Source organism: Bos grunniens, chromosome 1, assembly GCF_055505025.1.
Source record: "Bos grunniens cultivar Pamir isolate PY7600 chromosome 1, Bosgru_T2T1.0, whole genome shotgun sequence".
Classification (NCBI taxonomy): Eukaryota; Metazoa; Chordata; class Mammalia; order Artiodactyla; family Bovidae; genus Bos; species Bos grunniens.
In genome coordinates this window covers 114,810,280-114,954,458 of record NC_141165.1, presented here as the reverse complement: position 1 = coordinate 114,954,458, position 144,179 = coordinate 114,810,280, and the positions used below count along the sequence as shown (strand labels likewise).

The window sequence follows — 144,179 nt, the reverse complement described above, 5'->3', positions numbered from 1 at the left end:
CAACTGTCTACAATGATTTGATGTTTATGATTTCAGTCTGTAATGCCCAATGAGACAACCTGGATTTCTCATACATGTCCAAGTCCAAAATGCCCAGTAGACCAGCTTAGCTTTGTCCTAAAGGAAATCTTTGGGCATTATCAAGGGAATTTGAGTTCTAAGCTCTTTCCTCTTCTGACAAAAGCACACAACTGTACAACTTATTGACTCCGTGTTAAAGACAAATTCATATAAACAACAGTTTCCTGAACTTGGGAAATGAAGCCTTCAAAATGAAACAGTGTACAAGAACTGTTGCCTGTGTTATTGTCATTGCAGTGCTCTTGTATTATTTTCTACTTCAGAAAGCTAAACTCTAAAAGGATCTTGAAAACTTCTTAGTAGATATTGGTAAGAGAGAATGATTTCTATAATATCATTATGTTTTTACTGAAAACAAAGAGTCGGACATGACTGAGCAACTGAATTGAACCGAAAGTTAAAAATACTATAAAACTTATAATTTGATTTGGTTTACAAGATATTAAAATAGCCAGGTGAAAATGAAAAACAAATAGTGAATAATCTGTATATTTTATTACTGCGAGTAAATATGGTTAAGCAAGATAGCTCTAAGGCCACATTGTAATCCTTAATGATATTTAATTATTTGGTTACTATAAGTATCATGTAATTATTCCATAAGATTAGCTTTGGTAAACTGGAACATTAAATAAATTAACAGTGGGTTGAAATATTTAGGCCACAATGTTTCCCATGCAAGATCTTCCTGACAATTGTATTCAAAATATTTATTCTATTTAGTTAACCTACATTCACTACTTTTCCATGTATTTCTTAGGTTATTTCACTGAATATGTAAATATATCATCTATCTATCTATTTATATATCTTCTGAAATGGTAAAAATACCCCTCTAGTCTCTTTTGATCTTTAGTAAAATGTAGGCCTTAAGTCTGGAGAAGGCAATGGCACCCCACTCCAGTACTCTTGCCTGGAAAATCCCATGGACAGGGGAGCCTGGTAGGCTGCAGTCCATGGGGTCGTGAAGAGTCAGACACGACTGAGCCACTTCACACTCACTTTTCACTTTCATGCATTGAAGAAGGAAATGGCAACCCACTCCAGTGTTCCTGCCTGGAAAATCCCAGGGATGGCGGAGACTGGTGAGCTGCTGTCTATGGGGTCACACAGAGTCGGACACGACTGAAGCGACTTAACAGCAGCAGCAACAGGCCTTAAGTACCCACACACTGAATTAAGAATTTCTGATTATTTATTAATTTGGGATTGCATGGAAGAACTGCAATTACAGGTACATTGCCTTTATTCAGTTTTAGTTTTTAGCTCAATTTGATTCTGCTACTAAAAGTTGTGGAGAAGCAAATGCTATAAAGAAAAGCTGAATTTCTAGATAAATTCAGCTTTGACTACAGTGATAACAATGATAAAGCATCTTTTAAATATGAAAAGAACTTTGAGGCAATGCTAGTATATTTATGAACAATTTTAAAATAAATTGAAAATGCAATACTATTTCATATATAAATTCCATACGAAAATAAACTTGGAATTTTGAATAAAAGTAAAAGAAAGGTTTCCCAGTGCTGCCAACTTTTGATGAAACCAGAGTTAAGACAAATATTTGCCACCACTAAGCCCCCAAACTCTGAGACTTTTATTTCATCTTCAGCCTTTCTAATACTTTTCTCTCTCCATTTCCTGATCTTTCCTATGTTTATCCATGGTCCTTAGTCTCTTTCTGCTTTTTGTTCCTTTTTGTTTTCTTTTCACTCAGTCAAATTTTCCACTTCACTTCTCTACCCATTCTTATCTCAATATCCTTGAAAAACTACATGATATTGTTCTACAGGAAAAAAAAAATTCACATCTGTCTTCCGGTGGTTCAGTTCAGGTTCAGTCAGTTGCTCAGTCATGTCTAACTCTTTGCGACCCCACGAATTGCAGCATGCCAGGCCTCCCTGTCCATCACCAACTCCCGGAGTTTACCCAAACTCATGTCCATCGAGTCGGTGATGCCATCCAACCATCTCATCCTCTGTCGTCCCCATCTCCTCATGCACCCAATCCCTCCTAGCATCAGAGTCTTTTCCAATGAGTCAACTCTTGGCATGAGGTGGCCAAAGTATTGGAGTTTCAGCATCAGTCCTTCCAATGAATATCCAGGACTGATCTCCTTTAGGATGGACTAGTTGGATCTCCTTGCAGTCCAAGGGACTCTCAAGAGTCTTCTCCAACACCACAGTTCAAAAGCATCAATTCTTCGGTGCTCAGCTTTCTTCACAGTCCAACTCTCACATCCATACATGACTACTGGAAAAATCATAGCCTTGACTAGACGGACCTTTGTTGGCAAAGTAATGTCTGTGCTTTTTAATATGCTATCTAGGTTGGTCAAGAAATGTAAACTGTTCTCAACATATTAGATACTTTCTTTCATTCTTCTCACTGCTGTGCCACTTCTCATTGTTCTCTAACTCAACTCTGTTTCAATATGAAAACTGCTCTCACTAAAGCCACTGCTGCTGCTGCTAAGTCACTTCAGTCGTGTCCCACTCTGTGCGACCCCATAGACGGCAGCCCACCAGGGTCCCCTGTCCCTGGGATTCTCCAGGCAAGAACACTGGAGTGGGTTGCCATTTCCTTCTCCAATGCATGAAAGTGAAAAGTGAAAGTGAAGTCACTCAGTCGTGTCTGACTCTTCGCGACCCCATGGACTGCAGCCTACCAGGCTCCTCCGTCCATGGGAGTTTCCAGACAAGAGTACTGGAGTGGCGTGCCATTGAGTTTATTTAGTATCCCCTAAGTTTGCTCATCTTCAGAATGTCTTTCTTCTCTTCTAAATTTTCTTCTTTCTGTGCAAAGTTTTAAATGACATAATGCTTTTCTGTGTTCTAAATCTGCTCACTTCTGAAAAAAATTTTAAATGATGAAATTGCATTATTCTAATATAACTTTTCCACTACTAATTTTCATGTATGATAGTAAGAGTAAATAAAATAAAAAATATTCAGGTTAGTATATGCTTTTATTTCAACTACACTCAGCAGATTCTGTTTTAAAAATAAATGATGTCCTTTTTCCATTTATTACATTGCATTTCAGAGGTCATCTATTAAGGATATGGAAACAAAAAATGCAACGGAGCTGAGAGAATTCATTCTCACAGGACTTACACAACAACCAGAGTGGCAAATTCCCCTGTTTCTGCTGTTCTTTATGATATATCTCATCACCATCATGGGAAACACTGGTTTGATTTCACTCATCTACAATGACCCTCAACTTCATATCCCAATGTACTCTTTTCTTGGGAATTTGGCCTTTGTGGATACTTGGTTATCATCCACAGTGACCCCCAAGATGCTAGTCAACTTCCTGGTCAAGAGTAAGACAATCTCTCTCTCTGAATGCAAGGTACAATTCTTTTCCTTTGCAATCAGTGTAACCACAGAATGTTTTTTGCTGGCAACAATGGCATATGATCGCTATGTAGCCATTTGCAAACCGTTATTTTATCCAGTGATTATGACCAATAGACTATGCATGCAGCTGCTAGTCTCATCATTTGTAGGTGGCCTTATTCATGCCTTAATTCATACAGGTTTTTTATTCAGATTAACCTTTTGTAACTCTAACATAATACTTCATTTTTACTGTGATGTCATGCCACTGATTAAAGTTTCTTGTACTGATCCTTCTATTAATATTCTGATGATATTTATTTTCTCTGGCTCAATACAGGTGTTCACCATTCTGATAGTTCTTGTCTCATATACACTTGTTCTCTTTACAATATTAAAAAAGAAATCTTTGCAAGGCTTAAGGAAGGCCTTCTCCACCTGTGGGGCCCACCTCCTGTCTGTCTCTTTATACTATGGGCCTCTTCTTTTCATGTATGTGGGGCCTGGATCCACACAAGCAGATGACCAAGATATGATGGACTCTTTATTTTACACTGTCATAATTCCTTTCTTAAATCCAATTATTTACAGCCTGAGAAATAAGAAAGTTATAGATTCCCTGACAAAAGTGTTAAAGAGAGATGGTTGTATCTCATAGTATTATCGGTACTCTTTTCATTTAAATATTAACGAAATTATGTGGTTTAGATGTTGCTATGTGATAGTGTTCAGTTTTTTTTGGATGTATAATTGTTCTATTATTTTAGTGACTTAAGACATTAGTAACTAATAAATCTCATAAAATAGATTTATATTCTTATTCAAAACACATAAAAATTTAATCCTCTTTATAGAATACTAAAATAAAGCAAAAAACCCCAAATATTTTCTATGCCTGTATGTGCTTCAATGTGGTTTTAAAATGCATTGAATATTAAAACAGAGCAGTTCCTCTGAAGGAGACTTGTTTATGATGTCTTTGACACTTATAAGTCAATCACATTTAACTCCAAAGTGGAGGCAGATTGGTATTTGAATGAAGAGAGGCAAACCCTAGGAATTCTACTGGCCATCAAAAGGTCTTACATTCCACTTTATTTGGTGCATGGTGAATTTCATGTCTCATGGGAATCAACTTTCATATCACAGAAAGAAATAGGAAAGCAATGAGAAAAAAAAAAAATGACAGGGCATCTAAGATAATGAAGACAAAGAGCTAGACTATGAGAGATGCTTTTACCTTAGTGTGCTCCAAGAGAGACACAAAAGGCAAGTTATCTCTCACTGTCTTTGATGATTTCTAAAGTCCTTTCTAGCTGTGTATGTATTTGTAGGTCAATCTGGAAAACTTTTCTAAGAAAGTTAATAGATAAGTTGAAGGTTTAGGATGGATAAGAATGAAGAGGCAGAATTGGGAAATAATGGTCAATAGTCCTAGAATTTTTTTTAAGTGACATTAATTAGAAAAAGAAATAGTCACATGTAAAGGTTATTGGAATGTGTGGATGACAATGAGAAGTTTTGCATACTAACATGCATACTAACAAAGTTCAAATAATGTTAAGATATGATACCATACTGCCCAGTGAGTGGCTAGCAAAGACATGAATAAGAGTTTGGATGTGTGTGCTCCAGATGTTCATTTTCATTCCATACTCTAAGACTAATGAGTGATTCACCATCAGGTCCACCCCTTGTCTTCCTCTCACTATTGATTCTAGGTATATTCTTGCTGATACCACTGTGACCCTCACCTTCATAACCACCTACCTCTAAAACTCTAATTACTTGTTGCCTCCATTCTGCTGATTCTCTCTTATGTCCCAAACATATCTGCCAGATTTTTCTTTGTAAAAAAAACTGAGATTAAATCATATAACTCCTCAAGGATTTTTAATGGACTCTCGTTATTACTGAGTTTTCCAAATTTGCTGACATACTGAGTGCAACACTTTAACATCATATTAGGTAGTCATTAAGGGAATCAATGGTGTTATCAGAGGAATTTTATTTTATTATTCCTTCCTCTTCTGGCAAGTGCACATAGTTAAAATGTATATAAGCAGCATTTTCCTGGGCCTGGAAAATTAAGCCTCCAAAGTGAATCTGTGGAAAGAACTGTCACGTTACTGTCATTCTGGTGCTCTTGTATTATTTTTTGCTTCTGAAAGCCAAACTCTCAAAGAATCTCAACAATTTCTTAACAGATATAGGTAAGAGAGGATGACTCTTATAATATTCATTTTAAATAGAAATTTAAAATACTTTTAAATTTATAATAATTTTGATTTGGTTTACAAGATACCTGAACAGTCAGTTGAAAATTGAAAGTAAATAGTGAATAATCTGTTTATTACTGTGAGTAAATATGAATAAGCAGAATAGTTCTAAGGCTACATTTTACCATTTAATCATACTTAATAATCTACTTAGCATAATCACAAGACTCCACAAGATAAGAGTTGGTAAACTAGAACATTAAATTAAAAGTTGATTTAAATATTTAGGTCACAATGTTTCCTGTGTAAGTAATCTTTCTGATAATTGTGTTCAAAATATTTATTCCATTTAATTAACTACACTGGTGGATTAAATTTTAAGTTATATCACCTAAATAGTAACCCCTCTATCCTTTCATCCACTCCTTAATTATTTCATTGAATATATCTGTGTACATATATATGCAAAAGTGCTGGAAACGGCCCTCAATCATTTTGACCTTTATTACTTCATAAGTACCCATACACTGAATTGAGAATTTTTCATTATTTACTGATTTGGGACTGACTGGAAGGAAAGCATATTTCAAATAAATACACAGTTAACAGCTGCAGTTATTGGCACTGGTTATTTATATGACCTTTATTCAGTTCCAGTCTTTGGCTCAATTTTATTCTGCTAATAAAACCTGTGGATAAGCAAATACTGTGACGGAAAACCAGAAGGATTTCTAGAGAAAGTCAGCTCTAATCTCTAATAGCAAAGGTAAAGTATCTTTCAAACATGAAAAGAAGTTTGATGCAGTGTTAGTATATTTATAGGCAATATACATTTCTGAAGTCAATTTATTTCAATTAAACACTGTCATACACAAATTCCGTAGGAATAAAAACTTGGATATTTGAAGGAAAAAAAAAAAAGGAAAGTTTCCCAGAGTTGAAAAATTTCAAGGAAAACTACGGTTAATATAAACATAAACCCCCAAACCGTTGAGACTTTCCCCTTATTTAATCTTCAGCCTTTCCCTGATACTTCCTCTCCCTCCTCATTTCCTTCTCTTTTTACACTTATCCATCTATGCTCCTCCCTCTCTTCCTGCTTTTTGTTGTTTCATGTTTTCTTTCCACGCACCTACACTTCTCATGCTACTTCTCTACTCACTCTCATCTCAATGCCCTCCTCTATCTCTTTTGAAAAATTTCATGACATTTTTGTACAAGAAAAAAAAAAAATCTCATCTGTTCTTCACATCTCAGATACTCTGTTTCATTCTCCTCACTGCTGTGCCATTGGCTTCCATTCACTTTCCAGTGTTCTTTGATTCAGTTCTATGACAAAATGGAAACTGCTCTCACTAAAGCCACTAAGAATCTCTTAATTCCCACACTCAGTTATCTCTGTTCACTCCTTATCTTACAAGAGCGGTTACTTCACTTTGCGCACTCTACTTTCCTTTGTGCTTTTAAAGTATTTTCCTCTCTTTGAGTTCCCTACATTCAGCTTTCCAACTCCTTCCCTCTTCTCTGATCACTCTGCTCAGTAGCCTTTTCTGGTCTTTCCTTTTCTCTTTTTTTGGGTGAGCTAGTACTCTTGGTTCCAAGAGGAAAACCGTTAATTGAATGAAAACTGAATCCAACAAAGAAATGCTAGGAAAGTTGGAGAAACCCACTGGAGAAATGGGTAGTCAACACTCCAAATCATGTTCTAGCTCTAGCTGAATAGCCCTGATGTCATTGTTGCTGAACTTAAATACCACAAATCACACTGAAAATGCCATTGTGATGGGCACAGGATTCATTTTCTGAGGACATGATACTGTTCCCTTGGTTGAATTGGCAACCAAAATTCTCTTCTGCACACATCAAGTCTTTGTCATTCTCTCTATATATTCCAAATTCAGTGTATGTGCAGTAGCATTACTAGCAGTAGATCAAGCTCCTTTACATTAGGTTCAGGAAAAAGTCAGTTTCTAGAAGTTTGGTTTCTAGACTTACTAGATAGAAAATAGGATCAGGTGCTATGTATCTTAAATTATGTATATACTTATACACACACACACACACACACACATCCACTTTTAAATCTCTTTAAGTTTCCTCAAATTTATTTTCATGCTTTATTTCCCTTTACCTTATACACATTTTCCAATGAATAGATCATACTATATTTTAGCCACTTCTATGACTCCCAAGTCATTGTTTTTTATTTTTATTAAGGTTTTGTAGAATTATATTTGTAAAATTATATACCTGGGTGTTCAGAGGATGCTCATTGCAAAAACTGGCCATTTCATCTGAGCTTTCAAACATCAATTTTTGAAAACTGTTGGTGATTTAGGATTTTTTGAGCTGAAGCCACCCATTCTCCTTGTTAGTCCCTGCATTATACCTTTCTCTACTCCAAACTAAGATATTTTGGTTTGTTTGACCTCACACTACATCAGGGACACAAACCTGCATTCAGCAACACAAAGGAGTCTTCATTCTGATCTATTTCGGTCTCTCACTTTGTCTTCTTTGTCACTCCTAATGTCATATCACACATGAAATAAGAACTTCCCATACATTTAAATCACCTGGGGAATATTTATACAATATATATTATTAGACTTCATTCAAGATCTACTGATCCAAGTCTACAGTAATACTTCAGAATCTATAATTTGAACAAAATTTTCTCAGACAATTCAGATGTGTAATCTAGTTTGAGAGTCACTGGACAATAGCCACAACTTCCTGATTAGTATTTATGACACAAGTTTCTCTCCCTGCAGTCTATTTTCTGCAGTCAAATATTTAATTTCAAAAATAACAGATGTTGTCACTTCCTGTTTTATATGTTTCCATTTCTTGCTTATTTCTTGAAGAATATAGCTCAAGATCATTCATATGGCATTCAATTCATTTTACAAACTGGGTCCTTCTAACATCTGTACTTAGATGCTGCATCCATGTCCTACACATAGAATTTTTTGACCTCCTTCTATAGCATCCCCTAATTTTGCCCAGAAAGTCTTCTTCTCTTCTAAATCTGTTCATTTTGGTGCAAATTTTTAAATGTTGTAATTGCACTGTTTTAACATAATTTATACAAGTAATTTTTATGTATGATGTAGTAAGATTAATAAAAAGCATTTAGATAGTATATGGGTTTATTTCAATTACATTCAACAAATATTGGTTTTAAAATTCTTGATAACTTTTTTTCCATTTACTGCACTTGTTTCAGAGGCTATCTATCAAGGATATGGAAACAAAAAATGCAACAGAGCTGACAGAGTTCATTCTCACAGGTCTCACACATCAACCAGAGTGGCAAATCCCCCTGTTCCTTCTGTTCTTGATGATATATCTCATCACCATCATGGGGAACCTTGGTCTGATTGCTCTCATCTACAATGACCCTCACCTTCACATCCCCAAGTACTTACCCCTGTTCCTTCTGTTCTTGATGATATATCTCATCACCATCATGGGGAACCTTGGTCTGATCGCTCTCATCTACAATGACCCTCACCTTCACATCCCCATGTACTTATTCCTTGGGAGTTTAGCATTTGTGGATGCCTGGGTATCATCTACAGTGACCCCCAAAATGCTGGTCAACTTCCTGGGCAAGAGTAAGATGACCTCTCTCTCTGAATGCAGGGCACAATTCTTTTCCTTTGTCATCAGTGTAACCACAGAATGTTTTCTTCTGTCAACAATGGCATATGATCGCTATGTAGCTATTTGCAAACCATTACTTTATCCAGTGATTATGACCGATAGACTATGCATGCAACTAGTAGGCTTATCATTTTTAGGTGGCCTTATACATTCCACAATTCACACAGGTTTGTTATTCAGAGTAACGTTTTGTAACTCTAATATAATACATCACTTTTATTGTGACATTATGCCACTGATTAAAATTTCTTGTACTGATCCTTCTGTTAATATTCTGATGGTATTCATTTTCTCTTGTTCAATTCAGGTGTTTACCATTCTCATTGTTCTTATCTCTTACTCACTTATTCTCTTTACAATATTAAAAAAGAAGTCTATACAAGGAATAAGGAAGGCCTTCTCCACCTGTGGAGCCCACCTTCTGTCTGTCTCTTTATACTATGGGCCTCTTCTCTTCATGTATGTGCACCCTGGATCTGAACAAGCAGATGATCAAGATATGATAGACTCTCTATTTTACACTGTCATAATTCCTTTCTTAAATCCAATTATCTACAGCCTGAGAAATAAGAAAGTCATAGATTCACTGACAAAAGTGTTAAAGAGATATTCTTAGATCTCACAATAATATCTGTTTTTACTAAAGCATTAAGTAAATTGTATAGTTTTGATCTTGCTATGTAATGATTAATAGTCAAAATTTTTTGTACTTATAATGTCCTATAATTTTAGGACTTATGTTAGTACCTAATAAATTCCCTAAATAATTTTTACTTCTTATTACAAAAATTTTAATTAACTGTTTATAGAATACCAAAACAAAGCAAAAAACAAAGGCAAACAATCATTTTATATGCTTTTATGTTCTAGAACATGACTAAAAATGCATAAAGTACTAAAATAGTAAAGTTCCTCTAAGGGGGAATCGTTTATGATATCTTTGATACTTATAAACCATAAACCTAGAGACAGAGACTCTTATTACTTTTAACTCCACAGTGGAGGCAGGTTGGTATTTGATTGAACAGAGGCACATCCCAGGAATTTCGTCTGCCATCAAAGGTCCCATATTCCACTTTATTCAGGCTATGGTAACTTTCATCACAAGAAACACTGGACTGGAGGAAACACAAGCTGGAATCAAGATTGCTAGGAGAAATATCAATCACCTCAGATATGCAGATGACACCACCCTTATGGCAGTAAGTGAAGAGGAACTAAAAAGCCTCTTGATGAAAGTGAAAGAGGAGAGTGAAAAAGTTGGTTTAAAGCTCAACATTCAGAAAACTAAGATCATGGCATCCGGGCCCATCACTTCATGGCAAATAGATGAGGAAACAGTGGAAACAGTGTCAGACTTTATTTTTATGGGCTCCAAAATCACTGAAGATGGTGATTGCAGCCACGAAATGAAAAAACGCTTACTCCTTGGAAGGAAAGTTATGACCAATCTAGACAGCATATTAAAAAGCAGAGACATTACTTTGCCAACAAAGGTCAGTCTAGCCAAGGCTATGGTTTTTCCAGTGGTCATGTATGGGTGTGAGAGTTGGACTATAAAGAAAGCTGAGCACTGAAGAACTGATGCTTTTGAACTGTGGTGTTGGAGAAGACTCTTGAGAGTCCCTTGGACTGCAAGGAGATCCAACCAGTCCATCCTAAAGGAGATCAGTCCTGGGTGTTCATTGGAGGGACTGATGTTGAAGCTGAAACTCCAATACTTTGGCCACCTGATGTGAAGAGCTGACTCATTGGAAAGACCTTGATGCTGGTAAAGATTGAGGGCAGGAGGAGAAGGGGACGACAGAGGACGAGATGGTTGGATGGCATCACCGACTCACTGGACATGGGTTTGGGTGGAGTCTGGAAGTTGGTGATGGACAGGGAGGCCTGGTGCGCAGTGGTTCATGGGGTCGTAAGGAGTCGGACACGACTGAGTGACTGAACTGAACTGAACTGAACTTTCACTTCTTGTGGTAATCACCTGTCATATCACAGAAAGAAAAGGAAAACAAGGAGGAAAAAAATGGCATGGGAGTAAGACAGTGAAAACAGAGCTACACTGCAAGAGATGCTCTTAGCTTAGAGTGATGCTTAGGAAAAGGCAAAGAGGCATGTTTCCTTTCATTGTCTATGACTTCTACAGTCCTTTTTGTGTCTGTATTCTATTGATCAACTTGAAAAGCTTCATTAACTAAGAAAGCTAGGAGATTAGATTGAAGATATATGCTGTATTGCCTAATAGAAGAAGAATGAAGGGGTAGGATAGAAAAAAATGGATCAATATTCTTTGAATTTTTAAAAAGTGAACCTAGTAAGAAACTAGAAACATGTAAAGATTATCAGATTATCAGGATGTGTGGTGGACAATGAGGAGATCTAAATGCATCTCATCAAAGTTCAAATAATGTTAAGATATGATATCGTGATGCCTGTGGGGTGGCTGGGAAAGAAATGAAAATGAACAAGAGTTTGCATATTTTTGCCCCAAAGTCCTTAAATGTTCATTTTCATCACACTCCATACTCTAAGAATAATGAGTGATTCACCTTCAGGTCCACCCCTTCTCTGCCTCCATCACTCATCCTAGGTACATTCTTACTGATACCACTGTGACCCTCACTTTCATAACCACCTACCTCTGTGATTTACAAAATCCCAGTTACTTATCCACTTCATTCTGCTCATTCTCTCTTATTTTCCAAACATATCTTCCAGATATTTCTTTGTAAAAAGAAGTCAGATTAAATCATATTACTCTTCAAAGATCTATAATGGATTGCCATTACCAGGTTTTTTGTGTGGTGTGTGTGTATGCATACACACAACATACATACTTTAGCATGTATTTATTTATACATGTGCATGTTCAGACTATATGATGTCTATATATGCATATATCTATATATCTATCTATGTATCTATGTATATCTTTCTGTCTCTATCTTCCTTACCCTGCATTTGTTCACTGTGGTATAAGTTGAGGTCCTTTCAGTTATACTATGGTTGAACTCTAAGTCCTTTGCTTCACAATTCTCCTGTGGACTCTCTTTTACATCAACAATAAGTTATTGAAAGACTCTGGATATGCTTCCCTCCTCAGTTATGTCCTTTTGCTCTGGTCTCGCCACAGAGAATCCACCTCCCCAGCCCCCACCTGCTCCTTCATAATTTCCATGGTGTCTTTCTTCAAGGTCTATCTTGTACCTTAGAGTGTATGAGATCCACTTTCAGATTGCCCTAAAGAGGATGGCAATGACCACTCATTCTAAACACTGTTAGTTTATTTACTCTTCTTAGACCACCCTTGGGCATGGATATTACTTACTTGGGGCCTAGAAACTCTTTTAGATAGCAACTTAGAAGTCTTAACACTCTGTATTTTTTGCAGTGAATGGCAGAATAGCTTGCACATATGAATTTCTAAACAAGTATTTGTGAAATATTTATGAAACTAAAAAAAAATCACAGTACAAATATATAGAATGCAATAAGAGTGCACCACTCTTTTTGAATCTTGTAACAAAGCACAAGAAGATTCCTTGGTTTGAGATGGTTACTGCATGCAGCTTGGCTTCTGTTATATTTCCTTTTAGTTTTCAAAATAAAGCAAAAACTCATTAAAGGAACAGTGCATTTTTATATTAGTATAGGGTTTTTCAGAATAACAGAACCAAAATATATATTTAGTTGACCATTATATCTAGTACTGTGGGCAAGAATCCCTTAGAAGAAATGGAGTAGCTCTCATGGTCAACAAAAGAGTTTGAAATGCAGAACTTGGGTGAAATCTCAAAAATGTCAGGATGATCTCAGTTCACTGCCAAGGCAAAGCATTCAACATCACAGTCATCCAAGTCTATGTCCCAGCAACTAGTGCTGAAGAAACTGAAGTCAAACGGTTCTTTGAAGACCTACAAGACCTAGAACTAACAGCAAAAAAAAAAGATGTCCTTTTCAGCATAAGGGCTGAAAGGCAAAAGTAGAGAGTCAAGAGATACCCAGAATAGCAGACAAGTTTGGCCTTGGAGTGCAAAATTGTTGTTCAGTCGTTCAGTCGTGTCTGACTCTGCAGCTCCATGGACTGCAGCACACCAGGTTTCCCTGTCCTTTACTATCTCCTGCCATTTGCTCAAACTCATGTCCATTGAGCTGATGATGCCAACCAACCACCTCATCCTCTGTTGTCCCCTTCTCCTCAGGTCCTCAATCATTCCCAGCATCAGGGTCTTTTCCAAATGGGTCAGCTCTTTGCATCATGTGGCCAAAGTATTGGAGCTTCAGCTTCAGCATCAGTCCTGCCAATGAATATTCAGACTTGATTTCCTTTAGGATTGACTGGCTTGATCTCCTTGCAGTCCAAGGGACTCTGAAAAGTCTTCTCCAGCACCACAACTCAAGAGCATCAATTCTTCAGTGCTCAGTTTTCTTTATGGTCCAACTCTCACATTTGTACATGACTACTGGAAAAACCATAGCTTTGACTATACAGACCTTTGTCAGCAAAGTGATGACTCTGCTTTTTTAATATGTTGTCTAGTTTTGTCATAACTTTTCTTCCAAGGAGCAAGTGCCTTTAAATTTCGTGGCTGTAGTCATGGTTCACAGTTAATTTGGAGCCCTAGAAAAGACTATCTGCCACTGTTTCCATTTTTTCCCCCATCTATTTGCCATGAAGTGATGGGACAATGATCTGAGTTTTTTGAATCCTGAGTTTTAAGCCAAGAGTTTTAATAACTTAAGTTGCTTTACTTACTTGAGGGACAATTTAAAAATATGGATTATTAGACTTTATTATTAACCCACTAAATCAATATGTACATTAAACCTCATAACCTATATTTTACGCAAAAAGTTCCTTAGCCAATTCTAATGTGTAATCTGGTTTGGAAACCACTGGACAATGTAACAGCTTCCTGACTAGTATTCCTGACTGTAATTTCCACTCCCTGTAGATTATTTTCTATACTACCTCATACAAATTTTTAAAAATATCTTACAGTGCCATTTGTATCTCTTATTTTCAGTGTATACATACTAGCTGATGAGTAATGTTCAAGATACTTTGCAAGCCATTCAATTTATTTCATTATCTAAGTCTTTCAAACTTCTTTTCCCTAGACCCTATATCCATGTCCTATATACAATTCCCTATCACACTCCACCCTGCTTCCCCAAATTTCACACGTGTTTAGAATGTCTTTCATTTTTCTAAATCTGTTCATTGCTTCACATTTTTTGAATTTAAATAAGAATTTATTTCCATTCCCCCCCAAAAGATCCATATTAAATGGTAATAAATATTTATCCCATTGATTTCAGAAAATATACAGTGAGGACATGGAAGAGCAACAGCATTGCTGACAGAGCTTGTTCTCACAGGACTTAAGTATCAACCACAGTGGCAAATCCCCTTGTTCTTGGTGATATACCTCATCACCATTGTGGGAAACCTTGGACTGATTCCTCTCATCTGCAATGACCCTCACCTTCACATTCCCACATACTTATTCCTTGGAAAATTGGCCTTTGTGGATGCCTGGATATCCTCCACAATGACTCCCAAGATGATGGTCAACTTCCGTGTCAAGAACAAAATGATCTCTCTCACTGAAAGCAAGATACGTTATTTTTCCTTTTGCAGTCAGTGTAATCACAGAACATTTTCTGCTGGCAACAATGGCATATGATCACTAAATGGCTATTTGCAACCCATTAATTTATCCAGTGATCATGACCAGTAGGCTATGCATCTGGCTGTTTGTTTTGGCATTTTTAGGTGGCCTTTTCCATTCTGTAATTCATAATGCTTTTTAAATTCAAATTCAGTTCAGTTCAGTGGCTCAGTCATGTCCAACTCTTTCAATCCCATGAACTGGAGCATGCCAAGCTTCCCTGTCCATTACCAACTCCCGGAGTTTACTAAAACTCATGTCCATCAAGTCGGTGATGCCATCCAGCCATGTCATCCTCTGTCCTCCCCTTCTCCTCCTTCCCCCAATCCCTCCCAGCATCAGGGTCTTTTCCAATGAGTCAACACTTCACATGATGTGGCCAGAGTATTGGAGTTTCACTTTAGCATCAGTCCTTCCAATGAACACCCAGGACTGATCTCCTTTAGATGGACTGGTTGGATCTCCATGCAGTCCAAGGGACTCTCAAGAGTCTTCTCCAGCACCACAGTTCAAAAGCATCAATTCTTTGGTGCTCAGCTTTCTTCACAGTCCAACTCTCACATCCATACATGACCACTGGAAAAACCATAGCCTTGACTAGATAGACCTTCGTTGGCAAAGTAATGTCTCTGCTTTTCAACATGCTATCAGGTTGGTCATAGCTTTCCTTCCAAGGAGTAAGCATCTTTTAATTTCATGGCTGCAGTCACCATCTTCAGTGATTTTTGGAGCCCCCAAAAATAAAGTCTGACACTGTTTCCACTGTTTCCGCATCTATTCCCCATGAAGTGATGGGACTAGATGCCATGATCTTAGTTTTTTGAATGTTGAGCTTTTAAGCCAACTTTTTCACTCTCCTCTTTCACTCTCATCAAGAGGCTTTTTAGTTCCTCTTCACTTTCTGCCATAAGGGTGGTATCATCTGCATATCTGAGGTTATTGATATTTCTCCCAGCAATCTTGATTCCAGCTTGTGCTTCTTCCAGCCCAGCGTTTCTCATGATGTACTCTGCATATACGTAAAATAAGCAGGGTGACAGTAGACAGCCCCGAAGTACTCCTTTTCCTAGTCCGTTGTTCCATGTCCAGTTCTAACTGTTGCTTCCTGGCCTGCATACAGGTTTCTCAAGAGGCAGGTCAGGTGGTCTGGTATTCCCATCTCTTTCAGAATTTTCCACAGTTTATTGTCATCCACACAGTCAAAGGCTTTGGCATAGTCAATAAAGCAGAAATAGATGTTTTTTCTGGAACTCTCTTGCTGTTTCAATGATCCAGCAGATGTTGGCAATTTGATCTCTGGTTCCTCTGTCTTTTTTAAAACCAGCTTGAACATATGCAAGTTCACAGTTCACGTATTGCTGAAGCCTGGCTTGGAGAATTTTGAGCATTACTTTACTAGAGTGTGAGATGAGTGCACTTGTGTGGTAGTTTGAGCATTTTTTGGCTTTGCCTTTCTTTGGGATTGGAATGAAAACTGACCTTTTCCAGTTCTGTGACCACTGATGAGTTTTCTAAATTTGCTGGCATATTAAGTGCAGCACTTTCATAGCATCATCTTTCAGGATTTGAAATAGCTCAATTGGAGTTCTGTCACCTCCACTGACTTTGCTCGTAGTGATGCTTTCTAAGGCCTGCTTGACTTCACATTCCAGGGTGTCTGGCTCTAGGTGAGTGATCACACCATCGTGATTATCTTGGTCATGAAGATCTTTTTTGTACAGTTCTTCTGTGTATTCTTGCCACCTCTTCTTATTATCTTCTGCTTCTGTTAAGTCCATACCACTTCTGTCCTTTATCGAGCCCATCTTTGCATGAAATGTTCCCTTGGTATCTCTCATTTTCTTGAAGAGATCTCTAGTCTTTCCCATTCTGTTGTTTTCCTCTATTTCTTTGCATTGATCACTGAGGAAGGCTTTCTTATATCTCCTTGCTATTCTTTGGAACTCTGCATTGAGATGCTTATATCTTTCCTTTTCTTCCTTGCCTTTCGCTTCTCTTCTTTTCACAGCTATTTGTAAGGCCTCCTCAGACAGCCATTTTGCTTTTTTGCATTTCTTTCCCATGGGATGGTCTTGATCCCTGTCCTGTACAATGTCAAGAACCTCCGTCCATAATCAGGCACTCTGTCTATCAGATCTAGTCCCTTAAATTTATTGCTCACTTCCACTGTATAGTCATAAGGGATTTGATTTAGGTCATACCTGAATGGTCTAGTGGTTTTCCCCACTTTCTTCAATATAAGTCTGAATTTGACAATAAGGAGTTCATAATCTGAGCCACAGTCAGATCCCGGTCTTGTTTTTGCTGACTTTATAGAGCTTCTCCATCTTTGGCTGCAAAGAATGTAATCAATCTGATTTCGGTGTTGACCATCTAGTGATGTCCATCTGTAGAGTCTTCCCTTCTGATGTTGGAAGAGGGTGTTTGCTATGACCAGTGTGTTCTTTTGGCAAAACTCTATTAGCCTTTGCTCTGCTTCATTTGGTATTCCAAGGCCAAATTTGACTGTTACCCCAGGAACAATAGGAAGTTTCTTGACTTCCTACTTTTGCATTCCAGTTTCCTATAATGAAAAGGACATCTTTTTTGGGTGTTAGTTCTAAAAGGTCTTGTAGGTCTTCATAGAACCGTTCAGCTTCTTCAGCATTACTGGTTGGGGCATAGACTTAGATTACTGTGATATTGAATGGTTTGCCTTGGAAACGAACAGAGATCATTCTGTCATTTTTGAGATTGCACCCAAGTACTGAATTTTGGACTCTTTTGTTGACCATGATGGCTACTCCATTTCTTCTAAGGGATTCCTGCCCACAGTAGTGGATATAATGGTCATCTGAATTAAATTCATCCATTCCAGTCCATTTTAGTTCGCTGATTCCTAGAATGTTGATGTTCACTCTTGCCATCTCCTGTTTGACCACTTCTAGTTTGCCTTAATTCATGGACCTAGCATTCCAAGTTTCTATGCAATATTGCTCTTTACAGCATCGGACCTTGCTTCTATCACCAGTCCCATCCCCAACAGGGTGTTGTTTTTGCTTTGGCTCCATCCCTTCATTCTTTCTGGAGTTACTTCTCCACTGATTTCCAGTAGCATATTGGGCACCTACCAACCTGGGAAGTTCCTCTTTCAGTATCCTATCATTTTGCCTTTTCATACTGTTCATGGGGTTCTCAAGGCAAGAATACTGAAGTGGTTTGCCATTTCCTTCTCCAGTGGACCACATTCTGTCAGACTTCTCCAACATGACCCACCCGTCTTGGGTGGCCCCATACGGTATGGCTTAGTTTCATTGAGTTAGACAAGGCTTCTGTCCGTGTGATCAGATTGACTAGTTTTCTGTGATTATGGTTTCAGTGCGTCTGCCCTCTGATGCCCTCTGGCAACACCTACCATCTTACTTGGGTTTCTCTTACCTTGGACATGGGGTATCTCTTCATGGCTGCTCCAGCAAAGCGCAGCTGCTGCTCCTTACCTTGGACGAGGGGTATCTCCTCACGGCTGCCCCTCCTAACGAATTTTCTGCAATTCCATCATAGTACATCAATTTTACTGTGATCTTATACTATTGTTTAAGATTTCCTGCACTGGTCCTTCCATTAAATATCTGTTGATATTTATTTTCTCTGGGTTTATACAGGTATTCACTATTCTCATTGTTCTTGCCTCTTTTACACTTGTTCTCTTTAGAATTTTGAAAAAGAAGTCTCTACAATGCATAAGGAGGGCCTTCTCCATTTGGCAGCCCATCTGATATCTGTCTGTTTATACTATAGGGCTTTTCTCTTCATGTATATGCACCCTGGATCTGCACAAGCAGATGATGAGGATATGATGGACTCTCTGTTTTACATTGCCATAATCCCTTTGTTAAATCCAGTTATATACAACCTAAAAAATAAGAGAGTTGTAGACTCACTGGCAGAAATAGTACAGAGAAATGCTTAGAATTCATACTAGTATCAGTCTTCCCTTACTAATACAAGTCATATAATAATACAGGTTAGATGGTGCTATATGACAGTTAATGTTTAAAGTTCTTTGCACTTATAATCACCCTAGAGTTTTAATGACTTAAGGTAGGAGTGCTAGTAAATATGTGCATATGCCATTAAAATTTTAGAAAACACAGAATAGTATTTAATCAAGTATTCATGTCATATTAGAATAATTAAAGAAAACATTAAAATATTTTATACATATGTTCTCAATATGGCTTCATAAATGCATTAAGCACTACAATACTGTAATCACTCTGAAAAAATATGAATATGATGCATTTGCTATTAGTAGAGCTGTGCAATCTGGAGACTCATAGTATACTTAACTCTACAATGGAGACAGGATTGTGTTTGAGTGAACAGAGGCCAATCCTGAGAGAGTAAGAGGGTACTTCCTTGCCATGTTGCCATGTCACTAATTCAGAAAGCTAAGAGATGAGATGCAGATTTAACTGAGATGGGAATAGGAAGGAAAAAAGAACCAGCAGAATAGGAAGGTAATGGTTTGGACCATCCAACACTTTAAAAATAATGAAACTGATAGAAAGAAAAAAAAATAATATGTTAAGTTTACAGGATTGTGTTGATGAAAGCAAGAGTCTTCAATTGCATATTGCCAAAGTTCAAATAACATTGAGATGATAGGATATCAGAGTGTTCAGTGACCAGCTGGGAAAAGACATGGAAATGAGCAAGAGTTTGAACGTTTTGTGCCCCCACACTTTTTAAATGTTATGGTAGCTTTTGTCGTTTTCTAGACTGTATGAAAAAGAAGTGATTCATGTTCAGATTCATTCATGACCTTCCAATCTCCTCATTGTTCTACATATATTTAGAGTGAGTTCCTCACCCTAGAACTACTCACATCTGTCTGTCATTTGAAATAATCTTGTTTTCAAGTGATGAGTCCAGGGAGATTACTGGGCTTGGGATGGCTACTAAGTGCCAGATCACCTTCCTAGGTTTTTTCAAGACAATCTCAAGGATCATACACCTAAAGTGAATTAATCATGTTCTTTTTATCACAAAGATTAGCTCATGGGATATATCAGGAGAAGAATGTTAATTAGATGTTTGGATTAAAGATACAAACTATAAATATTTATAGAATATATCACTATTACATATTTATGAAGTACAGGTCACAAGATTAGAACAAATCTTCTGCTCTCTTTTGTATCCCGAAGGATATTCCCAAGCCCCGGAGAGAAAGTAAATGATTCACAGTCCAGGAACTTTTATTATTTCTCCTTAGACAATCTATGCTATTGCATATATCCTTCTTTGGCCAATTTTTGTTGCTTCATAACATTCCCATTGTTTTGATTTTTCCTGTGAGTTGTCTAAATATTTGTTTGTTCATACACTGTTATGACTAAAAGGCTATGTTGCCAATACAAGCAACTAATACGTATTTCTTTGAAATGATAAAGGCTTGTTTTCCTAGTCGGCCTTTTGTTTGAATGAAAAGGTTGACATCAAAGTATGAGTCTACCAGCATGTGTATTACCTGTGTTGTCCTTCTTAAGCTTGGTGGGTATGAAGTAGGCAATGGGGGAGTCTGTCAGAAACTCAGGCTTCCTGTCTAACCTTCTCTCAAACATGTCTAAACTAGAGATTCTGTTGCTTTGATGTCTTCAGAAAATCCAACTTAATGCTTTTTAAAAATTCACTCAAATACCCTCTTCATTGATGTTCTCCTACTTGCACTTGGGTTACAGATTTTTTTTTTTTCATTTTTGTATATTATATATGCCATTTCAGCTGCATTTGGGAAAGATGTAAAAAAAAAAACACTACAAAGCCCATATTTTAGAAGACATTTTGCAGATTTATTTAAAAAGAAACTATGATGTATGTACATTACTTAATGCTCTTTATACAAAAATATAATATCACAATTTTGTTCAGTTAATTCACTCTCTGGAACACTTCTGATATTGGATGAAACCACCTTAATAAACACTGATAACATAATAGAAATACTATTTATTATCAAGGTATACATATTTTCTAAACCTGGAGATTTAAAAGAATTTATAGTTCCTCTTTCTTTATACATAAGGATAAAAATGTTTTTCTCATCATTTGATAATACCTTGTGCTGCTGACAAGTTGCTGACAACATTATCCTACAACCATGTTCAAAGAATCAACACAAACATTAGGGAAAAACAAACACCATCAAATCTAGGATAGTATTTTTCATTCTGAGTTGTGAACTACTTAGGACAGAATTTTATTAGTATACATTAGGTAAGTATGAACACCAGACTTTTTTTGTTGTTGTTTCTCTCTAATATAGAGGCTATCAAACTATAGTGGCCTCATAATCACCTGGAGGGCTTGTGGAAACATAGATTAATGGGTTTTGTCAGGAGAATGTCTGTTTCAAATGCTATTGCTTTTGGTTTGGGACCCTATGAGATGACTGCTCTTTTACATAATCAGTGAAGTAAACATTTTAAAATCAAGATATTAGAGGCAAATCAAAATGGAGTTTCTGTACTTCTGTTCTCTACTTAAACAGCATGATGTAAATATTCTGAAGATTTCCACTCTAGGTTTTATACTTTCCTTCCCTTGTTGGGCAGCTGGATCCAGATTTTAACGGGGCATCTTTTCCAAAGAATGAAATACTGTGGACGTTTTTATAAACTTTTCTTGGAAAACATAACTGACAGTGTTGCTATCCAATCAAAATCCAATTGCATCATGTCAGTAAGGTTAATGGGAGATACATTTGTTAATTCGAAAAATGAGTTGTCAGGATGGATCAACTTTTAAGGCTTCATCTTATTTGAGATAGTATCTTCTAAGTCAGTCTTATTTGAGGGTAACAGTTAACAATTGCAAGATGATATTTCCCTTTATTTTTTAATACTGCAATGTACAATGAGTATTATATATATATATATATATACACACACACACACACTGTACATAATATATATATATATATACATACTATATAGATAGATCAATCTAGATCAATGTAGATCTAAATCTATCTATATCTACATCTAAACATATATCAATATCTGTAACTAAAGACATTTGTTGTAAGATATTGGCTCACATGTTTATTGATTCTAAGAAGTTTCATCATCTGCTTTCTGCAAAATAGAGACCCAAAAATGCTGATGGTAGTTTCAAGGCTTAAGAATACAAGTGTTGAAGGTATAGATTCCAACTCACAAATGGTTGGCCATCAACTTTATTCAGCTCACTAATTTAACACTTTTCCAAAACACCAACTGTCAAAAGACACAAACAAAAATAATGTTTAACCAAATATTTGGGCTTCTCTAGATCAGGTCAGCTTAATCCATAAAATGAATCATTACAAGCCTACTCATTGTCAACTTGGTGTCCATACACAATTCCTTAAACTGTACTTAAACTTTAAATGAATACAATAGCACCCCTGGGCCAAGTTGGCAGAGTAGGAAGACTATGAGCTTACCTCCTCTCAAAGGCACACCAACATTACAATTATTTACAGAACAACTATTGATGAGAAAGACCAGAATCAATCAGAATAGATCTTCCGAAACTGAAGATATAAAGAAGGAACCACAATGAGATAGGTAGGAAGTAAGTCAAGTTGCAGTAAAGTTAAGACGTACACCCATTGTGAGTGATCCACTACTGGGAGAATAATTACAATTGCAAAGGTTCTCTGAAAGGAGTGAGGGGCAAGCCCCACATCAGGCTCCTCTCCTTGGGGGTCCTGCACCAGAAAGATGAGCTCCCAGAACATTAATCTTCAAAGGCCACTGGGGCTGACTTCTGGATGATCCAGAGGACTGTGGGATATAGAGACTCTATTCCTAAATACAGCTCCCCACATCTCCCCTCACCCCACAAAATGTCATAGAGGCCTGTTCACCAGAGGGCTTAGGACATGGCCCCATATCAGCATGTAGACACTGAACCTCAGAACCCCAGGCTCCTGCAGCCAGAGACCCCAGGCCCTAGCTCTACTCATCAGTGAGCAGACATCAGCCCTAGGACACCCTGGCCCAGGCCCAGGCCCAGGTCCTGCCAAGCAGCAGACTAAGAATTAATATTGGTAAACTGACCATACTATCCAAGTCAATCTATATATTCAAGGCACTCTTGATCAAAATGCTAATGACATTTTTCATAGAACTGGAGCAAATAATGTAAAAATTTGTATGGAAAAAAAAAGACCTTTACTAACCAAAACAATCTTAAGAAAGAAGAACAACCTGGAGGTATCAAACTCCCTGACTTCATTCTATATTACAAAGCTATAGTAATCAAAATAGTATGGTACTGGCACAAAACAGACACATAAAGCAACTGAATAGAATAGAAAGCCCAACAATAAGCCATGTAGTTATGGTCAAGTAATCTACCACAAAGGAGGCAAGAACATAAAGTGAGAAAAAGACAGTCTTTTCAATAAGTTTTGCTCACAAAACTGATAGCTACATACAAAAGAGTGAAATTAGAATATTTCTGCACATCATATACAAAAATAAACTCAAAATGGAAAATAAACATCTAAGTGGAAAATTAGAAAGCATAAAATTTCTAGAAGAAAATATAGACAGAACACTCTTGGTCCTAAATCATAGTAATATATTTTGTCTCCAAAGGCAAAGGAAACAAAAGCAAAAATAAACAAATAGGGTTTAATTAAACTTAAATGCCTTTAAAAAACAAAGGAAAACATTAACAAAATAAAAAGGCAAACTAACGAATAGTAGAAAATATTTGCAAACAATATGACAAATAAATGGTTAATACATGAAATATACAAACAGATCATAAACTCAACATGTAACAATCAAATAGCATGATTAAAAAAATATACAGAGGACATGAATAGACATTTTTCCAAAGAAGGCATACAAATGGCCAACAGGCAAATGAAAAGATGCTCAACATCACTAATCATCAGAGAAACGCAAATCAAAAGCATAATGAAATATCACCCCATACCTCTTAGACTGACTGTCATCAATGAGATAGCAAAAACCAAATGCTGGTGAGAATGTGAAGAAAAGGGAACCCTTTTACACTGCTGATGGAAGTGTAATTTGGTAAAGTGACTGTGGAAAACAGTATGCAGGTTTCTCAAAAAACTAAAAGTAGACTACTATATGAACCAGCAAATCCACTTCCAGGTATATATCTGAGGAAAATGAAAATGCTAATTTGAAAAGAAACATGCACCCCAATATAGTCACAGCAGCATTATTTACAATAACAAAGATACGAAAGCAGTCTGAGTCCATCAACAGATAGAATAGATAAAGAAGATTAAGTATGTGTGTGTGTGTGTGTATATGTATATACTGCCTTCAATGCAGGAGACCTAGGTTCAATCCCTGGATTGGGAAGATTCCCTGGAGAAGGAAATGGCAGCCCACTCCAATACTCTTGCCTGGAGAATCCCATGGACAGAGAAGCCTGGTAGGCTACAGTCTATGGGGTCGCAAAGAGGTGGACATGACTGAGCGACTAACACATGCACATAAATAAATGTACATACATACAATGGAACACTACTTAGCCAAGAAAAATAACTAATTTTTTTCATTTGCAATGACAGTGAAATAAATCAGCTAGAGAAAGAAAAATAACATATGTTATCACATGTATGTGGAATCTAAAAATAAAACAAAGGAATAAATATACCAAAACATAAACAGACTTACAGATACAGAGAACAAATTAGTGTTTACCAGTGGGGATAGGGAAAAAAGGAAGGGAAAGACAGTGTTGGGAACTTAAGAGGTACAAACTAAAATGCATAAAATAAGTGCACTATAATGATCTATTGTATAGCACAGGCAATATAACCAACGTTTTATAATCACTTTAAATGGAGCATAATCTATAAGAATTTTGAGTCACTATGTTGTATACCTGAAACTAATACGTGAAAGTGAAAGCCACTCAGTCGTGTCCAACTCTTTGCGACCCCATGGACTATATAATCCACGGAATTCTCCAGGCCAGAATACTGGAGTGGGTAGCCGTTCCCTTCTCCAAAGGATCTTCCCAACCCAGGGATTGAAACTAATATATTATATATCATCGTGTGTGCGTGCTAGGTTGCTTCAGTCATGTCTCACTCTGTGAGACCCTATGAACTGTAGCCCTATAGGCTCCTCTGCCCATGGGATTCTCTAGGCAAGAATACTGGAATCGGTTGCCATTTCCTTTCCTGGGGAATCTTCCTGAACCAGGAACTGAACCTGTGTCTCTTATGTCTCCTGCATCGGCAGGTGGGTTCTTTACCACTAGCACCACCTGGGAAGCCCAGATCATGATAAATCTGGCCATTTCTCCTTCCAGGAAACCAAGATGGTAGACTGCTCAAAGTTTTGCCACTGGGAGGATATTCCATCACTACTATCCTACAGGGATGTCAAGAACAGTGTCAGTAGTGCGGTAGTTGTCCACCCTCAGATGGTGTCTTCATGTGGTACAGAATCATTGTTAAATCAGCTCCAGGTAATCTCTTCCTCTTTCCATGCATTATAGAGACCAACCCACAAGACCATAGTGTAGGCTGGGCTAGAGAAGTCACTGAAGCAGGTATGGGGATCATGTTTCTTCAAGAAACATACTGGTGTCCTCAGGGCTTGCTCAGGCCAGAGTGGGTACATTACTCTTCCATTTGACAAAGTTATGGCAGTGTACTGCCAATTTTATGGCTTGGTGGGTCATATAACATCAAGTTTATGAAAAGCTGCTCTGGTCTCATGGAAAACTGGCATTTTAAACAGCATTTTTTTTAATTTTTTTAAATGTAAATTTATTTATTTTAATTGGAGGTTAATTACTTTACAATATTATATTGGTTTTGCCATACATCAACATGAATCTGCCACGGGTGTACACGTGTTCCCCATCCTGAACCCTCCTCTCCCTTCCCTCCCCGTACCATCCTTCTGGGTCATCCCAGTGCACCAGCCCCAAGCATCCTGTATCCTGCATCAAACCTGGACTGGTGATTCATTTCATATCTGATATTATACATGTTTCAATGCCATTCTCCCAAATCATCCCACCCTCTCCCTCTCCCACAGAGCCCAAAAGACTGTTCTATACATCTGTGTCTCTTTTGCTATCTTGCATACACGGTTATTGTTACCATCTTTCTAAATTCCATATATGTGTTAGTATACTGTATTGGTGTTTTTCTTTCTGGCTTACTTCACTCTATATAATAGGCTCCAGTTTCATCCACCTCATTAGAACTGATTCAAATGTATTCTTTTTAATGGCTGAGTAATACTCCATTGTGTATATGTACCACAGCTTTCTTATCCATTCATCTGCTGATGGACATCTAGGTTGCTTCCATGTCCTGGCTATTATAAACAGTGCTGCAATGAAACAGCATTTTAAATGTTTAAGCATTCAGCCTCTAAAAATGCTTAGACACAGGCCAACAGCTATATGTCACAAGGAGAGTAGTTATTTGCCGTGGATGCAGGCCTTTGCTCCAGAACCAAGGGTCTGCTCTACTTTTTACCTATGTGTGTGCTAGTCACTCAGTCATGTCCAATTTTTTGCAATCCCGTGAACTGTAGACTGCCAGGTTCCTCTGTCCATGGAATTCTCCAGGCAAGAATATTGCAGTGGGAAGCCATTCCCTTCTCCAGGGGATCTTCCTCACCCTGGGATCGAACCTGGTTCTCCTCCACTGAAGGCAGATTCTTTACCTTCTGAGCTACCAGGGATGCCCAAGAGGCCTGCCAAAGACTCCCAACTGCATCCTTGTCTGCCACTGCCACTCCAAGCACCATAATTTCTGTGAGATCATGTGGTTCAATTGGCTGAGCAGTTTGCACAGTAGCCTGGACCTTTTGTAAACTTTCTCCTGTTCTGAGCCACACCCAAAGCTAGCAGCTTTGGCTGGAATGGGCTGGAATAACACACCCAAATGACAATGGTGTTGTTTCTAAAATCCACAGGGTCCCACTAGGTGTTGTGCCTTTTTTTTTTTTTTTTCCTTTGGTAGGAGGTGCCAGATACAACAACTTATCCTTCACATAACTAAAATTGAAAAGACTATTCATACTAAAAGCAGCAATGCAGACCTTTGTACTCATTCATAGGCAACAAAATGAGTTAAAAGGTAATTTTACAAAACTTGCTGCTGCTGCTGCTGCTGCTGCTGCTGCTGCGTCGCTTCAGTTGTGTCCGACTCTGTGCGACCCCATAGACGGCAGCCCACCAGGCTCCCCTGTCCCTGGGATTCTCCAGGCAAGAAACTGGAGTGGGTTGCCATTTCCTTCACCAATGCATGAAATTGAAAGTCAAAGTGAAGTCGCTCAGTCATGTCCGACTCTTAGCGACCTCATGGATTGCAGCCTACCAGGCTCCTCCGTCCATGGGATTTTCCAGGCAAAAGTACTGGAATTTATGGAGAAGTAAATGGGAACCCACTCCAGTCTTCTTGCCTGGAAAATCCCATGGGCAGGGGAGCCTGGTGGACTACAGTTCATGGGGTCGCAAAGAGTCAGATATGACTGTGTGACTGAACATGTACACAACTGAAGTGGGCAGTAAATTGTTGCGTTTGAGTTATGCTGAAGCTACTGATGCACATTATACTGCTTACTCCATCCTTCGCTGAGTTTGCATCCTGACTTCTATTTGGTCTATGGTGTTTTTTTTTCATGCCTTTTTCTGCTTTCACTAGCATACTTCTAAGAACACAGGATAACTGATTAATGAGTCTACCAAAGTCTATGCCCTTTGTTTTGTTTTTTTTCCTAGCTACTAAGTTGGTCTCTAGTGGAGGTTAAGCATTTTTCTATTTTTCAGATATCAAAACTAAATATTATCATTTTCATATTATACTACTTTGACATAAATAATGTCACTATATTTATAAATAAATGTTCAATGGCAACTTCTCTGTTAATAATTAAAGGCAAATCTGAACATGTAACCCTCATGTTCAAAATCCCTCAATTTCCCTTTCAATTGAGATAAAGAATGAAGTCCCCAACCCAGACTCCAGATCTTCTGTGATCCTACCTGTGCTGGCCTCCCAAAAAAGCTCCTCTTTGCTCTCTATGAATGCCAACTCCATTTGCAATTTTTTTTTTCTTTCTATAATGGTCTAGCTCCCTGAAAAGCTAGACCTGCAAATGAAGGAAGACCTTGAGGAGTGAAAATGTTCAGAGGTATAACCGTGTTAGAAATGAAGACACTCAGGACCCAGTTCTAACCTATTGAAACAGAATGTGCATTTTAAGAAACTCACCAGGAGATTCACAGGACCTGAAATCTGAGGAGCACTGATCTAGGCTACTTCCCATACATTCTTTCTTTTTGTTTTTCTTTTGCGCCTCTCCCTGACCTATGCCTAGGAAGATTTCTCATCAAATTTCATTGTAAAGTGGAAAGTTAGAAATTGGCATGGAATATGAGCTACAGTCTTCATGAGGAGGACAACTTACTTGGGGTTGGCTCATAAAGGAGATTTCAAACTTTGGCTTCTGAAAACCAAATGTGATTAGTTAAATCAGACCATACTGACCAAAGCACACAGAGTATCAAAATTCATAGATAAACTGGAGTTTGTATAAACATGTTAAAAATGTCATCTGTGATGTAAGTAGTGCAATTCCAGTTTTTAAAAAAAATCTAGAACTGTCAACACTGATTTGATTTTTATTTCAGAGTCTGTAATGCCCTGAGGTATTGCCTGGATTCCTCATAAATGTCCATGTCCATAACACCCAGTGGAAAAGCTTAGGACTGTTGTAAAGAGAATCAGTCATTGGGTGTTATCAGGGGAATTGGGGTTTTTCACTTCCTCCTCTGGCAAAAGTGCACAGTTATGTAATTGGTTGATGTGGTTCAAAACAAATTCATATAAACAACATTTTCCTGAGCTTGGAAAATGAGGATTCAAAAATGAATCAGTGTGCAAAATGATGCTGCCTATGTAGAGTCACTGCAGTGTTCTTGTTCTATTTTCTACTTCAGAAAGTAAAAAACTGAAAGGATCTCCACAGTTTCTTAAGAGATAATGGTAAGAGTGAATGATATCTATAATACTCATTATTTTTTATAAAAAGTTAAAATATTATTAAATTTATAACAATTTTGATTTCATTTATAAGCCAATTCAAGTCAATGTATAGCCAACTGAAAATGAAAAATGAACAGTGAATAATCTATAACTTTTATTATTGTGAGTAAAATCTGGATGAGCAAAATAGCTCTAAGACTACCCTGTATTCCTTAATGATATATAATTACTTAGTTAGAATAATTACAATGACTCTGTAGGATAAGTTTTGGTGAAGTAGAATGTCAAAAAAATTAAAAGTGAGTTTTGGGATTTAAGTCATAATGTTTCCTGTATAAGAAATCTTTCTGATAATTGTATTCAAAACACTCATTTCATTTTGTTGCCGTTGTTCAGTCACTATCTTCAGTATCCAGTTCAGTTGTTCAGTATCCAACTCTTTGCGATGCCATGGACTGCAGCACTCCACTGTCTTCCACTATCTCCTGGAGTTTGATCAAATTCAAGTCCATTAAGTTGGTGATGCAATCTAACCATCTCATCTTTTGCCACCCCTTTGTCTTTTTGCCTTCAATCTTTCCCAGCATCATGGTCTTTTCCAATGAGTTGGCTCTTCATTTCAGGTGGCCAAAGTATTGGAGTTTCAGCTTCAGCATCAGTCCTTCCAATGAATATTCATTTAATTAACCACATTAACAAATTAAATTTTAAGTTAATTTGCTTAAACCATAACCTCTCCATCCTTTCACCACCAACTTCTGACAATAATTTCATTGAAAAAAAAATATATCTTGAAAAATTCAGAAAATATTTCCCAGCACTCTTTTCTGCCTATGACTTAATAATCACCCACACACTGAATTGAAAATTTGATTTTCATTAGTTATTGGGGACTGCATGGAACAAAACCCATTCCAAATATACTTTGAACAAATTCAGATTTTTGGATTGGTTATTTATGTTGCCTGTATTAAGTTTCAGTACTTGGCTCAATTTTTTCTGCTATCAAGCTGGTAGAAAAACAGAATCTGTCAGGTAAACCCAGCAGGATTTCTAGGAAAAGTCAGCTGTAGTCATAATAATAACAAAGATACTGTGCAGTGGTAGAATATTTAACAGCAATACAAATTTGTAAAGTAAAATTAAAATGAAATTCTCTGTTCCATATACAAATTCCATAGGAAATAAGCAGGGTTTTGAATAAAAGAAAAAGCATTTATAGTACTGACAGCTTTTAACAAAAATCAAATTTAAGACAAATATTTAAGCCATACCTCTAGCTTTTTCCTCATTTCATCTAAGCTTTTCTCTGATACTTCCTCATTCCCTCTTCAATGCTTTGTCTGTCCTACACTTATCTATCTATATCCCTTCTCCTCTTTCTGCTTCTTGTTTCCTTTTCACCTCCCCGTCCAAATTTCCCATTCTATTCCTTTATCTTCTTTCTTCTCAATGCCTGCTGTCTTTATTTTGAAAATTTAATGACACTTTTTCTCAAGACATAATGCTAGTCATGTTGCCCAGGAAAATACTAAATATCCCACAAGAACTTTTATTAGCAAAGGGAAGCACAGTCTTCAAAATTATTAGTCTTGACATATGTAATAAATAATACATAGGCTATTATGCCATTCAAATACCAAGTAAAAAAAGGAAATTAATTGAATGGTGCAAATAGAACATTTACACGTGATGATTTTCTTATTTACCTGTATAGAATAATGACTATATTTTTATATTCCCCTAAACAGTTAGGAAAATGGCTTATTTTTAATCAATTATGAGTATAATTTTAAAAGCATGTATATTTTTATCAATAAAGATGCATTAAGTCATACTATACCAGAAAATAATGAACTAAGTGCAATTCTTTGTATAAAGCCTGTATTTACAATGAATTCACTTGGAAATTATAAGGTTGGTGAGATGTCTTATATTTTGGACAAGAATTTAAACTCCCTGAGGATAGTCAAATTATTCATGCATGAAGCATATAAATGTCTCCAGGAGTTGGTAGGTTGATAGATGATGGGGCATGCTGGTACAGAAAACAGAATGCCACTGAAATATTTCCAAGGACAACACAGATCAGAGAGCAGGGAAGTCAGCTAAGCGTAAAAAAAAAATAATTTACATCTGTCTCCACATCTCAGATACTCTCCTTCCTTCTCACTGCTATGCCACTTGCTTCCCATTCATTACTCATTATTATCTGATGTCTATTCTGTCACAAATGAAAACTCATCTCACTAAAGCCATTTCAAATCTCTTAAGCCCTATTCAGTGATTTCAGTTCATTCTTTTTCTTACCAAATAAATTGTACTTTCCTTTGTCTTTTTTGTGCTTTCCACCCTTTAGGCTCATAAAACTACCTTTCTAGTTCCCTCCTGCTTCTCTAGTCACTGTTCAGTAGCCTTTTCTGGTCTTTTCTTTTCCCTCCTTGTGTGAGCCAGTGTTCCTGGTTGCAACATGAAATGAGTTAATTCAATGGAAATTGGCTCTAACAAGTAAGTGCTAGGGAAGTTACATAAATCCACTGGACAAATGGGCAGGAACACACAAAAAAAGAAGTTGAACAGTTAACCACCAAAATCATATTGCAGCTCTACCTCAGTGAGACCTGTTGCCATTGCTGCTGAATTTGAATTTGAATTTGAATGCTGAATTTGAAGCTCACAATGAAAATGCCATTGTTGTGGGTGCAGGATGCATTTTGGCGTCATGATATTGCAATTTCGTTGACTTGGAAAATCTCTTTTCTCAACATTTGACCTCTTTCTCCCCTCTTCATATCCAAATTTAGTGTAGATGAGTTTGAGTGGCTAATATTAGATCTGGTCCCCTCACTCTAGGTTCAGGGGGAAAAGAAGGTCAGTTTTTAGAATTTTGACTTCTAGAGTGAATGCTTATTTTTGTCTAACACCAAGAGTCAATCATATGGAAGAAAAGAGAATACAATATTATTAACTAATACATGATGGGTATCTATTTTAATTTAATATAACAGCTCCATATGTATTTTCTTTTACCTTATCCACACTGTCCACTGTCTTCTGGATAGGCCATACATACTATACTTTCTGCCACCTCAATGTCTCATAAGTCATTATTTCTTTTAAGCTCGTATAGATTATTATGGCTAAATTTATGTCACTTTGATATTCAGAAGTTTCTTGCAAAAACTGGCCTCTGCATCTGAAGTTTCCTTAATTTTCCATTATCACCTAGTAAAATACCAAGTGACTTTCATCTTTCCTAACCCACGCTTCCAGCTTCCCTGATAGCTCAGTTGGTAAAGAATCTGCCTGCAATGCAGGAAACCCTGGTTTGATTCTTGGGTCAGGAAGATCCGCTGGAGAAGGGATAGGCTACCCACTCCAGTATTCTTGGGCTTCCCTTGTAGTTCAGCTTGTAAAGAATCTGCTGCAATGCAGGAGACCCTGGTTCTATTCCTGGATCAGGAAGATGCCCCTGGAGAAGGGAAAGGCTACCCACTCCAGTATTCTGGCCTGGAGAATTCCATGGACTGTATAGTCCCTAGGGTGGCAAAGAGTCAGATGACTGAGCAACTTTCACTAGCCCATTCTTCGTATATCATGTGTCACCAAGTCCCAGTAACTCTATACTGTGATTTATTTTGATCTGTTTCTTTGCCTTCTCAAAACTCCCAATGTCATATCACATATGAACAAAAAACTTCAGATACATTTAAATCACTTGGGGAGCATTTATAAAATGCATATTATTAGATGCCATTTATGACGTGCATGGCATTGAATTCAGTTGTTAAACCAGGCCCTTGTAACATTTTTACTTCTGATGCTGCATCCATGACTAAAACACGGAATTTCTCTACCTTAGCAGTTTTCCCATAAATTTGCCTCATGTTCAGAATGTCTTTCCTCTATTCTACATCTGCTCACTCCCATATACATTCTGAGATACAATAGGTGGTTGGTCAAAAAGTTTGTTTGGGTTTTTCCATAAGACCACACAGAACAATTGAGCAAAATTTGTGGCCAGCGTGATAGTTGGTTTTTTCCAGCACAATAATTTCCACCAAAAACTTTTCATGTATTTCAATAAGAGTAAATAAAATAAAGTGTATGTTTGTATTTGTATTATCTTCCTGAAATTTTCTTTTTAATGACTGGTGACTGTCCTTTTTCCATCTACTGCACTGTATTTCAGAGGCCATCTATAAAGGATATGGAAACAAAAAATGCAACAGAGCTGACAGAGTTTGTTCTCACAGGACTTACGTATGAACCAGTATGGCAAGTCCCCCTGTTCCTGCTGTTCTTGCTGATATACCTCATCACTATCATGGGAAACCTTGGTCTGATTGCTCTCATCTGGAATGACCCTCATCTTCAAATTCCCATGTACTTATTCCTAGGGAATTTGGCCTTAGTGGATATTTGGTTATCCTCCACAGTGACTCCCAAGATGCTGGTCAACATTATCAACCAGAATAAGAGGATATCTCTCTCTGAATGCATGGTGCAATTTTTTTCGTTTGTAGTTAGTGCGACTACGGAATGTTTTCTGCTGGCGATGATGTCGTATGATCGTTATCTAGCCATATGCAACCCACTACTTTATCCAGCGATTATGACTCATAGACAATGCATGGGAATGTTAGTTTCATCATTTGTTGGTGGCCTTTTTCATGCCTTAATTCATACGGGCTTTTTATTCAGATTAACCTTTTGTAATGACAACATAATACATCACTTTTATTGTGACATCATGCCCTTGTTTAAAATTTCTTGCACTGACCCTTCTATTAACGTTCTGATGATATTTATTTTCTCTGGTTCAATACAGGTGTTCACCATTCTTATTGTTCTTATCTCTTATACACTAGTTCTCTTCACAATTTTAAAAAAGAAGTCTGCACAAGGCATAAGGAAGGCCTTCTCCACTTGTGGGGCCCACCTTCTATCTGTCTCTTTATACTATGGCCCTCTTCTTTTTATGTATGTGCGCCCTGGATCCACACAAGCAGATGATCAGGATATGATGGACTCTCTGTTTTACACTGTCATAATTCCTTTCCTAAATCCCATTATCTACAGCCTGAGAAATAAAAAAGTCATATATTCACTGCTAAAAATATTAAAAAGAAACATTTAGATTTAATACTAATATGTGTTCTCTTATATAAAAACAATATAAAATTATGTAGATTAAATGTTTAATTGTGTTTAATGTTCAAAGTTTTTTGCATTCATAACTGTTCTATTATTTTAATGACTTAAGATTTTAGTACCTAATAAGTGATTTTAAATATTTGTATATATTATTTAAACACACAGGAAATTTTAATCAAATATTCATATCATACTAAAATAAACAGAAATGAAAATATTTTACATGCTTGCATATTCTTCATTGTGGTTTTATAACTGTATTTACTAAACATATGTTAAGCACTAAAATTGTGCTTTAACTCTGAAAAGAACTCAAATATGAGGCCTTTGATCATAATCAACCATATAGTCTGGAGACTCATATTACATGTAACTCCACATAGTAAGCATGTTGTGTTTGAGTGAACAGAGGTAGATCCCAGGAACGCTGCTGACCATCAAAAGGTCTTCTATTCTACTTTATTTAGGACATGGTGAGCTCACTTCTTGTGTATTCAACTCTCATTGGACACAGAAGAATAAACACAATGGGAAAGCAATGAAGAAAACATGAGAAAGGATTCAAGGATTTTGACCTGACCTTCACCACTGAAGGATTCTCTTAACTCAGCCTGCTTCTATGAGGACCAAAAAGGAGTGTTGCCTCTCACTGTCCATAATGCTTTCTAAGGCCCCTTCTAGCTATACTTCTTATTGTGTAGTCTGAAAAGCTTCACTGTGTCAGAAAGCTAATAGTTTAGATTGAGGACCTATTTTGAAATGGGCATAGGGAATAAATAACTGGCAGAATAGGAAGTAAATGGTTTCAATCTTGGAAATCTGCCAAATGGCACAGTGGTAAGGAATCTGCCTGCCAATGCAGGAGGCACAAGACATGCGGGTTTGATCCCTGGGCCAGGGAGATCCCCTAGAGGAGGAAATGGCAACCCCCTCCAGTATTCCTACCTGGAAGATTCCATGAACAGAGGAGCCAGGTGGAACAGTCCACAGGGTCACAAAGAGTCAGACAAAATGAGCACACAAGTGCAAACTACTGTAGGGACTGAATGTCAGTTTTCCCCCAAATTCATATGTTGAAGCACCAACCCCTTAATATGGTGGTATTAGAGTAGACTCTTTGGCAGGTAATTAGTCTTAGATGAAATCATAAGATCATGAACTCCTTGTTTCAAAATTCAGGCTTAAATTGAAGAAAATAGGGAAAACCACTAAACCAATCAGGTATGACCTAAATGAAATCTCTTATGATTATACAGTAGAATGAGAAACAGATTTCAGGGATTAGATTTGATAGACAGAGTGCCTGAAAAAATATGGACAAAGGTCCATGACATTGTACAGGAAGCAGTGATCAAGATCATTCCCAAGGAAAATGAAACGCAAAAAGGCAAAATGGTTGTCTGAAGAGGCCTTACAAATAGCTGAGAAAAGAAGAGAAGTTAAAGGCAAAGGAGAAAAGGAAAGATATACCCATTTTATTGTAGAGTTCCAAAGAATAGCAAGGAGAGATAAGAAAGCCTCCTCAGTGATCAATGCAAAGAAATAGAGGAAAACAACAGAATGGGAAAGACCAGAGATCTCTTCAAGAAAATTAGAGATACTGAGGGAACATTTCATGCAAAGATGGGCTCAATAAAAGACAGAAATGGTATGGACCTAACAGAAGCAAAAGATATTAAGAAGAGGTGGCAAGAATACACAGAAGAACTATACAGAAAAGATCTTCATGACCCAGATAACCACGATGGTCTGATAAGTCATTTAGAGCAAACATCCTGGAATGTGAAATCAAGTGGGCTTTAGGAAACATCACTATGAATAAAGCTAGTGGAGGCGATGGAATTCGTTAAGCTACTTCAAATCCTAAATGATGATGCTGTGAAAGTGCTGCACTCAATATGCCCACAAATTTGGAAAACTCAGCATTGGCCACAGGACTGGAAAATGTCACATTTCATTCCAATTCCAAAGAGGGGCAATGCCAAAAAATGTTCAAACTATCATACAACTACACTCATCTCACACGCTAGGAAAGTAATGCTCAAAATTCTCCAAGCTGGGCTTGAATAGTACATGAACCATGAACTTCCAGATGTTCAAGTGGATTTAGAAAAAGCATAAGAATAAGAGATCAAATTACCAACATCTGTTGGATCATAGGAAAAGCAAGAGAATTCCAGAAAAAAACATCTCCTTCTGCTTCATTGACTATGCTGAAGCCTTTGACTGTATATGGATCACAACAAACTGTGGAAAATTCTGAAAGAGATGGGAATACCAGACCACCTTACTTGCCTCCTGAGAAAGCTGCATGCAGGTCAAGAAGCAACAGTTAGAACTGGACATGGAACAACAGACTAGTTCCAAATTGGGAAAGGAGTACATCAAGGCTGTATGTTGTCACCCTGCTTATTTAACTTATATGCAGAGTACACCATGCAGAATGCCAGACTGGATGAAGCACATACTGGAATCAAGATTGTCAGGAGAAATATCAATATCCTCGGATATGCAGATGACACCACCCTTATGGCAGAGAGTGAAGAACTAAAGAGCCACTTGATGAAAGTGAAAGAGGAGAGTGAAAAAGTTGGCTTAAAATTCAACATTCAGGAAACTAAGATCATGGCATCTGGTCCCATAAATTCATGGCAAATAGATGGGGAAATAGAAACAGTGAGAGACTTTATTTTGGGGGGCTCCAAAATCACTGCAGATGGTGACTGCAGCCATGAAATTAAAAGACGCTTGCTCCCTGGAAGAAAAGCTATGACAAACCTAGACAGCATATTAAAAAGCAGAGACATAACTTTACCAACAAAGGTCCGTCTAGTCAAGGCTATGGTTTTTCCAATAGTCATGTATGGATGTGAGAGTTGGACTGTGAAGAAGGCTGAGCGCTGAAGAATAGATGCTTTTGAACTGTGGTGTTGGAGAAGACTCTTGAGAGTCCCTTGGACTGCAAAGAGATCCAACCTGTCAATCCTAAAGGAAATCAGTCTTGAATATTCTTTGGTAGGACTGATGCTGAAGCTGAAACTCCAATACTTTGGCCACCTGATGCGAAGAACTGACTTCTTGGAAAAGACTCTGATGCTGGGAAAGATTGAAGGCAGGAGAAGAGGATGACAGAGGATGACATGGTTTGATGGCATCACTGACTTGATGGACATGAGTTTGAGCAAGCTCTGGGATTTGGTGCTGGACAGGGAAGCCTGGTGTGCTGCGATTCATGGGGTTGTAAAGAGTCAGACACGACTGAGTGACTGAACTGACTAATTAAGGTCATAAAGATAAGGCTTTTCATGATGGGATTAGTCCCCTTACACGAAAAGAGAGAGACAAGAGAGCTAGGTTTCTCTTCAGGTGTACTCAGCTAGGAAAGGCCATATGAGAAGGCAGCTGTTTGCCAGCCAGAAAGCAAGTTCTCACCAGTACAGTGTTTGTTGGACCCTTGGACTCAGACTTCCAAACCTCAGAATGTAAAAAATAAATGTCTGTGTTATAAGGCTAAAAATCTATGATATTTGATTATAGCAGTGTGAGTTAATAAAAAACCCCACTACTTGGCCACAGCAATCAGAGCAGAAAAAGAAATAAAAGGAATCCAAATTGGAAAAGAAGAAGTAAAACTCTCACTCTTTGCAGATGACATGATCCTCTACATAGAAAACCCTAAAGACTCCACCAGAAAATTACTAGAACTAATCAATGAATATAGTAAAGTTGCAGGATATAAAATCAACACACAGAAATCCCTTGCATTCCTATACACTAATAATGAGAAAATAGAAAGAGAAATTAAGGAAACAATTCCATTTACCATTGCAATGAGAAGAATAAAATACTTAGGAATATATGTATCTAAAGAAACTAAAGACCTATATATAGAAAACTATAAAACACTGATGAAAGAAAACAAAGAGGACACTAATAGATGGAGAAATATACCATGTTCACGGATTGGAAGAATCAGTATAATGAAAATGAGTATACTACCCAAAGCAATTTATAGATTCAATGCAATCCCTATCAAGCTACCAACGGTATTCTTCACAGAGCTAGAACAAATAATTTCACAATTTGTATGGAAATACAAAAAACCTCGAATAGCCAAAGCTATCTTCAGAAAGAAGAATGGAACTGGAGGAATCAACCTGCCTGACTTCAGGCTCTATTACAAAGCCACAGTCATCAAGACAGTATGGTACTGGCACAAAGACAGAAATATAGATCAATGGAACAGAATAGGAAGCCCAGAGATAAACCCAGGTACCTATGGACACCTTATCTTTGACAAAGGAAGCAGGAATATACAATGGATTAAAGACAATCTCTTTAACAAGTGGTGCTTGGAAATCTGGTCAACCACTTGTAAAAGAATGAAACTAGAACACTTTCTAACACCATACACAAAAATAAACTCAAAATGGATTAAAGATCTCAACGTAAGACCAGAAACTATAAAACTCCTAGAGGAGAACATAGGCAAAACACTCTCCAACATACATCACAGCAGGAACTTCTATGACCCACCTCCCAGAATATTGGAAATAAAAGCAAAAATAAACAAATGGGACCTAATTAAACTTAAAAGCTTCTGCACAACAAAGGAGACTATAAGCAAGGGGAAAAGACAGTCTTCAGAATGGGAGAAAATAGTAGCAAATGAAGCAACTGACAGACAACTAATCTCAAAAATATACAAGCAACTCCTACACCTCAATTCCAGAAAAATAAATGACCCAATCAAAAAATGGGCCAAAGAACTAAATAGACAGAATGATTTCTATAACATCTATTTTTAAAACTAATGTTAAAATACTGTTAAATTTTATACTAATTTGATTTGGTTTACAAAATGCCAGTATAGACAGTTGAAAATGGAAAACAAACACTGAATAATCTATTTTATTATTATAAGTAAAATCTAGATGAGCAAAATAGATCTACGACTATACTGAACTCTTTAATGGTACATAATTATATGATTAGAGTAATTATAATGATTCCATAGGATATGTTTTGGTGAACTAGAACATTAAACAAATAAATGTGAGTTTACAGAATCATAATGCTTTCTCTGTAAGAAATCCTTCTGATAATTTTGCTCAAAATATATATTCCATTAACTTAACTATATTCTCTGATTGATTTTTAAGTTAAATCACTGAAATAGTAAACTCTCTCTCCTTTAACCCAATTCTGACAGCAATTTCTTTGGAAATTAATTTCATTGAAATATAATTTCATACATATTTATGAAATTGATTGTATACATATATATACACACAAAGATTGTAGGTATGTGTGTGTGTGTGCATGTATATGTATATATGTATATAAAACTGTATGCAGAAAGTGTTTCCTAAGTGCTCTTTCAAATTTATGACTTAAGTACCCATGCATTAAATTGAAATTTTTTGTTTGTTGAATTGTTTAAAATTTTATAGAAGGAAGCACATTCAAACAAATATACATTTAGCAAGTGGAGCTGTTACCATTGTTTATTTACATTGCCTGTATTAATATTCCAGGCTGGGGGTTAAATTTTTTTCTGTAAAACTGGTAGGGGAATAAATGCTCTCAATTAAATTCATCAGGATTTCTAGAGAATGTCAGCTCTCTGTGACAACAAAGACTCTAAGTAGAGTTAGCATATTTATTAACAAAAGAAATTTATAAAGTAAATTTTCTTGTCAAATAAGTGAATTAATATATTTCTGGTTTGACATGTTCATAACTAGCTACATAATATGGTTCAAATGATTGTGAAATATATGAATACTTATAATTACTATTCAGTTCAGTTCAGTCGCTTAGTTGTGTCTGACTCTTTGTGACCCCATGAACCGCAGCACGCCAGGCCTCCCTGTCCATCACCAACTCCTGGAGTCCACTCAAACCCATGTCCATTGTGTCGGTGATGCCATCCAACCATCTCATCCAGGATGTCTGGCTCTGGGTGAGTGATCACACCATCGTGATTATCCGGGTCATGAAGATCTTTTTTGTACAGTTCTTCTGTGTATTCTTACCACCTCTTCTTAATATCTTCTGCTTCTGTTAGGTCCATACCATTTCTGTCCTTTATTGAGCCCATCTTTGCATGAAATGTTCCCTTGGTTTCTCTAATTTTCTGGAAGAGATCTCTAGTCTTTCCCATTCTATTATTAGCTACCTTAACGATTCCCAAGTCATTATTTCTCTTATGCTCCTGTGGAATAATAATGCTTAGTATATATCACCTGGATGGTCAGAGGATGCTCCTTGCAAATACTTGCCACCACATCTGAGTTTTAAATCTCAATATTTGATGACTTTCTACCTGGTAATCAAGTGACTCTTATGATTTTCTCTCTTTTATTAACCACCTCTTTATATTTAATATGTCTGCAAGTGCTAGTGGTTCTACATTCTGATTTACTTTGAACTATCTGTTTGAATTCCTCATCACCCCAATGTCAAAGCACACATGGAATAAGATTTCTGCATATATTTTCATCACCTAGGAAACAATAAAATGACTAGATAACATTCATGACCTAAAGAATCAACGTTGATAATAATACCTCAGGATCTATTTTGTACCACTCCCTCTCCCAGACACTTCTAATGTGTAATCTGTTGTAAGAATCACTGGTCAATAGTCATAACTTCCAGATTAGTACTTCTGACACCAGGCTACATCCCCTGAAGTTTACTTTATTCAACCAGTTATTTAACTTTAAAAATAACTGAGGATGCTTCTCCATGTTTTAAAAATTTTCAGTTTGTCTATTCCTTAAAGAATAAAATTCAATAAAGTTTCATTAGTACTCAATTTATTTTATAATCAGGCCCTTTTAACATCTTAATTTTGACACTATATCCATGCCCTAAACACGTTTCTTCCATCTCGTTTAATAATCCCCCATAAATTTGATCATGTTCAGAATGTCTTTCTCTTATTCTATATCCATTCATACCTGTACATATTTTGAACTGAAATAATTACATTATTCCAATAAAATTATTTCTGCAAATACTTTTCAAGTATTTGGTAAGCGTAAATAAAATAAAGGGCATTCAGGCTTGGTATATGGCTCTATTCAAAGCTCAACATTCAGAAAACGAAGATCATTGCATCTGGTCCCATCACTTCATGGCAAATAGATGGGGAAATAGTGGAAACAGTGTCAGACTTTATTTTTTGGGGGCTCCAAAATCACTGCAGATGGTGACTGCAGCCATGAAATTAAAAGATGCTTACTCCTTGGAAGAAAAGTTATAACCAACCTAGATAGCATATTGAAAAGCAGAGACATTACTTTGCCAACAAATGTCCATCTAGTCAAGGCTATGGATTTTCCAGTGATCATGTATAAATGTGAGAGTTGGACTGTGAAGAAAGCTGAGCGCCGAAGAATTGATGCTTTTGAACTGTGGTGTTGGAGAAGACTCTTGAGAGTCCCTTGGACTGCAAGGAGATGCAACCGATCCATACTAAAAGAGAACAGCCCTGGGTGTTCTTTGGAAGGAATGATGCTAAAGCTGAAACTCCAGTACTTTGGCTACCTCATGCGAAGAGTTGACTCATTAGAAAAGACTCTGATGCTGGGAGGGATTGGGGGCAGGAGGAAAAGGGGACGACAGAGGATGAGATGGCTGGATGGCATCACCAACTCGATGGATGTGAGTTTGAGTGAACTCCGGGAGATGGTGATGGACAGGAGGCCTGGTGTGCTGCGATTCATGGGGTCGCAAAGAGTCAGACACGACTGAGCGACTGAACTGAACTGAACTGAACTGAACCAAATTTCCTTTTTAAAATTCTTGAGAAATGTTTTCTCCATTTACTGCATTTTATTTCAGATGCAATCTATTAATGATATGGAAACAAAAGATGCAACAGAGCTAACAGAGTTCATTGTCACAGGACTTACACATCAACCAGAGTGGCAAGTGCCCCTGTTTCTGTTGTTGTTGATAATATACCTCATCACCATCGTGGGAAACCTTGGTCTAATTGCTCTCATTTACAATGACCCTAAACTTTACATCTCCATGTACTTATTCCTAGGGAACCTGGCATTTGTGGATACTTGGTTATCCTCCACAGTGACCCCCAAGATGCTGCTCAACTTCTTTGCATGAACAAAATGATCTCTCTTCCTGAACGTAAGATACAGTTTTTTTCCTTTGTAATCTGTGTAACTACGGAATGTTTTCTGTTGGCAACTATGGCATATGATCGTTATGTGGCCATATGCAAACCACTAATTTATCCAATAATCATGACCAACAGACTATGCATTTGGCTGTTAGTTTTGTCATATTTTGGTGGCCTCCTTCATGCCATACTTCATAATGTTTTTTTTTTTCACTCAGATTAACCTTCTACAATTCCAACACAGTACATCACTTTTACTGTGACATTATACCACTGTTTAAGATTTCTTGTACTGACCCTTCCATTAACATTCCGATAGTATTCATTTTTGCTGGGTCAATACAGCCATTCACCATTTCCATTGTTCTTATCTCTTATGCTCTAGTTCTCTGTACAGTTTTGAAAAAGAAGTCTTTACAAGGCATAAGGAAGGCCTTCTCCACCTGTGGAGCCACCTCCTATCTGTCTCTTTATACTATGGGCCTCTTCTCTTCATGTTATGTGCTCCATGGATCTTTACAAGAAAATGATCAAGGTATGATAGACTGCCTATTTTACACTGTCATCATTCCTTTCTTACATCCAATTATCTACAGCCTCAGAAATAAGAAAGTCATAAGTTCACTGGCAAAAATGTTCAACAGAAATGCTTAAAACTCATATTAATATCCATCCTCTTGCTAAAATAGTCATATAGTTGTGGAGATCTGATGTTGCTATTTGTAGTTTTGTGTATAAGTTTGTTCCTCTTATAACTATCCTAGAATTTTAATGACTCACTAAGGTGGGATTTCTGGAGAAGGCAATGGCACCCCACTCCAGTACTCTTGCCTGGAAAATCCCATGGACGGAGAAGCCTGGTAGGCTGCAGTCCATGGGGTCGCGAAGAGTCGGACATGACTGAGTGACTTCACTTTCACCTTTCACTTTCATGCATTGGAGAAGGAAATGGCAACCCACTCCAGTGTTCTTGCCTGGAGAATATCAGGGACGGGGAAGCCTGATGGGCTGCTGTCTATGGGGTTGCACAGAGTCGGACACGACTGAAGCAACTTAGCAGCAGCAGCAAGCAGCAAGGTGGGATTTCTAGTAAACATCTTAAAATATGTGGATATGTAACTCAAAACCAAGAATAAAGAAATTTTAATCAAGTGTTCATGTAATATTAGAATAATTAAAGAGAGAAATTATCATAGTTCACATATATATTCTCAGTGTGGCTTCATAAATGCATTAAGCAATACAATAGTATAATCACTGAAGAAAATGGAATATAATGTCTTTGATAGCAAAAACTCTGTGTAGTCTAGAGACTTACATTACATTTAATTCTATAGTAAAGTTAGGATTGTTTTGAGTGAATGGAGGACAATTGCAGAAATTTGTGTCTATAAATAATTGAGAGAGAATTGAAATGAATACTTTAAATGAAGTAAAATTGCAAGGCTTATTATCAATCTTGTGTTGAGCCCATGGAGATTACTAGGCCTACAATGGCTACTGAATGTCAGATCACCTTCCTGTTGTTGTTCAGTCGATCAGTCGTATCCAACTCTTTGCGACCCCATGGACTGCAGCACACCAGGCTTAGGTTTCTTTCATGGCAATTGCAAGTATCATATACCTAAAGTGATTAATCTTGCTCTACTTAGCAGGAGGATTATCTCCTGTTATATATTAGGAGAAACTCTTTAGGTAGATGTTTGTATTAACAATTAAACAGTATAAGTAAAAATATCATTATTACATATATCTAAAAGTGAAGGTCACAAGATTAGATCAAGTCATTTATCTTGTTTTTGTTCCCTAAGGGATATCCCCAAGCCTCAGAAATGGAGTTAATAAATCACAGTCCAGATATTTTTATTATTTTTCACTATAGGATCCGTGTTATTGCATATTGCCCTGGATTGTTATTTTTTGTTGCTGTATAATATTCCCATTGCTCTGATTATTTTTTTTCTGTAAGTTATCTAAATTTCTGTTTGTTCACAAACTGTTATGACTCAAAGCCTATATTTCTAATATAGGCAACTGGTGTATATTTCTTTGATAACCACAAAAGTTTGATCCTATAACTGGCCTTTTGTTTGAATGAAAAGGTTGAGCACAATGTATCACCTGCCAAGTTCTTCTTTAGGTTGAGTAGGTATGAAATAGGCACTGGAGGCCTGTCAGATGTCAGACTTCTATGGAGCCTTCTCTTGAATATGTCTAATCTATAGATTCTAGTGCTCTGATGTATGTTTCAGAAAAACCCATACTAATTGATGCCTTCCAAAATTCATTAAAATCTCTTCACTGATGTGTTCCTATTTTTATTTCTGTTAAAGTATTTTTTTTTCCATTTTGTATATCATATAAATTTCCATATCATTTCCATATGATTGGATTTATATGGATTTATATGATATGGATTTATATATACCATTTATATGATATGGATTATATATAATAATCCATAATAATATGGATTATTTCCATATAATATGGATTCTATAAATTTCCATATGATTTCCATATCATTGCAGTGGAATATTGGAAAAGACGTAAAATATAAACCCTTACAAAGCTCACATTTTAGAAGTATTGTCCAGATATCTTTAAAAAAAGAAACTATGAAATGACATATGTTTTATTTAATGTTAGTGAGATGTAGAAGCTATTAGGCTACATTTATCCAGTTATCTGAAACACTGATGATATCAGATGAAAATGCTACTTGGAAACACTAATAATACAACAGAAATACTCTTTATTATGAAGATATATCAATTATTTAATCTTGAGATTTAAGAGAATTTACAGCTCCTCTCCCTTATGTACATAGATAAATTTTTTTTTCTCCTAATTTTACAACACCTTGTGATATTGAGAAGTTGCTGACAACATTATCCTTTACAATGGTCAAAAAATCAACACAATCACAAGTAAAAACAAACTCTACTAAATCTAGAACCATATTTCTCAGTCTGAGTTGTGAACTGCTGTTGTGTTGTTGTTCGATTGCGAAGTCATATTCAATTCTTTGTGACTCCATGGAATGCAGCACACCAGCTCTGTCCTCTATTTCCTGGAGTTTGCTCAAATTCATGTCCGCTGAGTCAGTGATGCAAACCAACCATCTCATCTTCTGCCACCCCCTTCTCCAGCAGGAAAGGAAAGATTGCCTTCAATTTTTCCCAGCATCAGAGTTTATTTGAATGAGTCAGCTCTTTGTATCAGGTGGACAAAATACTGGAGCTTCAGTTTCAGCATCAGTCCTTCCAATGAATATTCAGAATTGATCTTCTTTAGGATTAACTGGTTTGATTTCCTTGCTGTACCAGGGACTCTCAAATCTTCTCCAGCACCACAATATGAAAGCATCAGTTCTTCAGCACTCAGCCTTCTTTATGGTTCAACTCTCACATCTGTACATAACTACTGGAAAAGCCATAGCTTTGACTATATGGACTCTTGTTGGCAAACGGATATCTTTGTTTTTTAATAAGTTGCCTAGGTTTGTCATGGCTTTCCTTCCAAAGAGTAAGCATCTTTTAATTTCATGGCTGCAGTAAACATTCTCAGTGATTCTGGAGCCCAAGAAAAGAGAATCTGTCACTGCTTCCACTTTTTTCCCTTCTATTGTCCATGATGGGATGGGATGGGATGCCATGATCTCAGTTTTACTAATCTTGAGTTTCAAGCCTCCTCTATCACCTCTTTCACCCTCATCAGGAGGCTCTTTAGTTCCTCTTTGCACTTTCTGCCATTAGAGTGGTATCATCTGCATATCTGAGGTTGCTGATATTTCTCCTGGCAGTCTTGATTCCAGCTTGTGAGTCATCCAGCCCAGCATGTTGCATGATGTACTCCGCATATAAATTAAATAAGCAGGGTGACAGTATACAGCTTTGACATACTCCTTTTCCATTAGGAACCAGTCCATTGTTTCACATCCAGTCCTAACTGCCACTTCTTGATATGCATATAGGTTTCTTAGGAGACATGTAAAATGGTCTGATGTTTCCCATCTCTTTCAGAATTTTCCACAGTTTGTTGCGACCCACACAGTCAAAGGCTTTATTCAATGAAACAGAAGTTCTTCTGGAATTCCCTTGCTTTCTCTATGATCCAACAAATGTTGGCAATTTGACCTCTGGTTCCTCTGCTTTTCTAAACCCAGCTTGTATATCTGGAAGTTCTCACTTCACATACTGCTGATGGATTCACACATAGCTTGAAGGGTTTTGAGCATAACCTTGCTAACATGTGAAATGAATGCAATTGTATGATAATTTGAACATTCTTTGACATTTCTTCTTTGGGATTGACTGCCCAAGTACTGCATTTCAGACTCTTTTGTTGACTATGAGGGCTACTCCCTTTCTTCTAAGGGTTTTTTGCCCGCAGTAGTAAATATAATGGTGATCTTAATTAAATTTGCCCAGTCTCTTCCATTTTACTTCACTGATTCCTAAGATGTTGATGTTAACTCTTGCCATCTCCTATTTGACCACATCCAGTTTACCTGGATTCATGGACCTAATATTCCAGGTTCCTACGCAATACTGTTCTTTATAGCATCAGACTTTACTTTCACCACCAGACGCTGGATACATCCACAACTGAGTGTCATTTCTGCTTTGATCCAGCTTCTTCGTTCTTTCTGGAGCTATTGGTAATTGCCCTCCACTCTTCCCCAGTAGCATATTGAACACCTTCTGAGCTTGGGGAGAGTGTCATCTTTGTCACCCCCCAAAATATCATATCATTTTTCCTTTTCATACTGTTCATGGGGTTCTTGTAGCAAGAAATCTGGAGTGGTTTGCCAGTCTCTCCTCCAGTGAACAATGTTTTGTGAGAACTCTCTGCTATAATCCGTCCATCCTGGGTGGCCCTGCATGGCATTGCTCATAGTTTCATTGAGTTTCCACAGCCTCTTTGCCACGGCAAGGCTGTGATCCATGAAGCAGAGCAAATCCTATCTGAGAAACAGTACTATGTATTGGATGTAGATTCAAAAAATATACATCTTCTGAACTTTGAACTTTCTGGTATTATCATACAGAAACTTTTGTAACTTAGTTCTAAAAGTCCATTGTATCTTTCACTCAAATTAGCTGCTTCAGAATTTTAGGGAACAGGATAAGACAAGTGAATTTAATAATAATGGGGCCATTATGACATTTCATTTGCTATGAGGTAAATTCCTTGATCAGAGGCAATGAAATGTGGAATGACAGTGTGGAATGAGATGTACCATGACAGTGGATAAGGAATCCTGTAAGTCCACAAATGGTTGTTTCAGCAGAAGCACTGCCTGTAGGGGAGGCAAATCTGTATCTAGAGTAAATATCTATTCTAGTAAGAACAAAACACCAACTCTTTCTTGATGGAAAACTGTCAAAGTAATCAACCTACCACCATGTAGCTGGCTAACCACCCCAATTAATGGTGAAATATTGGGGACTCAATGCTGGACTCTGTACTGGCAAATGGAGCACTCTGACATGACCTTAGGCAAGCTGTCCATGTTAAGTGGAAATTAATGATGTAGGCCTCACGTGTAACCTTTGTTCTTGTCATCATTTTGCCTTTTTCATGAGCCTATCTGGTGATGACAAGTGTGGCTGGAGAAAGAGGTTTACTGGTGACCATAGAATGGTTTTCAGCTACAAGTATTTTTTTTTTTAATACATTACTCTATATTCCTGGAGTCTTGTGCAGGTCACAAGATTAGACCAGTTCATTTGCCTTATTTTAATGTCTCTGAAGCATTCTCTGTTCTAGGAAAATGGAGTGGATTGATCACTTTCAAGTTGCTTTTAATCTTCTCCCTAAAGATTATTTTAATTGTATATGTCTGTAGTTTGTTGATTATTATTGGCATACAATGTTTCCATTGTTCAAATGGTCTCCTGTCAGTTATGTGGATTTTTGCTTTTTCATACACTGTAGTGACCCAAAGACTAACTGAAAGTGCAGGCTACATGTATGCATTTTCTTCTACTGTCTTTAAGGACATTTCCTAATGGATTTTTCTTTGAATGAGAAGTCTGATGTCAAGTTATCAGTATATGAGTGGGCTGTATAACCTATCAAGTCTTAATTTAGCTTGGTGAGTACAGAACAGACAGTTGGAGGCTTCCAAGAAACTCAGACCTCCTTGGAGCCTTCTCCTACAAATGTTTGGTCTACAGACTCCTCTACTCTGTTCTGACCTTCAGTACAATTCAAACCGCTTTATGCCTTCCAGAAATTATCAAAATATCTAGTCAAATGATGTGATTCCACTCACCTTCTGTTACAGATTTATTAATTTAGTACATTATTTTTCATTAGAGTGGCCCATTAGGAAAGAGGTAAAATATACACTTTTGAAAAATACAGATTTCAGAAAACATTTCACATATAAAGAATATATATTCTATATTTAGAGAATATGATTCCTTTAAAAAGATACTTAGAAAATCAATCTGTAATGTTTATCAGTTATTTAGGTGTTTAGCATGATACCATTTAACTAAATTCATCCAGTTGCCTAGAACACTGCTGGAGACTGAGGACAGCAAGTGGCATAATTCAAAAGAAGGCCTGAGACAGGAGGGCCAGTGCTATAGATTCCTGTCTGAGTACAAAGTCTTGAGAATCAGGATCACCTAGAGCACCTAAAGATAAGTGTCAACCAGGCAAGCAGAAACTGAATTCAACTTTCCTCTGCCTTGCTGTTACATTCAGACCCCCAGCAGACTGGATGATGCCAGGTACATGTGCTTTACTCAGGCCACGACTTCCATACTAAGCATTTCTGGAAACAGTCTCACAGACACACTCCAAAATAATGTTTAGTCAGATAAATGGACAGCCCACATCCCAGCCAAGTTGACACATAAAACTAACCTTAAAATCTATCCATAATCACCATGGCACTCATACATATCTCCTAAAGACATATGTTATCTCCACATATAAAAAGAATAAAGTTATATTCCACCTAACAGAACACACCCATTTGTGGATAATGGAAAAGGTACTATCTCCTTCCCCAGAAAAGTAGGTAAATTCTTTGAGTGATATTTATTTCTCTCCATGGTATATGGGAACTTAAATACTATAATGGCAAATGAACAACCCTCAACCTCTATATTATATAGTCAGGATATTCTATGCACATGCCAAGGAAAGAAGACTGGAAAGAAAACTAAGAAATTTGCTCTACACATACACAAATGTATCCACATTACATTAAGAAGGAAATATCTTGGCAATTACAGTCCTCATATCTGTAACAGCTCACATGACTGTAGCTGATATTTATTTTGTAGCTGATATTTTAATAGAATTATTTCTCTACACATTCTATATTCCTATTGGCTTCAGGAAGGCTCTCAGGTGAACACTGTTCTTCACCTGGTAGGGTAAACCAAGCTTTCATTCCTGAAGAGTCTGAGCCATTAGAACTACTGTCTGATTTGTTGAAGTTTTGCAATGACCTTAATTATGGGAATGAAAACACCCAGAGACTAGAGAATCTTCTCTACTCCAGACACTCTTTTCCTTGCTCCCTTTGTAGAATCATCTAACTGCATCCTGGTAACTGCCATCAATCACCTTGGCCACCACAGAATTTCTTTTTTGTCTGCTGAGTCAGAGGAATGCAGACCCAAAGGTACGGAGTGCCAATCTACTTTCAGCTCAGTGGAATCACAGTTTTGTGTCCTGGTAGAAACATTCCTCCCTCTGTAAGTCTCAGTCTAAGGCAAGAAGGGCAGAAAAACACAGAAACAAGAAACGAATATTCTGTAGGGGTTCTTAGAGTTAATAGTGACTGGTGCCACTCCCATTTTCACTCCTTGATTACTAGACCCATTAATCTGCTATGGGTGAAACAGTATCATATACTGGTGGTTGGTTCAGAGATTCGCCATTCTATCAAACTATATGTTTCAGAATGATGGGGAATAGGGTAAGACCAGTGATTTCCACAAGCATGGGCACACTGCCACACTTATTTTTGCTCTGAAGTGAATTCCTTGACCAGAATCAGTGCTGTTAAGAATACTGTGACAGAGCTTCCCTGGTGGCTCAGTGGTAAAGAATCCATCTGCCAATGCAGGAGACATGGGTTTGATCCCTAGTCTAGGAAGATCTCACGTGCCTCGGAGCAACTAAGCCCATGTACCACAACTGAAGCCTGCACACCCAAGAACCCACGCTCTGGAACAAGAGAAACCACTGCAATGAGAAATCCGCACATCACAACACAACAGTAGACCCTGCTGTCCACAACTAGAGCAAAGCCTGCACAGCAACGAAGACCCAGTACAGCCAAAAATAAAATAAATGAATAAATAAATAAAATTATAAGAAAAGACTACCATGACAGTGGATAAGTGAAATTGTTAGTTTCTCAGTCATGTCTGACTCTTTGCAACCCCATAGACAGTAGCATGGCAGGCTGCTCTGCCCATGGAATTCTCTAGGAAAGAATATTGGAGTAGGTACCTATTCCTTTCTCCAGGGGATCTTCCTGACCCAGGGATCAAATATGTGTTCCAACACTGCAGGCAGATTCTTCACCGCCTGAGCAAGAATACACACAAGAAATATACAAAAAAAAAGTGTCAATGACCCTGATAACCACAATGGTGTGGTTATTCACCTAGAGCCAGACATCCTGGAGTGTGAAGTCATGTGGGCCTTAGGAAGCATTACTATGAACAAAGCTAGTGGAGGTGATGAAACTCTAGCTGAGCTATTTCAAATTCTAAAAGATGATGCTGTTAAAGAGTTGCACTCAATACGTCAGCAAATTTGGAAAGCTCAGCAGTAGCCACAGGATTTGAAAAGGTCAGCTTTCATTCTAATTTCAAAGAAAGCCAATGTCAAAGAATGTTCAAACTACCATACAATTGCCCTCGTTTCACATGCTAGCAAACTAATGCTCAAAATCCTTCAAGCTAGGCTTCAACAGTATGTGAACCAAGAAATTCCCTATGTACAAGCTGGATTTAAGAAAGGCAGAGGAACCAGAGCTCAAATTGCCAACATCCGCTGGATCATAGAAAAAGCAAGGGAATTCCAAAAATATCTACTTCTGCTTCATTGATTACACTAAAGTCTTTGATTGTGTGGATCACAACAAACTGTGGAAACTTCTTAAAGAGATGGGAATACCTGACTACTTTACCTTCCTTCTGAGAAACCTGTATGCAGGTCCAGAAGCAACAGTTAGAACCGGTCATGGAACAACAAACAGGTTCAAAATTGGGGAAGGAGTACATCAAAGCTGTATATTGTCACCCTGCTTATTTAACTTATATGCACAGTATCTCATGACTACACTATTCATGAGCTGGATGACTCGCAAGCTGGAATCAAGACTGCCAGGTGAAATATTAACCACCTCAGATATGCTGAAGATATCTAATGGCACTCTAATGGCAGAATCAGAAAGGAACTAAAGAGCCTCATAATGAGGGTGAAAGAGGACTGTGAAAAAGCTGGCCTAAAACTCAACATTCAAGAAATTAAGATCATGGCATTTGGGCTCAACACTTCAGGCAAATAGATGGGGTAAAAGTGGAAACAGTGACAGACTGTATTTTCCTGGGCTCCAAAATCATTGAGGATGGTCACTACAGCCATGAATTTAAAAGATACTACTCCTTGGAAGAAAAGCTATGACAAACCTAGACAGCATATTAAAAAGCAAAGATATCACTTGGCCAACAAAGGTCCATATAGTCAAAGGTATGGTTTTCCCAGCAGTCACATATGGATGAGAAATCTGGACCATAAAGAAGGCTGAGTGCCAAAGAATTGCTACTTTTGAACTGTGGTGTTGGCAAAGACTCTTGAGAGCCCCTTGGACAGCAAAGAGATCAAATCAGTCAATTCTAAAGGAAATCAATCCTGAATATGCATTGGAGGAACTGATGCTGAAGCTGAAGCTCCAATATTTTGGCCACCTGATGTGAAGAGCCCCCTCATTGGGCTCTGATGCTGGGAAAGATGAAGGCAGGAGAAGAAGGGGTGACAGAGCATGAGATGGTTGGATGGCATCACTGACTCAGTGGACATGAGTTTAAGCAAACTCTGGGAGACAGTGAGAAACAGGGGAGCCTGGCGTGCTGCAGTCTATGGGGTTGCAAAGAGTTGGACATGATTGAGTGACTGAACAACAACAATGACAGTGGATAAGGAATTCTATAAGACCAAGGATGATAATATTGGCAGAAGCATTGACTGCAGGGAAGTCAATAAATCTAGACATATCTAGAGTAAGTATATATTCCAATAAGAACAAAGGACTCCCACTTCAGATATAACTATGCTGCCACCAGATACACAGCTGATCATGTTAATGAATGGTGGTGCTGCGTCAAGGGCTTAATTTTGGGCTTGACTGCTGACTGACTGGGTACCCAGCAGTGGCCAAAATCAAGCTTGACTTAGGAAGGGAAAGTAAATGTTGTTGAACTTAATAACCTCTATCCCTACCACCTTGGCCACTTAATTTGGGAGCCCACTGAGTGGTGACCGAGGTGTTTGAGAAAGACTGACTAGTGTCTATACATTGTGTGTTTAATTGTTCAGTCGTGTCCGACTCTTTGTAACCTCATGGACTGTAGCCCACCAGGTTCCTCTCTCCATGGGATTCCCCAGGCAAGAAAATTGGAGTGGGTCGCCATTGCTTTATCCATGGGAGCTTCCTGACCCAGAGACAGAACCCGGGTCTCCTGCACTGCAGGTGGATTCTTTACCATCATCTTAATCACTTAATGATAATATTCTATTCTGCTGAGATCACTTTTTTTGGTGAACATTTGCATGGGACACAAATACCTTCATGTTTTTTGCCCATTCAGAGAGATCTATTAACATAACTCTTCTACAGATCTCTTTGTCATTGATTTCCCATCATATTCCTTCAAAGTCTATGAATATTCCACCAAACCACTGGCCACAATAAATGAATCACACATAATCACACAACTGTCCATTTCTCCTCCCAAAGAAAGTGTACAATCAGGTGCAATGGTCAAAGACCTGCTCAACGGAAAGTTCTTCCTTCACCACTGTCCTCTGCAATGTCACAGAGCTGTAGTGACAGCTACAGGAGCTGTAGTGCAGCAGCTGTCCACTTTATGACGGTGCCTGCATACCATTCAGAATCATCTGTAAATCAGGCCTCAGTCTTCTCAGTCAACTAATCATAAGGACACAGGCCCAGGCTGGGAGACAGAAGGCATTGAAGCAGGAGTGAAGGCAAATAGAGTTTGGACCACTGCTTTAGTAACTTACTTGTGCTCTTAGGGCTTGTTCCTGCTTCATCAAGTTTATATATACTAATTTCATTATATGAAGAAATGCTTCTGTGCATACCTAACTGCATGGAGAGTGACAGGGATACTATTCAGCTTAGCAAGGGCAGCTCTAGTATCATGGAAAATTGATGGTCATGGTTAAACATTCTTTTTCTCCTAAGGCTCACTAGCAGGCCAATGGTTGTTTCTCTAAATTAGAGTAGTTATCTAGAGGATGGCAGTGCTTTGCTCAGAATTCTAAGGCCATGCACTATGATCCACTTCTAGAAGTCTGTTAAAGGTGCCGAGCTCTTCCACTGTCACTTCCAGCACCAGTGCTTGTGCTGGGTATGGCCCATGAGCACAGCAGCTTTTATGTTAGCCTTGATATGTTGGAAAGCCTCCTCTCCTGAAGAGAAGTGAAGTCGTTCAGTCATGTCAGACTCTGCGACCCCATGGACTTTAGCCTACCAGGCTCCTCCATCCATGGGATTTTCCAGGCAAGAATACTGGAGTGGGTCACCATTTCCTTCTCCAGGAGATCTTCCTGACCAAGGGATTGAACCCGGGACTCTCACACTGTAGGTGAATGCTTTACTGTCTGAGCCAGCAAGGAAGTCCCTTCTCTCCTGGGCTTCCCTAAAAACTAGTAGCCCTTCCTGTCACTTGGTAAATGGGCTGGAGGAATACACCCAGATAAGGATAATATTGCCTCTGAAATCCATCAGTTCAGTTCAGTTCAGTCACTCAGTCATGTCTGACTCTTTGCAACCCCATGAATCACAGCATGCCAGGCCTCCCTGTCCATCACCATCTCCCGGAGTTCACTCAAACTCAAGTCCATCAAGTCGGTGATGCCATCCAGCCATCTTATCCTCTGTCGTCCCCTTTTCCTCCTGCCCCCAATCCCTCCCAGCATCAGAGTCTTTTCCAATGAGTCAACTTTTCGCATGAGGTGGCCAAAGTACTAGAGTTTCAGCTTTAGCATCATTCCTTCCAAAGAACACCCAGGGCTGATCTCCTTTAGAATGGACTGGTTGGATCTCCTTGCAGTCCAAGGGACTCTCAAGAAATCCATAGAGGCTTCTTATTGTAAAGCTAATCTTTTTGTGCTTATGAGAGCACAGTGAACAAAAGGTTACATTTGGTTACAAGAGATTCCCACCTTTCCTCACCTTTCTTCATCTGCTACTCAGACCCTTATCACCCAATTTGCTGTCAGTTTGGAGGTTTCTACTTTTCTTTGCCAATGGACTCCTGCTGTTTACAAGATGCGTGATTTCCTGGTTCTTGCCCCCATTTTGCTGCTCTTCCCTAGCTACCTGTATGCTGTAACATTCCCCCCTCAAGGAGTCTGGACCCTAAAAATCTTTTACTCATCATGCACCAAAGCCAAGACACTTCTTTGTTGTTGTTCAGTAGCTTAGTAGTGTGCAACTATTTGCAATCCCATGGACTGTAGCACATCAAGTTTCCCTGTCCTTCACTATCTCCCAGAATTTGCTCAAACTCATGTCTATCAAGTTGATGATGCCATCCAACCCTTTCATCCTCTAATTCTCTTCTCCTTTTGTCTTCAGTCTTCCCCACATTAGAGTCTTTTCAAGTAGCCAAAGTATTGGAGCTTCAGCTTCAGCATCAGTCCTTCCAATGAATATTGAGGGTTGATTTCCTTTAGGATTGACTGGTTTGATCTACTTGCTGTCCAAGGGACTCTCAAGAGTCTTCTACAACACCACAATTCAAAAGCATCAGTTTTGGGGCACTCAGTCTTTTTTATGGCCTGACTCTCACATCCGTACATGACTACTGGAAAAACCATAGCTTGACTATATGGACCTTTGTCGGCAAAGCAATGTCTCTGCTTTTTAATATGTTGTCTAGGTTTGTCATTGGAGAAGGCAATGACAACCCACTCCAGTACTCTTGCCTGGAAAATCCCATGGATGGAGGAGCCTAGTAGGCTGTAGTCCATGGGGTCGCTAAGAGTTGGACACGACTCAGTGACTTCACTTTCACTTTTCACTTTCCTGCATTGGAGAAGGAAATGGCAACCCACTCCAGTGTTCTTGCCTGGAGAATCCCAGGGATAGCGTAGCCTGGTGGGCTGCTGTCTGTGGGGTCACACAGAGTCGGACATGACTGAAGTGACTTAGCAGGTTTGTCGTAGCTTTCCTTTCAAGGAGCAAATGTCTTTTAATTTCATGGCTGCAGTCACCATCAACAGTGATTTTGGAGCCCAAGAAAATAAAATCTGCAACTGTTTCCACTTTTTCCCCTTCTATTTGCCATGAAAAGATGGGACCAGATTTCATGATCTTTGTTTTATGAATGTTGAGTTTTAAGCCAGATTTTTCTCTCTCCTATTTTGATATAAATAACGTCATTATTTTTCTCAATAAATGTTTAATGGCAACTTCTCTGTAAATATTTAAAGGCAAATCTGAACATGTGACCATAATATTCAAAATCCCTTAGTAGCTATCCTTTAAGTTGGGTAAAGAACAAAGTTACCCAACCAGCCTCTAGATACTCTGTGATCACTCACACTGGCCTCCTTTGTCTACTTTGTCTCCATTTTGCCTCTCTCTTTGCACACATGCTCCATTTGCCATTTTTCTTTGTTTCTGTATTGTTTCTGTAATGATCCAACTCTCTGAGAAGCTAGGCGTGCAAATGAAGGAAGTCTCTGAGGATCACAAATATCCAGATACAGCACCCTGCGAGAAATGGTGCCCCTCAGGAACCACCTCTGACCTACCAAAACAGAATCTGCCTTCTAAGAAGATCACCAGGAGATTCATAGGAATTGAAGTTTGAGGAGCACTGATCTTGGCTACCTACCACTGTGGTCCTTCCTTTTGCTTTTCCTTTGCTCTTCCTAGGAAGATTTCTCATCAGTTTTCACTGTAAAGTGGGGAGTTAGGTGTGGGTCTGGATGTGAGTTACAATTTCCATGAGGAGAATTTTCTTGTAGTTGGCTTCTGAAGAGATTCTAGAACTTTGACGTCATTAAAATCGTGTGTAGTTAATTAAGACCATACTGAAAGAATATAAAAATTCACAGATAAACTGGAGTTTGCATAAACATGTCAGAAATGTGTTCTGTGTTATGTAAACATAACTTAATGTTTATGATTTCAGAGACTGCAATGCCCTGTGGAACAGCCTGGATTCCTCATAAATGTCCAAGTACATAATGCCCAGTGGAAAAGCTTAAGTTTGTCCTAAAGGGAATCCTTGGGCACTATCAGGGGAATTTTAGTTCATCATTCCTTCCTCTTTTGGCAAAAGCATACAGTTATGCAATGGTTGACAATTCTGTTCAAAACAAATTCACATAAACAACATTTCCCTGGGCCTGGAAAATGAAGCTCTCAAAATGAATCAGTGTGCAAAATGATGCTGCCCGTGTTATTGCAATTGCAGTGACTGAGTTCTATTTTCTATTAATACTTCAGATAGCTGAATGCTAAAGGGATTTCCACAATTTCTTAACAGATATTGGTGAGAGAATGATTTTTATAATATTCATTATTTTTTATAGAAAGTTGAAATATTATTAAATTTGTAATAATTTTGATTTGGTTTATAAGATATCAAAATATCCAGTTGAAAATGGATAACAGTGAATAATCTGCATATTTTATTATTGTGAGTAAAATCTGGATAAGCAAAATAGCTCTAAAATGACACTGTATTCTTTAATGATATAAAATTATCTGGTTAAAATAATTGGAATGATTCCATAGCTTAAGTTTTGGTTACAAGACTGTTAAACAATAAAAGGCAGTTTAGGAATTTAAGTCAGAATGTTTCTTGTAAAAGAAATTTTTTTGATAATTGTATTCAAAACACTTATTTCATTTAATTAAGCAGACTCTCTGCATTTAAGTCACTTAAATAGTAAATCACTTAAATAGTAACCTCTACTTTGTAACCTACTTCTGACAATAGTTTTGCTGAAAAAAACATGTATATAGAAAAATGCAAAAAATGTTCCTCTAGTGCTCTTTTCAGCTTTATGACTTAATAATTACCCACACATTGAGCTGAACATTTTGATTATTTAGTTTTAGGACTGCATAGAAGAAAAGTGAAGCAAAGTCGTTCAGTCGTGTCCGACCCTTTGAGACCCCTTGGACTGTAGCCTACCAGGTTCCTCTGTCCATGGGATTCTCCAGGCAAGAATGCTGGCATGGGTTGCCATTTCCTACTACAGGAGATCTTCCCAACCCAGCAATCAAACCCAGGTCTCCCGCATTGTAGGCAGACACTTTACCGTCTGAGCCACCAGGGAAGTCCTGCATAGAAGAAAGACCAGTCCAAATAAGCGTACATTTAATAACTGCAATTATCAGCACTGGTTATTTATATTGCCTGTATGAAATTCCAGTCTTTGACTCTATTTTTGCTATCAAACTGGTAGAAAAGCAAAAGCTGTTAAGTAAATCCATCAGAAATTCTAGGGAAAGTCAGCTCTAAGCACAGTAATAGCAATGATACTAGGCAGTGATTGTATATTTACTAACGATACAAATTTATAAGGTAAAATTAAAAAGAAATTTCCTATTCCTTACACAAATTCCATAGAAAAATAAACTTGGGATTTTGAATAAAAGAAAAAGAAAAGATTCTCAGTGCTGACAACTTCTAATAAAAATCAGATTTAAGACAATATTTAAGTCCTACTTCTAGCTTTTCCCCTTATTTCATCTGAGCCTTCCTCTGATACATCCTCTCTCCCTCTTCATTGCCTTGTCTTTCCTACACTTAACATTGATGTTCCTTCCCTTCTTCTCTTTCTGCTTCCTGTTTCCTTTCCACTGCCCCTTCCCCATCCAAATTTCCCATTCTACTGCTTTATCCTTACTCCTTTCACTGCTTCCTCTCTCTCTTTTGAAAACTTTCATAATGTTGTTCCACAAGACAAGAAATACACATCTGTTGCCAACATCTCAGATACTCTTTCATTTTCCTCACTACTGTGCCACTTGCTTCCCTTCCATTTCTGGCCTCGACTCTCTCACAAATGGAAACTGCTCTCACTAAAGCCACTGAGCCATCAGGGGACTACTAAAGCCACCAAAAATCTCTTAATCCTGACATTCAGTGATCTCTGTTCACTCCTTATCCAGCCAGATAATTTATCTGACTTAGGCACTGTTCTTTGTTCTTCTTGAGTATTTTCCTCTCTTCAAGTTCCCAACACTTAGCTTTCCATTTTCTCCTGCTTCTCTGATCATTCTGCTCAGTAGCCTTTTCTGGTCTTTCCTTTTTGTATGAGCCAGTATTCCTGGTTGCAAGATATCTCACAGTGACAAAGCCACTGTTGTGGAAACAGGATGAATTTTGTGTTGTGATACTGTGTACTTGGCTTATTTGCAACCAAACATCTCTTGTTCACATTTGACCTCTTTCTCACCTTTTCATATCACAAATCTAGTGTAGGTAGGTTTGAGTTCAGTCAGTTCAGTTCACTCAGTCATGTCCAACTGACTCTTTGCAACCCCATGAATTGCAGCACGCCAGGCTTCCCTCTCCATCACCAACTCCCAGAGCTTGCTCAAACACATGTATATTGTGTCAGTGATGCCATTCAACCATCTCATCCTCTGTCATCCCCTTCTCCTCCTTCCTTCAGTAGTTCCCAGCATCAGGGTCTTTTCTAATGAGTCAGCCCTTTACATCAGGTGGCCAAAAAATTGGAGCTTCAGCTTCAGCATCAGTTCTTCCAATGAATAGTCAGAACTGATCTCCTTTAGGATTGACACGTTGGATCTCCTTGCAGTCCAAGGGACTCTCAAGAGTCTTCCCCAACACCACAGTTCAAAAGCATCAATTCTTCAGTGCTCAGCTTTCTTTATAGTCCAGCTCTCACATCCATACGTGACTACAGGAAAAACCATAGCTTTGACTAGACCGACCTTTGTTGGCAAAGTAATGTCTCTGCTTTTTAATATGCTGTCTAGGTTTGTCATAGCTTTTCTTCCAAGAAGCAAGCTTCTTTCAACTTCATGGCTGCAGTCACTATTTGTAGTGATTTTGGAGCCCAAGAAAATAAAGTCAGCCACTGTTTCCACTGTTTCCCTATCTATTTGCCATGAAGTGATGGACCAGATGCCATGATCTTCGTTTTTTGAATATCAAGTTTTAAAACAGCTTTTCCCTTTTTCCTCTTTCAACCTCATCAAGAGGCTTTTGAGTTCCTCTTCACTTTCTGCCATAAGGGTGACACTATCTGAGGTTACTGATATTTCTCCCAGCAATCTTAATTCCAGCTTGTGTTTCATCCAGCCCAGCATTTCACATTATAGGGAGACATAATTGACGTACTCTTGACAGAGTACATACCTGACAGAGTACATACTTGACAGAGCCTTGACGTACTCCTTTCCCAATTTGGAACCAGTCTGTTGTTTCATGACCAGTTCTAACTGTTGCTTCTTGACCTGCATACAGGTTTCCTAGGAGGCAGGTAAGGTGGTCTGGTATTTCCATTTCTTTTGAATTTTCCACAGTTTATTGTGATCTACACAGTCAAAGGCTTTAGCGTAGTCAATGAAGCAGAAGTAGATGTTTTTCTGGAAGTCTCTTCCTTTTTATGACCCAATGGATGTTGGCAATTTGATCTCTGCCTTTTTCAAGCTTGAATATCTGGAAGTTCTCGGTTCAGGTATTGTTGAAGCCTAGTTTGGAGAATTTTGACCATTACTTTGCTAGCATTGAAATGAGTGCAATTGTGTGGTAAGTTTGAATGGCTAAGCCTATATCTAGTTCCCTCACTCTAAATTCACAGGGAAAGTCAGTTTTCAGAATTTTGGCTTCTAAAGTGAATGACAGTTTTTGTCTACCATCAAGAATCATGTGGCAGAAAAGAGGATCAGATGATGTAGCAAAATCCATTTTAATTTAACTGCCTCACATTTAATTCTTTTCACCTTATGAATGCTGTCCACTAGATAAGTCATAAGTATGTTTTCTGCCACCTCAATGATTCCCAAGTCATTATTTCTATTAAGCTCTTGGAGAATGATACTGCTAGGTTTATGTCACTTCAATGTTCAGAGGATGTTCTTAGCAAAAATTGGCCACTGTATCTGAGTTTTCAATCTTAATTTTTGATAATCATCTAACCAGACACCAACTGACTGTTTTACCTTTATTTATAACTCTTCACATCTAATGACTTTACCTTCTGATTTATTTTGATTTGTCTGCCTTCTTCAAAATTTTCAATGTCATATCACACATGGAATAAAAACTTCACAAACGTTTTAATCACTTGGGGAACATTTATAAAATACATATTACTAGACATAATCTATGACCTACTGAATCAGTTTCTACAGTAATACCTCAGAATCTGTATTTTGTACCAAAACTCCCCCAGACAATTCTGTTACATAATATGGTATGGAAATCCCTTCATAAAAGTTCCAGTTTACTGATCAATATTTATGACACCAGGGTCTTCAGCCTGCAGCCTATTTTCTACAGTCAAGTACATATTTAAAAAAAAAAAATGGTGAAGACACTCCATGTCTCAAAAATTTTCAATGTCTGTCTATTCCTTGAAGAATAAAATTTAAGATCTTTCACATGGCATTCAATTCATTTTATAATCCAGGGCCTTCTAACATCTTTACTTTTTTTTTGGCTGCACTGGGTCTTCATTGCTATATGCAGGTTTTATCTAGTTGTGGTGAACGGGGGCTACTTTTCACTGTGGTGAGCAGGCTTCTCATGGCACTGGCTTTTCTTGTTCCAGAACACAGGCTCTAGGGCCCATGGACTTCAGTAGCTGTGGCACAAGGGCTCAGTAGTTGTGACGAATGGGCTGAGTTGCCCCATGGCATGTGGGATCTTCCTGGACCAAGGATCAAACCCATGTCCCCTGCATTGCAAGGCACATTCTTAACACCTGGATCACAAGGGAAGCCCCACATCTTTACTTTTGATGCATAATGTCTTAATGTCTTCTCTTCTATACCTGTTAATTATTGTACATACTTTGAAATAAAATAGTTGCATTTTTCTAATCTAATAATTTTCTAAATACTTTTCATGTATTTTAGAAGAGTAAATAAAATAAAGGGCATTCAGGCTAGTGTATGGTTTTATTTCAATTATTTTCACCAAATTTTCTTTCTTAAATGATTGATGACTGTCCTTTTTACATTCACTATATTTGATTTCAGAGGCCTTCTATTAAGGATATGGGAAGAAAAAATGCAACAGAGCTGACAGAGTTTGTTCTCACAGGACTTACATATCAACCAGAATGGCAAATCCCTCTGTTCATGCTCTTCTTGTTTATATATATCTTCACTATCATGGGGAACCTGGGTTTGATTGCTGTCATCTGGAATGACCCTCACCTTCACACCCCCATGTACTTATTCCTTGGGAGTTTAGCCTGTGTGGATACTTGGTTATCCTCCACAGTGGTCCCCAAGATGCTGGTCAACATCTTCACCAAGAATAAGAGGATATCTCTCTCTGAATGCATAGTGCAATTCTTTTCCTTTGGAGTCAGTGCAACCACAGAATGTTTTCTGCTGGCAACTATGTCATATGATCGTTATGTAGCCATATGCAATCCATTACTTTATCCAGCGATTATGACTAACAGACTATGCATGCGAATGTTAATTTCATCACTTACAGGCGGCCTTCTTCACGCCTTACTTCACACATGTTTTTTATTCAGATTAACCTTTTGTAATTCTAACATAATACATCAATTTTATTGTGACATCATGCCGTTGTTTAAAATTTCTTGTACTGATCCTTCTATTAATGTTCTGGTGATATTTATTTTCTCTGGTTCAATTCAAGTGTTCACCATCCTTATTATTCTGGTCTCTTATACACTAGTTCTCTTTACAATTTTAAGGAAGAAGTCTGCACAAGGCATAAGGAAAGCATTCTCCACCTGTGGTGCCCACCTCCTATCTGTCTCCTTATACTATGGGACTCTTCTTTTCATGTATGTGCGCCCTGGATCCACACGAGCAGATGATCAAGATATGATGGATTCTCTATTTTACACTGTCATAATTCCTTTCTTAAATCCAATTATCTACAGCCTGAGAAATAAGAAAGTCATAAATTCACTGACAATAATGTTAAAGAGAAATATTTAGATCTAATACTAATATGTGTTTTCTTAGTTGAAAACAACACAAAACTATGTAGATTAGAGCTCAATTTTGTTTGCATTCACAACTACCCTATTATTTTAATGACAAGATTTCAGTACTCAATAAATTCTTTAAGATATTTATATATCTTATTAAAAGAGACAGGGAATTTTAATCAAATGTCCATATCATGTTAAAATAAATAAAGAAGAATTTAAAATGGGAAAGTCCCTGGCTATCCAGTGCTTAGGACTATACACCATCACTGCTGATGGCCTGAGTTTGATCTCTGGTCTGGAAACTAGGATACTACAAGCTGCATGGCACAGCCAAATAAATTAAAATGAAAAAACTTTACAAGCTTCTATATTCCTCATTGTGGTTTTTAAAGTAGATTTATTAAACATGTATTAAGCACTAAAATATGGGTTTCCCAGGCGACACAGTGGTAAAAGAATATGCCTGCCAATGCAGGAGACACAGCAGATGTGGTGTGGATCTCTGGGTCAGGAAGATCCCTTGGAGGAGGAAATGGCAACTTGCTCCAGTATTTTTGCCTGGAAAATTCCATGGACGAAGGAGTCAGGCAACTCCATGGGGTCACAAAGAGTTGGATATTACTGAGCGAAAGAGCACACAAGTACTAAAATAGTGCAGAACCTCTGAAAAATACTTGAGATGAGGTCTTTGATAGTAATACATTCTTATAGCCTGGAGACTCATATCACATTTAACTTCACATAGTGGGCATTTTATGTTTGAGTGAACAGAGGTAAACCCCAGGAATATTGCCAGACATCATTCAAGGTTTTATTCTACTTTATTTGGTCCCTGGTGATCCTGCTTCATATGGATTCAATTCTCATGTGACACAGAGAAATAAACTGAAGAGGAAAGAAATGAAGAAGCATGTGAAGGGAGTTAAAACTCTGAAGGGCAGGCCAAACCATATGAGATGCTCTTAACTCAGTGTGCTTCTATAAGGAGATAAAAGTAAGTTATTTCTACTGTCTATAATGCCTTTTAAGACCCTTTTTAGCTGTGTCTGTTTGTTGCTGGGTAACTGAAAAGCTTCACTAATTCAGGAAGCTAAGAGTTCAAACTGAATGACAAAGTTGGGATGGGTATGGGAAGAAGAGAAGTTGCAGAATAGGAAGGAAATGGTCTCAATCTTCCTAAAAAAAAAAAAAAAAAAGAAGTTTGTAAGGTAAAGAAGTCAGTAGTATATAACATTTATTTAAATGTGTTGTTAACCTGAAAGGGTTTTAAATGTATATTATCAAAGTTCAAATAATGTCAATAGCATGATATCATAGTTCCCAATGTGTTGGTGGCACAGACATGAAAATGAGCAAAATTCTGAATATTTTCTGTCTTAAAAGTCCTTGAAAGTTGGCTTTTCTCACACTGCATATTATTTAAGTATGCTAAGTGATACATTTCCAGACCCATGTCCACCCTTTTCTCAACACTGAAATTCCACACACACTCCTATTGATTCCACTCAGGCCCACACCTTCAAAATTATCAGCATCTGTGATCTGTAAAACTCTAGTTGTTGATTCCTCCACGTTGCTAATATTTCCTTCCTTTCCAAACACAACTGTCAGATTAACCTTCAGAAACAGGACTGTAATTAGACCATATCATTTTTCAATAACTTTTAAAGGATTGTCATTGCCATCAGATTGTAAGCATACATGATAAATGTATCTAGAGCTGTAGATATACTGATGCATTATAATTATTTTTTCATGTGTATGCAGATTATATGATATATAAATAAAAGTACAAATATTTGTATATATTGAAATGTATCTATATATACAGATTATATTATATATAAATACACTATCTAACCATCTATCTTATTCTCTATCCAGCATTTGTTCACTCTGACATTATCTGAGGTCCTTTCAAATAAAACCTTAGTTTAACTTAGTTCAAATTGGAAGGTTCTTCCTCCACAATTCTCCTATGTTATATCCAAACTGAGTTTCTGAAAGCCTTCTGGACAAACCTCTCTCTCAGGTTCATGCTTTTGTTCACACAGGTCTCTCCATAGAATGCCTTCCCCACTCAAATGTTTCATCTTCATTTAAAACTGAAATGGGGAGGTGGTCCTAAGATGGCGGAGGAATAGGATGGGGAGACCACTTTCTCCCCCACAAATTCATCAAAAGAACATTTAAACGCTGAGTAAAATCCACAAAACAACTTCTGAATGCCGGCAGAGAACATCAGGCACCCAGAAAAGCAGCCCATTGTCTTCAAAAGGAGGTAGGAAAAATATAAAAGACAAAAAAAAGAAACAAAAGAGGTAGGGACAGAGCTCCGTCCTGGGAAGGGAGTCTTAAAAAGAGAGAAGTTTCCAAACACCAGGAAACACTTTCACTGCCGAGTCTGTGCCTAGCTGTGGAAGCACAGAGGGCAACATAATAGGGAGGAAAAATAAGTAAATAATTAAAACCCACAGATTAGGAGCCCAACGGTAACTCCCCCAGTGGACAAGCAGTGCAGACACCTGCGCTTGCCACTAGCAAGGTGGGGGGGTAGGGGGGGTGGGGGGGGTGGGGCTGGGGCTGGGGGGTGGGGCTGGGGCTGGGCGGTGGCGGGGGCCGGCGGGGCGCTGGGCAGGGAGGCGCGGGCTGCGTTGCTTAGAGTAAGGATCAAGCCTTAATGCCCCCAAGGGTAATCAGAGCAAAGTACTTTGGGCTAGGAAACCGGACTGTGGGATAGCTACCATGCGAAAAGCCCTAAGACACCGCCAGGCCCGCGCACAGAACAAAGGACTGAACAGAACTAGCCCGCTGCAGACAATCCCCTGCTGGTGACAGGCAGCCAGAGCCAGAAGGGGGCAATCACAGCCCAAGAGAGACATTATCTACCAAACTGCAAGCAGGCTTCTTTGCTAACTAAGACTTCTTGGGGTTCTGGACAGTCATCTGCCTGACAAGGTGCGCCAGTTGTACACCCAGAAAACCGAGCAGCAGGGATGGGAGAGGCGATAAGTTGCAGTGACCATGCTCGCCAAACACCTCATCACCCGAGCTGCTCGGAGCTGGGAAGGGCACAAAACTCAGGCCTAACGAAGTCTGCGCCTCTGAGGACAACCCGAGTGCCTGAACCTGAGCGTCTTGGACCTGGGAGATGTATGCAGCCCAGGGCTAGCCTCGGAGGGTTCCCATTGGAGCAACCTAGAGCCTGAGCTGTGTGGGCAGGGAAGGTGCACGCCTCGTGAGCGGGGGCAGGCCAATGTGGCTGAGACACTACGAGCACACGCCAGTGTTATTTGTCTGCAGCGTCCCTCCCTCCCCACAGCATGACTGAACAAGTGTGCCTAAAAAAGTGTCCACCACCGCCCCCTTGTGTTAGGGTGGAAATCAGACACTGAAGAGACCAGCAAACAGAAGCTACAACCGAGGGAACCGCCTTGGAAGTGACAGGTGCAATAGATTAAAACCCTATAGTTAGTACCGACTACATAGGAAGGGGCCTATAGATCTTGAGAAATATAAGCTGGACCAAGGAACTATCCGAAAATGAACTGACCCCACAACACTGCCCACAACACCAGAGAAAGTCCTAGATATATTTTTACTATTTTTATGATCATTCTTTTCTTTTTTCTAACTTTAAAAAAAATTTTTAAGTCCTCTATTACTCCTTTAATTTTCATTTTCATAACCCACTATTACTTTTCAAAAAAATTTTAAAGCAAACTTCATGTATATATATATTTTTAATGACTTTTGTGACTTTGTTTTTTTTTTCTTCTTCTTTTCTTTAATATTGTATTTTTGAAAATCCAACCTCTACTCTAGAATTTTAATCTTTGCTTTTTGGTATTTGTTATCAATTTTGTACATTTAAGAACCTTCATTACCCATTTTTACTTGGGAGCGAGATTACTGGCTTGACTGCTCTCTCCCCCTTTGGACTCTCCTTTCTCTCCACTAGGTCGCCTCTGTCTCCTCCCTCCCCCTTCTCTTCTCTACCCAACTCTCTGAATCTCTGTGTATTCCAGACGGTGGAGCACACTTAGGGAACTGATAACTGGCTGGATCTGTCTCTCTCCTTTTCATTCCCCTCTTTTATCCTCCTGGCACCTCTGTCTCCTTCCTCCCTCTTCTCTTTTCTGTATAACTCCATGAACATCTCTGAGCGGTCCAGACTATGGAGCACACATAAGGAAGTGATTATTGGCTAGCTTGCTCTCTCCTCTTTTGATTCCACCTCATCTCATTCGGGTCACCTCTAACTCCCTCCTCCCTCTTCTCTTCTCCATGTAACTCTGTGAACCTCTCTGGGTGTCCCTCACTGTAGAGAAACTTTTCATCTTTAACCCAGATGTTTTATCAACAGTGCTGTATAGAAGAAGTATTGAGACTACTGTAAAAATAAGACTGAAAACCAGAAGCAGGAGGATTAAGTCCAAATACTGAGAACATCATAGAACACCTGACTATGTTCAGGGAACATTAAGCGATAGGAGCTCATCAAACGCCTCCATACCTACACTGAAACCAAGCACCACCCAAGGGCCAACAAGTTCCAGAGCAAGACATACCACGCAAATTCTCCAGCAACACAAGAACACAGCCCTGAGCTTCAAAATACAGGCTGCCCAAAGTTACTCCAAAACCATTGACATCTCATAACTCATTACTAGACACTTCATTGCACTTCAGAGAGAAGAAATCCAGCTCCACCCACCAGAACTCAGACAGAAGCTTCCCTAACCAAGAAACCTTGACAAGCCACCGATACAACCCCACCCACAGCGAGGAAACTCCATAACAAAGAGAACTCCACAAACTGCCAGAATACAGAAAGGCCGCCCCAAACTCAGCAATATAAACAAGATGAAGAGACAGAGGAATACCCAGCAGGTAAAGGAACAGGATAAATGTCCACCAAACCAAACAAAAGAGGAAGAGATAGGGAATCTACCTGATTAAGAATTCCAAATAATGATAGTGAAAATGATCCAAAATCTTGAAATAAAAATGGAATCACAGATAAATAGCCTGGAGGCAAGGATAGAGAAAATGCAAGAAAGGTTTAACAAGGACTTAGAAGAAATAAAAAAGAGTCAATATATAATGAATAATGCAATAAATGAGATCAAAAACACTCTGGAGGCAACAAATAGTAGAATAACAGAGGCAGAAGATAGGATTAGTGAACTAGAAGATAGAATGGTAGAAATAAATGAATCAGAGAGAAAAAATAAAAAGGAATTAAAAGAAATGAGGACAATCTCAGAGACCTCCAGGAAAATATTAAACACCACAACATTCGAATCATAGCAGTCCCAGAAGAAGAAGACAAAAAGAAAGACCTTGAGAAAATACTTGAGGAGATAATAGTTGAAAACTTCCCTAAAGTGGGGAAGCAAATAATCACCCAAGTCCAGAAAACCCAGAGAGTCCCAAACAGGATAAACCCAAGGCAAAACACCCCAAGACACATATTAATCAAATTAACAAATATCAAACACTAAGAACAAATATTAAAAGCAGCAAGGGAAAAACAACAAATAACCCACAAGGGGATTCCCATAAGGATAACAGCTGATCTTTCAATAGCAACTCTTCAGTCCAGGAGGGAATGGCAAGACATACTTAGAGTGATGAAAGAAAATAACCTACAGCCCAGATTACTGTACCCAGCAAGGATCTCATTCAAACATGAAGGAGAAATCAAAAGCTTTACAGACAAGCAACAGCTGAGAGAATTCAGCACCACCAAACCAGCTCTCCAACAAATGCTAAAGGATAGTCTCTAGACAGGAGACACAAAAACAGTGTATAAACTCCAACCCAAAACAATAAAGTAAATGGCTATGGGATCATACTTATTGATAATTACCTTAAACGTAAATGGGTTGAATGCCCCAACCAAAAGACAGACTGGCTGAATGGATACAAAAACAAGATCCCTATATATGTTGTCTACAAGAGACCTACCTCAAAACAAGGGACATATACAGACTGAAAGTGAAGGGCTGGACAAAGATATTCCATGCAAATAGAGATCAAAAGAAAGCAGGAGTAGCAATACTCATATCATACAAAATAGACTTTAAAACAAAGGCTGTGAAAAGAGACAAAGACAGACACTACATAATGATCAAAGGATCAATCCAAGAAGAAGATATATAACAATTATAAATATATATGCACCCAACATATGAGCACGGCAATATGTAAGACAAATGCTAACAAGTATGAAAGGGGAAATTAACAATAACACAATAACAGTGGGAGACTTTAATACCCCACTCACACCTATTGATAGATAAAGAAACACAAACTTTAAATGATACAATAGACCAGTTAGACCTAATTTATATCTATAGGACATTTCACCCCAAAACAATGAATTTCACCTTTTTCTCAAGTGCACAGGGAACCTTCTCCAGGGTAGATCACATCCTGGGCCATAAATCTAGGCTTGGTAAATTCAAAAACATTGAAATCATTCCAAGCATCTTTTCTGACCACAATGCAGTCAGATTAGATCTCAATTACAGGAGAAAAACTATTAAAAATTCCAACATATGGAGGCTGAACAACATGCTGCTGAATAACCAACAAATCACAGAAGAAATCAAAAAAGAAATCAAAATGTGCATAGAAATGAATGAAAATGAAAACACAACAACCCAAAACCTGTGGGACACTGTAAAAGCTGTGCTAAGGGGAAAGTTCATAGCAATACAGGCATATCTCAAGAAACAAGAAAAAAGTCAAATAAATAATCTAACTCTACACCTAAAGCAACTAGAAAAGGAAGAAAGGAAGGGCCCCAGGGTTAGTGGAAGGAAAGAAATCTTAAAAATGAGGGCAGAAATAGATGCAAAAGAAACAAAGGAGACCATAGCAAAAATCAACAAAGCCAAAAGCTGGTTCTTTGAAAGGATAAATAAAATTGACAAACCATTAGCCAGACTCATCAAGAAACAAAGGGAGAAAAATCAAATCAACAAAATTAGAAACGAAAATGGAGAGATCACAACAGACAACACACAAATACAGAGGATCATAAGAGACTACTATCAGCAATTATATGCCAATAAAATGGATAACATGGAAGAAATGGATAAATTCTTAGAAAAGTAAAACTTTCCAAAACTGAACCAGGAAGAAATAGAAAATCTTAACAGACGCATCACAAGCACGGAAGTTGAAACTGTAATCAGAAATCTTCCAGCAAACAAAAGCCCAGGTCCAGATGACTTCACAGCTGAATTCTACCAAAAATTTAGAGAAGAGCTAACACCTATCCTACTCAAACTCTTCCAGAAAATTGCAGAGAAAGGTAAACTTCCAAACTCATTCTATGAGGCCACCATTACCCTAATACTAAAACCCGACAAAGATGCCACAACAAAAGAAAACTACAGGCCAATATCACTGATGAACATAGATGCAAAAATCCTTATCAAAATTCTAGCAATCAGAATCCAACAACACATTAAAAAGATCATACACCATGACCAAGTGGGCTTTATCCCAGGGATGCAAGGATTCTTCAATATCCGCAAATCAATGTAATACACCACATTAACAAATTGAAAAATAAAAGCCATATGATTATCTCAAAAGATGCAGAGAAAGCCTTTGACAAAATTCAACATCCATTTATGATAAAGACTCTCCAGAAAGCAGGAATAGAGGGAACATACCTCAACATAATAAAAGCTATATATGACAAACCCACCCCAAACATTATCCTCAATGGTAAAAAATTGAAAGCATTTCCCCTAAAGTCAGGAATAAGACAAGGGTGCCCACTTTCACCACTACTATTCAACATAGTTTTGGAAGTTTTGGTCATAGCAATCAGAGCAGAAAAAGAAATAAAAGGAATCCAAATTGGAAAAGAAGAAGTAAAACTCTCACTCTTTGCAGATGACATGATCCTCTACATAGAAAACCCTAAAGACTCCACCAGAAAATTACTAGAGCTAATCAATGAATACAGTGAAGTTGCATGATATAAAATCAACACACAGAAATCCCTTGCATTCCTATACACTAATAATGAGAAAATAGAAAGAGAAATTAAAGAAAAAATTCCATTCACCATTGCAATGAAAAGAATAAAATACTTAGGAATATATCTACCTAAAGAAACTAAAGACTATATATAGAAAACTATAAAACACTGATGAAAGAAATCAAAGAGGACACTAATAGATGGAGAAATATACCATGTTCCTGGATTGCAAGAATCAATATAGTGAAAATGAATATACTACCCAAAGCAATCTACAGTTTCAATGCAATCCCAATCAAGCTACCAACGGTATTTTTCACAGAGCTAGAACAAATGATTTCACAATTTGTATGGAAATACAAAAAACCTCGAATAGCCAAAGCAATCTTCAGAAAGAAGAATGGAACTGGAAGAATCAACCTGTCTGACTTCAGGCTCTGCTACAAAGCCACAGTCATCAAGACAGTATGGTACTGGCACAAAGACAGAAATATAGATCAATGGAACAAAATAGAAAGCCCAGAGATAAACCCACGCACATATGGACACCTTATCTTTGACAAAGGAGGCAAGAATATACAATGGAGAAAAGACAATCTCTTTAACAAGTGGTGCTGGGAAAACTGGTCAACCACTTGTAAAAGAATGAAACTAGACCACTTTCTAACACCATACACAAAAATAAACTCAAAATGGATTAAAGATCTAGACATAAGACCAGAAACTATAAAACTCCTAGAGGAGAACATAGGCAAAACACTCTTCGACATACATCACAGCAGGATCCTCTATGACTCACCTCCCAGAATATTGGAAATAAAAGCAAAAATAAACAAATGGGATCTAATTAAAATTAAAAGCTTCTGCACAACAACAACAAAAAACTATAAGCAGAGCTTCAGAAGATGGCGGAGGAGTAGGACAGAGAGAACACTTTCTCCCCCACAAATTCATCAAAAGAGCATTTAAACGTCGAGTAAATTCCACAAAACAACTTCTGAATGCCGGCAGAGGACATCAGGCACCCAGAAAAGCAATCCAACTCTTCGAAAGGAGGTAGGAAAAAATATAAAAGACAAAAAAAGAGACAAAAGAGGGAGGGACGGAGCTCCGTCCCGGGAAGGGAGTCTTAAAAAGAGAGAAGTTTCCAAACACCAGGAAACCTTCTCACTGCTGAATCTGTGCCGAGCTTTGGAAGCACAGAGGGCAACATAACAGGAAGAAAAAATAAATAAACAATTAAAACTCGAAGATTGCGAGTCCTACGGTAACTCCCCCAGTGGAGAAGCAGCGCAGACGCCTGCAGGCGCCATTAACAAGCGGGGGCTGGGCAGGGAGGCGCAGCGCGGGCTGCATCGCTTAGAGTAAGAATCTGGCCTGAATACCCTGAGCACTATCTGAGCGAAATAATTTGGGTTAACAAACCAGACTGTGGGATATCTACTACGCGAAAAGCCAGCCCCAACCTAAGACCGCCAGGCCCGCGCACGGAACAAAGAATTGAACAGAGATAGCCGGCTGCAGACCTTCCCCCTCCGGTGATAGGCAGCCAGAGCCGGAAGGGGGCAATCGCAGCCCCAGAGAGACATTATCTATAAAACTGTAAGCAGGCTTCTTTGCTAACTAAAACTTCTTGGGGGTCTGGACGGTTAACATCTGCCTAAGAAGGTGCGCCGGTTTTGCGCCCAGATAACCGAGTGGCGGGGAGGCGATAAGTCGCAGCATTGGCGCTCGCCAAACACCTCATCACTTGAGCTGCTCGGACCTGGGAAGAGCACAATACTCAGGCCCAACTGAGTCTGCGCCTCTGAGGACTATCCGAGTGCCTGAACCTGAGCGGCTTGGACCTGGGAGGTACATGCAACCCAGGGCCAGCCTCGGATTGTTCCCGGCGGAACAACCTAGAGCCCGAGCAGTGTGGGCAGGGAGGCTACACGCGCAGTGAGCGGGGGCAGACCCAGTGTGGCTGAGGCACTGCGAGCGCACGCCAGTGTTATTTGCTTGCAGCATCCCTCCCTCCCTCCCCACAGCGCGACTGAACAAAGAGAAGAAATACAGTTCCACCTATCAGAACACTGACACAAGCTTCCCTAACCAGGAAACCTTGACAAGCCACCTGTACAAACCCACACACAGTGAGGAATAGCCACAATAAAGAGAACTCCACAAACTGCCAGAATACAGAAAGGACACCCCATACTCAGCAATTTAAACAAGATGAAGAGACAGAGGAATAGCCAGCAGATAAAGGAACAGGATAAATGCCCACCAAACCAAACAAAAGAGGAAGAGATAGGGAATCTACCTGATAAAGAATTCCGAATAATGATAGTGAAATTGATCCAAAATCTAGAAATTAAAATGGAATCACAGATAAATAGCTTGGAGACAAGGATTGAGAAGATGCAAGAAAGGTTTAACAAGGACCTAGAAGAAATAAAAAAGAGTCAATATACAATGAATAATGCAATAAATGAAATTAAAAACACTCTGGAGGCAACAAATAGTAGAATAACAGAGGCAGAAGATAGGATTAGTGAATTAGAAGATAGAATGGTAAAAATAAATGAATCAGAGAGAATAAAAGAAAAACGAATTAAAAGAAATGAGGACAATCTCAGAGACCTCCAGGACAATATTAAACGCTACAACATTCGAATCATAGGGGTTCCAGAAGAAGAAGACAAAAAGAAAGACCATGAGAAAATACTTGAGGAGATAATAGTTGAAAACTTCCCTAAAATGGGGAAGGAAATAATCACCCAAGTCCAAGAAACCCAGAGAATCCCAAACAGGATAAACCCAAGGCGAAACACCCCAAGACACATATTACTCAAATTAACAAAGATCAAACACAAAGAACAAATATTAAAAGCAGCAAGGGAAAAACAACAAATAACACACAAGGGAATTCCCATAAGGATAACAGCTGATCTTTCAATAGAAACTCTTCAAGCCAGGAGGGAATGGCAAGACATACTTAAAATGATGAAAGAAAATAACCTACAGCCCAGATTATTGTACCCAGCAAGGATTTCATTCAAGTATGAAGGAGATATCAAAAGCTTCTCAGATAAGCAAAAGCTGAGAGAATTCTGCACCACTAAACCAGCTCTACAACAAATACTAAAGGATATTCTCTAGACAGGAAACACAAAAATGGTGTATAAATTCGAACCCCAAACAATAAAGTAAATGGCAACGGGATCATACTTATCAGTAATTACCTTAAACGTAAATGGGTTGAATGCCCCAACCAAAAGACAAAGACTGGCTGAATGGATACAAAAACAAGACCCCTACATATGTTGTCTACAGGAGACCCACCTCAAAACAGGGGACACATACAGACTGAAAGTGAAGGGCTGGAAAAAGATTTTCCATGCAAATAGGGACCAAAAGAAAGCAGGAGTAGCAATACTCATATCAGATAAAATAGACTTTAAAACAAAGGCTGTGAAAAGAGACAAAGAAGGTCACTACATAATGATCAAAGGATCAATCCAAGAAGAAGATATAACAATTATAAATATATATGCACCCAACACGGGAGCATCGCAGTATGTAAGACAAATGCTAACAAGTATGAAAGGAGAAATTAACAATAACACAATAATAGTGGGAGACTTTAATACCCCACTCACACCTATGGATAGATCAACTAAACAGAAAAATTAATAAGGAAACACAAACTTTAAACGATACAATAGACCAGTTAGACCTAATTGATATCTATAGGACATTTCATCCCAAAACAATGAATTTCACCTTTTTCTCAAGCGCACATGGAACCTTCTCCAGGATAGATCACATCCTGGGCCATAAAGCTAGCCTTGGTAAATTCAAAAAAATAGAAATCATTCCAAGCATCTTTTCTGACCACAATGCAGTAAGATTAGATCTCAATTACAGGAGAAAAACTATTAAAAATTCCAACATATGGAGGCTGAACAACACGCTGCTGAATAACCAACAAATCACAGAAGAAATCAAAAAAGAAATCAAAATTTGCATAGAAACGAATGAAAATGAAAACACAACAACCCAAAACCTGTGGGACACAGTAAAAGCAGTCCTAAGGGGAAAGTTCATAGCAATACAGGCACACCTCAAGAAACAAGAAAAAAGTCAAATAAATAACCTAACTCTACACCTCAAACAACTAGAAAAGGAAGAAATGAAGAACCCCAGGGTTAGTAGAAGGAAAGAAATCTTAAAAATTAGAGCAGAAATAAATGCAAAAGAAACAAAAGAGACCATAGCAAAAATCAACAAAGCCAAAAGCTGGTTCTTTGAAAGGATAAATAAAATTGACAAACCATTAGCCAGACTCATCAAGAAACAAAGGGAGAAAAATCAAATCAATAAAATTAGAAATGACAGTGGAGAGATGACAACAGACAATATAGAAATACAAAGGATCATAAGAGACTATTATCAACAATTATATGCCAATAAAATGGACAACGAGGAAGAAATGGACAAATTCTTAGAAAAGTACAACTTTCCAAAACTCGACCAGGAAGAAATAGAAAACCTTAATAGACCCATCACAAGCATGGAAATTGAAACTGTAATCAAAAATCTTCCAGCAAACAAAAGCCCGGGTCCAGACGGCTTCACAGCTGAATTCTACCAAAAATTTAGAGAAGAGCTAACACCTATCCTGCTCAAACTCTTCCAGAAAATTGCAGAGGAAGGTAAACTTCCAAACTCATTCTATGAGGCCACCATCACCCTAATACCAAAACCTGACAAAGATGCCACAAAAAAAGAAAACTATAGGCCAATATCACTGATGAACACAGATGCAAAAATCCTAAACAAAATTCTAGCAATCAGAATCCAACAACACATTAAAAAGATCATACACCATGACCAAGTGGGCTTTATCCCAGGGATGCAAGGATTCTTCAATATCCGCAAATCAATCAATGTAATACACCACATTAACAAATTGAAAAACAAAAACCATATGATTATCTCAATAGATGCAGAGAAAGCCTTTGACAAAATTCAACACCCATTTATGATAAAAACTCTCCAGAAAGCAGGAATAGAAGGAACATACCTCAACATAATAAAAGCTATATATGACAAACCCACAGCAAACATTATCCTCAATGGTGAAAAATTGAAAGCATTTCCTCTAAAGTCAGGAACAAGACAAGGGTGCCCACTTTCACCATTACTATTCAACATAGTTTTGGAAGTTTTGGCTACAGCAATCAGAGCAGAAAAAGAAATAAAAGGAATCCAAATTGGAAAAGAAGAAGTAAAACTCTCACTATTTGCAGATGACATGATCCTCTACATAGAAAACCCTAAAGACTCCACCAGAAAATTACTAGAACTAATCAATGATTATAGTAAAGTTGCAGGATATAAAATCAACACACAGAAATCCCTTGCATTCCTATACACTAATAATGAGAAAACAGAAAGAGAAATTAAGGAAACAATTCCATTCACCATTGCAACGAAGAGAATAAAATACTTAGGAATATATCTACCTAAAGAAACTAAAGACCTATATATAGAAAACTATAAAACACTGGTGAAAGAAATCAAAGAGGACACTAATAGATGGAGAAATATACCATGTTCATGGATTGGAAGAATCAATATAGTGAAAATGAGTATACTACCCAAAGCAATTTATAGATTCAATGCAATCCCTATCAAGCTACCAACAGTATTCTTCACAGAGCTAGAACAAATAATTTCACAATTTGTATGGAAATACAAAAAACCTCGAATAGCCAAAGCGATCTTGAGAAAGAAAAATGGAACTGGAGGAATCAACCTACCTGACTTCAGGCTCTACTACAAAGCCACAGTTATCAAGACAGTATGGTACTGGCACAAAGACAGAAATATAGATCAATGGAACAAAATAGAAAGCCCAGAGATAAATCCACGCACATATGGACACCTTATCTTTGACAAAGGAGGCAAGAATATACAGTGGATTAAAGACAATCTCTTTAACAAGTGGTGCTGGGAAATCTGGTCAACCACTTGTAAAAGAATGAAACTAGAACACTTTCTAACACCATATACAAAAATAAACTCAAAATGGATTAAAGATCTTAACATAAGACCAGAAACTATAAAACTCCTAGAGGAGAACATAGGCAAAACACTCTCTGACATACATCACAGCAGGATCCTCTATGACCCACCTCCCAGAATATTGGAAATAAAAGCAAAAATAAACAAATGGGACCTAATTAACCTTAAAAGCTTCTGCACATCAAAGGAAACTATTAGCAAGGTGAAAAGACAGCCTTCAGAATGGGAGAAAATAATAGCAAATGAAGCAACCGACAAACAACTAATCTCAAAAATATACAAGCAACTCCTACAGCTCAACTCCAGAAAAATAAATGACCCAATCAAAAAATGGGCCAAAGATCTAAATAGACATTTCTCCAAAGAAGACATACAGATGGCTAACAAACACTTGAAAAGATGTTCAACATCACTCTTTATCAGAGAAATGCAAATCAAAACCACTATGAGGTACCATTTCACACCAGTCAGAATGGCTGCGATCCAAAAGTCTACAAATAATAAATGCTGGAGAGGGTGTGGAGAAGGGGGAACCCTCTTACACTGTTGGTGGGAATGCAAATTAGTGCAGCCACTATGGAGAACAGTGTGGAGATTCCTTAAAAAACTGGAAATAGAACTGCCTTATGATCCAGCAATCCCACTGCTGGGCATACACACTGAGGAAACCAGAAGGGAAAGAGACACGTGTACCCCAATGTTCATCGCAGCACTGTTTATAATAGCCAGGACATGGAAGCAACCTAGATGTCCATCAGCAGATGAATGGATAAGAAAGCTGTGGTACATATACACAATGGAGTATTACTCAGCCATTAAAAAGAATACATTTGAATCAGTTCTAATGAGGTGGATGAAACTGGAGACTATTATACAGAGTGAAGTAAGCCAGAAGGAAAAACATAAATACAGTATACTAACGCATGTATATGGAATTTAGAAAGATGGTAACGATAACCCTGTGTACGAGACAGCAAAAGAGACACTGATGTATAGAACAGTCTTATGGACTCTGTGGGAGAGGGTGGGAAGATTTGGGAGAATGTCATTGAAACATGTGAAATGTCATGTATGAAACGAGATGCCAGTCCAGGTTCAGTGCACGATGCTGGATGCTTGGGGCTGGTGCGCTGGGAAGGCCCAGGGGGATGGTATGGGGAGGTTGGGAGGGAGGAGGGTTCAGGATGGGGAGCATGTGATTTTTTTTAAAAATATTTAATAAACTTAATAAAAAAAAAAAAAAACTATAAGCAAGGTGAAAAGACAGCCTTCATAATGGGATAAAACAATAGCAAATGAAGCAACTGACAAACAACTAATCTCAAAAATACACAAGCAACTCCTGTAGCTCAATTCCATAAAAATAAATGACCCAATCAAAAAATGGGCCAAAGAACTAAATAGACATTTCTCCAAAGAAGACATACAGATGGCTAACAAACACATAAAAAGATGCTCAACATCACTCATTATCAGAGAAATGCAAATCAAAACCACAATGAGGTACCATTTCACACCAGTCAGAATGGCTGTGACCCAAAAGTCTACAAGCAATAAATGCTGGAGAGGTTATGGATAAAAGGGAACCCTCTTACACTGTTGGTGGGAATGCAAACTAGTACAGCCACTATGGAGAACAGTGTGGAGAGTCCTTAAAAAACTGGAAACAGAACTGCCTTATGATCCAGCAATCCCACTGCTGGGCATACACACTGAGGAAACCAGAATTGAAAGAGACGCATGTACCCCAATGTTCATCGCAGCACTGTTTATAATAGCCAGGACATGGAAGCAACCTAGATGTCCACCAGCAGATGAATGGATAAGAAAGCTGTGGTACATATACACAATGGAGTATTACTCAGCCATTAAAAAGAATACATTTGAATCAGTTCTAATGAGGTGGATGAAACTGGAGCAGATTATACAGAGTGAAGTAAGCCAGAAAGAAAAATACCAATACAGTATACTAATGCATATATATGGAATTTAGAAAGATGGTAACGACAACCCTGTATGCGAGACAGCAAAAGAGACACAGATGTATAGAACAGTCTTTTGAACTCTGTGGGGGTTGGGGGTATGATTTGGGAGAATGGCATTAAAACATGTATAACATCATATAAGAAACGAATCGCCAGTCCAGGTTTGATGCAGGATAGAGGAAGCTTGGGAATGGTGCACTGGGATGACTCAGAGGGATGGTATGGGGAGGGAGGTGGAAGGGGGGTTCAGGATTGGGAACACATGTACACCCGTGGCGGATGCATGTTGATGTATGGCAAAACTAATACAATATTGTAAAGTAAAAAAAAAAAAATCTAAAAAAAAACAAACAAAAAAGAATAAAAATAAATGACGTATCAAATCACAAAAAGAAATGGATGAAACCTGAATGAATGTTATTAAGTAAATAAGCTAGTCTGGAAATGATTATACACTGCATGTGGCCAACTATGTGACATTCTAGAAAAGGTAAAACTGTAGAGCAAATAAAAAATTATCAGAGGAAAAAAAAAACTGAAATGGTATCATTTCTTCAATATCTCTCTCAAATGGTATAACTTCCAAGATGTATTTCCAGAATATAGCAAAGAAACTAGGAATGCTCACTAATTTTTTTCACAAGTATTTCAACAAATAGCATTACTTTATATTCCCGGAGGTGCAGGTCACAAGATTAGACCAGGTCATCTATCTGATTTTGTTCCTCTGAGGCATTCCCTCCACATTTTAGGAAAAGGAAATGGATTGATCACAGTCCAGGTGCTTTTACTCTTCTCCCTAAAGAATCATTGTTATTGTATATGTCCATAATTTGTTGTTATTGCTGTACAATGTTTCCGTTGTTCAGATGGTTTCCTGTCAATTATACGGATTTTTGCTATTTCATACATTGTAATGACCCAAAGATTAACTGAAAATATAGACATCATGTATATATTTTTTTCTACCATCATTAAGGACATTTCCCTAATGGATTTTTCTTTGAATGAGAAGTTTGATGTCAAGCTATGAGTATATGAATGGGGTGAATAACCTGTCAAGTCTTAATTTAGCTTGGTGACTGTGGAACAGTTGGAGGCCTCCAAGAAACTTAGATCTCCTTGTAGTCTTCTCTTGTAGATGTCTCCTCTACAGATTCCTCTGCTCTGTTTTGACCTTCAGTACAATCCCAGCTGCTTTGTGCCTTCCAGAAATTACAAAAATCCCTAGTCAAATGAGGTGATCCCACTCATCTCTGATCATTTTGTAGATTATTTTTGTCATTTCAGTGGCATGTTGGAAAAGAGGTAAAAGATACACCTGTGAAATATTCACATTTTTAAAAAGGTGTTCTTCTGATTCCTTTAAAAAGAAACTATGAAACTCAATCTGTACTATTTAACAGTTATTTAGGTGTATAGGATGAGATCATTTTGCTAAACTCACCAGTTGTCTGAAACACTGCTGATGCTGGATTAAATCAGTCCTTAGAAATACAAATAATATACTTGAAACACCATTTATCATGAAAGTGTATTTATGTTCTTAACCTGGAGACTAAAAGGAAAGAACAATTCTTCTCTCCTTATATACATTTATATATGATTTTTCTCATCACCTTAGAGTACCTTAGTACTGAGTGAGATATGCTGTTCAGGAGCCTGTGGATAAAATTGTTCTGGACTGTGTTCAACATGATTAGGACTAGATAAAAACAGATATTAATCAAAGCCAGAACTATGTAACTAAATTCTGGTGGTTAAATAACTTGGCAAAATGTTATTTAGTACATGTCAATACCTCTCTGGTATAGTATTTCCCTTTCATTGTTTTTGCTCTTTTAAAGCAAAAGTCTCAAAATTTAGCAGGCATCAGTCATTTAAAGAGCTTAAAGAGACAAATTGAAAGGTGTCATCATTAGAGTTTCTGATTCTGTTTTGTTTTTTGTTGTTGTTCAGTCCGAAGCCATCTCTGACTCTCCACAATCCCATGGATTGCAGCTACACAAGGTAAACCACTGCTGGTTTCTCCCCAAATTCCTATGTTAAATCACTAACCCCCTTATGTGGTGTTATTTTGAGTGGAGTCTTTAGGAGGTAATTACTCTCAGATGGGTCATAAGGATAAGACTTACATGATAGTATTGAACGTGAAAGTGAAAGCGAAGTCGCTCAGTCATGTCCCAGTCTGCGACCCCATGGACTGTAGCCTACCAGGTTCCTCCCTCCATGGGATTCTCGAGGCAAGAGTACTAAGATAGGAGAATAATTGCTTTAAACAATCAGTAAAGCAAAACTGGTATAGCATTAAGATATTTAGAGAGCAGACAGAATGGAATTTCTATACATTCTCTGTGGTGTGGTTGTCACTAAGTTGTGTCCAATTCTTGTGACCATATGGACTGTGGCCCACCAGGCTCCTCTGTCCATCAGATTTTCCAGGCAAGAACACTGGAGGGGGTTGCCATATCCTTCTCCAGGGGATCCTCCATTTCCTACTTAAAAAGCATTACGAAATATTTCTGAAAATTTCTACCCTCTGTTTATACTTTCCTCCCAATTTTGAACAGAAGGACACAGATAGGGTATGTGTTTCAAGGGATGAAGTATTTTAGACTTTAAAAAAATTACTTTTTCCTGGAAACCATGATTAACATTAATGATAACCAATGCAAACTTAGTGCCTGATTTCAGGAAGGTTAATGGGAGGCACTTCTGTTCCTTTTGAAAAACAATTAATTATCAACATAGATTAGTTTTTACACCTGTTTTTCAAAAGAAATTTCATATACAAATGTTCCTTATATTGTAATGATGTGATGCTTACTACTTCTGAGAAGGTAGTGAGACCTTTTGAAACAAATCTAACTGTTGAATCATGACATTTTCTATAACGTACAAGATAAAACAAGAAGTTCACCAAATGTACAGTGAATTTCTGTTGTAGTCATGTTTGTCTAGAGGAACAGAACCAAGAAGATCTATGTACTTCTGCTGCTGCTGCTAAGTCGCTTCAGTCGTGTCCGACTCTGTGCGACCCCATAGACAGCAGCCCACCAGGCTCCCCCGTCCCTGGGATTCTCCAGGCAAGAACACTGGAGTGGGTTGCCATTTCCTTCTCCAATACGTGAAAGTGAAAAGTGAAAGTGAAGTCGCTCAGTCGTGTCCGACTCTTAGTGACACCATGGACTGCACCCTACCAGGCTCCTCCATCCATGAGATTTTCCAGGCAAGAGTACTTATTTTCTACTTATAAACTAAAGTCATTTTTACGAGATATTGACTCACACAATTATGGAGGCTGAGAGACTCCATGAAATGCCCTCTTCAAGTAGGAAACTGAGGACAGCAAGTGTCATAATTCAAAGGTTCGAGTCAGTAGTTAGTGTTAGTCGCTCAGTTGTGCCCAACTCTATGTAACCCCATGGACTGAGCACCAGGCATCTCTGTCCATAGAATTCTCCAGGCAAGAATACTGGAGTGGGTAGTCATTCTCTTCTCTAGGGGATATTCCCAAACCAGGGATTGAACCCAGGTCTCCTGCGCTGCAGGCAGACTCCTCACCATCTGAGCCACCAGGGAAGCATGGTATACATTCTTATCTGTGTATGAAATTCATAGAATCATGGTCACCAAGAGCAGCTGAAGACCAATGTCAACCAGGCAAGCAGACACTGAATTCAACCTTCCTCTTCCTCATTGTTTCATTCAGACCCACAGCTAATGGGGATGATGCCCAGATATATTGGGGAGGACCATATGCTTTACTGAGTCCACCAATTCCATACTAACCACTTATGGAAATACCCACAGAGACACACACCCAAATCATGTTTAATCAGATATCTAGACAGCCCACAGCCCAACAAAATTGACATATAAAATGAACCATTACAAATCTGAAGTGAAGTGAAGTCCCTCAGTCGTGTCCGATTCTTTGTGACCCCATGGACTGTAGCTTACTGGGGTCCTCTGTCCATGGGATTTTCCAGGCAAGAATACTGGAGTGGGCTGCCATTTCCTTCTCCAGGGGAACTGCCCAACCCAGGGATCGAACCCGGGTTTCCCGCATTGTAGGCAGATGCTTTACCATCTGAGCCACAAGGGAATTTGCCCAAGTCTACCCATGGTCAACTTGGCACCTGTAAACATCTCCTAAGACCATATTTTATCTTCACATAAAGAAAACAACAAAGCTAAATTCCACCTAACATTATACACTTACATATGTATAACAAAAAATATTCTACCTCTTTCTTGAGGAGGTAAAATCTTTGAGTGATATTTATTTTTCTCCTTGGTATCTGGTCATTTGTGTGTTATTAATTTGATATCATATTATTTAACTAGTATTAATAAAGTCAGTACATCTTATGTCACAAGATTAAGAGAATAAAAGTGAAAAAATTTGCCACACACACACAAATGTATTCATATCACACTAAGAAGGAAATCTCTTGGTTATTAGTCTTCATATCTGTAAATGATCACATGATTGTAGCTGATATTTTAACTAACTTTTTATCCATTCTGTATTCCCTTTGCCTAGGTGGACAGTGTTCTTCACCTTGTGTGGTAACACAAACTCTCATCCCTGAAGAGTCTGGGCCATAAGAACTACTGTCTGTATTGGTTGGTTGACGTTTTCATTGACCTGAATCATGGGAATGAAAATACTAAGAGATACCTTAGTGGGTTTTATGTATTTCAGACATACTCTTCGTTACTCCCTTTGTGGAGCAGTCCCATTTCCCCTTTGTAGCTGTCATCGATCACCTCATCTAGCACAGTAACTCCCTTCTTTGAGGATTCAAAGGAACATAGAGTTAACAGGATTGAGGCGGCAGTCTATTTTCAATTAGTGGAATCATTGTTGTGTTTCTTGGTGGAAGCATTCTTCTGTTTGGAAGTGAGTCCACAAGGCCAGCAGAGGAGAAAATTACAGGAACAGGAAACAAGTAGTTTGTAGTGGTCATTAAGGGTAGTAGACACAGGCGCCAATCCCATTTCTGTCTCCTGATTCCTGGACGCATGAATCCTTGCTTTGAGAGAAGCAGTACCAAATACTGGAGGTTCAGAAATATTCAGTCTTCTTGAGTTCCCTGCTCTAGCCTTGCAAGATATTGCCATCTAGTTCTGCTGTTAACTGAGGCTTTATGAGAGCTATTCATCATTCTATCTAACTGTATGCTTCAGAGTGGTGGGAAATAGAGTAAAGCCAGTGAATTCCACAAGGGTGGACATGTTAACATTTTTTTTTTCCACTAAGTTGAGGTCCTTGATCAGAAGCAGTGCTGTCAGTAGTACTATGACAGTGGATAGGGAATACCATAAAGATGGAAGGATGATAATTTTGGCAGAGGCATTTTCTGCAGGGAATCCCATATACTTAAATATATCTGTATCTAGAGTAAGTGTCTATTCTTGTAAGAACAAAACACTCCCATTTCCATGATGGAAACTGTTCAAAGTAATGAACCTGAAACCAGGCACATGGGTGATCACTCCAATGAATGGTGCCACATCAGGACTCAGTGATGGTCTCAGCTGCTGGCTACCTGGGCACTCAACAGAGGTCACAGTCAAGCCGGCCTTAGGAAGCACAACTCAAAGTTAGGTGTTAAGAAGATGTGTAGCCTCTATCTCTGACACACTGACCACTTTATTTGTGAGCTCTATGAGTAGTGACAGAGTGCTTGAGAAACAGTGACTAGTGTCCATACATTCAGTTCAGTTCAGTCGCTCAGTTGTGTCTGACTCTTTGCGACCCCATGAATCACAGCACACCAGGCCTCCCTGCCCATCACCAACTCCGGGAGCTCACTCAAACTCACATCCATCGAGTCGGTGATGCCATCCAGCCATCTCATCCTCTGTCATCCACTTTTCCTCCTGTCCCCAATCCCTCCCAGCATCAGAGTCTTTTCCAATGAGTCAACTCTTTGCATGAGGTGGCCAAAGTACTGGAGTTTCAGCTTTAGCATCATTCCTTCCAAAGAACATCCAGGGCTGATCTCCTTCAGAATGGACTGGTTGGATCTCCTTGCAGTCCAAGGCACTCTCAAGAGGCTTCTCCAATACCACAGTTCAAAAGCATCAATTCTTTGGTGCTCAGCTTTCTTCACAGTCCAACTCTCACATCCATACATGACCACTGGAAAAACCATAGCCTTGACTAGATGGACCTTTGTTGGCAAAGTAATGTCTCTGCTTTTCAATATGCTATCTAGGTTGGTCGTAACTTTTCTTCCAAGGAGTAAGCGTCTTTTAATTTCATGGCTACAGTCACCACCTGCAGTGATGGGTCACCTTAATAACTTAATGATAAAATCCCATTCTGCTAAAATGACTTTTTTTGGTGAGCATTCACATGGGACACAAATATTTCATGTTATTTTTACCCATTCAGAGAGCTCAATTAACATGATTCTCAAATTTTGTTGTATTGCCAGTCATTTTCCTTCAAAGTCCATGAACATCCTGCTAAACCATTGGCCACAGCCAATGAACCGGTGTATAATTACATACCTGCCCCTTTCTCTTTCCAAATAGAGTGAACAACCAGGTGTGATGCTCAAAGTTCTGCCCACTAAAAGGTTTTCCCATCACCAATGTCCTTCAGGAATGTCACAGAGAGGAGCTGTAGTGCAGCACATGTCCACTTTCTGATGGTGCCTGTATACCATGCAGACTCATCTGGATCTGCAGGCTCCAGTCTTCTCTTCTCTGTAAACTAATTACAGAGAACTCCCCATAGGACCACAGGTCCACACTGTGAGAGAGACACCATTGTAGCAGGAGTAGACAACAACAGAATTTAGACCACTTCTTCAGGTAACTTATTTGTGCCTTCAGGGCCTGTTCCTGCTTGATCAAGTGTCTACTAGTTTCATCTGATAAAAGAATGCTGCTGTATGCACACAACTTTATGGTTTGTGGGTCAGATAACCTTTAGTTTAACAAGGGTAGCTCTGGTATCATGGCAAATTTTGGCCATGGTTAAACATACACTTTCTACTGAGGCTCATTAGCAGAGAGTGAGCAACAAACAATGGTTACTTTCCTAAAGTAGAGGAGTTATCCACAGAGGATGGAAGTGTTGTGCTCAAAATTCTAAGGGCCTGTATCTATTTCCACCTCTAGAGGCCTATTGAAGGATCCAAGCATCCGCCACTGCTGATTCAAGCTCCACTGGATCTGTTGAATATGGTCTAAGCCAGCAGTCTGCAACCTTTTTGGCACCAGAGACTGATTTTATGGAAGATAATTTTTCCATGGACAGGGGAAGGGGAGGATGGTTTCGGGATGATTCAAGAGCATTACATTTATTGTGCACTTTATTTCTAATCTAATGTTGCTTCTGCTCTGACAGAAGGTAATAGTCCAGGGCCCAGAAGTTGGGGACCCTTAGCCTAAGGGACTGAAGAGCTTGCACAAAAGCCTAGACGTGTCCCATGTCTCTTATTCTGAGCCCCAAACAAAACTATCAGCCTTTCCCGTCCTTCAGTAAATGGGCTGTAGTAACACATCCAAATAACAATAGTATTGCCTCCAAAATTTACAGAGGCATATTATCTGTTGTTCCTCTCTTTCAGTTTCAGGAAGGGCCAGAAGTAATATCCTTGACTTAGAAGAATTATCTCAACATGTGCTATATCACTGGACACCTAGACATTCCACTAAAGTAGAAGGCCCCCAGAGTTTTGTGAGATTTGTTTTCTATGTCTTTTGCGAATGTCTTACCAATATAAATACTTCTTGCTTGCTATAACCAATCAACATAATGTCATCACTGTGACAGTTTAGTGTGTTACATTTCAATATTTACAAATTATATATCTGATAAAAAAATTTTCACTGGGGATACATGAAGCACTACCAAAACTCATAATAAAAAGATGAATAACCCAATTAAAAATTGGGCAAACTATCTGAACAAACACTTCACCAAAAAAGGTAGACAGATGTCAAATAATGTTACAAAAAAGAGGCACAATATTATGAAGTCACTAGGGGAAAGCAAAGAAAACACAATGAGGTATTAAAAATTAAAATGACCATAAATGAAAAGACTACGCATACTGGAAGCAGTAATACAGGCCTTTGTGCTCACAGGTAGGCAACCAAATAAGTTAGGAGACAATTACACAAAATTGAAGAGGGCAGTAAATTTTATCCAAGTGTTGGTTGTGCTGAAGTGACCTGTGCACGTCACATTCCCCACTCCACCGTCCTGTGTACTTTTCACAGGAACCCCTCTCTCCTATGTTACTTATCTCCTCTATTTTGGCTTTCACCAGCAAAAATGTAAGGAAGCAGGATAAGTGATTAATCAGTCTATCAAAATGATGTGTTTTTGCTCTCCTCCTATCTAACCAGGAGGTCTAAAGTGGAAGTTAAGTACTTTTTTCTTTTCAGATATCACACCAAAATGTCACAAACAAGTAAAGTAAGCTTTATTTTTCTGAATGAACATTCATGGACAACTGTCTCTGTTACTGCACAAATCTGAATTTGTTATCACCATGTTCAAAATCCCTCAATAGTTTTCCTGTAAGATGAGGTATTAGAAAGATGGTAACAATAACCCTGTGTACGAGACAGCAAAAGAGACACCGATGTATAGATCAGTCTTATGGACTCTGTGGGAGAGGGAGAGGGTGGGATGATTTGGGAGAATGGCATTGAAACATGTATAATATCATATATGAAACGAGTCGCCAGTCCAGGTTCAATGCACGATACTGGATGCTTGGGGCTGGTGCACTGGGACGACCCAGAGGGATTGTATGGGGAGGGAGGAGGGAGGAGGGTTCAAGATGGGGAACACAGGTATACCTGTGGCGGATTCATTTCGATATCTGGCAAAACTAATACAATATTGTAAAGTTTAAAAATAAAATAAAATTAAAAAAAAAAAAGAACAAACTCCATAATCTGGCCTCCAGACTCTGTGCTATCCACATATGCTCACTTCCCTGACCTCATCTCGCTCCTGCTGCCTCTCTCTTTGGAAGCCATATTTACTATTTTGTGTTGTTCCAACGATCCAGGCTCTCTGAGGGTTTAGAACTGGAATGAGAGTTCCAGCTACACAGAAAGGTCAACTTTCTTGCAATTGGAGTTTGGGGGGAATCTAAAACATTGACCTCATTCAAATCATATGTGATTGGCTCACACAAGATCATACTGAGCAAAGTTCTCAGAGTACCAAAATTTAGAGATATGCTGGAGTTTACACAAATATGTCAAATATGTCATCTGTGTTTGAAAGTATGGCATAAAGTACAATTTTAATAATTAGAACTGGAGCTGTCTACAGTGACTACTGCTTATAATTTCAGAGTCTGTAATGCCCTGTGGAACAACATGGATTTCTCATACATGCCCAAGTCCTCAATGCCCAGAAGAACAGCTTAGCTTTGTCCTAATGGAACTCCATGGACACTATCAGGGGAATATTAGTTCTCCACTCCTTCCTCTCTGGCAGTCCTACAAATGGTTAATTCTTGTGTTAAAAAAAATTTAATAAACAACATTTTCCTAAGCCTGGATAATGAAACCTCCAAAATGAATCAGTGTATAAAATATTGCTCTTTGTGTTATTGTCATTCCAGTGCTCCTGTATTATTTCTACCTCGGAAAACCAAATGCTGAGAGGATCTTGACAATAGAGGATCTTAACAGATACTGGTAAGAGAATGATTTCTATAATATTCATTATTTTTCAAGGAAAATTAAAATACTATTAAACATAATAATTTTGATTTCATCTACAAAATGTCAAAACAGGCATTTGAAAAGGGAAAACAATAATAAGAAGTAAATAATCTGTATGTTTTGTTGTTAAAAGTAAAATTTGGATGTGCAAAATAGCTCTAAGACTATTTTATACTCTTTAATGGTATGTCTGATTAGATTGACTATAATGACTCCACAGGATATGTTGTGGTGAACTAAAACATTAATCAAATTAAAAGTGTATTTAGGGATTTAGGTCATAATGTTTTTAGTGTAAGAAATATGTATTAAATATACATTTATTTAGTTATCCATCTATGTTCTGTCCTCTTTTCCTGCTCCTTATTTTTTTTTTAATTTTATTTATTCACTTATTTTTGGCTACACTCAGTCTTCACCATTATGCACAGGCTTTGTTTAGTTGTGGAGAGCAGGGGCTACTCTCCATTTGTGGTGCATGGGCTTGTCATTGCAGTGGCCTCTCTTGTTGCGGAGCATGGTCTTGAACCCGTGTCCCCTGCTTTGGGAGGTGGATTCGTAACCACTGGAACACCAGGGAAGTCCTTCCTGCTTCTTATTTCCTTTTCACTCAAATTTGCCTTTCTACTTCTTTATCCTCTTTCCTCTCAATTCCCACCTCTCTTTCTTTTGACAACTTTCATGACATTGTTCCTCAAGAAAGAAAATCCACATCTGTTCACATCTTTATTTCATTTTCCTCAATGCTGTGTCACTTGCTTTCATTCAATTCTCATTATCCTACAACCTCTAGTCTATTACAAAATGGAAACTTCTCTCACTAAAGCCACTAGAAGTCTCTCTTTTTTTAAATTTACTTTTTAGTTGAAGGATAATTGCTTTACAGAATCATGTTGGTTTCTGCCAAACATCAACATGAATCAGCCATAGGTATACATATGTCCCCTCTCTCTTGAACCTCCATCCCACCTCCCTCCCCATCACACCCCTCTAGATTGTCACAGAGCCCCAGTTTGAGTTCCTTGAGTCACAGAGCAAATTCCCATTGGCTATCTATTTTACACACGGTAACATTAGTTTCATTCTCACACTCAGTAATCTCTGTTCACTCCTTATCCTACTAGAACATTCATTTTGCTTTAGGCACTGTACTTACCTTTGTTCTTGCATATTTTCCTCTCTTTAACTTTTCAGTCTCAGTTTTCCAATTTCCTCCTGGTTTCTCTCATCACTCTGCTCTGTAGCCATTTGCGGCTCTTTCCTTTTTTTCCTTTTGTGTGAGCCACAGCTCCTGGTTTCAAGACAAATGACTAAACTGAAAGGAAACTGGCTCTAACAAATAATGCTAGGAAATTTGGAGAAATCCACTGGAGAAATAGGCAGGGACATAAAGTAAGAAGTTAAGCAGTCAACAGCTGAAATCATATCTTAGTGCTAGCTCAGTAAGGGCTGCTGTCATTGCTGCTGAACTTGAGTGCTACAACTCACAATGAAAATGCCACTGTTTTGGGTGCAGGACGCATTTTCTGGGGTCCTGTTATTGCTCCCTTGGTTGACTTTGAACCACAAATCTCTTCCGTTCATATTTGACATCTCTCCCCGCTCTATATATTTCAAATCTAGTGTAGATGAATTTTACTGGTTAACCATAGATCTACTTCCCTCTCCAGGAAAAGTCAGTTTCTAGAACTTTTGGCTTCTAGAGTAAACAACTTTTGTCTGCCACCAAGACATTTGTAATAGAAAAGTCAATCAGATCTAGTAAATGATGTATATACATTTCAATCTCTTTAATATAACTTCCTCACCTTGATTTTCATGCTTTCTTGTTTTAACATTATGAACACCATCCACTGGGTTAGTCATATATGCTATATTTCAGTAACTTCAATGACTTCTAAGTCATTATTTCTATCAAGTCCTTATTGAATGACACCACTAAGTCTATGCGATCTGGATGTTCAGAGATGGCTCCTTGAAAAAATGGGCCACTGCATCTGAGTTCTCAATCTCAAATTTTGATTATTATTCCCAGCTACCAAGTGACAATCTCTTTTACTAACTCTCCTTCATATCTATTATGCTATCAAGTCCTAATGACTTAAATCTAATTAATTTTGATCTCTTTGTCTTCCTCAAAACTCCCAATATCATAGCACACAATGACTTAAGAATTTCAAATGCATTTTAATCACTGAAGGACATATATAAAATGCATATTACCGGTATTCATGACCTGCTGAATCAGTTTCTATGATAATACCTCAGAATTTATTTTTGTACCAAAACTCCCCCAGAAAATTCTGATGTGTAATCTGGTTTGGGAATCATGGACAAGAGTCATAGATTCCTGATTAGTATTTCCACAACTGGTCATTCACCCTGCAGTCTATTTTCTACAACCAAATATTTAATTTCAAAAATAACTGATGATGCCAATCCCTGTTTTAAAGTTTTCAATGAATGCCTATCCTTAAAGAATAAAGTTCAAGATCTTTCACATAGCACTGATTACTTTTATAATCCAGGCCCTTCTAACTACTTACTTTTGACACTATATTCACCTTGAAAACGCAGGATAGTTTTCCCATAAATTTGCTCATGTTCAGAATGTCTTTCTTCTCTTCTACATCTATTCGTGACTGTTTACATTTTAAAATAATATGATTGCATTTTGCCAAAATAGCAACTGCTACAAATACTTTTTATGTTTTTAGTAAGAGTAAATAAAGGGCATTCATTCTAGTGCATGGTTCTGTTACTCTCAATGAATTTTCTTTTAAGAATTCTTGTGAAATTTTCTTTTTCCATTTATTGCATTGTATTTCAGAGGTCATCTATCAAGGATATGGAAACAAAAAATGTAACAGAGCTGACAGAGTTCATTCTCACAGGACTTACACATCAACCAGAGTGGCAGATCCCCCTGTTCCTTCTGTTCTTGATGATATACCTCATCACCATTGTGGGAAACCTTGGTCTAATTGTGCTCATCTGCAATGACCCTCACCTTCACATCCCCATGTACTTATTCCTTGGGAATCTGGCCTTTGTGGATACTTGGTTATCCTCCACAGTGACCCCCAAAATGCTGCTCAACTTCTTTGCCATGAGCAAAATGATCTCTCTTTCTGAACGTAAGATACAGTTTTTTTCCTTTGCAATTTGCGTAACCACAGAATGTTTTCTGCTGGCTACAATGGCGTTTGATCGTTATGTGGCCATATGCAAACCATTACTTTATCCAGTGTTCATGACCAATAGACTATGTATCTGGCTATTAGTTTTGTCATTTTTAGGTGGCATCTTCCATGCCATAATTCATAATGCTTTTTTACTCAGATTAACCTTCTGCAATTCCATCATAGTAAATCACTTTTATTGTGACATTATACCATTGTTTAAGATTTCCTGTACTGATCCTTCCATTAATTTTCTTATAGTATTCATTTTTGCTGGATCAATACAGACATTCACCATTTCCATTGTTCTTGTCTCTTATACACTTGTTCTCTTTACAATCTTAAAAAAGAAGTCTCTACAAGGAATAAGGAAGGCTGTCTCCACCTGTGGAGCCCACCTCCTGTCTGTCTCTTTATACTATGGGCCTCTTCTCTTCATGTATGTGCTCCCTGGATCTGCACAAGAAAATGATCAGAATATGATGGACTCTCTGTTTTACACTGTCATAATTCCTTTCTTAAATCCAATAATTTATAGCCTGAGAAATAAGAAAGTCATAGACTCACTGACAAAAATGTTAAAGAGAAATGTTTAGCTATCATATTAATAAGTATTCTCTTTTCATTAAAACACTATAAAACTATACAATTAGATGTGTCTATGTGTTGATTATTATTTAAAAGTTTTTGCATTTACAGTTGTACTATTCTTTTATTGACTTATTCCCAGGCGGCTCAGTGGTAAAGAATCTGCCTGCCAATACAGGAGACACAGGAGATGTGGGTTCGATCCTTGGGTCAGGAAGATCCCCTGGAGGAGTAAATAGCAACCCACTCCAGTATTCTTGACTGGAATATCCCATGTACAGAGGAGCCTGGTGGGCTACAGTCCATGAGGTCACAAGAAGTCAGACACGACTGAGCAACTAAGCATCAGTTCATTTCAGTTCAGTTCAGTCACTCAGTCGTGTCTGACTCTTTGCGACCCCATGAACCACAACACACCAGGCCTCCCTGTCCATCACCATCTCCCGGAGTCCACCCAAACCATGTCCACTGAGTCAGTTATACCATCCAACTATCTCATCCTCTATCATCCCCTTCTTCTGCCCTCAATCTTTCCCAGCATCAGGGTCTTTTCCAATGAGTCAGCTCTTTGCATCAGGTGGCCAAAGAATTGGAGTTTCAGCTTCAATATCAGTCCTTCCAATGAATCCCAGGACTGATCTCCTTTAGGATGGACTGGTTGGATGTCCTTGCAGTCCAAGGGACTCTCAAGAGTCTTCTCCAACACCACAGTTCAAAAGCATCAGTTCTTCAGGACTCAGCTTTCTTCACAGTCCAACTCTCACATCCATACATGACCACTGGAAAAACCATAGCGTTGACTAAGCATACAAGATGTTAGTATATAATAAGTTTCTTTAAACAACTTCGTATTTTAATTATTTATGTCATACCTAAAAAATTAGAGCAGAAAACAAGAATGAAAAAATTTTACAGGCTTATATGTTGTTCAATGTGGCTCTATAAATACATTCAGTTGTAAAATAGTGCAGGCTCTGTGAACAGGACTTGATTATGATATCTTTGCTATTTCTACAGCCATGTAGCCTGGAAACTCATATCAAATTTAACTCTGTATGGAGGCGGGTTTGTGTTTGGAGTGAACAGAAGTAATTCCCAGGAATTTTGCTAGCAATCAAAAGGCCTATTATTCCACATTATCTGAGGTATGATAAATTTCACTTCTTGTGGGGATAAACTCCATACCACACAGAGAAATAAAGAGAAATGAGAAAGCAGTGAGGGAAAAATGGTATGGGAGCTAAGACAATGAAGACAGAGCTACACTGTTAAGAGATCCTCTTACCTTAATATGTTTCTTAGAGAAAGGGAAAGAGGTGAGTTGCCTCTTAACTGTAAATGATTCTTCTATATGTCCTTTCTAGGTGTGTCTGTATGTTATAGAGCAACCTGAAAAACATCACTATTTCAGAATGCTAAAAGACTAGACTGATAATTTAAATTGGATAGACATAGAGAATAAGAGAGAAATGGCAGAACAGGAGGAAAATAGTCAAAAATTTCTTGCAAACAAAATCCAGGAATGAACAGCTTCACTAGAACGTTTTACCAAACATACAAAGAACTTATTTCAAAATAAATAAGAGAAAATATTCCCAAATTTATTCTGTTAATGTTTACCACCATTACCTTGATACCAAATCAAAAGACATTATTAAAAAAATAATATTGCAGTGCAATAACTTTGAAGGATATAGATGAAAATCAAATTCAACACTACCCAAAAGTATCATATACCATAATGAAGCAGGATTCATTCCAAGGTCAAGGATGATTCATGCAAATCAATAAACAACATATCAACAAAAGGAAAGAAAAAAACCCATATGATCATCTCAGTAGATTTAGAAAAAAACACTTGATAAAATTCAACATCCATTCTTGAATTAACTATCACCAAAGTAGATATAGAGGGAACATATCTCAATATCAGTTCAGTTCGGTTCAGTTGCTCAGTCATGTCCGACTCTTTGCGACCCCATGAACCGCAACACGCCAGGCTTCCCTGTCCATCACCAACTCCTGGAGTCCACCCAAACCCATGTCCATCGTGTCAGCGATGCCATCCAACCATCTCATCCTCTGTCATCCCCTTCTCCTCTGGCCCTCAATCTTTCCCAGCACCAGGTCTTTTCAAATAAGTCAGCTCTCCTCATCAGGTGGCCAAAGTATTGGAGTTTCAGCTTCAACATCAGTCCCTCCAATGAACACCCAGGACTGATCTCCTTTAGGATGGACTGGTTGGATCTCCTTGCAGTCCTAGGGACTTTCAAGAGTCTTCTCCAACACCACAGTTCAAAAGCATCAATTCTTTGGTGCTCAGCTTTCTTTATAGTCCAACTCTCACATCCATACATGACTACTGGAAAAACCATAGCCTTCACTAGACGGACCTTTGTTGGCAAAGTAATGTCTCTGCTTTTTAATATGCTGTCTAGGTTGGTCATAACTTTCTTTTCAAGGAGCAAGTGTCTTTTAATTTCATGCCTGCAATCACCATCCACAGTGATTTTGGAGCCCAGAATAATAAAGTCAGCTACTGTTTCCACTGTTTCGCCATCTATCTGCCATGAAGTGATGGGACCAGATGCCATGATTTTAGTTTTCTGAATGTTGAGCTTTAAGTCAACTTTTTCACTCTCCTCTTTCACTTTCATCAAAAGGCTCTTTAGTTCTCCTTTACTTTCTGCCGTAAGGGTGGTGTCATCTGCATATCTGAGGTTATTGATATTTCTCCCGGTAATCTTAATATACAAAAAGCCATTTACAACAAACCCACAGTCAATATAATACTCAATGGTGAAGAGCTGAAATTTAGGAAAGAAACAAAGATGCTCACTCTCACCATTTCTATACAATATCATATTGGAAGTCTTAGTCACGGAAACCAGACAAGAAAAAAGAAATGAAAGGTACTCAAACTGTAAAGGGAAATGTGAACTATCACTATTTGCCAATGAGATAACACTCTATATAGAGAAGTACCAAGACTCCATCCAAAACCTATTAGAACTAGTAAATTAATTCAGCAAGGTATCAGGATACAAGATTAATATATAGAAATCGGTTGCATTTCTTTACACTAACAATGAAATACCAGGAAAAGAAAATAGAAAACAATTATTCTATTTAAAACTGCATCAAAAAATAACTAGGAATAAATTTAACTAAGCAAGTGAAGACCTATATACAAAACTTTAAAACACTGATAAATAAAACTGAAAATGACTTAAAGAATTGGAAAGATATGCTCTTGGATTGGAAGAATTAATTAAGCTAAAGTGGCCATAGTACACAAAGCAATCAGTGCATTTAATGCAATCCCTATCAAAATATCCAGGATACTTTTCATAGATAGAACAAATAACCTATGGAACAATGAGACCCCAGATTGCCAAATGTGACTTGGGGAAAAATAATAACAAAGCTTGATATATATATATATATGTATATATATAAATATTTATATATATATATATATAAAAAACCCTTCTATATTTCAGACAATATGACAAAGTTACAGTAATCAAAACATAATGTTTTGGGCAAAAAAACCACAGACATATAGAACAATGGAACAGACTGGCTATGAGTTATATGATTGATGAGTTATCAATCAATTTTTAATGAAAATCCATCCAGTCAACTAAATGACTTCTCTGTTCTTCACTGACCACCCCCTTCACATCAAATATGTCACCAAAGTGGTGACTCTACATTGTGAATTCTTTTGCATTCTCTTCCCTCTCCTCTCAAAGTCATTTTGCCCAGGGCTAGTTGGCTAGTGGTAAAGAACCCACTTGCCAATGCAGGAGATATAAGAGCAGGTTCAATCCCCAGGTCGGGAACAACCCCTGGAGCTGGAGAAGGCAACCCACTCCAGTATTCTTGCATGGAGAATCCCATGGACAGAGGAGCCTGGTGGGCTACTGTCCATAGGGTCACAAAGAGTCAGACACAATTAAAGTGACTTAGCATACATGTAGGCATATTTCATCCAAATAGATCTCATCTATTATAGAGGTAATAAAATTAAGAGGGCATTCGGATATGCATGGTTTATTTCAACTCTCATTCCCATTTACTCAAGTTGAAAATTCTTTGTCTTTATTTCTGGTTTACTCCATTTCATTTCAGGTTATACCCAGTGAGGACATGGAAAGGAAAATGCAACGTTGCTGACAGAATTCATTCTCACAGGACTCACATATCAGCCAGAAGGGCAAATTCCCCTGTTCTTTCTGTTCTTGGTGATATATCTCCTCACCATCATGGGAAACCTTGGCCTGATTGCTCTCATCTGCAATGATCCTCACCTTCACATCCCCATGTACTTATTCCTTGAGAATTTGGCCTTGGTGCACGCCTGGATATCATCCACAGTGACTCCCCAGTTGCTGGTCAGTTTCTTTGCAAAGAGCAAAATGATGTCTCTCACTGAATGTAAGATACAATTTGTTTTCCTTTGGAACCAGAATAACCACTGAATGCTTTTTGCTGGCAACAGCAGTATATGATTGCTATGTGGCCATTTGCAAACCATTACTTTATCCAGTTATTATGACCAATAGACTGTGCATTCAGCTATTAGTTTCATCATTTTTAGGTGGCCTTTTCCATGCCATACTTCATAATATAACTTTTATTAAGATTGACCTTCTGTAATTTTAATATAATACATCACTTTTACTGTGAATTTGTACCACTATTTAAGGTTTCCTGTACTGACCCTTCCATTAATTTTCTGATGCTATTTATTTTCTCTTGGTCAATACAGATGTTCAGCATTCTTACTGTTCTCATCTCTTACACATTTATTATTTTTACAGTCTTAAAAAAAGAAGTTGGTATAAGGCATAACTAAGGCCTTCTCCACCTGTGGGGCCCACCTCCTATCTGTTTCTTTATACTATGGGCCTCTTCTTGTCATGTATATATGCTCTAGGTCTGTACAAGCAGATGATCAAAATATGATGTACTCTCTGTTTTACATGACCATAATCCCTTTCTTAAATCCAATTATCTATAGCTTGAGAAATAAAGTCATAGATTCACTGGCAAAAGTATTGAAGAAGAATGCTTAGATTTCATATTCATGTCAGTTCACTTTTTACTGAAAGTCATCAACTGTGCAGATTAGATGGTGCTACTGTTGACCAGGGTTCAAAGTGTTTTGCAGTTATCATTATTACCCTAAGTGTTTTAAAGAATTAAGCTGAGAGTACTAATAAGCATCTGAAACTCTATGTACGTTACTCAAAAAAGTAGATAAAATTCTAATCAAGTGTTCATGTTATACCAAAAAAATTAAAGATGAAAACAAATTAAAATCTTCTGCACATATCTTCTCAATATGTCTTCATAAATGCATTAAGCACTATGATAGTATATTCACTCTTAAAAAAATTGAAATATGATGTCTTTAATATTAAGAAACCTGCACAGCCTGAAGAATCATATCATATTTATCTCCCCAGTGGTGACAGGCCTGTGTTTGAATAAACAGAGCAAATTTCAGGAATTCTGCTAGCCATTGAACAGTCTTCTATTTCACTCTATGTGGGACATAGTAAATTTCACTTTTTTGTAGAGTTTCAACTCTTTGTGCTCCAATTGTGCCCAGTTGTTCAATTGTGTCTCAATCTTTGCAACCCTATGGATTGTAGCCTACCAGGCTCCTCTGTCCATGGAATTTCCCAGGCAAGAATACGGGCTGGGTTGCCATTTCCTCCTGCACAAGGTCTTCCAACCCAAGGATTGAGCCTGCATCTTATGCATTGGCAGGCAGGTTCTTTACCACTGAGCCACCTGGGAAGCCGTGCAACTCTCTAATCACACAAAAAAGGCAACAGAAATGAGTAGCCAATAAAAATGAAAAATGAGAAAGGAGTTAAAGCAGGAAAAATCAGGTCAAATTGCAAGAGGATACTCTTAGCTCAACGTGTCTCTATCTAACAAGAAGAGCGAGGATGTCTCTCACTATCTTTCCTCTTGAATGGTTCTGTCCAGTTTGTGGGTATGTTGTAAGGTAATCTGAAAAGCTTTACTGATTGAGAAAGCTAAACAACGAGACTGAAGATTTAATTGTTATGGGCATAGAAAGGAAAAAAAGAAGTAGCAGAATAGGAAGGAAATGGTCTCAACTTTCATACAATTTTGAGAAATGCGAAACTAATCAGAAAAAAGAAGTAATATGTATAGATTATTAGAATGTGTTGTTAACAAGAGGCTTCAAGTGCATATTACCAAAGTACAACTAACATTAAAATGATCTATCAGAGTTCAATGAGTAGCTGGGAAAGACATGAAAATGAGCAAAAGTTTGCATGATTTATGCCACCACAATCCTTAAATGTTAGCTTTTGTCACAATCCATACTCTAAGAATAATAAGTGATTCATCTTCAGGTCTATCTCTGACCTTCCAGTCTCACCACTGATTCCATACACATTCCTACTAACACCATTGATGCCCTCACTCTAAAACTACTCACCTCTGTCATTTTCAACATTCTTGATACTTCTACTATTTGGTTATGTTCCAAAAATTGTTGTCAGATTATTTGTTATGAAAAGAACTCTGATTTATATTTCTCTTCAATAATTTTTAGTGAATTGTATTGCTATCAGATTATGTATATAGAGTATACCTATCTAGAAATCTCTATATGCATATGTATATTTGTTTATGTGTATTTACATATTGTGTAATTTATAAACATATCTATCCTTAACTATCTGTCTTACTCTGCATTTGTTCATGTTGCCATTATTTGGGGTCTTTCCCCCCAAAAATCTTGATTTAACTCCAAATTCTCTTCTTCCACTATTCTCCTAATGGACCCAATGCTATAACCAAAATGAATGACTCAAAGTCTTCTGGACAAATGTTCCTCTCAGGTACATGTTTGTTTTCATACAGGTCTCTCCACTGGAACATTCTCCCCAAGTATGTCCATCTTCATTTGAAATTATAACAGTCCTTCCTTCAAGGTCTATCTTAAATGTTATATCTTCTACAACACATTTCCAGAACACCTCAAAGAGAAAAATAATGCTGCCTCATTTTGAAACATTGAATACTCTATTTAGGCTCTTAGGCCATTGATAACATTGTGTAATTCTTATTTGGGGCTTATAAGCTATTTTTAGGTTACAGTTTAGAAATCTCACTATTCTCTCATTCATTCCTATGTGGTGCTTAGCAGAGTTGCTTACACACATGAGGTCCTAAATAAATATTTATGCAATATATGTAAACTTGAAATGATTCTGACAGCACAAATATTTCAAATGAAGCATGAATGCATCACTTACTTTTCAGTCTTTCACTAAGCCCACAGAGATTACTAGGCCTGGGATGGCTACTCTATGTCAAGGACCTTCATGTTTTTCTTTCAAGATGATCACAAGCATCACACACCTAAAGTGAATTAATCTTGTTCTTCTTAGAAAGAGGATGGGCTCCAGTGATAGAGTATGACAAAATATCAGGGTGAAGCTCTTTAGTTAGACATTTGGGTTAAAGATACAAACCATATAAATATTTACAACAAATAACATTATTACATATTTTTGGAGGTGCAGCTCACAAGATTATGATCTGCTTTCCTTTTGCTTCTTGAGGACGTCACCAAACCCCAGAAAGCAAGTGAAAGGATAACAGTCATGATGCTTTCATTATTTTTCACTAGGGAATCTATGTATTTCCATATATCTATAATGCATTCTTTTTTTTGCTGTATAATATTCCCATTGTTCTGATTTTTTCCTGTAATTTTAAGTTTTGCTTTTTCATACACATATAGTTATGACCCAAAGACTACACTGCTAAAATAAGCAAATGATATATGTGTTTTATAATCATAAAAGTTTGTTTCCCTAATTGGCCTTTTGTTTGAATGAAAAGGTTGACAACAAGCTATGAGTATGTGAGCATGGTTTACCTGTCAAGTCCTTCTTTAGGTTGGGTGGGTATGAAGAAGGCACCGGGGGTCTCTCAGAAACTCAGGCTTCCTATGTAGCCTTCTGTTGAACAAGTCTAATCTAGAGATTCTGCTCTGATGTGTCTTTCAAAAAAGTTCTTAACTATTTTATGCTTTCCAGAAATTCACCAAATCTCCTCACTGATGTTTTCCCATTCTCACTTCTATTAAACATTTTTTTTTTATTTTTGTATATCATATATGTCATTTCAGTACCATGTTGGAAAAGATGTCAAGTATGAACTTGAACAAAGCTCAAGAAACTATGAAATTAAATTACTTATATATTATTTAATGGTATTTAGATGCAATGAACTATCACATTGCTTATCACAATGCCAAGTTCATCCAGTTGTCTGGAACACTACTTATATTGGATTAAACTACACATTGGAGATGCTAATAATATAACATAAATACTCTTTATTATGAAGCTGTATTGATTTTCTTAACCTAGAGATTTAAAAGTCTCCACAGTTCCTTTCTCTTTATGTACATTTATAAACATTTTTTTCTCATCAATATCTGATGCTGTTGAGAAGTTTCACAATATTATCCTATAGAGTGTTCAAATAGGGCTACCCAGCCTGTCCAGTGGTTAAGACTCCACCTTGCAATGCAGAGGATACTGGCTCAACCTCTGGTCTGGGAAGATCCCACATGTGTGTTTTTCTGGAATTCCCTTCCTTTACTATGATCCAGCACATGTTGGCAATTTGATCACTGGTTCCTTGGCCTTTTCTAAACCCAGTTTGGACATGTGGAAGTTCTCAGTTCATGAAATGTTGAAGCCTAGCTTGAAGGATTTTGAGCATAACCTTGCTAGCATGGGAGATGAGTATAATTGTCCAGTAGTCTGAACATTCTTTAGTACTGCCCTTCTTGGGAATTGGGATGAGGACTAGTCCTGTGGCCACTTCTGGGTTTTAAATTTGCTGACATATTAAGTGCAGCACTTTAATAGTATCATCTTTTAGGATTTTAAATAGCTGGAATTCTGTCACCTCCACTAGCTTTATTGGCAGCAGTGATTCCTAAGGCCCACTTGACTTCACACTCCAGAATGTCTGGCTCTGGGTGACTGACCACACCATTGTGGTTATCTGGGTCATTAAGATCTTTTCTGTATATTTTTGCCATCTCTTCTTGATCTCTTCTGCATCTATTAGGTCTTTATCATTTCTGTCCTTAATTGTGCCCATTTTTAGATGATATGTTCCTTTGATATTTCCAATATTCTTGGCGAGATCTCTAGTCTTTCCCATTCTGTTGTTTTCCTCTATTTCTTTGCACTGTTCATTGAAGAAGCCCTTCTTGTCCCTCCTTGCTCTTCTCTGGCACTCTGCATTTAGTTGAGAGTAGCTTTCCCTTTATCCCTTGCTTTTGGCTTCTCTTCTTTCCTCAGCTATTTGTAAAGCTTCCTCAGACAACTACTTTGGCTTCTTGCATTTTTCTTTGGGATGGCTTTGCTCACTGACTCCTGTACAATATTATGAACCCCTGTCCATAGTTCTTCAGGCACTCTGTTTACTAGACCTAATCTCTTGAATCTATTTGTCACCTCCACTGTGTATTCAGAGGGGATTTGATTTAAGTCATAGCTGACTGGCCTAGTGGTTTTCCCCACTTTCTTTAGTTTAAGCCTGAAGTTTTCTACAAAGAGCTGATGATCTGACCCACAGTCAGCTCCAGGTCTTGTTTTTTCTGACTGAATACAGTTTCTCCATCTTTGGCTACAAAGAATGTAATCAATTTCATTTCAGTATTGACCATTTGATGATGTCCATATTTAAAGTCATCTCTTGTGCTGTTGAAAAAGGGTGTTTATTATGATCAATGGGTTCTCTTGGCAGAATTCTGTTAGCCTTTGCATTGCTTCATTTTGTGTCCCAAGGCCAAATCTATCTGCTACTCCAGGTATCTCTTTACTTCCTACTTTTGCATTCCAATCCCCTATGAATAGGACATACATTTTTTTCAGTATTAGTTCTAGGAAGTCTTGTAGATCTTCAAGTGTACCCACTGTCAACTTGGTACCCATAAACACTTTTTAAAAATAATAATTAAATTTAAAATAAGTATAACAGTAAGAGCATAATTCTACCAATAATGATGCAATTGTGCTGTGTACAATCAAAAATGCATCAAAAGGGGGCTTCCCTGGCAGTCCAGTGGTTAAGAATCTGCCTGCCCAATGCAAGGGACATGGGTTCAATCCCTGTTCAGGAAGATTCCACATGCCACGGGACAATTAAGCCTGTGACCCACAACTACTGAAGCCAGTGCACTCTTGTGCCTGAGCTGCTCAACAAGAGAAGTCGCCACGATAAAAAGCTCATGCACCTCAAGGAAGAGTAGTCCCTGTTCACCGCAACTAGAGAAAGCCTGCACAGAAGACCTGCAGCAACAAAGACCCAGTGTAGTCACAAATAAGTAAATAAATTATTTTAAAAGACACTAAGAGGGAAAATATTTGCTCTTTAATATCTGGTAACTGAAATACAATGATGTTAAATTGACAATAATTAATCATAAGATATTTACTCAATACATCTTATGATAAGAGAATAATAGTGTAGGGAAAAGTAAGACATTTGTTGTACACAAGCATGAACACATACACCATAATGTACTCTTATCAAAGTAAGGAAGAAATACTCAAGGCATTTTGTAACTGATCTCATGGTATTTATAACTACCTTCTTCCACTTCCAAATCCATTTTCCCTTTACTTTCATAAAGTACTGTAGTTAGTCACTATTCTTTATCTGGTGGGGTGACCCAAATCATCATTCTCAAAGAGTCTAGAAAATTTGAAGTTCTGCCCAATTAAAAAAAAAATTATTGGGGGCTTCCCTGGTGGCTCAGCTGTAAAAAAGTCACCTGCCAATGCAGGAAATGAGGGCTCAATCCCTGGGTTGGGAAGATCCCTCAGAAAAGGAAATGGCAACGACTCCAGTATTCTTACCTGGGAAATCCCATGGACAGAGGAAGCTCGTGGGCTACAGTCCGTGGGGTTGCAAAAGAGTCAGACATGACTTAGCAACACAACAATAACAATAGCTGATTTACAATGTTATGTTAGTGTCTGCAGTACAGCAAAGTGACTTAGTTATACATATATCCACTCTTTTTCAGATTCTTTTCCAATGTAGGTCATTCAGATAAGATCAGATCAGATCAGTTGCTCAGTTGTGTCCGACTCTTTTGCGACCCCATGAATCGCAGCACGCCAGGCCTCCCTGTCCATCACCAACTCCCGGAGTTCACTGAGACTCACGTCCATCGAGTCAGTGACGCCATCCAGCCATCTCATCCTCTGTCTTCCCCTTCTCCTACAGAGTATTAAATAGAGTTCTCTGTGCTATATAGTAGGTCCTTATTAGTTATCTGTTTCATATATGGTAGTATGCATGTGACATTCCCAATCTTCCAATTTATCCCTTTCCTTTTACCCCCTAGTAACTATAAGTTTGTTTTCTAAATCTGTAACTCTATTTCTGTTTTATAGATAAATTCATTTGTAGGCTTTTTCAAGATTCTACATGTAAGTGATATCATAATTATCTTTCTCTGTCTGATTTACTTTATTCATGATGACAATCTCTAGATTCATTCATGTTGCTTCATTTGTTGAAGTTTGCCATTGAAATAAGTTTCAGAGACTAGTACTTCTAAGAGATGCTCTGAGGGATTTTCTTTTTCCAGACACAATTTTCTTTATCCCGTTATGGAGCGGTAGTCCAATTTCCCTTGGTAGTCAGAATCAGTCACTTCTGGTGACTTCGCCTTCCTTGCCTGATGATTCAGAGGAATGAGGAGCCCAAAGTGGCCCAGTAGCACTCTTAAGATCCTACTCAATGGAATCACTGCTGTGTGTGCTGGTGGAAGTATTCTTCCCTCTGGCTATAAGGACTCTCAACCTCTGAGCATAATATCTTGGAAAATGAAGTTAACTTGTCTAGTGGATCTCTAGGTGTAATACGGAGTGGTGCCATTTCTATTTCTACTTCTTGATTTTTGACCTATGAATCCTAGCTATCTGAGAAACAGTATTGATTTTAAAAGCACACAGCCTTCTGAAGAAACTTGATCACCTATGGTACTGTCCATCCAGGAAGTACTGTAACTGAGTTATAAAAGGCCGTTCTGACATTCTCTCAATCTAACAGCTTCAGAATGAAGGGGAACTAGGTAAAACAAGTGAACTCAATAGTAATGGGGCCATCACCATATTTCATTTGCTGTTGAAGTAAGCTGAGCAGTAGATAAGTAATCTTGTAAGTCCACAGATAGTTGTTTTGGCAGAAACACAGTCTGCAGGGAAGGAAACTCAGTATCTAGAGTTAGTATCTATTCTAATAAGGACAAAACACTGACCTTTCCACAATGGAAAATTGTCCAATGTAATCAATCTGTCACCAGGAAGCTAGCTGATCAGCTCGATAAACAGTACACTATCAAGGACTCATTGTTGGTCTCTGCTGGCAGACTGGGCACTAAGATGTGGCCATGGACAGGCTGGCCATGGTGAGTAGAAGCCCATGTTGCTGATCCCACAGGTAAACTTTATTCCTGCCACCATGGTCCCCTTTGAGTCCATTTGGTGATGACCAGGGTGGCTGAAGAAAAATGTTGACTGGTATCCATGACTGGGTCATCCTGTCCACTTCATTATTAAAGTCCTTCACTGCTGAAGTCATCCTTAATTGAGCATTCACATCAGACACAAATATATTTATGATTTTTCCCATTTAGAGGGAAATATCCACATACTTCTTCTTCAGATATTCTTGCCATCAATTTTCCAGTAGTATTGTTTCAAAGTCCCTTACCATCCAGCCAAACTATTGGTTAAAGCCCACAAATCACTATATAATCACATACCTGGCCATTTATCTTTACAGGCAAGTACGCTATCGGGTATCCAAGTTCTGTACCTTGGGAAGATATTCCATCACGCTCTCTGCCAGGGAAGTCACAGAGTGGGAGTAATGTTAGAGTAGTCCACTTTGGGATGGTGTCTGCATATGATGCAGAACCATTGGTAAACCAGATCCAGGTCTTATATTTCTCTGTTAATTATAGACAACCCCTACCCCTGTTATTAGGCCACAAGTGCAGGCTGGGATAGAGAATCCAGTGCAGCAGGCATGGGAACCATGGGCATTTGGGTTGCTTCTTCATAGACATCACTGGTACCTTCAAGGCTTGCTCAGGCTAGAACATGTACATACCACTTGCATTTAATAATGGTGTGACAGTGTACTCCCAATTTAATGACCTGGCAATCATACAACACCCAATTCAGGAAAGGCAGCTCAGATGCCATGTAAAACTGATGACCCATTGTTAAGCATTCAGTCTGAGCCACCAGGGAAGCCCCTAATAAGGCACAGGGCAGGCTAATAGCTGTTCTTCACATGGTGCTATTCAGTGGCTCCATTACATCCAACTCTGCAACCCCATGGACTGCAGCATGCCAGGTTTGCCTGTCCTTCATTGTCTCCAGGAGTTTGTTCAAACTCATGTCCATTGAGTTAATGATGCCATCCAACCATCTCACCCTTTCGCCCCATTTTTTCTCATGCCCTCAATCTTTCCCAGCATCAGGGTCTTTTTTAATGTGTCAGCACTTCACATCAGGTGCCCAAAGTATTGGAGCGTCAACTTCAGCATCAGTCCTTTCAATGAATATTCAAGGTTTATTTCTTTTAGGATTAACTGGTTTGATCAACTTGCTGGCCAAGATAATCTTAAGAGCCTTCTCCAGCATTAAATTCTGAAAGCATTTAATCAATTCTTTGGCGCTCAGCCTTCTTTATGGTCCAACTCTCAAATCTGTACATGACTACTGGAAAAACCATAGCTTTGACTATACAACGGTTCTATGAAGACCTACAAGATCTTCTAGAACTAACACACAAAAAAGCTGTCCTTTTCATCATAGGGGACTGGATTGCAAAAGTAGGAAGTCAAGAGATATCTGGAGTTACAGGCAAATTTGGCCTTTGAGTACAAAATGAAACAGGGGAAAGGTTAACAGAGTTTTGCCAAGAGAATGCATTGGTCACAGCAAACACCTTCTTCCAGCAACACAAGAGATAACTCTACACATGACATCACCAGATGGTTAATATCAAAATCATATTGATTATATTCTTTGCAGCCAAAGATGGAGAAGCTCTATACAGTCAGCAAAAACAAGACTGGCATCTGACTGTGGCTCAGATCATTAACTCCTTATTACAAAATTCAGATTTAGATTGAAGAAAGTAGGGAAAACCACTAGACCATTCAGGTATGACCTAAATCAATCTTATAATTATACAGTAGAAGTTACAAATAGATTGAAAGGATTAGATCTGACAGAGTGCCTGAAGAACTATGAACAGAGGTTTGTGACATTGTACAGGAGGCAGTGATCCAAACTATCCTCAAGAAAACGAAATACAAAAAGGCAAAATGATTGTCTGAGGAGGCCTTGCAACTAGCTGAGAAAAGAAGAGAAGCAAAAGGCAAAGAGAAAAGGAAAGATATACCCATTTGGTTACAGAGTTCCAAAGAACATCAAGGAGAGATAAGAAAGCCTTTTTCAGTAATCAATTCAAAGAAACAGAAAAAAAAATAGAATGGGAAAGACTAGAGTTCTCTTCAAGAAAATTAGAGATATCAAAGGAACATTTCATGCAAAGATGGGCACAATAAAGGACAAAAACAGTATGGACCTAAGAAGCAGAAGATGTTAAGAAGAGGTGGCAAGAATATACAGAAGAACTATACAGAAAAGATCTTCATGACCCAGATAACCATGATGGTGTGATCACTCACCTAGAGCTAGACATCCTGGAATTTGAAGTCAAGTGGGCCTTAGGAAGCATCACTACAAACAAAAATAGTGAAGGTGATGGAATTCCAGTTGAGCTAATTCAAATCTTAAAAGATGATGCTGTTAAATAGCTGCACTCAATATGCCAGCAAATTTGGAAAACTCAGCAGAGGCCACAGGACTGGAAAAGGTCAGTTTTCATTCCAATCCCAAAAAAGGCAATGCCAAAGAATACTCAAACTACTGCACAGTTGCACTCATCTCTCACATTAGCAAAGGAACACTCATTCTCCAAGCAAGGTTTCAATAGTATATGAACAATGACTTCCATTTGTTCAAGCTGGATTTAGAAAAGGCAGAGGAATCAGAGATCAAATTGCCAACATCCGTTGGATCCTTGAAAAAGCAGGAGAGTTCCAGAAAAACATCTACTTCTGCATTACTGACTATGCCAAAACCTTTGACTGTGTGGATCACAATAAACTGTGGAAAATTCTTGAAGTGATGGGGATACCACATCATCTTACCTGCCTCCTGAGAAATCTGTATACAGGTCAAGAAGCAAGAGTTAGAACTGGACATGAAACAATGGACTGGTTCCAAATTTGGAAAGAGTACGTCAAGGCTATATATTGTCACCATGCTTATTTAACTTATACACAGAGTACATCATGAGAAATGCTGGACTGGATGAAACACAAGCTGGAATCAAGATTGCTGGGAGAAATATCAATAACCTCAGATATGCAGATGACACCACTGTTATGGCAGAAAGTGAAGAAGAACTAAAGAGGCTCTTGATGAAAATTAATGAGGGGCTGGTGCACTGGGACAACCCAGAGGGATGGTATGGGAGGGAGGAGGGAAGAGGGTTCAGGATGGGGAACACATGTATACCTGTGGCGGATTCATTTCGATATTTGGCAAAACTAACACAATTTTGTAAAGTTTAAAAACAAAATAAAATTAAAAAAGAAAAAGCAAGAAAGCTCCAGAAAAACAAAAATAAAAAAAAAAACAGAGTTTTTATACTATGATGTTAACTGAAAGGGCAGGCTGCAAAATTATAGACATGACCATGTGTTGTGTGCTTAAAAAAAAAGAAAAGAAAATGAATGAGCACAGTGAAAAAGTTGGCTTAAAATTCAACATTCAAAAAGCTAAGATCATGGCATCCAGTCCCATCACTTCATGGCAAACAGATGGGGAAACAATGGAAACAGTGAGAAACTTTATATTTTGGGGGGGCTCCAAAATCACTGCAGATGATGACTGCAGCCATGGAATTAAAAGACACTTGCTCCTTGGAAGAAAAGCTATGACAAACCTAGACAGCATATTAAAAAGCAGAGAACACTTTGCCAACAAAGGTCTGCCTAATCATATCTATGATTTTTCCAGTAGTCATATATGGATGTGAGAGTTTGACTATAAAGAAAGTTGAGCACCAAAGAATTGATGCCTTTGAATTGTGTTGTTGGAGAAGACTCTTGAAAGTCCCTTGGACTTCAAGGAGATCCAACCAGTCAGTCCTAAAGGAAATCATTCATGAATATTCATTGGAAGGACCGATGATGAAGCTGAAACTCCAAAACTTTGGCCACCTGATGTGAAGAACTGACTCATTGGAAAGGACTCTGATTCTGGGAAAGATTGAAGGCAGGAGGAGAAAGGGATGACAGAGTATGAGACAGTTGGATGACATCACTGACTTGATGGACATGAGTTTGAGCAAGCTCTGGGTGTTGGTGATGGACAGGGAAGCCTGGTCTGCTGCAGTCCAAGGGGTCATAAAGTGTCAGAAACAACTGAGTGACTGAACTGAACTGAAATTTACTATACAGACTTTTGTCAGCAATGTAATGTCTCTGCTTTAGATACGCTGTCTAGGTTTGTCATAGCTTTTCTTCTAAGGAGCAAGCATCTTCTAATTTTATGGCTGCAATCACCATCCGCAGTGATTTTGGAGCCCAAGAAAATGAAGTCTATTATTGTTTCCATTTATTCCACATCCATTTGCCATGAAGTTATGCTTCCTCCCATGGAGAGTATTTATCTGCAACAGATCTGAAGGCTTTGTTCCAAACCTAAGGTTTAGCACTTATCTTGACCTGCCAAAGGCTCCAAAGAGCATCCCTATCTTCCACTACCACTTCAAGCACCTGTTTCTGCTGGATCATATGGTCCAAGTGGCACCACAGCTTGGAGAGAAGACTAGGTCTTTTGCAAATCTCTCGCCTCTTCTGAGCCATGCCCAAATCAAGCAGTTTTTCTGGTCCCTTGATAAAGTGGTTGTCTTAATGTACTCAACAAGGATAATGTTCCTTCTAAAATCCATAGTAGCCTACTAAGGGTTCTGTTTCCTTTTTGGTTGCAGGATGGGCTAGATGCAACAATGTATCTTTATCTATGAAGTTATAATTCCACATGACCCACACAACTGAATCTCAAGAATTTCACGAAATTAAGTGGATCCTGAAATTTTTTGGATTTATTTCTCATCTTCTAGCAGGCAAATGTCTATCAATAAGTCTAAAGCAGTTGTTATTTCTTGCTCCCTAGGTCCAGTCAGCATAATGGACCAGTGGGATATCTTGTAGAAGGAAAAGAAATAAAAATCCCTAGAGAAAAATTTATAAATCATGTATGTGATAAAGCCTTGTATACTGGATACAAAAAAAATTCTCAAAACCTAATAATAAGAAAACATATAGCTCCATTAAAAAGGACAAAAAGTTTAAACAGACAGGTCACTAAACTAAATGTATATATGTTAAATAAGAACACAAAAACACGCTCCATGCCACTGTACTTGGGGATATGTAACTGAAGACCACAATGAGATACCATGACCCAACTATTAAAATAACTAAAATTGAAAAGACTATCCCTATTGGAAGTAGCGATACAGACTTTTGTACTAATAATTAGGCAACAAAAAGAGTTTAAAGGTAATTACATGAAATTGAAGAGGGCAGTGTGCTTAAGTCAGGTGTGGGTTAGGTTGAGGCTACCAATGCACATTATACTGCTCACTCCATCCTCTTACACTGCTGAGTTCTCACAGTGACTTCTCCTTTATCTATGATTTTTTCACCTCTTTTTAAGGTTTCACTGGCACAATTCTAAGAAATACTATAATCGATTAATGAATCTACCAAAATATATGCTTCTTTTTTCCCCTAGCTGCCAGTCATGTCCCAAGTCGAGGTTAAACATTTTTCTGCTCATCAGATATCAAAGTACAATATTACTATTTTCATATTATGCTCTTTTGACATAAATAATGTTATTTTTGTAAATGAATTCTGTATGCCAAGTACTCTGTTAATAATTAGAGGCAAATCTGAACATGTGACCACCCTGTTCAAAATCCCTCAATAGTTTTCCTTTGAGAGAAAGATAAAAGTCCCCAGCCTAGTCTCTCATGCTGTGATTCAACCCATGCTGGCCTGCCATGTCCAATCTGGCTCCTCTTTGCTTCCCTCGTTTGCATGTCAGCTCCATCTGCCTTTTTTTCCCATCCCCCCCACCCCCACCCCCAACTTCACTAGTGATCTTGTTCTCTGATAAGCTAGGCCTGCCAATGATGGAAAACCCTGAGGATGCTAAACGTCTAGAGGCATCACCTTGGTAGAAATGAAGACCCTCAGGACCCAGCCCTGACCTATTGAAACAGAATATGCATTTTCAGAAAATCACCAGGAGGTTCACAAGGATTAAAGTTGGAGAAGCACTGATCTAGGCCACCTCCCACTGTGATCCTTTGTTTTGTTTTATCTTTGCTCTTTCCCCTGACCTATGTCTAGTAAAATTTTTCTCCAAAAATTTCAATGTAGAGTGGGGAGTTCTTTGCAGATCTGGAATGTGAGCTATAGTTTCCACGAGGAGGACAACTTTCTTGTAGTTGGCTCCTAAAGGGAGTCTAGAATTTTGTCCTCATTGAATTCATGTATAATCAGCTCAGAAAAGACCACACTAATCAAAGCACTCAGAGCATCAAAATTTGTGGATGAATTGAAGTTTGCATAAACATGCCAGAAGTGTCATCTGTTGTGGAAGGTAGTGACATAAAATACAATTTCAGTTGTTAAAACTAGAATTGTCTACAATAACTTGATGTTTATGATTTTAGAGTCTGTAATGCCCTGTGGAACAACCTGGACTTTCCCTACAGGTTCAAATCTATAATGCCCAGAGGAACAACTTAGTTTTGTCCTAAAGGGAATCGATGCATGATATTAGGAAATTTTAGTGCTTCATTCCTTCCTCTTCGGTTTAAAAAGAACCCTTTCATATAATTGGTTGACTCTTCTGTTCAAAGCTAATTTACATAAACAAAATTTTCCTGACCTTGGGAAATGAATGTGCGAGGAATTGGAATTGTGGCCTGTGTCATTATCATTCCAGTGATGTTGCATTATTTTCTACTTAAAAAGCCTACCTCTTTGAAAGGATTGCCACAATTTCTTACAAGATATGGGTAAAAGAGAAATAACTTCTATAAGGCATAACATTCTTAGGTAAAACAGGCAGAATACTGTAAAATCTATAATTTTAGATTGACTTACTAGATGTCAAAAAGGCAGGTGAAAAAAATTAACAATATGAAATATCTATATATCATATTTTTGTGACTAAATCTAGATAAGCAAAATAACTGTATGACTGAATTGTCCCTCAATGATAATTCATTATCTTTCTAACATAACTATAAAGACTTCATATGTTTTGGTGAACTAGAATCTTAAAGAATTTAAACTGGCTTTAAATATAGGTCACATGTTTCCTACATAAGAAATTTTTCTGGGTATTCTGATTAAAAGTTTCATTCTTCTTAATTAATCACAGTTGCTGACTGAGCTTTTAAGGTAAGTCACTTACATATTAATTTCTCTATTCTCTCACCTACTTCTGAGAATACTTTTATTCAGTATTTTAATATATATTGTAAGAAATATGCATAAAATGTTCCCCTATGATAAAGACCCACACACATATTGAATTTGAGCATTTTCAATTATCCTTTACTTTGGAACGGCAAGGAACGGAGCCTATTCCAAATTAAATACATTTGACAACTAGAATTACTGGCATTGGTTATTTATATTACTTGAATTAGGCTCCAGTCTTTGGCTCAATTTTAGTTTACTAGAAAAACTAATGGAGAAGAAAGTGCTCTCAAATAAACACAGCAGGATTTCTAGAGAAAATCAGCTCTAATCACTCTAATAAAATATATAAGTTAATTTTTAATTAATTATGGAAAGAACTTTTCAGCAATGCTAATATATTTAAAAACAGTCAAAGTTTCTAAGGTAAACTTTAAAATTAAATTCTCTGTGTCATACACAAATTCCCTAGGAAGATAATCTTTGAATTTTGAAAAAAAGAATACAGAAGGATTCCCAGTGTTGACGTTTAATGAAAACCAGGATTAAGACAAATATTTACCTGCAAATTTTCCCCATATTTCCTTCTTGGTGTTTATCTGATACTACCTGTCTTCATTGTCTTGTCTTTCCTACAGTTTTCTATCCATGTCTCTGTTATGCTTTTTATATTTCTTGACTTATTTTTTTAAATAACTCACCCAATTGCTCCTTTCTACTTCTATCCTCTTTCTCATCTTGGTGCCTTCCTCTCTTCAGAAATGTGAAAGAAAGTGAAAATGTTAGTCCCTCAGTCATGTCTGACTCTTTGCAATCCCACGGACTGTAGACCACCAGGCTCCTCTGTCCATGGAATTTTCCAGGCAAGAATACTGGAGTGGGTTGCCATTCCCTTCTCCAGGGGATGTTCCCACCTCAGGGATTGAACCCGGGTTTACTGCACTTCAGGCAGATTCTTTACCATCTGAGCCACCAGGGAAGGTCAACAAAACCTGTGTCAAAACACTTTAGAAAATATGTATTTAAATACTCTACAGGAAAAAAAAAAAACTTTTATCTATAGGAAGTAGAAAAATTATAATTGTTATCCATTTTTTTCTTGGTGTACTCAAAAACATTCTCTTCATGTTATGTGCGATGCTTCCCGTTCATTTCTCACTATTCTCTGGCCTCAACTCTATCATAAATTGGGAACTCCTCTCACTAAAGACACTAAAAATCTCTCATTTCCCAGATTCAATGATTGTTCACCTCCTGTTCTAGGGGGGCATTCATTTTGCCAATCAGTGTTGCACTTCATTATGTCCTTGTGTCTTTTTTCTCTTCATGTTTACAACACTCAACTCTCCAGTTCTTCCATCCGCTTCTCTGATTACTCTTCTCAGTGTATCTTTTTGGTCTCTCCCTTATCTCTCTTTGGCTAAAGCTAGGGCACTTGTTTGTAACAGAAAACTAGTTAGCTGAATGGAAATTGACTATTACATAGAAATTCCAGGGAGATTAGAGGAATCTGCTGATAAATGGACAGGAACAGAAGAAAACAATACAGTGAGACAGTAGCCCAAATCAAATCTCCACACTTGCTCAGTAGGAGCTCCTATCGCAGCTGCTGAATTGTAGAAGCCACAGCTCACACTGACAATGCAGCTGGTGCAGATGCAAGAAGCATTTCCTAGGGTCTTGATATGGCTGCCTTGGCTGACTTTGCAACCCAAATTCATTTTGTCCTGTCCCTTTGCTCCATGCTCGATGTTACAAATCCAGTGTTAGTACGTTTGACTATTCAAATCTAGATCAAGTCCCCTTACTCTAGTTGCAGGGGGATGGAAAAGTGTTTCTGGCTCCTTTGACTTCTAGAGTAAGTGGTAGCCTTTGCCTGATACCAAGACTCATGTAGTAGAAAAGAGGATCATTTTCAGCTATCTAAAATGATATGTATCTATTTCAAAACTTCTTTAATAAAATTTGCCGATTTTCTTTTCTATATCCTCCTCTTTTGTCCTTATGCACACTTTCTAATGATTAGGTCATTCATAAGTGTGCCTTCAGTTATCCAAATACTCCAAAGTCATTGTTTATATTCAGTGCTAACAAACATACTAGTAAGCTATCCCACCTGGATATTCAGAAGATGCTTTCTCCACAAAGTGGCCCAAACATCTGAATTCTCAAATTCAATTTGTGATGACCATCTATCCAACTCTGTCTCCTTTCTCCTTCATTGACCACCTCCTTCACATCTAAGTTACTGAGTCTTAGTGACTCTACATTCTGATTTATTTCTATCTTTTTTTCCCTCCTCATCACGGGTGACCCCATGGACTATAGCCTGCCAGGCTCCTCTGTGGGATTTCCCAAACAAGAATACGGAATGGTTTGCTAGTAGTAAATTAGACCAGAGAGACCAGAGCTTCACATGAATTTGAATCAACTGGAGGGAATTTTTGCAATGCAGATTGTTGAGCTTCATTCTTGCCCTCTTGAACATACGTTTACAATAATACTGCATAATCTGTATTTTGTACAAATATTTCACCAATTTTGATGTGTATTCTGATTTGAGAACAATTCAATAAGAGTATCAGCTCCCTAATTAGTATTCCTGACACATTTCCTTCCCCTACAGAGTTTTTATACACTACCAAATATTTATTTTAAAAAATATAATGTGGCTCCTTGTATTAAAAATTCCAAGTGTATGCCTTCTGTCTGACAAAGTTCAAGATCTTTCACATGACATCCAAATTATTTTGTAATAGTTCAAATTTCTTTTCCCTGGAATCTCATCCATATCCTAGACAGAATGTCCCTCACACATTCAGTTATCTCCATAAATTTAGCTAATGTTTACCGTCTTTTTCTTTATCCTTTCATTCTCCCACATTTTTAATGCAATAAATGCATTTTCCACTACACCAATTTCCAAAATTAGTTTCCATTGCTATTTGTTGTTGTTTAGTTGCTATGTTGCGTCCAACACTTTGTGACCCCATGGACTGTAGCCTGCCAGGCTCCTCTGGGGGATTACCCAAGTAAGAATACTGGAGTGGGCATGCTAGTACTAAATACATTTAAGGCACTCTGATAAGTGTATGACTTTGTTTCAACTACTTTCTTCCAATACTCTTTTTATAAAGCTTACATCTACTTGGGCTTCCCTGGGGGCTCAGAGAGTAAAGAACCCACCGGCAATGTGGGAGACCTAGGTTCGATCCCTGAGTTGGGAAGGTCCCCTGGATGTGGGCATGGCAACCCACTCCAGTATTCTTACCTGAAGAATCCCTATGAAAAAGCCTGGGGGGATACAGTCCATGGGGTCATTTACATCTACTTATATCTTACATTTACTGCATTTCATTTCAGGGAGCATGGATCCTAAAAATGCAACACTGCTGTCAATGTTTGTTCTCACCGGACTTCCCTATCAATTGGAGTGGCAAATCCCCCTGTTCTTGTTGTTCTTGGTGATATACCTCATCACCACTGTGGGAAACCTTGGACTAATCTATCTTATCTACAATGACCCTCATCTTCACATCCCCATGTACTTATTCCTTGGGAGTTTAGCCTTTGTGGATTCTTGGATATCATCCACAGTGACCCCCAAAATGCTAGTCAATTTTTTTGCCAGGAGTAAAATGATATCTCTCTCTGAATGCATGTTACAATTTCTTTCCTTTGCATTTGGTGGAACCACGGAATGCTTTCTGCTTGCAACAATGGCATATGATCGCTATGTGGCCATATGCAAACCATTACTGTATCCAGTGATTATGACCAACAAACTATGCATCCAGCTGTTAGTCTCATCATTTGTAGCAGGGCTTATTCATCCCATGATTCATGTAGGTGCTTTGTTCAGGCTCACCTTCTGTAAGTCTAACATAATACATCACTTTTACTGTGACATCATGCCATTGTTTAGGATTTCTTGTATTGACCCTTCAATTAATGTCCTAATGGTATTTATTTCCTCTGGGTCAATACAAGTGTGTAGCATTATGACTGTTCTTGTCTCTTATACATTTGTTCTACATACGGTTTTGAAAAATAAGTCTGTACAAGGCATAAGAAAGGCCTTCTCCACCTGTGGAGCCCACCTCCTATCTGTCTCTTTATACTATGGGACTCTTCTCTTCATGTATGTGCGCCCTGGATCCACACAGGCAGATGATCAAGATATGATGGATTCTCTATTTTACACTGTCATAATTCCCTTGTTAAATCCAATCATCTACAGCCTGAGAAATAAGAAAGTCATAGATTCACTGACAAAAGTATTAAAGAGAAATATTTAGGTCTCATACTATTATCAGTTCTTTTTTTTTTTTTTTTACTGATAGTCACAAAATTGTGCAGATTATATGTGGTTCAGATTGGGTTAGGGTTCAAGGTTTTTTACAGTTATAATTAGTGTTTTGACTTAAGTTGTTAGCACTAACATACTCCTTAAGATATTCATGCATACTGTTCAAAAACATAAGGAAGTTTCAACAATTTGCATGTCACATTAGAATAATTGAAGCAGGAAACAAAATATTTTACATACTTGTGTATTTTATAATGTAGATTTATAAAATGATTAGGCACTGAAATAATAATGTTCCTCTAATAGGATTTGACTCTGTTGTCTTTGATAGTAATATAGCTGCACAGCCTGGAGACTCAACTGCATATAAATCCACAATGTATGCAGTGTGTTTGAATGAAATGGTGTAAATCACAAGAATTCTGCTGCAAACCAAAAGGTCTTTCAGTCCACTTTATTTGGGACATGGTGAATTCCCCCATCACCATGGGGATTCAACAGTCATATACCAGAGAGAAATAAAAAGAAATGTGAAAAGCCATGAAGAAAAATGAGAAGCAAGTTAAGACAGTGAAGGGAGAGTCAAATGTTAAGAGGATGCTCTTAGCCCAGTCATTGTCCATGAGCAACAAAAAGAGGGAATTGGCTCTCACTGTCTATGATGTCACTTCCCAGTTGTCCCTGTATTTTGTAGGATAATCTGAAAACCTTCACTAATTAGAAAGCTAGATGAGACTGCAGAATTTAATTGGGATGGGCTTAAAGAAGAAAAGTGGCACAATAGGAAGGAAATGGTCAAAAAATATTGCTAGATTTTTTAAAGGGAAACTTTTAAAATAAATCTTTAAATAAATTAATAATAAATAAATAAATAAAGTAATATATAAGTCTTTCTGGCATGCAGTGTTTACATGATTTTGAATGCATATTACAAAAGTTCAAATAACGTTAACTTGATATAATGTCATAGTGCCTAGTGGGTGGCTGGAAAAGACAAAAAAATGAGCAAGATTTTGGATATTTTTGTGTCCTCAAGTCCTTTAACATTAGTTTTCATCTCACTCTATACTCTGAGTACAATGAGAGACCTATCTTTGGGTCCACTCCTGCCTTTCCTTTTACAACACTGAAATTCCATACACCTACTTACTGATGTATTGAGGACCTTATCCTACAAGCTATCTGCCTCTGTCTTTTGCAAAACTTTCCTTTTATCATGTTGGTACTTAAAAGTCCTAAACATAGTTGCCAGGTTATACTTCATAGACAGAACTATGAGTAAATCATATCCCTTTTCAATAACTTTTAGAGGACTGACATTGCTGACAGATACTGTACAAATACAGTATTTGTATTTAGCTCTGTAGATGTAGTCATGCATACATTTATTTGTTCATGTGTATGTCCAGATTACATGAAATACATATACATACATTCATAGACATCTGTATCTATATCCACACCCCCCTGTATTACATCTTTCTAACTTACTCTATCACTATTGCATATCTTTCTATCTGTACCTCAACCTCCATTTCTATCCTCCTGATTGCTGCCTGATTTTCTCACCATCCATTGTATGGTCCTTTCAAATAATATCTTGGTTTAACTCAGAAGTCACTGACCCCACAATTCTCCTAATGAACCTTGTCTTATACCCAAAATGAGTTGCAGAAAGCTTTCCAGACACCCTGAAGTTACACAGATACATGCATTTGCTAATACAAGTCTGTCCACACAGAATATACAGTTTATTGACAATACATTCATCTTTATTTACAACTCAAATGGTGTCCTTAATCCAAAGCTTTTCTCATATATTACAGCATTCATAATGCATTTCCATATTATACTGAAGAAGATAGCAATGTTTAGTCAGTTCTTTCATATTTCTTAGGTCACATTTGATCTCCTGTTGGTTGGCCAAAAAGTTTGTTTGGGTTTTTCAATAACACCTTAGAGAAAAAACAAAACAAACGTTTTAGCCAACCCAATATAATACTTATTTGGGGACCACAAGCTTCTTTTTTTTTTAATATAAATTAGATGTCTTAGTCTCTATCTTTTGCAGTAATGAGCATAACTTTGCAACACTGCAGCTTACACACATGAGGTCTTGAATAAGTATCTCTGAAATATTTATAAAATTGAGCTGAATATGACAGCACAAATACATAGAGTGCAGTAAGAATATATCACTCATTTTTAATCTTGCAGTGAGCCCAGGAGACATTGGGGCTTAGATGGCTACAGCACACAACTCACATTCTTAAGGTTCTTTAATGATAATTGCAAGCATTACACATATAAAGTTACCTATATTCTTGTTCTTTTTATCATTATGATTGGCTCCTGGGATAGACTATAGCATATATCAAGGAGAAGCTATTCAGCTGGATGCTTGGTTTAAACACCTGTTTGGTTTAAACATTGGTTTAAAATATACAAGCATTAAAAAATATAATTATCCTATCATTTGAAGGTCCACTTCACAAGGCTAGACTGGGTGATCTGCCCTTTTTTTGTTCCCAAGAGGGATATTCCCAAGCCCTTGGACAAAGAATAGAAATGGATCATAATTTAGCTGCTTTTACTTTTTTCCTAAGAAAATCTATGTTATTGAATATATCTATATTTAAAAAATTTTGTTGTTGTATAACAGTCTCAGTGTACTGATGCTTTAATGCGAGCTGTCTTGATTTTACTTGTTCATTCATTATTACAATCCCCAAACTGGATTGATAATACAAAAGCTACTATCTTCTGCCATCACAATGGTCTGGTTCTCTAATTGACCTTCCTTTGAATCAGTAGTCTGATGTCACACTATGGCGATACGAACAAAGTCTGTTACTTCTCAAGACTTACTTTAGATTGGGTGAGTACAGAACAGACGGTTGGGGTCCTCTCAGAAGCTCAGAATTCCTGTGCAGACTTCTCTTTTATATGCCTGGTATATAGATTCCTCTGCTAGTTCTTATCCTTTAGTGCAATCACAAATATTTTACTTTATGCCTTCCACAAATTCACCAAAATCCCTAGTTCATAGATGTGATCTAATTCTCACTTCTGTTACAGACATTTCTCATCTTTGAACTTCATTTCTGTCACTTTAGTAGCATGTTGAACTCCCCAGGTCAGTAGGTGCCCAATATGCTACTGTAGAAGAGCAGTAACTCCAGAAAGAAAGAAGAGGCTGAACTAAAGTGAAAACAACACCCAGGTGTAGATGTGGCTGGTGATGGAAGTAAAGACCCATGCTGTAAAGAACAATATTGCATAGGAACCTGGAATGTTAGGTCCAAGAATCAAGGTAAATTGGAAGTAGTCAAACAGGAGATGGCAAGAGTGAACATCAACATTATAGCAATCAGTGAACTAAAATGGATCAGAATGGGGGAATTTAATTTAGATGACCATTATATCTACTACTTTAGGCAAAAATTCCTTAGAAGAAATGGAGTAACTCTCATAGTCAATAAAAGAGTCCAAAATACAATACTTGGGTGTAGTCTCAAAAATGACAGAATGATCTCTGTTTCCAAGGCAAACCATTCAATATCACAGTAATCCAAGTCTATGCCCCAACCACTAATGCCAAAGAAGCTTAAGTAGAAAGGTTCTATGATGACTTATAGACCTTCTAGAACTAACACAAAAAATGATGTCCTTTTCATCATAGGGGACCTGAATGCAAAAGTAGGAAGTCAAGAGACACCTGGAGTAACAGACAAATTTGGCCTTGGAATACAAATTGAAGCAGGGCAGAGGCTAACAGCTTTGTCAAGATAATACGCTAGTCATAGCAAACACCCTGTTCCAACAATACAAGATGACTCTAAACGTAGACATCACTGAATGCTCAATATCAAAATCAGATTGATTATACTGTTGGTAGTGGAAGATGGAGAAGCTCTATACAGTCAGAAACAAACAAGACCAGGAGCTGACTGTGGCTCAGATCATGAGCTCCTTACTGAAAAATTCAGACTTAAATTGAAAAAAGTAGGGAAAACCACTAGACCATTAAGGTGTGACCTAATTCAAATCCCTTATGATTATACAGTGGAAGTGACAAATACATTCAAGGGATTAGGTCTAATAGACAGAGTGCCTGAAGAACTATGGATGGATGTTCATGACATTGTATAGGAGGCAGTGATCAAGACCATCCCTAAGAACAAGAAATGCAAAAAGGCAAAATGGTTGTCTGAGGAGGCCTTACAAAAAACAGAAAAGAAGAGAAATGAAAGGCAAAGGAGAGAAAACGAAAGATATACCCATTTGAATGCAGAGTGCCAAAGAAGAGCAAGGAGAGATAAGAAAGCCTTCCTCAGTGATCAGTGCAAAGAAAAAGAGGAAAACACTAGAATGGGAAAAACTAGAGATCTCTTCAAGAAAATTAGAGATACCAAAGGAACATTTCATGCAAAGATGGGCATAAAAGGGTAGAAACAGTATGGATATAACAGCAGCAGAAGATATTTTAAAAGGTGGCATAATACACGGAAGAACTATACAAAACAATTCTTAATGACCCAGATAATCACAGTGGTCTGATCACTCACCTAGAGCCAGACATCCTGGAATGTGAAGTCAAGTGGGCCTTAGGAAGCATCACTAAGAACAAAGCTAGTGTATGTGATAGAATTCCAGTTGAGCTATTTCAAATCCTAAAAGATGATGTTGTGAAAGTGCTGCTCTCAAAATGCCAGCAAATTTGGAAAACTCAGCAGTGGCCACAGGACTGGAAAAGGTCACTTTTCATTCCAATCCCAAAAAAAGCAATGCCAAAGAATGCTCAAACTACCATACAGTTGCAGTCATCTCACATGCTATCAAATTAATACTCAAAATTCCCCAAGTGAGGCTTCAACAATACCTGAACTGAGAACTTCCAGATGTTCAAACTGGATTTAGAAAAGGCAGAGGAACCAGAGATCAAATTGCCAGCATCCTCTGGATCATAGAAAAAAGCAAGAGAGTTCCAGAAAAACTTCTGCTTTATTGACTATGCCCAAGCCTTTGACTGTGTGGATCACAACAAACTGTGGGAAATTCTTAAAGAGATGGGAATACCAGATTGTCTTACCTGCCTCCTGAGAAATCTGTATGGTTAAGAAGTAACAGTTAGAACTGGACATGGAACAACAGACTGGTGTCAAATCGGGAAAGGAGTCAAGTCAAGAAGTGACAGTTAGAACTGGACATGGAACAACAGACTGGTGTCAAATCAGGAAAGGAGTATGTCAAGGCTGAATATTGTCACCCTGCTTACTTAACTTATATGCAGAGTACATCATGTGAAATGCCGGGCTGGATGAAGCACAAGCAGGAATCAAGATTGCTGGGAGAAATATCAATAACCTCAAATATGCATAAGGTCTCCCCTTATGGCAGAAAGCAAAGAGGAACTGTGGAGCTTCTTGATAAAAGTGAAAGAAAATAGTGGAAAAGCTGGCTTAAAACTCAACATTCAAGAAACAAATGTCATGGCATCTGGTCCGGAAACTCGATGGCAAATAGATGGGGAAACACTATTTTCTTGGGCTCCAAAATCACTGCAGATGGTGACCCTAGCCATGAAATTAAAAGACACTTGCTCTTTGGATGAAGAGCTATGAGAAATCTAGACAGCATATTAAAAAGCAGAGACATTACTTTGCCAACAAAGATCTATCTAGTCAAAGCTATGGTTTTGCCAGTAGTCATGTGTGGATGTGAGACTTGGACCATAAAGAAAGGTGAGTGCTGAAGAATTGATGCTTTTGAACTGTGGTGTTGGCCAAGACTCTTGAGAGTCCCTTAGACTGCAAGATCAAACCTGGCAATCCTAAAGGAAATCACTCCTGAGTGTTCATTGGAAGTGTTCACTGATTCTGAAGCTGAAGCTCCAAGCCATTGGCTACCTTATGTGAAGAACTGCCTCACTGGAAAAGACCCTGATGCTGAGAAAGATTGAAGGCAGGAGGAGAAGGGGACAACAGAAGATGAGACGGTTGGATGGCATCACTGGCTCGATGGATGTGAGTTTGAGCAAGTTTTGGGAGTTGGTAATGGGACAAGGTAGCCTGGCATGCTGAAGTCCATGAGGTTGCAAAGACTCAGACATGATTGAGAGACTGAACCAAACTTAGTAGCATGCTGAAAAAGAGGAAAATATACACTTCTGCTAAAATCACATTTTGGACAAGATATCTTTTTGATTCCTTTATAAAAGAAATGCAAAATTACCTATGAATTACTTAATGATTACTTAAGAGTAAAGCATGATTTTATATTGTTAAGTTCACTTGGTTGTCAGGAACACTGGTGATGGTTGATTAAACCATTCCATGGAAACACTAAAAATATACATGAAATAATGATAGATTACAGTGAACGATGTTGGATTCATGATCTCCTAAGAAGAAGATTTAGTTTTGGGACCAGGGACCAGGCTGATCACTCAAGAGCTTTTGTGTAGCAGAGTTTTATTAAAGTATAACAATGGACAGAGAAAGTTTCTGACACAAACACCAGAAGGTGGATGGAGAGTGCCCCCCTTCCTAGTCTTAGCAAGGGAGCTATATACTTTTTTCATTGGGTGATACAGTAAATCAAAAGAATGTCTGAAGTTTGTAAAGGCCTTACCAGACCCACTACCACAATTTACATTTTACAATGACAGGATTAGTCAGAAGGTTCTTAAAGGAGAAACATGTCCTCGATCAGGATACTTTTTTTTTTTTTTTTTTTTACTTTACAATATTGTATTGGTTTTGCCATACATCGACATGAAGCTGCCACGGGTGTACATGTGTTCCCCATCCTGAACCCACTTCCCACCTCCCTCCCCATCCCATCATTCTGGGTCATCCCAGTGCACCAGCCCCGAGCACCCTGTATCATGCGTCAAACTTGGACTGGCGATTCATTTCATATATGATATAATACATGTTTCAATGCCATTCTCCCAAATCATCCCACCATCACCCTCTCCCACAGAGTCCAAAAGACTGTTCTATATATCTGTGTCTCTTTTGCTGTCTCGCATACAGGGTTATCATTACCATCTTTCTAAATTCCATGTATATGTGATAGTGTACTGTATTGGTGTTTTTCTTTCTGGCTTACATCATTCTGTATAATAGGCTGTATAATAGGCTTCATCCACTTCTTAGAACTGATTCAAATGTATTCTTTTTAATGGCTGAGTAATATTCCATTCTGTATATGTACCACAGCATTCTTATCCATTCATCTGCTGATGGACATCTAGGTTGCTTCCATGTCCTGGCTATTATAAACAGTGCTGCAATGAACATTGGGGTATATGTGTCTTTCTCAATCCTGGTTTCCTCGGTGTGTATGCCCAGAAGTAGGATTGCTTGGTCATAAAGGCAGTTCTATTTCCAGTTTTAGGGAATCTCCACACTGTTCTCCATAGTGGCTGTACTAGTTTGCATTCCCACCAACAGTGTAAGACGGTTCCCTTTTCTCTGCACCCTCTCCAGCATTTATTGCTTGTAGACTTTTGGATCGCAGCCATTCTGACTGGCGTGAAATGATACCTTACTGTGGTTTTGATTTGCATTTCTCTGATAATGAGTGATGTTGAGCATCTTTTTATGTGTTTGTTAGCCATCTGTATGTCTTCTTTGGAGAAATGTCTGTTTAGTTTTCTGGCCCATTTTTTGATTGGGTCATTTATTTTTATGGAATTGAGCTACAGGAGTTGCTTTGCTTAAAGCTCAACATTCAGAAAACGAAGATCATGGCATCTGGTCCCATCACTTCAGGGGAAACAGATGGGGAAACAGTGGAAACAGTGTCAGGCTTTATTTTGGGGGGCTCCAAAATCACTGCAGATGGTGACTGCAGCCTGAAATTAAAAGACGCTTACTTCTGGGAAGGAAAGTTATGACCAACCTAGATAGCATATTCAAAAGCAGAGACATTACTTTGCCAACAAAGGTTCGTCTAGTCAAGGCTATATTTTTTCCCATGGTGATGTATGGATGTGAGAGTTGAACTGTGAAGAAGGCTGAGCGCCGAAGAATTGATGCTTTTGAACTGTGGTGTTGGAGAAGACTCTTGAGAGTCCCTTGGCCTCCAAGGAGATCCAACCAGTCCATTCTGAAGATCAGCCCTGGGATTTCTTTGGAAGGAATGATGCTAAAGCTGAAACTCCAGTACTTTGGCCACCTTATGCAAAGAGTTGACTCATTGGAAAAGACTGTGATGCTGGGAGGGATTGGGGGTAGGAGGAGAAGGGGACGATAGAGGATGAGATGGCCAGATCACACCTGACTCAATGGACATGAGTTTGAGTGATCTCCGGGAGTTGGTGATGGACAGGGAGGGCTAGCGTGCTGCGATTCATGGGGTCATAAAGAGTCGGACACGTTGAGCAACTGAACTGAACTGAACTGAATATAAAAATGATTTCTTAACAAGAATGCACATTCTTGCCTTTATATTCAATGTAGTTTTGGAATTCCTAGCAATAGTAATAGAAGAATAAAAACAAATAAATGGAACCCAAATTGGACAGGAAGAAGCAAAACTGTCACTGTTTGCAGATGACATGATAATGTACACAGAAAATCCTAAAAATAACACTAGAAAACTACTAGAATTCATCAAAGAATTAAGTAAAGTAGCAAGATAAAAATTAATATACAGAAATCTGTTTCATTTCCATACACTAGAAATGAACTATCAGAAAGAGAAATCACAGAAATTATCCCATTTACAATCAAGTCAAAAAGAATAAAATACTTAGGAATAAACTTATTTAATAAGTTTATTAATAATTTAATATGCTTAATTAATATACTTAAGTTAATAATAAATTAATAATTTAATAAACTTATTTAAGACCTGTTTTCTGAAAACTATAAGATGTTGATGAAAGAAGTTGAAGACAACACAAACAGATGGAAAAATAAACTGTTCTTGGATTTGAAGAATCAATGTTGTTAAAATAACCATATTACTCAAGGCAATCTACAGATTCAATGCAATGCCTATCGATGGTATTTTTAACAGAAATGAAACAAATAATTTAAAATTTATATATTAACATCCAAAACAATCTTGAGGATAAAAAACAGTGCTGGAGGAATCAAGCTTCCTAATTTCAGACCATACTACAAAACTACAGTAATCAAAAAAGTACAGTACAGGCACAAAAACACACATATAAATCAATGGAAAAGAATAGAAATCCCACAAAGAAACCAACACACTTATGATCAATTAGTCTACCACAGAGGAGGCAAGAATGTACAATGGATCAAAGACAGTCTCTTCAATAAGTGGTTCTTGGAAAACTGGAGAGCTACATGTAAAAGAAAAAATTAGAATTATAGTAGATTTAATTATAAAACAATGATTCTACATTTTTATTGATAATATTCTATACAGAGTGATTAAAATATATTGGTTATATTCCCTACATCCTATATCTTATCCATTTTATATCTAGTAATTTTTACTTCTTAAATCTCATTTTATGTGACTCCAATAATATATGCCCTGTAATTTTCTGTGTCCTCCAGTGACGGAGGATCCTGTGTGTGGCAAGTGCCATGTGTATCACAAGCTTTCACAGACATTACCTCGTTAGATGTGAAGAGCCACACGCCTCATGCAGCCACACTGAAAAATAATCTGCTTTAAACAATATTTACAGGAGATTCAGACACATTAAAGTTTTTGAAGCACTGACCCAGGCACCTCCCATTGAGATCTTTGTCTTTGTTTTCCCTTGTTCCTTCAGTGACTTTTGCTTAGTAAGATTGTTCATCAGATTTAAAGTTAAAGAGGCAAGTTTCCTATAGGTCTGGAAGGTGAGCTACACTTTGCATGAGGAAGACAACTATTGGCTCCTGAAGGGAATCTACAACGGTGGTCTCATTAAAATCATGATTAGCTCAGGCAACACCATACTAATCAAAGTACACAAAGTAACATTTTACAGATAAAATGGGGTTTGCACAAACATTCCAGAAACATCATACCTGGTGGAAAGTAGTGACATAAAATGCAATTATCAACTGTTAAAACTGGAACTGTCTACAATAACTTGGTGTTTATGATTTCACAGGCTATAATGTCCTCTGGGGCAACCTGGACTTCTCCTGAATGCTCAAATCTACAGTTCCCAGAGGAACAGCTTGGTTTTGTCTTAAAGGGAATTCTTGGGCAATAATACTAGGGGAATTTTAGTTCTTCACTCCTTCTTCTTTGGACAAAAAGCACACAATTACACAACTAGTTGACTCTTGGCTTTGAAGAAAATTTATATTAACAGCACTTGCCTGTGCTTGGAAAATAAAGCCTCAAAAATGAATCAGTGTGCAAAGAACTGTGACCTGTTTTATATGCCATTCCTGCCATTCCTGTATTTTTTTCTATTTTAGAACGTTTAATATTTTGAAGCATTTTAAAAATTTCTTACAATTGGGTAAGAGAAAATACTTCTGTAATATTTACTATTCTTTGCATATTGTTCTTTAATATAAAGTTAAAATACTAAGGAATTTTCAGTAATATTAGGCTGGGTTTACAAAATGCTAATAAAGTCAGGTGAATATAGAAAACAAATAGTGAATAATATATATATTTTATTTCAGTGACTATACTTTAAACAAGAAAAATGATTGTAAGCCTGGATCACTGTCTAAACACAGATAATGTTTTATTATCTGTGAACATAACTATAAGGACTTCATGAGATAAATTTTGATGAATTGAAAATTGAACAACTTAAACAGTGTTTAAATATCACTTCATAATGATTAATAGCTAAGAATTCTCTCCAGTTATTCTTAGTGAAAAATACATCTTATTTACTTGATGACATTCTTTGAATAAAATTTCTAAGTTAAGTCACTTAAATTTTAACCCCTTTATCCTTCACATACTTCTGACAATACTTTATCTGAACATTTTATATACATGTATCAGGAAATATGCAGAAAATGCTCTTCTACTGCTATTTCCAGCATTTCTGAATTAAGGATACACATATATATATTTGAGTTTGAGAATTTTCAATTATTTAGTGACAGGATTGCATAGAAGGAAGCCCATTCAAAAAAAAATCAACAACTGCAAATACCATTGCTGATTTTTTATGTAGCCTAAACTAAGGGTCACTATTTCGCTCAGTTTTATTCTGCTAAAAATAATCTGGTGGAGAAAAGTGTGTCAGGTAAAACCAGGAGGACTTCTAGAGAAATTCAATTCTAACCAATGTAATAACAAAGATAAAGCAACTCAAATATGGAAAGAGCTTTATAAGCAGAAATCGTATACTTACAGGCATCACAAAGATTCTAAGGTAAAATTTAAGATGAAAATCTATTTCATATGAAAATTTCATACAAAAATGAAATTTTGAATAAAAGAATAAAAGAAAAAGGAAGGATTCCCATGGTTGACAATTCTTAATGAAAACCAGAATTAAGGTAAATATTTAATGCCTACATCTTAGCCTTTCCCTTTTTACCATCTTCGATCTTCCTCCTACATACCCTTACTTCTCTTCTGTGGCTTGTCTTATGCGTCTATGTCTATACTTACGGGTCTATGCCTATTTCTCTTCTTCCGTCTTGTGAATTTTTCACCCACCCAAGTTTATCTTTCCAATTCTCCTGCTTCCTTTTTCTTCTTGATGCCTTCCTCTCCTTTTCTTTAAAACTTAAAAAAAAAATTATCTACAGGAAAAAAATTTTATATCTGTCTAGGGTGAGTAGAACAACAGATGGTTCTCCAGATCTTGGATTCTCTACTTCATCCTTGTCACTATTGTGCCACGTGTTCTTTTCATTATTCTCTGGTGTCAACTCCATCACATAATGGACACTTCTCTCACTAAAGTCATTTAAAAATCTCTTTATTTTCATACTCAATGACATTTGTTCACTCCATGTCTCATCAGTTCATTTACTTTGGCATCTGACACTATACACTTCTTTGATCTTCTTCAATATCTTTCATCTGTTTATGTTCATAACCCTGATATATCTCCAGTTTCCCCTTGATTTTCTGATCATTCTGCTCTTCTGGTTTTTCCCTGTCTTTCCTCACTGACAAACAGGGCTACTGGTTCCAACATGAAATGCTTTCTTGAATAGAAATTTTCTTTAACACAGAAATGCTAGTGAGATTAGAGGCACCAGATGGAAAAATGGCAGCAACAGATGGGAAAAAGGCAGCCAGTCAACAACCAAAATCATGTCCCAATATTAGCTCCTTGGGAGCTGTTGTCACTGCTACTGGCTTCGATGCCCCTGATCGCACTGACAGTGACACTGGTGTGGGTGCAGGACGCGTTTTCTGAAGTCTTCCATTGCTGCCATGGCCACCTTAGCAAAGAAAACCCTTTTTTGCCCTTGTCCCTTTGTCACTCTCTCTCTCTACATTTCAAATCCACTGTAGGTGGGTTTGACTTGCCAAATTTATATCATGTCCCCTCACTCTAGGTGCAAGAAGAATGGAAAAATCAGTTTCTGATTCTCTGGGATTCCAGAGTAGGTGGTAGATACCTTCCACCGGTGGCAGGAGGGTGGAAAAGAGGGTCAGATACTGGCTATACAAAAAAGTGACATGAATCCTCTATAACCTCTTTAATATACTTATTTTTCATTTTCACTCTCCTTCTTCACTTGGTGCACATTCTCTAATAAAGATGTCATATACCAGTATGCTCTAAGCTACCCTCAATCACTCCCAAGACATTTATTTCTAATAAAATCAAGGAAAACTCATACCATAAAGTATATCACTTAGATGTTCAGAGATCACTATTGCCACAAACTAGCCACTGCATAAGAGTTATCAAGCTATTTTCAATGAAAATCTACTCAAGCACCAAGAGACCCCTCTCTATTCTTCACTTACAACCATCTTCACATTCAGTATTAGGTGACTCTGCAATGGCACCCCACTCCAGTGTTCTTGCCTGGAGAATCCCAGAGATGGGGGAGCCTGGTGGGCTGCCATCTATGGGGTCGCACAGAGTCGGACACGACTGAAGCGACTTAGCAGTAGCAGCCGCACACTCTGGATTCTTTTGTATGTATGTCTTCACCCTGTTCATCACTCCGAATATCACTTCACTCAAGGACTAGTTACTTCATATGTATTTCAATCACTTGAAAAGTAAGTTTAAAACACAGATCATTATACTTCATTCTGAACCACTAAATCAATTTTTACAGTAAAACTTTATCATTTATATTTTGCACAAAAAGTTCCTTAGAAAATGTTGATCTGGTATAATCTGGTTTGGAAATTAGTGGACAATAGCAACAGCTTCTTGACTTTTATTCCTGATTTTACATTTTCATTTCTGCAGCTGATTTCCATAGAAACATATTTATTTTAAAAACTCTTACAGTGCCACTCCCATCTCTTATTTTCAGTGCATGTTTATTACCTGGTGAATAGTGTTCAAGATCCTTCACATGACATTCAATTTATTATCCAGGTCCATCAAGCTTATTTTCCCTGAACCTATAGCCATGTTTCAGATAGAATTTCCCTATTACACTCAACTCTATGCTCAAACATCTATTTAGAATTTTTCATTTTTCTGAATGTGTTCACTGCTTCACATTTTTTGAATTGTATTTATTTTTATTCTAACCAAAGAGACCTCATTCATTTCAAAGATAATAACAAACCTAAGAGGGCATTCTGATATACATGGTTTATTTCAACTCTCTTCCACATATCTTCATGTTTTAAATTCCTTGTGACTTTAAAAAAAAATCATTTTCTCCATTTCATTTCAGGTAACACTCAGTGAGGACATGGAAAAGGAAAATGCAACATTGCTGAGAGAATTTATTCTCACAGGACTCATATATCAAACAGAATGGCAAATTCCCCTGTTCCTGCTGTTTTTGATGATATATCTTATCACCATCATGGGAAATCTTGGTCTGATTGCTCTCATCTGCAGTGATCCTCACCTTCACATTCCCATGTACTTATTCCTTGGGAACCTGGCTTTTGTGGATGCCTGGATATCATCCACAGTGACGCCCCAGTTGCTGGTCAATTTCTTTGCAAAGAGCAAAATGATGTCTCTCACTGAATGCAAGATACAATTTTTTTCCTTTGCAGTCAGTGTAACCACAGAATGTTTTCTGCTGGCAACAATGGCATATGATCGCTATGTGGCCATATGCAAACCATTATTTTACCCAGTTATTATGACCAAAAGATTATGCATCCGGCTATTAATTTCGTCATTTTCAGGTGGCCTTTTTCATGCCATACTTCATAATGCTTTTTTATTGAGATTGACCTTCTGTAATTCTAGCATAATACATCACTTTTACTGTGACATTGTACCATTATTTAAGATTTCCTGTACTGATCCTTCCATTAATATTCTGATGGTATTTATTTTCTCTGGTTCAATACAGGTGTCCACTATTCTTACTGTTCTTTTCTCTTATACACTTATTCTTCATACAGTCTTAAAAAAGAAGGCTGTAAAAGGCATAAGGAAGGCCTTCTCTACCTGTGGAGCCCATCTTCTGTCTGTCTCTTTATACTATGGGCCTCTTCTCTTTATGTATGTTCGCCCTGGATCTGCACAAGCAGATGATCAAGATATGATGGACTCTCTGTTTTATATGGTCATAATCCCTCTGTTAAATCCAATCATCTACAGTTTGAGAAATAAGAAAGTCATAGATTCACTGTCAAAAATGTTAAAGAGAAATGCTTAGATCTCATATTAATATACTTCAGTTCAGTTCAGTCACTCAGTCATGTCCAACTCTGCAACCCCATGAATTGCAGCACACCAGTCCTCCCTGTCCATCACCAACTCCTGGAGCTCACCCAAACTCATCTCCATCAAGTCGGTGATGCCATCCAGCCATCTCATCTTCTGTCATCCTTTTTACCTCCTGCCCCCAATCCCTCCCAGCATCAGAGTCTTTTCCAATGAATCAACTCTTCGCATGAGGTGGCCAAAGTATTGGAGTTTCAGCTTTAGCATCAGTCTTTCCAAAGAAATCCCAGGGCTGATCTCCTTCAGAATGGACTGGTTGGATCTCCTTGCAGTCCAAGGGACTCTCAAGAGCCTTCTCCAACACCACAGCTCAAAAGCATCAATTCTTCAGCACTCAGCTTTCTTCACAGTCCAACTCTCACATCCATACATTAATATACTTAATCCGTTATTAAAAGTCGAAAGTTTGTGTAGATTAGATGTTACTCTATATTGATTAATGCTCATAGATTTCACACTAATCATTGCCCTAGAGCTTTAATGATTTAAACTGAGAGTATTAATAAGCATCTTAAAATGTTTATATATTACTGGAACACATAGAAAAAAATTTCATCAAGTACTTAAGTCATACTAGAATAATTTAAGAGGAAAACAAAATATTTTACACATGTGTTCTCAATGTAGCTTCACAAACACATTAAATACCATAGTGGTGTATTCAACTCTGAAAAGAATTTGAATATGATGTTTTTGATAACAATAGAGCTGTGCAGCCTGAGATTTATATCACATTTAACTTCACAGTGGAGGCAGGTTTGTATTTGAATGAAGAGAGGCAAATATCAGGAATTCTGCTAGCATCAAAATGGCTTTCATTCCACTCTATTTGGGACATGGTGAATTTCACTTTTTGTAGGGTTTCAACTGTCATATTCACAGAAAAACTAACAGAAATGGTAAGGAAATTTAAAAATTTCAGAAAGGAGTTAAAGCAGTGAAAGTCAGGCAAAACTGTATAAGAATATTCTTCACCAAATTCTCTCTATGAATAACTAGTAGAGGGAAGATGCCTCTCAGTGTTTATGGTATCTTGAAAGGTCATGTCCAGTTGTATTTGTATGTAATAGGGTAATCTCAGAAGCTTTACTGAATCACAAAGCTATGGGATGAAATTGTAGATTTAACTGGGATAGGCAAAGAGAGGAAAAGGGAAGTGGAGGGATAAGAAGGAAAAAGTCTCAACCTTCCTACAATTTTAAAATAATGAAACTGATCAGAAAAAAAGAACTATGTATAGATTATTCGAATGTATTGTTGAGAACAAGCTGCTTAAAATGCATAGTTTTGTTTTTTATTTAGCTGCTAAGTCCAACTCTTTGTGATCCCATGGACCACAGCCCCCCAGGCTCCTCTGTCCAAGGTATTTCCCAGGCAAGAATTACTGGAATGGGTTGCCATTTCCATCTCCAGGGAATCTTCCAGACTCTTGGATCTAACCCACATCTCCTGCATTGGCAGGCAGATTCTTTACCACATACCAGGCTTCCCTGTCCTTCACTATCTCCTGGAGTTTGCTCAAACTCATGTCCACTGAGTCAGTGAGGCCATCCAACCGTCTCATCCTTTGTCACCACCTTTTTCTGCTCTCAGTCTTTCCCAGCATCAGGGTCTTTTTCATTGAGTTGGCCCTTTGCATCAGTGGCCAAAGTGCTGGAGCTTCACCTTCAGCATTAGTCATTCCAATGAATATTTAGTGTTGATTTCCTTTAGGATTGACCGGTTTGATCTCCTTGCTGTCCAAGGGACTTTCAAGAGTCTTCTCCAGCACCAAAGTTCAAAAGCATCAATTATTCATTGTTAGGCCTTCTTTATGCTCCAACTCTTACATATATGACTACTGGGAAAACCATAGCTTTGATTATACAGATCCTTTGTTGGCAAAGTGACGCCTCTGCCTTTTATTTTTAATACACTGTCTAGATTTGTCATAGCTTTCCTTCCAAAGAGCAAGCAACTTTTAATTTCATAGCTGTAGTTACCATCCACAGTGATTTTGGAACCCAAGAAAATAAAATCTGCCACTGTTTCCATTTTTTTCCCCATGTATTTGCCATGAGTCATGGGGCCACATGCCATGGTCTTAGTTTTTTGAATGTTGAATTTTAGGAGATTTTTCAGTCTCCTCTTTCACTTTCATCAAGACTGCCAGAGTTCAAATAATGTGCCTGATAAAATATCAGTGTATTCAGTGGTGACAAACATGAAAAAGAGCAAGAGTTTGCATGTTTGGTCCCCCAAAAGTCCCCATATGTTCGTTTTCATCACACTCATACTCTAAAAATAACAAATGATTTGTCTTCAGGTCCAACTCTGACCTTCCAATCTCACCACTTATTCTATACACATTCTACTGAAACCACTGAGGCCCTCACCCCAAAACTCTTGACATCTATCATTTACAGTAATCTTACTACTTATCCTATATCCTGTTGAGTCTCTTCCCAAATTTTGCTCTCAGATGCTTTTTTATAAATAGAGCTCTGAGTAAATAATATTCCTCTCAATAACTTTTAATGGATTTTCATCATTACCAGATTATAAATTCTCCATGCAAGAATACTGAAGTGGGTAGCCATTCTCTTCTCCAGGGAATCTTCCTGACCCAGGGATAAAACCCAGGTCTCCTGCATTGTAGACATATTCTTTACCATATGAGCCACCAAAGAAGCCCATGTATATGGTATACCTATTTAGAACTCTCTTTATGCACATGGATATGTTTGTTTATTTACAAATATGTACAGATTTTATATATATATATATATATATACACACACACACACACACACACATATATACAGCATCTCTTCTTCCACAATTCTCCTAATGGACACCATATTATATGCAAATGAATTACTGGAAGCCTTTGGACAAACCTTCCTCACAGGTACACGGTTTTGTTACTACAGGGCTCTCCAGTGAGAATGCTCCCTCCAGGAATACTTGTCTTTATTTGCAATTGTAATTGTCCTTTCTTCAAGATCTGTCTTAAATGTTAGAGCTTCCATGATGCATTTCCAATTACCTCAAAGAGAATAAAAATACTCCCTCATTTGAAACATTTATTTATTCTTTTAGGCCACAGATGACATTATGTAATTCTTATTTTTGGCTTACAAGCTTTTTTAGCATACAGTGCATTACTTATTTTCAATCTTGCAATGAGCCAACAGACTAGGCCTGGGATGGCCACTCTATGTCAATGCATCTTCATATGTTTCTTTCAAGATGATCACAAGAATGATACACCTAAAGTGAATTAATCTTGTTATTCTTAGCAGGAGGATCAGCTCCAGAGATAGAGCATGACAAAGTATCAGGGTGAAGTTCCTTAGTTAGACATTTGGATTAAAAATACAAACCAAATAACTATTTACACTGGGGGTCTCTCAGCAACTCGGGCTTCCTGTGTAACCTCCTCTTGAACATGTGTAATCTATGGATTCTTCTGATCTGATGTGTCTTTCAGAAAAATTCTGTGTTATGCCTTGCAGAAATTCAACACATCTCTTCACTGATGTGTTCCCATTCTCACTTCTGTTATAATTGTTTTTCTATATCAAATATGCAAAAAATTTTTGCATATCATATATGTCATTTCAGTAGCATGTTGGAAAAGATGTGGATTATGAACTTGCACAAAGCCTGCATTTTAGAAGATAATCTGCAGAATTCTTCAAAAAGTTCCTATGAAATTACATGTGTACTCTTTAATGTTATTTAGATACAATGTATAATGTCACAATGCTAAGGTTATTTAGCTGTTGATATTGGATTAAACTATCTGTTGGAAATGCTAAAACACCGTTGAAATACCCTTTATTATGAAGGTGTATTAATTTGTTTAACCTAGAGAGAAAAAAGAATCCATAGTTCCTCTCTATTTATATACATGATAAACTTTTTTTTCTCATCAATTTACAATACTTTGTACTGTTGAGAAATTGTTGAGATTGTACTGCTGCTGCTAAGTCACTTCAGTAGTGTCCAACTCTGTGCGACCCCATAGACGGCAGCCCACCAGGCTCCTCCATCCCTGGAATTCTCCAGGCAAGAATACTGGAGTGGGTTGCCATTTCCTTCTCCAATGCAAGAAAGTGAAAGTGAAGTCACTCAGTACTGTCCAACTCTTAGCAACTCCATGGACTGCAGCCCACCAGGCTCCTCTGTCCATGGGATTTTCCAGGCAAGAGTACTGGAGTGGGGTGCCATTGCCTTCTCCGTGAGATTGTACTGCTACTGCTAAGTCACTTCAGTCGTGTCCAACTCTGTGTGACCCCATAGACCGCAGCCCACCAGGCTCCCCCGTCCCTGGGATTCTCCAGGCAAGAACACTGGAGTGGGTTGCCATTTCCTTCTCCAATGCATGAAAGTGAATAGTGAAAGTGAAGTTGCTCAGTCATGTCCGACCCTCAGTGACCCCATGGACTGCAGCCTTCCAGGCTCCTCCATCCATGGGATTTTCCAGGCAAGAGTACTGGACTGGGGTGCCATTGCCTTCTCCGGAGATTGTACTAGTTTGTGTTAAAAGAATCAACACTTAAGGAGTCAGATAAAAACAAACACCATCAAATCTACAACAGTAATTCTTAGTGTGAATTGTGAACTAACTAGCCAGCATCTCATTAGTGATTCAAGGTAAGGTAAGCCATAATATTGGTGGCATTATCACATTTCATTTGCTATGAAGTGAATTCCTTGATCAGATAAATGCATGCAATATGAATTGCCATCAGAGTGGATAAGGAATCTTGTAAGTCCACAGATGGTTGTTTTTGCAGAAGCACTGACTCATTGGAAAAGTCTCTGATGCTGGGAGGGATTGGGGGCAGGAGGAGAAGGGGACGACAGAGGATGAGATGGCTGGATGGCATCACTGACTTGATGGACGTGAGTCTCAGTGAACTCCGGGACTTGGTGATGGACAGGGAGGCCTGGCTGGCTGCGATTCATGGGGTCGCAGAGTCGGACACAACTGAGCAACTGATCTGATCTGATCTGATCTGACTGCCAGCAAGGAAGAATCTTTATCTAGAGCAAGCATCTATTCTAATAATAACAAAACACTCTTCCATGATGGAAAATTGTCCAATGCAATCAACATGCCAGCAGGTGGCTGGCTGATCACCTAAATGACTGATGCAGTATCAGGGACTCTGTGTTGGTCTCTGTGCTGGCAGAAAAGGCACTCAAAATGACCTTGACTAGCTGGCCATAGTGAGCGGAAGTCCATGTTGCTGAGACTATACATAATTTCCATTCCTGACACTATGACACCTTTTTTCAAAAGCCTATTTTGTGATGATGGGGTAGCTATAGAAACAGCTTGACTGGTATCTGAGAATGGGTCATCATATCCTTTAATGATTAAAGTCCTCCATTGCTGAAATCATCCTTTACTGAGCAGTCACATGGGACACAAATATCTTGTTGTGTTTATTGGGATCTATCCACATATTTCTTCCATATTTCCTTGGCATCAATCTTCCAGTAACACTGCTTCAAAATCCCTGACCATCAGCCAAACCATTCTCTAAAACCCTTGAGCTATTATATCATCACCTATCAGGCCATTTCTCTTTCTAGGAAAGTGAACAACCAGGTGAACTGCTCAAAGTTCTGTCCACTGGGAGGGTTTTCCACCACTGCTCTCCTCCAGAGATGTCACCGAGAGCGGTAATGGTAATCTGAGAGTTGTCCACTCTCAGAAAGTGTGTGCATATTTTGTAGAACCATCTGTAAACCAGGTCCAGGCAATCTCTTTCTTTATTGACTACTGACAACACTCATGCCACACTCCATTAGGCCACAATTCAAAATGGGATAGAGGCTTTGCCTCACACCTAAGGTCTACACTGTTTTTTATCCCTATAGAGGCCTGCCAAAGATTCCAAACAGCATCCCTATCTGCACTACCACTCCAAGCAGCATTTTTTCTTCTGCTGGATCATATGACCCAAGTAGCACAACAGGTTGAACAGCAGCCTAGTCCTTTTACAAATACTTCTCCCGTTCTGAACTACAGTCAAAAGCAGAAGTTTTTCCGGTTCCTTGCAACCAGTGAGGATGATGCTGCCTCCAAAATCCACAGTGGCCCACTAAGCGTTCTGTGTTTGTTTTGGTTGCAGGATGGGCCAGATGCAACAATTTATCCATCATCTGTGAAGGTGTACCTCTACATGACCCACACAACTGATCTCCAAGGAATATCACTAAGTTAAACGGGCCTTGAAATTTGTTGAATTTATTTCTCATCTACTAGTAAGCAACTGTCCACCAGTAAGTATAAAGTAGTTGCTATTTCTTGCTCACTAGGTCCAATCAGCATAACGGACCAGTATAATATCTGTGGGAAGAAAAGAAATCAAGATCCTTAAGGAAATATTTGTAGACCTTATGTGTGATAAAAGACTTGTATCCAGGATATATGAAAATTTCTCAAAACCCCAAAATAAGAAAATATATAACTCCATTAAAAATGGACAAAAGGTTTAAACCGACACTTTAGTAAGCTAGACATGCTGCCAAGTCGCTTCAGTCGTGTCCGACTCTGTGCGACCCCATGGACTGCAGCCTACCAGGCTTCTCTGTCCATGGGATTCTCCAGGCAAGAACCCTGGAGTAGGTTGCCATTTCCTTCTCCAATGCATGAAAATGGAAAGTGAAAGTGAAGTCAGTCAGTCTTGTCTGACTCTTAGCGACCCCATGAACTGCAGCCTACCAGGATCCTCCATCCATGGGATTTTCCGGGCAACAGTACTGGAGTGGAAGCTAGATATACATATGTCAAATAAGAACACAAAAACGTGCTCAATATAATTTGTCATTGGGAAAATGCAAATGAAGACCACAGTGTGATACCATGACCCACCATTAAAAAGGCTAAAATTGAAAAAGACTACTCACACTGAAAGTTGCAATGCAAACCTTTGTATTTATATACAGGCAACAAAATGAGTTAAAAGATAATTACACAAAATTGAAGGGGATAATATAGGTTATATTGAAGCTAATGATACACATTATATTGTTTATTTCATCCTTCTGTTGAGTTTTCACAGTGATTTATCTCCAATCTGTCTTGGTTTTTCATCTCTTATTTAGCTTTCACTAGGATATAGGATCGGTAAGGCAATGGCAACCCACTCCAGTACCCTTGCCTGGCAAATCCCATGGGTGGAGGAGCCTGGTAGGCTGCAGTCCATGGGGTCGCCAAGAATCGGACACAACTGAGCGACTTCACTTTCACTTTTCACTTTCATACATTGGAGAAGGAAATGGCAACCCACTCCAGTGTTATTGCCTGGAGAATCCCAGGGACGGGGAGCCTGGTGGGCTGCCGTCTATGCGGTCGCACAGAGTCAGACAGGACTGAAGCGACTTAGCAGCAGCAGCAGATTTTCCCTTAGCTATCAATCTAGTTTCAGGTGTAAATTAAACATTTTTTTACTTTTCAGATATCAAAACATGAAATGTTTTCATATCATACTATTTTATCATATATAATATCATTTTTTAAATTAACATTCAATAGCAACTTCTCTGTTAATAACTAAAGTCAAATCAGAACATGTGATTATCGTGTTCAAAATCCATCAGCAATTTTCCTTTTAGTCCGCATAAACAGCAAAGTCCCTGACCTTGTGTCCAGATGCTCTGTGATACCACAAGTGCTGGCCTCCCTTTGCCTTCTAGCTCCTCTTTGCTTCTCTCTTTGCATGCCAGCTCCATTTGTTATTCTTCCTTTCTTTAATAATCTAGCTCACTGATAAACTAGGCCTATCAATTATGGAAGATCCTAAGGATGGCAAATATCCAGAGGCATCACCTTGATAGAAATGAAGACCCTCAGGCCTTATTCTTCACCTACTAAAATAGAATCTACATTTTAGAAAAATTTCCAGGAGATTCACAAGGATTAAAGTTGGAAAAGCAATGATCTAGGCCACCTCCCACTGTGGTCCCCGGGTTTTCTTTTTCCTTTGCTCCTCCCACCAAATGTTGCCTAGTAAGATTTTTGATCAATTTTCAGCTTAAGGTGGAAAGTTACTTGTAGGTCTGGAATTTGAGTTAAATTTTGATAAGGAGGACAATTTTATTGGGGTCAATTCCTGAAAGGAATCTGGAACTTTTGTCCAAGTAAATTCAAGATGATTAGCTCAGAAAAAACATACTGATCAAGGCATGTTTCAGAGCATCAAAATTTACAGATAAATTGAAGTTTACATAAATATGTCAGAAGTGTCATCTGTGGTGGAAAATAGTGTAATTTCAATAGTTAAAACGAGAACTGCCAACAATGACTTGATATTTACAATTTTAAGGCTAATGCCCTGTGGAAAAACCTGTACTTCTACATGTTCAAATCTATATACCCAGAGGAAAAGCTTAGTTTTGTCCTAAAGGGAATCCTTGTATGTTATCTGGGAATTTTAGTTCTTCACTTCTTCCTGTTCTAGCAAAAAAAAAAAAAAAAATAGTTATACAACTTGCTGACTATTATATTCAAAGCAAATTTATTTAAACAACATTTTCCGGAACTTGGGAAACAAAGCCTCCAAAATGAATGGGTATGCAAGGACTTGCTACACGTGTTACTGTCATTCCAGTGCTGTTTTTATTATTTTCTACTTAAAAATCCTAACTCTTTGAAAGGATCTCCACAATTTCTTACAAGATATGGGTAAGAGAAAACTGAATTCTATAAGATTGACTATTCATTTTATAAAGTAGTCAAAAGACTGTATAATTTATAATAATTTTAGATTGATTTCCAGGATGCAAAAAAAACCTGACAGTGGAAAATGTAAAACAATGGATACATTATCTGTATATGTTTTTCTGTGAGTAAATCTGTGAGCAAAATATCTATAAGATTGAATTATTCCCTTTAACAATAACTTATTATCTTTCTAACACAATTTAAATGACTTTATAAGTTTTGGTGAACTAAAATGTTAAACAATTAAACTGGATTTAAACATCAGGTTATATATGTCCTACGTAAAACATTTTTCAGTTTATTCTGATTAAAGATCCATTCTTTTTAATTAATTACAATCTCTTAATAAACTTTTAAGGTAAGTTACTTATATTATCTCCTCTATTCTTTCACTTACTTGTGACAATAATTTCACTGAATATATGTATATATTATATGTATACTTGATAAGCATATATTCAAGAAATATATAGAAAATACCTCTCTTCTGGTCTTGCCAGTTTTATGATTTAAAAAAGACCCACACACATATTGTTTGAGAATCTTCAATTATTAGTGATTTGGGACTACATGGAAAAGAGCCTCTTTCAAATAAAAAAATACCTAACAACTGTAATTACTGGCACTGGTTATTTATATGACCTGAATTGGGCTCCAGCCTTTGAATCAATTTTTTGCTAATGGAAGAAATTGCTCTCAAGTAAAACCCAGCAGGTTTTTAGAGAAGTTCTAATTACTGTAATAATAAGTATAAATCAACTTCTAAATATTGAAAGAACTATCTAGCAATGCTAGTATGTTTATAGACAGCCAAAGTTTCTAGGGTAAAATTTAAATTAAAATTCTCTGTCACACAAATTCCCTAGGAAGATAAACTTGGAATTTTAAAGAAAAGAGTAAGAAAAGATTCCCAGTGTTGACAATACTTAATGAAAACCAGTTAAGACAAATATTTACCTGCAAACGTTCCCCTTATTTCCTTTTCAGTGTTTATGTGATACTACCTCTGTCTTTACTGGCTTGTCTTTCCTACACTTATCTTTCCACATCTCTGCTATATTTTATCTATTCCTCACTCTCCTTTTTTTCTTTTTTCATCTACCCAAATTTCTCCTTTCCACTCCTCCTGTTTGTTTTCTCTTCTTGATGCTTTCCTCTCCCCTCTCGAAAATTTTTACTTAAATGCTCTACAGGGGAAGAAAAAAAATGCATTTTCCTATGGGCAGTAGATAAATTCCAGTTGTTTTCCTTTTTTTTTTTCTTACTCAAAAACGCTCCCCTTATTCTGTGTACCATGTTTCCTGTTTATTTCTTACTATCCTCTGTCCTTGACACTATTACAAAATGGAAACCACTCTCAGTAAAAACACTAAAAACCTCTCACTTCATTTTTCTTTATTCACTCCTTGTTCACCAGAGCATTCATTTTTCCAATTGCTACAGCACGTCATTATGTCTTTGAGGGTCTTTTCTCTTTTTATGTCCACATAATTCAATTCTCCAGCTCCTCTTCTGCTTCTCTGATCACTCTATTTAGAACGTTTTTCTGGTCTCTCCCCTATCTCTCTTGGTTAGAGCCAGGGCACTTATTGTACTTCCCAGGGGCACTAGTGGTAAAGAACCCACCTGCCAATGCAGGAAACATAAGAGATGTGGGTTCAGTCCCTGGGTAGGGAAGATCCCCTGGAAGAGGGCACGGCAACCCATTCCAGGATTCTTGCCTGGAGAATCCCATGGACAGGGGAGCCTGGTGGGCTACAGTCCATAGCAAAGAGTCAGACAAGACTGAAGTGACTTAGCACGCATACACAGGGCACTTGTTTGCAACAGAAAGTTAGTTAGTTAAATGGAAGTTGACTATTACGTAGAAAGTCCAGGGAGATTGGAAGAATCAGCTGAAAATGGGCAGGAATAGAAGAAAGCAACACAGTGAGACAACAGCCAAAATCAAATCCCTACACTTGCTCAATAGGAGCTCTGCCACAGCTCACACAGACAATGTTGGTGCAGATTCAGGAAGCATTTCCCAGGGTCTTGATATGGCTGCCTTGGCTGACTTGGCAACCAAAATTCTCTTTTCTTCCTGTCCCTTTCTTTTCTCCATATTACAAATTCAGTATTGGTGCATTTGACTGGTCAAAGCTACATCAAGTCCTCTTACTCAAGGAGCAAAAGGAATGGGAAAGAGTTCCTGGTTCTTTTGATTTCTAGAGTAAGAATGATATGTATTCACTTCGAAGCCTCTTTAACAAAATTTCCTCAAGTTTCATGCCACACCCTCCTTCTTTTCACCTTATACATACTTTCTAATGGTTGCTGCTGCTGCTGCTAAGTCACTTCAGTCGTGTCCGACTCTGTGCGACCCCATAGACGGCAGCCCGCCAGGCTCCGCCATCCCTGGGACTCTCCAGGCAAGAACACTGGAGTGGGTTGCCATTTCCTTCTCCAATTTCTAATGGTTAGGTTATCCATAAGTATGCCTTCAGCTACCCAAATACTTTCAAATCATTGTTTATATTATGCTCTAACAAACTCATACTACTAAGCTATCCCAAGTGGATAATCAGGGGATGCTCTCTCTATAACAAGTGGCCAAAGCATTTGAGTTCTCAAATTCAATTTTGATGACCATCTGCCCATCACCAAGTGTCCTCTCTCTCCTTCACTGACCACTCCTTCTAAACCTAACATGTCACTGAGTCCTAGGGACTCTATATTCTGATTTATCTTGGTCTACTCTTTGCCTTTTTCATCAATCCTAATAACATATTACACACTGACTAATAATTTCACATGCATTTGAATCAACTAGAGAGCATTTTGGAAATACAGATTATTAGACTTCATTCTTATTCCCACTGAATCAGTATCTACAGTAATACCTCATAATCTATAGTTTGTACAAAAATTTCCCCCAGACAATTCTGATATGTATTCTGGTTTGGAAAACACCAGACAGGAGTATCAGCGCTTTCTAATTATTGTTCCTAATTCTGCTTTCCCTTCTCTGCAGAGTATTTTTTACATACCAAACATTTAATTTAAAAAATATCTTGCCATGAATTTCCTAGTCCTAAAACTTTTCAGTGCATACCTACTGCCCAAGAAATAAAAGTTCAAGATCCTTCAAATGTCATTAAAATAACTCTATAATTCAAACTTCTTTCCCCTAAACCCTCATCCAAGTCCCAGATGCAGAATGTTTCTAACACATACAAGTATCCTCACAAATTTAGCTCATTTTACAATGTCTGTCCTTTCTTCTAAGTCTTTTAATTCCTGCACATTTTTTGAACTGAAATACTTACATTTTCTATTATGCCAATTCCTCAGATTATTTTTCATTGTCATGATAGTAGTGAATAAAATCAAGGGCATTCTGACAAGTGCATGGTTTTATTTCAACTACTTATTCCAATATTCTTTCTATATAATCTTAATGAATGTTCCTTTTACATTTACTGCATTTCATTTTAGGGGCTATCCAGTAACAACATGGGTACTAAAAATGCAACATCACTGACAGAATTTGTTCTCACAGGACTTACATATCAACCAGATTGGTATATTCACCTGTTCCTGATGTTCCTGATAATATATCTCATCACCACTGTAGGAAATCTTGGACTAATTGCTCTCATCTATAATGACCCTCACCTTCACATCCCCATGTACTTATTCCTTGGGAGTTTAGCCTTTGTGGATGCTTGGATCTCATCCACTGTGACTCCCAAGATGCTCGTCAACTTCCTGGCCAAGAGGAAGATGATCTCTCTCTCTGAATGCATAACACAGTTGTTTTCCTTTGCATTCAGCGCAACCACAGAATGTTTTCTCTTGGCAACAATGGCGTTTGATCGGTATGTGGCCATATGCAAACCATTACTTTATTCAGTGATTATGACCAATAGATTATGCATCCGACTATCAGTCTTATCATTTGTAGGTGGCCTTATTCATTCCATAATTCATATAGGTTTTTTATTCAGATTAACCTTCTGTAAGTCTAACATAATACACCACTTTTATTGTGACATCATGCCATTGTTTAAGATTTCTTGTACTGACACTTCAATCAATGTTCTGATGGTATTTATTTTCTCAGGGTCAATACAAGTGTTCACCATTCTTACTGTTCTCGTCTCTTATATACTTGTTCTCTTTACAATCTTAAAAAATAAATCCATACAAGGCATAAGGAAGGCCTTCTCCACCTGTGAAGCCCACCTCCTATCTGTCTCTTTATATTATGGGCCTCTTCTCTTCAGGTATGTGCACCCTGGTTCTGCACAAACAGAT

The 144,179-nt window shown here is 38.0% G+C and overlaps 8 protein-coding genes and 3 pseudogenes across 9 annotated transcripts in view; all 11 read left to right on the top strand.

The window, feature by feature from the left end:
- Window positions 1–3,126: 3,126 nt before the first annotated feature.
- Window positions 3,127–4,083, top strand: LOC147380133 (olfactory receptor 5H8-like). The gene has a single exon (XM_086415715.1). The coding sequence runs from the start codon at window positions 3,145–3,147 to the stop codon at window positions 4,081–4,083; it is 939 nt and encodes a 312-aa protein (XP_086271841.1). The 5' UTR covers window positions 3,127–3,144.
- Window positions 4,084–8,849: 4,766 nt separating this feature from the next.
- Window positions 8,850–9,929, top strand: LOC147380132 (olfactory receptor 5H8-like). The gene is made up of 2 exons (XM_086410833.1): window positions 8,850–9,059; window positions 9,168–9,929. Exons 1-2 carry the CDS (start codon window positions 8,892–8,894, stop codon window positions 9,927–9,929), a joined length of 930 nt encoding a protein of 309 aa, XP_086266959.1. The 5' UTR covers window positions 8,850–8,891.
- A 2,832-nt stretch (window positions 9,930–12,761) lies between these two features.
- LOC147380131 (olfactory receptor 5H2-like) lies at window positions 12,762–18,937 on the top strand (annotated as a pseudogene).
- Window positions 18,938–33,218: 14,281 nt separating this feature from the next.
- LOC147380130 (olfactory receptor 5H8-like) lies at window positions 33,219–34,175 on the top strand. The gene has a single exon (XM_086410822.1). It carries the CDS (start codon window positions 33,240–33,242, stop codon window positions 34,167–34,169), a length of 930 nt encoding a protein of 309 aa, XP_086266948.1. The 5' UTR covers window positions 33,219–33,239; the 3' UTR covers window positions 34,170–34,175.
- Window positions 34,176–42,058: 7,883 nt separating this feature from the next.
- LOC147380129 (olfactory receptor 5H2-like) lies at window positions 42,059–42,992 on the top strand (annotated as a pseudogene).
- Window positions 42,993–61,815: 18,823 nt separating this feature from the next.
- On the top strand, window positions 61,816–62,781 carry LOC147380128 (olfactory receptor 5H2-like). Its single transcript, XM_086410794.1, has one exon. The coding sequence runs from the start codon at window positions 61,852–61,854 to the stop codon at window positions 62,779–62,781; it is 930 nt and encodes a 309-aa protein (XP_086266920.1). The 5' UTR covers window positions 61,816–61,851.
- Window positions 62,782–91,392: 28,611 nt separating this feature from the next.
- Window positions 91,393–92,343, top strand: LOC147380127 (olfactory receptor 5H19-like). Its single transcript, XM_086410783.1, has one exon. The coding sequence runs from the start codon at window positions 91,414–91,416 to the stop codon at window positions 92,341–92,343; it is 930 nt and encodes a 309-aa protein (XP_086266909.1). The 5' UTR covers window positions 91,393–91,413.
- Window positions 92,344–96,487: 4,144 nt separating this feature from the next.
- On the top strand, window positions 96,488–97,669 carry LOC147380126 (olfactory receptor 5H8-like; annotated as a pseudogene). The gene has a single exon (XR_015167197.1). The product of XR_015167197.1 is annotated as an olfactory receptor 5H8-like (transcript).
- Window positions 97,670–115,407: 17,738 nt separating this feature from the next.
- LOC147380125 (olfactory receptor 5H2-like) lies at window positions 115,408–116,338 on the top strand. Its single transcript, XM_086321172.1, has one exon. It carries the CDS (start codon window positions 115,409–115,411, stop codon window positions 116,336–116,338), a length of 930 nt encoding a protein of 309 aa, XP_086177298.1. The 5' UTR covers window position 115,408.
- Window positions 116,339–130,157: 13,819 nt separating this feature from the next.
- On the top strand, window positions 130,158–131,087 carry LOC147380124 (olfactory receptor 5H2-like). Its single transcript, XM_086414386.1, has one exon. The coding sequence runs from the start codon at window positions 130,158–130,160 to the stop codon at window positions 131,085–131,087; it is 930 nt and encodes a 309-aa protein (XP_086270512.1).
- Window positions 131,088–143,375: 12,288 nt separating this feature from the next.
- LOC147380123 (olfactory receptor 5H2-like) overlaps window positions 143,376–144,179 on the top strand; it is a 990-nt gene continuing 186 nt past the window's right edge. Inside the window, exon 1 of the mRNA XM_086321157.1 lies at window positions 143,376–144,179. This exon is cut by the window's right edge and continues 186 nt beyond it. Coding sequence (XP_086177283.1) covers window positions 143,376–144,179 — 804 coding nt within the window.

What these genes read in the sequence shown, in the direction of transcription:
- LOC147380124 (XM_086414386.1), top strand. Translation starts at nt 130,158, where the DNA reads ATGGAAAAGGAAAATGCAACATTGCTGAGAGAATTTATTCTCACAGGA.
- LOC147380130 (XM_086410822.1), top strand. Translation starts at nt 33,240, where the DNA reads ATGGAAACAAAAAATGCAACAGAGCTGACAGAGTTTGTTCTCACAGGA.
- LOC147380128 (XM_086410794.1), top strand. Translation starts at nt 61,852, where the DNA reads ATGGGAAGAAAAAATGCAACAGAGCTGACAGAGTTTGTTCTCACAGGA.
- LOC147380133 (XM_086415715.1), top strand. Translation starts at nt 3,145, where the DNA reads ATGGAAACAAAAAATGCAACGGAGCTGAGAGAATTCATTCTCACAGGA.
- LOC147380125 (XM_086321172.1), top strand. Translation starts at nt 115,409, where the DNA reads ATGGATCCTAAAAATGCAACACTGCTGTCAATGTTTGTTCTCACCGGA.
- LOC147380132 (XM_086410833.1), top strand. Translation starts at nt 8,892, where the DNA reads ATGGAAACAAAAAATGCAACAGAGCTGACAGAGTTCATTCTCACAGGT. An exon ending in ACAATGACCCTCACCTTCAC is followed by an intron (nt 9,060 to 9,167) that starts ATCCCCAAGTAC and finishes CCTCACCTTCAC; the next exon opens with ATCCCCATGTACTTATTCCT.
- LOC147380127 (XM_086410783.1), top strand. Translation starts at nt 91,414, where the DNA reads ATGGAAACAAAAAATGTAACAGAGCTGACAGAGTTCATTCTCACAGGA.